Source organism: Osmerus mordax, chromosome 9 (genome assembly GCF_038355195.1).
Source record: "Osmerus mordax isolate fOsmMor3 chromosome 9, fOsmMor3.pri, whole genome shotgun sequence".
Taxonomy (NCBI): domain Eukaryota; kingdom Metazoa; phylum Chordata; class Actinopteri; order Osmeriformes; family Osmeridae; genus Osmerus; species Osmerus mordax.
In genome coordinates, this window is record NC_090058.1 from 71,741 (window position 1) to 215,494 (window position 143,754).

A 143,754-nucleotide genomic window follows, 5' to 3' on the forward strand; every position below is an offset into this window, starting at 1 on the left:
ACAAGCCTGTCGTGAAATGCACCAAACTAGGTCTTGTCTGCTCATCAGAGTCCCCTCTACGGGCGTGTTTTGGATTGGATTTTGTTTTAAATTGACCATATTTGTCTTCCCTTTTTGTCCGGCCCATAACTCTGCCTAGAAAGGGCCTACATGCCCCAAACTTGGTCTGGTCTGCTCATCAGAGTCCCCTCTACGGGCGTGTTTTGGATTGGATTTTAAGATTTCCGACCATATTTCTCTTCCCTTTTTGTCCGGCCCATAACTCTGCCTAGAAAGGCCCTACATGCCCCAAACTTGGTCTGGTCTGCTCATCAGAGTCCCCTCTACGGGCGTGTTTTGGATTGGATTTTAAGATTTCCGACCATATTTCTCTTCCCTTTTTGTCCGGCCCATAACTCTGCCTAGAAAGGCCCTACATGCCCCAAACTTGGTCTGGTCTGCTCATCAGAGTCCCCTCTACGGGCGTGTTTTGGATTGGATTTTAAGATTTTTGACCATATTTGTCTTCCCTTTTTGTCCGGCCCATAACTCTGCCTAGAAAGGCCCTACATGCCCCAAACTTGGTCTGGTCTGCTCATCAGAGTCCCCTCTACGGGCGTGTTTTGGATTGGATTTTAAGATTTTCGACCATATTTGTCTTCCCTTTTTGTCCGGCCCATAACTCTGCCTAGAAAGGCCCTACATGCCCCAAACTTGGTCTGGTCTGCTCATCAGAGTCCTCTCTACGGGCGTGTTTTGGATTGGATTTTGTTTTAAATTGACCATATTTGTCTTCCCTTTTTGTCCGGCCCATAACTCTGCCTAGAAAGGCCCTACATGCCCCAAACTTGGTCTGGTCTGCTCATCAGAGTCCTCTCTACGGGCGTGTTTTGGATTGGATTTTAAGATTTTCGACCATATTTCTCTTCCCTTTTTGTCCGGCCCATAACTCTGCCTAGAAAGGCCCTACATGCCCCAAACTTGGTCTGGTCTGCTCATCAGAGTCCCCTCTACGGGCGTGTTTTGGATTGGATTTTAAGATTTTCGACCATATTTCTCTTCCCTTTTTGTCCGGCCCATAACTCTGCCTAGAAAGGCCCTACATGCCCCAAACTAGGTCTTGTCTGCTCATCAGAGTCACCTCTACGGGCGTGTTTTGGATTGGATTTTGTTTTAAATTGACCATATTTGTCTTCCCTTTTTGTCCGGCCCATAACTCTGCCTAGAAAGGGCCTACATGCCCCAAACTTGGTCTGGTCTGCTCATCAGAGTCCCCTCTACGGGCGTGTTTTGGATTGGATTTTAAGATTTCCGACCATATTTCTCTTCCCTTTTTGTCCGGCCCATAACTCTGCCTAGAAAGGCCCTACATGCCCCAAACTTGGTCTGGTCTGCTCATCAGAGTCCCCTCTACGGGCGTGTTTTGGATTGGATTTTAAGATTTCCGACCATATTTCTCTTCCCTTTTTGTCCGGCCCATAACTCTGCCTAGAAAGGCCCTACATGCCCCAAACTTGGTCTGGTCTGCTCATCAGAGTCCCCTCTACGGGCGTGTTTTGGATTGGATTTTAAGATTTTTGACCATATTTGTCTTCCCTTTTTGTCCGGCTCATAACTCTGCCTAGAAAGGCCCTACATGCCCCAAACTTGGTCTGGTCTTCTCATCAGAGTCCTCTCTACGGGCGTGTTTTGGATTGGATTTTAAGATTTTTGACCATATTTGTCTTCCCTTTTTGTCCAGCCCATAACTCTGCCTAGAAAGGCCCTACATGCCCCAAACTTGGTCTGGTCTGCTCATCAGACTCCTCTCTACGGGCGTGTTTTGGATTGGATTTTAAGATTTTCGACCATATTTCTCTTCCCTTTTTGTCCGGCCCATAACTCTGCCTAGAAAGGCCCTACATGCCCCAAACTAGGTCTTGTCTGCTCATCAGAGTCCCCTCTACGGGCGTGTTTTGGATTGGATTTTGTTTTAAATTGACCATATTTGTCTTCCCTTTTTGTCCGGCCCATAACTCTGCCTAGAAAGGCCCTACATGCCCCAAAGTTGGTCTGGTCTGCTCATCAGAGTCCCCTCTACGGGCGTGTTTTGGATTGGATTTCAAGATTTTTGACCATATTTGTCTTCCCTTATTGTCCGGCCCATAACTCTGCCTAGAAAGGCCCTACATGCCCCAAACTTGGTCTGGTCTGCTCATCAGAGTCCCCTCTACGGGAGTGTTTTGGAGAGGATTTTGATATTTTTTACCATATTTTTTAAATGCACTCCCCTTTATTGTCTGTTCTGTATATCCCAGCATCAAATAATTCTTACTGTACACTGAGGGCACTAGTATGAGTGACCACAGAAAGTTTCAGGTATGTGACACTTTCCTAGTCAGAGTTAGCAGGGGGTGCATTTCATGGCAAGAAGGAATACAACAAGCCTGTCGTGAAATGCACCAATCTTGGTCTGGTCTGCTCATCAGAGTCCTCTCTACGGGCGTGTTTTGGATTGGATTTTAAGATTTTTGACCATATTTGTCTTCCCTTTTTGTCCGGCTCATAACTCTGCCTAGAAAGGCCCTACATGCCCCAAACTTGGTCTGGTCTTCTCATCAGAGTCCTCTCTACGGGCGTGTTTTGGATTGGATTTTAAGATTTTTGACCATATTTGTCTTCCCTTTTTGTCCAGCCCATAACTCTGCCTAGAAAGGCCCTACATGCCCCAAACTTGGTCTGGTCTGCTCATCAGACTCCCCTCTACGGGCGTGTTTTGGATTGGATTTTGTTTTAAATTGACCATATTTGACTTCCCTTTTTGTCCGGCCCATAACTCTGCCTAGAAAGGCCCTACATGCCACAAACTAGATCTGGTCTGCTCATCAGAGTCCCCTCTACGGGCGTGTTTTGGATTGGATTTTGTTTTAAATTGACCATATTTGACTTCCCTTTTTGTCCGGCCCATAACTCTGCCTAGAAAGGCCCTACATGCCCCAAACTTGGTCTGGTCTGCTCATCAGAGTCCCCTCTACGGGAGTGTTTTGGAGAGGATTTTGATATTTTTTACCATATTTTTTAAATGCACTCCCCTTTATTGTCTGTTCTGTATATCCCAGCATCAAATAATTCTTACTGTACACTGAGGGCACTACTATGAGTGACCACAGAAAGTTTCAGGTATGTGACACTTTCCTAGTCAGAGTTAGCAGGGGGTGCATTTCATGGCAAGAAGGAATACAACAAGCCTGTCGTGAAATGCACCAATCTTGGTCTGGTCTGCTCATCAGAGTCCTCTCTACGGGCGTGTTTTGGATTGGATTTTAAGATTTTTGACCATATTTGTCTTCCCTTTTTGTCCGGCTCATAACTCTGCCTAGAAAGGCCCTACATGCCCCCAAACTTGGTCTGGTCTTCTCATCAGAGTCCTCTCTACGGGCGTGTTTTGGATTGGATTTTAAGATTTTTGACCATATTTGTCTTCCCTTTTTGTCCAGCCCATAACTCTGCCTAGAAAGGCCCTACATGCCCCAAACTTGGTCTGGTCTGCTCATCAGACTCCTCTCTACGGGCGTGTTTTGGATTGGATTTTAAGATTTTCGACCATATTTCTCTTCCCTTTTTGTCCGGCCCATAACTCTGCCTAGAAAGGCCCTACATGCCCCAAACTAGGTCTTGTCTGCTCATCAGAGTCCCCTCTACGGGCGTGTTTTGGATTGGATTTTGTTTTAAATTGACCATATTTGTCTTCCCTTTTTGTCCGGCCCATAACTCTGCCTAGAAAGGGCCTACATGCCCCAAACTTGGTCTGGTCTGCTCATCAGAGTCCCCTCTACGGGCTTGTTTTGGATTGGATTTCAAGATTTTTGACCATATTTGTCTTCCCTTATTGTCCGGCCCATAACTCTGCCTAGAAAGGCCCTACATGCCCCAAACTTGGTCTGGTCTGCTCATCAGAGTCCCCTCTACGGGAGTGTTTTGGAGAGGATTTTGATATTTTTTACCATATTTTTTAAATGCACTCCCCTTTATTGTCTGTTCTGTATATCCCAGCATCAAATAATTCTTACTGTACACTGAGGGCACTACTATGAGTGACCACAGAAAGTTTCAGGTATGTGACACTTTCCTAGTCAGAGTTAGCAGGGGGTGCATTTCATGGCAAGAAGGAATACAACAAGCCTGTCGTGAAATGCACCAATCTTGGTCTGGTCTGCTCATCAGAGTCCTCTCTACGGGCGTGTTTTGGATTGGATTTTAAGATTTTTGACCATATTTGTCTTCCCTTTTTGTCCGGCTCATAACTCTGCCTAGAAAGGCCCTACATGCCCCAAACTTGGTCTGGTCTTCTCATCAGAGTCCTCTCTACGGGCGTGTTTTGGATTGGATTTTAAGATTTTTGACCATATTTGTCTTCCCTTTTTGTCCAGCCCATAACTCTGCCTAGAAAGGCCCTACATGCCCCAAACTTGGTCTGGTCTGCTCATCAGACTCCTCTCTACGGGCGTGTTTTGGATTGGATTTTAAGATTTTCGACCATATTTCTCTTCCCTTTTTGTCCGGCCCATAACTCTGCCTAGAAAGGCCCTACATGCCCCAAACTAGGTCTTGTCTGCTCATCAGAGTCCCCTCTACGGGCGTGTTTTGGATTGGATTTTGTTTTAAATTGACCATATTTGTCTTCCCTTTTTGTCCGGCCCATAACTCTGCCTAGAAAGGGCCTACATGCCCCAAACTTGGTCTGGTCTGCTCATCAGAGTCCCCTCTACGGGCGTGTTTTGGATTGGATTTTAAGATTTCCGACCATATTTCTCTTCCCTTTTTGTCCGGCCCATAACTCTGCCTAGAAAGGCCCTACATGCCCCAAACTTGGTCTGGTCTGCTCATCAGAGTCCCCTCTACGGGCGTGTTTTGGATTGGATTTTAAGATTTCCGACCATATTTCTCTTCCCTTTTTGTCCGGCCCATAACTCTGCCTAGAAAGGCCCTACATGCCCCAAACTTGGTCTGGTCTGCTCATCAGAGTCCCCTCTACGGGCGTGTTTTGGATTGGATTTGTCTTCCCTTTTTGTCCGGCCCATAACTCTGCCTAGAAAGGCCCTACATGCCCCAAACTTGGTCTGGTCTGCCCATCAGAGTCCCCTCTACGGGCGTGTTTTGGATTGGATTTTAAGATTTTTGACCATATTTGTCTTCCCTTTTTGTCCAGCCCATAACTCTGCCTAGAAAGGCCCTACATGCCCCAAACTTGGTCTGGTCTGCTCATCAGAGTCCCCTCTACGGGCGTGTTTTGGATTGGATTTCAAGATTTTTGACCATATTTGTCTTCCCTTTTTGTCCGGCCCATAACTCTGCCTAGAAAGGCCCTACATGCCCCAAACTTGGTCTGGTCTGCCCATCAGAGTCCCCTCTACGGGCGTGTTTTGGATTGGATTTTAAGATTTTTGACCATATTTGTCTTCCCTTTTTGTCCGGCCCATAACTCTGCCTAGAAAGGCCCTACATGCCCCAAACTTGGTCTGGTCTGCTCATCAGAGTCCCCTCTACGGGCGTGTTTTGGATTGGATTTCAAGATTTTTGACCATATTTGTCTTCCCTTTTTGTCCGGCCCATAACTCTGCCTAGAAAGGCCCTACATGCCCCAAACTTGGTCTGGTCTGCTCATCAGAGTCCCCTCTACGGGCGTGTTTTGGATTGGATTTCAAGATTTTTGACCATATTTGTCTTCCCTTTTTGTGCGGCCCATAACTCTGCCTAGAAAGGCCCTACATGCCCCAAACTTGGTCTGGTCTCCTCATCAGAGTCCCCTGTACGGGAGTGTTTTGGATTGGATTTTAAGATTTTTGACCATATTTGACTTCCCTTTTTGTCCGGCCCATAACTCTGCCTAGAAAGGCCCTACATGCCCCAAACTTGGTCTGGTCTGCTCATCAGACTCCTCTCTACGGGCGTGTTTTGGATTGGATTTTAAGATTTTCGACCATATTTCTCTTCCCTTTTTGTCCGGCCCATAACTCTGCCTAGAAAGGCCCTACATGCCCCAAACTAGGTCTTGTCTGCTCATCAGAGTCCCCTCTACGGGCGTGTTTTGGATTGGATTTTGTTTTAAATTGACCATATTTGTCTTCCCTTTTTGTCCGGCCCATAACTCTGCCTAGAAAGGGCCTACATGCCCCAAACTTGGTCTGGTCTGCTCATCAGAGTCCCCTCTACGGGCGTGTTTTGGATTGGATTTTAAGATTTCCGACCATATTTCTCTTCCCTTTTTGTCCGGCCCATAACTCTGCCTAGAAAGGCCCTACATGCCCCAAACTTGGTCTGGTCTGCTCATCAGAGTCCCCTCTACGGGCGTGTTATGGATTGGATTTTAAGATTTTTGACCATATTTGTCTTCCCTTTCTGTCCGGCCCATAACTGCCTAGAAAGGCCCTACATGCCCCAAACTTGGTCTGGTCTGCCCATCAGAGTCCCCTCTACGGGCGTGTTTTGGATTGGATTTTAAGATTTTTGACCATATTTGTCTTCCCTTTTTGTCCGTCCCATAACTCTGCCTAGAAAGGCCCTACATGCCCCAAAGTTGGTCTGGTCTGCTCATCAGAGTCCCCTCTACGGGCGTGTTTTGGATTGGATTTCAAGATTTTTGACCATATTTGTCTTCCCTTTTTGTCCGGCCCATAACTCTGCCTAGAAAGGCCCTACATGCCCCAAAGTTGGTCTGGTCTGCTCAACAGAGTCCCCTCTACGGGCGTGTTTTGGATTGGATTTCAAGATTTTTGACCATATTTGTCTTCCCTTTTTGTCCGGCCCATAACTCTGCCTAGAAAGGCCCTACATGCCCCAAACTTGGTCTGGTCTGCTCATCAGAGTCCCCTCTACGGGAGTGTTTTGGACAGGATTTTGATATTTTTTACCATATTTTTTAAATGCACCCCCCTTTATTGTCTGTTCTGTATATCCCAGCATCAAATGATTCTTACTGTACACTGAGGGCACTTGTATGAGTGACCACAGTAAGTTTCAGGTATGTGACACTTTCCTATTCAGAGTTAGCAGGGGGTGCATTTCATGGCAAAAAGGAATACAACAAGCCTGTCGTGAAATGCACCAAACTTGGTCTGGTCTGCTCATCAGAGTCCTCTCTACGGGCGTGTTTTGGATTGGATTTTAAGATTTTTGACCATATTTGTCTTCCCTTTTTGTCCGGCCCATAACTCTGCCTAGAAAGGCCCTACATGCCCCAAACTTGGTCTGGTCTGCTCATCAGAGTCCTCTCTACGGGCGTGTTTTGGATTGGATTTTAAGATTTTTGACCATATTTGTCTTCGCTTTTTGTCCGGCCCATAACTCTGCCTAGAAAGGCCCTACATGCCCCAAACTTGGTCTGGTCTGCTCATCAGAGTCCCCTCTACGGGAGTGTTTTGGACAGGATTTTGATATTTTTTACCATATTTTTTAAATGCACCCCCCTTTATTGTCTGTTCTGTATATCCCAGCATCAAATGATTCTTACTGTACACTGAGGGCACTTGTATGAGTGACCACAGTAAGTTTCAGGTATGTGACACTTTCCTATTCAGAGTTAGCAGGGGGTGCATTTCATGGCAAAAAGGAATACAACAAGCCTGTCGTGAAATGCACCAAACTTGGTCTGGTCTGCTCATCAGAGTCCTCTCTACGGGCGTGTTTTGGATTGGATTTTAAGATTTTTGACCATATTTGTCTTCCCTTTTTGTCCGGCCCATAACTCTGCCTAGAAAGGCCCTACATGCCCCAAACTTGGTCTGGTCTGCTCATCAGAGTCCTCTCTACGGGCGTGTTTTGGATTGGATTTTAAGATTTTTGACCATATTTGTCTTCGCTTTTTGTCCGGCCCATAACTCTGCCTAGAAAGGCCCTACATGCCCCAAACTTGGTCTGGTCTGCTCATCAGAGTCCTCTCTACGGGCGTGTTTTGGATTGGATTTTAAGATTTTTGACCATATTTGTCTTCCCTTTTTGTCCAGCCCATAACTCTGCCTAGAAAGGCCCTACATGCCCCAAACTTGGTCTGGTCTGCTCATCAGACTCCTCTCTACGGGCGTGTTTTGGATTGGATTTTAAGATTTTCGACCATATTTCTCTTCCCTTTTTGTCCGGCCCATAACTCTGCCTAGAAAGGCCCTACATGCCCCAAACTAGGTCTTGTCTGCTCATCAGAGTCCCCTCTACGGGCGTGTTTTGGATTGGATTTTGTTTTAAATTCACCATATTTGTCTTCCCTTTTTGTCCGGCCCATAACTCTGCCTAGAAAGGGCCTACATGCCCCAAACTTGGTCTGGTCTGCTCATCAGAGTCCCCTCTACGGGCGTGTTTTGGATTGGATTTTAAGATTTCCGACCATATTTCTCTTCCCTTTTTGTCCGGCCCATAACTCTGCCTAGAAAGGCCCTACATGCCCCAAACTTGGTCTGGTCTGCTCATCAGAGTCCCCTCTACGGGCGTGTTTTGGATTGGATTTTAAGATTTCCGACCATATTTCTCTTCCCTTTTTGTCCGGCCCATAACTCTGCCTAGAAAGGCCCTACATGCCCCAAACTTGGTCTGGTCTGCTCATCAGAGTCCCCTCTACGGGCGTGTTATGGATTGGATTTTAAGATTTTTGACCATATTTGTCTTCCCTTTCTGTCCGGCCCATAACTGCCTAGAAAGGCCCTACATGCCCCAAACTTGGTCTGGTCTGCCCATCAGAGTCCCCTCTACGGGCGTGTTTTGGATTGGATTTTAAGATTTTTGACCATATTTGTCTTCCCTTTTTGTCCAGCCCATAACTCTGCCTAGAAAGGCCCTACATGCCCCAAAGTTGGTCTGGTCTGCTCATCAGAGTCCCCTCTACGGGCGTGTTTTGGATTGGATTTCAAGATTTTTGACCATATTTGTCTTCCCTTTTTGTCCGGCCCATAACTCTGCCTAGAAAGGCCCTACATGCCCCAAACTTGGTCTGGTCTGCTCATCAGAGTCCCCTCTACGGGCGTGTTTTGGATTGGATTTCAAGATTTTTGACCATATTTGTCTTCCCTTTTTGTGCGGCCCATAACTCTGCCTAGAAAGGCCCTACATGCCCCAAACTTGGTCTGGTCTCCTCATCAGAGTCCCCTGTACGGGAGTGTTTTGGATTGGATTTTAAGATTTTCGACCATATTTCTCTTCCCTTTTTGTCCGGCCCATAACTCTGCCTAGAAAGGCCCTACATGCCCCAAACTAGGTCTTGTCTGCTCATCAGAGTCCCCTCTACGGGCGTGTTTTGGATTGGATTTTGTTTTAAATTGACCATATTTGTCTTCCCTTTTTGTCCGGCCCATAACTCTGCCTAGAAAGGGCCTACATGCCCCAAACTTGGTCTGGTCTGCTCATCAGAGTCCCCTCTACGGGCGTGTTTTGGATTGGATTTTAAGATTTCCGACCATATTTCTCTTCCCTTTTTGTCCGGCCCATAACTCTGCCTAGAAAGGCCCTACATGCCCCAAACTTGGTCTGGTCTGCTCATCAGAGTCCCCTCTACGGGCGTGTTATGGATTGGATTTTAAGATTTTTGACCATATTTGTCTTCCCTTTCTGTCCGGCCCATAACTGCCTAGAAAGGCCCTACATGCCCCAAACTTGGTCTGGTCTGCCCATCAGAGTCCCCTCTACGGGCGTGTTTTGGATTGGATTTTAAGATTTTTGACCATATTTGTCTTCCCTTTTTGTCCGTCCCATAACTCTGCCTAGAAAGGCCCTACATGCCCCAAAGTTGGTCTGGTCTGCTCATCAGAGTCCCCTCTACGGGCGTGTTTTGGATTGGATTTCAAGATTTTTGACCATATTTGTCTTCCCTTTTTGTCCGGCCCATAACTCTGCCTAGAAAGGCCCTACATGCCCCAAAGTTGGTCTGGTCTGCTCAACAGAGTCCCCTCTACGGGCGTGTTTTGGATTGGATTTCAAGATTTTTGACCATATTTGTCTTCCCTTTTTGTCCGGCCCATAACTCTGCCTAGAAAGGCCCTACATGCCCCAAACTTGGTCTGGTCTGCTCATCAGAGTCCCCTCTACGGGAGTGTTTTGGACAGGATTTTGATATTTTTTACCATATTTTTTAAATGCACCCCCCTTTATTGTCTGTTCTGTATATCCCAGCATCAAATGATTCTTACTGTACACTGAGGGCACTTGTATGAGTGACCACAGTAAGTTTCAGGTATGTGACACTTTCCTAGTCAGAGTTAGCAGGGGGTGCATTTCATGGCAAAAAGGAATACAACAAGCCTGTCGTGAAATGCACCAAACTTGGTCTGGTCTGCTCATCAGAGTCCTCTCTACGGGCGTGTTTTGGATTGGATTTTAAGATTTTTGACCATATTTGTCTTCCCTTTTTGTCCGGCCCATAACTCTGCCTAGAAAGGCCCTACATGCCCCAAACTTGGTCTGGTCTGCTCATCAGAGTCCTCTCTACGGGCGTGTTTTGGATTGGATTTTAAGATTTTTGACCATATTTGTCTTCGCTTTTTGTCCGGCCCATAACTCTGCCTAGAAAGGCCCTACATGCCCCAAACTTGGTCTGGTCTGCTCATCAGAGTCCTCTCTACGGGCGTGTTTTGGATTGGATTTTAAGATTTTTGACCATATTTGTCTTCCCTTTTTGTCCGGCCCATAACTCTGCCTAGAAAGGCCCTACATGCCCCAAAGTTGGTCTGGTCTGCTCATCAGAGTCCCCTGTACGGGAGTGTTTTGGATTGGATTTTAAGATTTTTGACCATATTTGACTTCCCTTTTTGTCCGGCCCATAACTCTGCCTAGAAAGGCCCTACATGCCACAAACTAGGTCTGGTCTGCTCATCAGAGTCCCCTCTACGGGCGTGTTTTGGATTGGATTTTGTTTTAAATTGACCATATTTGACTTCCCTTTTTGTCCGGCCCATAACTCTGCCTAGAAAGGCCCTACATGCCCCAAACTTGGTCTGGTCTGCTCATCAGAGTCCTCTCTACGGGCATGTTTTGGATTGGATTTTAAGATTTTTGACCATATTTGTCTTCGCTTTTTGTCCGGCCCATAACTCTGCCTAGACAGGCCCTACATGCCCCAAACTTGGTCTGGTCTGCTCATCAGAGTCCCCTCTACGGGCGTGTTATGGATTGGATTTTAAGATTTTTGACCATATTTGTCTTCCCTTTCTGTCCGGCCCATAACTGCCTAGAAAGGCCCTACATGCCCCAAACTTGGTCTGGTCTGCCCATCAGAGTCCCCTCTACGGGCGTGTTTTGGATTGGATTTTAAGATTTTTGACCATATTTGTCTTCCCTTTTTGTCCAGCCCATAACTCTGCCTAGAAAGGCCCTACATGCCCCAAAGTTGGTCTGGTCTGCTCATCAGAGTCCCCTCTACGGGCGTGTTTTGGATTGGATTTCAAGATTTTTGACCATATTTGTCTTCCCTTTTTGTCCGGCCCATAACTCTGCCTAGAAAGGCCCTACATGCCCCAAACTTGGTCTGGTCTGCTCATCAGAGTCCCCTCTACGGGAGTGTTTTGGACAGGATTTTGATATTTTTTACCATATTTTTTAAATGCACTCCCCTTTATTGTCTGTTCTGTATATCCCAGCATCAAATAATTCTTACTGTACACTGAGGGCACTAGTATGAGTGACCACAGAAAGTTTCAGGTATGTGACACTTTCCTAGTCAGAGTTAGCAGGGGGTGCATTTCATGGCAAGAAGGAATACAACAAGCCTGTCGTGAAATTCACCAAACTTGGTCTGGTCTGCTCATCAGAGTCCCCTCTACGGGCGTGTTTTGGATTGGATTTGGTTTTAAATTGACCATATTTGACTTCCCTTTTTGTCCGGCCCATAACTCTGCCTAGAAAGGCCCTACATGCCCCAAACTTGGTCTGGTCTGCTCATCAGAGTCCCCTCTACGGGGGTGTTTTGGAGAGGATTTTAATATTTTTTACCATATTTTTTAAATGCACTCCCCTTTATTGTCTGTTCTGTATATCCCAGCATCAAATAATTCTTACTGTACACTGAGGGCACTAGTATGAGTGACCACAGAAAGTTTCAGGTATGTGACACTTTCCTAGTCAGAGTTAGCAGGGGGTGCATTTCATGGCAAGAAGGAATACAACAAGCCTGTCGTGAAATGCACCAATCTTGGTCTGGTCTGCTCATCAGAGTCCTCTCTACGGGCGTGTTTTGGATTGGATTTTAAGATTTTTGACCATATTTGTCTTCCCTTTTTGTCCGGCTCATAACTCTGCCTATAAAGGCCCTACATGCCCCAAACTTGGTCTGGTCTTCTCATCAGAGTCCTCTCTACGGGCGTGTTTTGGATTGGATTTTAAGATTTTTGACCATGTTTGTCTTCCCTTTTTGTCCAGCCCATAACTCTGCCTAGAAAGGCCCTACATGCCCCAAACTTGGTCTGGTCTGCTCATCAGACTCCTCTCTACGGGCGTGTTTTGGATTGGATTTTAAGATTTTTGACCATATTTGTCTTCCCTTTTTGTCCAGCCCATAACTCTGCCTAGAAAGGCCCTACATGCCCCAAAGTTGGTCTGGTCTGCTCATCAGAGTCCCCTCTACGGGCGTGTTTTGGATTGGATTTCAAGATTTTTGACCATATTTGTCTTCCCTTTTTGTCCGGCCCATAACTCTGCCTAGAAAGGCCCTACATGCCCCAAACTTGGTCTGGTCTGCTCATCAGAGTCCCCTCTACGGGAGTGTTTTGGACAGGATTTTGATATTTTTTACCATATTTGTTAAATGCACCCCCCTTTATTGTCTGTTCTGTATATCCCAGCATCAAATGATTCTTACTGTACACTGAGGGCACTTGTATGAGTGACCACAGTAAGTTTCAGGTATGTGACACTTTCCTAGTCAGAGTTAGCAGGGGGTGCATTTCATGGCAAAAAGGAATACAACAAGCCTGTCGTGAAATGCACCAAACTTGGTCTGGTCTGCTCATCAGAGTCCTCTCTACGGGCGTGTTTTGGATTGGATTTTAAGATTTTTGACCATATTTGTCTTCCCTTTTTGTCCGGCCCATAACTCTGCCTAGAAAGGCCCTACATGCCCCAAACTTGGTCTGGTCTGCTCATCAGAGTCCTCTCTACGGGCGTGTTTTGGATTGGATTTTAAGATTTTTGACCATATTTGTCTTCGCTTTTTGTCCGGCCCATAACTCTGCCTAGAAAGGCCCTACATGCCCCAAACTTGGTCTGGTCTGCCCATCAGAGTCCCCTCTACGGGCGTGTTTTGGATTGGATTTTAAGATTTTTGACCATATTTGTCTTCCCTTTTTGTCCAGCCCATAACTCTGCCTAGAAAGGCCCTACATGCCCCAAAGTTGGTCTGGTCTGCTCATCAGAGTCCCCTCTACGGGCGTGTTTTGGATTGGATTTCAAGATTTTTGACCATATTTGTCTTCCCTTTTTGTCCGGCCCATAACTCTGCCTAGAAAGGCCCTACATGCCCCAAACTTGGTCTGGTCTGCTCATCAGAGTCCCCTCTACGGGAGTGTTTTGGACAGGATTTTGATATTTTTTACCATATTTTTTAAATGCACTCCCCTTTATTGTCTGTTCTGTATATCCCAGCATCAAATAATTCTTACTGTACACTGAGGGCACTAGTATGAGTGACCACAGAAAGTTTCAGGTATGTGACACTTTCCTAGTCAGAGTTAGCAGGGGGTGCATTTCATGGCAAGAAGGAATACAACAAGCCTGTCGTGAAATTCACCAAACTTGGTCTGGTCTGCTCATCAGAGTCCCCTCTACGGGCGTGTTTTGGATTGGATTTGGTTTTAAATTGACCATATTTGACTTCCCTTTTTGTCCGGCCCATAACTCTGCCTAGAAAGGCCCTACATGCCCCAAACTTGGTCTGGTCTGCTCATCAGAGTCCCCTCTACGGGGGTGTTTTGGAGAGGATTTTAATATTTTTTACCATATTTTTTAAATGCACTCCCCTTTATTGTCTGTTCTGTATATCCCAGCATCAAATAATTCTTACTGTACACTGAGGGCACTAGTATGAGTGACCACAGAAAGTTTCAGGTATGTGACACTTTCCTAGTCAGAGTTAGCAGGGGGTGCATTTCATGGCAAGAAGGAATACAACAAGCCTGTCGTGAAATGCACCAATCTTGGTCTGGTCTGCTCATCAGAGTCCTCTCTACGGGCGTGTTTTGGATTGGATTTTAAGATTTTTGACCATATTTTTTAAATGCACCCCCCTTTATTGTCTGTTCTGTATATCCCAGCATCAATTGATTCTTACTGTACACTGAGGGCACTTGTATGAGTGACCACAGTAAGTTTCAGGTATGTGACACTTTCCTAGTCAGAGTTAGCAGGGGGTGCATTTCATGGCAAAAAGGAATACAACAAGCCTGTCGTGAAATGCACCAAACTTGGTCTGGTCTGCTCATCAGAGTCCTCTCTACGGGCGTGTTTTGGATTGGATTTTAAGATTTTTGACCATATTTGTCTTCCCTTTTTGTCCGGCCCATAACTCTGCCTAGAAAGGCCCTACATGCCCCAAACTTGGTCTGGTCTGCTCATCAGAGTCCTCTCTACGGGCGTGTTTTGGATTGGATTTTAAGATTTTTGACCATATTTGTCTTCGCTTTTTGTCCGGCCCATAACTCTGCCTAGAAAGGCCCTACATGCCCCAAACTTGGTCTGGTCTGCTCATCAGAGTCCCCTCTACGGGAGTGTTTTGGACAGGATTTTGATATTTTTTACCATATTTGTTAAATGCACCCCCCTTTATTGTCTGTTCTGTATATCCCAGCATCAAATGATTCTTACTGTACACTGAGGGCACTTGTATGAGTGACCACAGTAAGTTTCAGGTATGTGACACTTTCCTAGTCAGAGTTAGCAGGGGGTGCATTTCATGGCAAAAAGGAATACAACAAGCCTGTCGTGAAATGCACCAAACTTGGTCTGGTCTGCTCATCAGAGTCCTCTCTACGGGCGTGTTTTGGATTGGATTTTAAGATTTTTGACCATATTTGTCTTCCCTTTTTGTCCGGCCCATAACTCTGCCTAGAAAGGCCCTACATGCCCCAAACTTGGTCTGGTCTGCTCATCAGAGTCCTCTCTACGGGCGTGTTTTGGATTGGATTTTAAGATTTTTGACCATATTTGTCTTCGCTTTTTGTCCGGCCCATAACTCTGCCTAGAAAGGCCCTACATGCCCCAAACTTGGTCTGGTCTGCCCATCAGAGTCCCCTCTACGGGCGTGTTTTGGATTGGATTTTAAGATTTTTGACCATATTTGTCTTCCCTTTTTGTCCAGCCCATAACTCTGCCTAGAAAGGCCCTACATGCCCCAAAGTTGGTCTGGTCTGCTCATCAGAGTCCCCTCTACGGGCGTGTTTTGGATTGGATTTCAAGATTTTTGACCATATTTGTCTTCCCTTTTTGTCCGGCCCATAACTCTGCCTAGAAAGGCCCTACATGCCCCAAACTTGGTCTGGTCTGCTCATCAGAGTCCCCTCTACGGGAGTGTTTTGGACAGGATTTTGATATTTTTTACCATATTTTTTAAATGCACTCCCCTTTATTGTCTGTTCTGTATATCCCAGCATCAAATAATTCTTACTGTACACTGAGGGCACTAGTATGAGTGACCACAGAAAGTTTCAGGTATGTGACACTTTCCTAGTCAGAGTTAGCAGGGGGTGCATTTCATGGCAAGAAGGAATACAACAAGCCTGTCGTGAAATTCACCAAACTTGGTCTGGTCTGCTCATCAGAGTCCCCTCTACGGGCGTGTTTTGGATTGGATTTGGTTTTAAATTGACCATATTTGACTTCCCTTTTTGTCCGGCCCATAACTCTGCCTAGAAAGGCCCTACATGCCCCAAACTTGGTCTGGTCTGCTCATCAGAGTCCCCTCTACGGGGGTGTTTTGGAGAGGATTTTAATATTTTTTACCATATTTTTTAAATGCACTCCCCTTTATTGTCTGTTCTGTATATCCCAGCATCAAATAATTCTTACTGTACACTGAGGGCACTAGTATGAGTGACCACAGAAAGTTTCAGGTATGTGACACTTTCCTAGTCAGAGTTAGCAGGGGGTGCATTTCATGGCAAGAAGGAATACAACAAGCCTGTCGTGAAATGCACCAATCTTGGTCTGGTCTGCTCATCAGAGTCCTCTCTACGGGCGTGTTTTGGATTGGATTTTAAGATTTTTGACCATATTTTTTAAATGCACCCCCCTTTATTGTCTGTTCTGTATATCCCAGCATCAATTGATTCTTACTGTACACTGAGGGCACTTGTATGAGTGACCACAGTAAGTTTCAGGTATGTGACACTTTCCTAGTCAGAGTTAGCAGGGGGTGCATTTCATGGCAAAAAGGAATACAACAAGCCTGTCGTGAAATGCACCAAACTTGGTCTGGTCTGCTCATCAGAGTCCTCTCTACGGGCGTGTTTTGGATTGGATTTTAAGATTTTTGACCATATTTGTCTTCCCTTTTTGTCCGGCCCATAACTCTGCCTAGAAAGGCCCTACATGCCCCAAACTTGGTCTGGTCTGCTCATCAGAGTCCTCTCTACGGGCGTGTTTTGGATTGGATTTTAAGATTTTTGACCATATTTGTCTTCGCTTTTTGTCCGGCCCATAACTCTGCCTAGAAAGGCCCTACATGCCCCAAACTTGGTCTGGTCTGCTCATCAGAGTCCTCTCTACGGGCGTGTTTTGGATTGGATTTTAAGATTTTTGACCATATTTGTCTTCCCTTTTTGTCCGGCCCATAACTCTGCCTAGAAAGGCCCTACATGCCCCAAAGTTGGTCTGGTCTGCTCATCAGAGTCCCCTGTACGGGAGTGTTTTGGATTGGATTTTAAGATTTTTGACCATATTTGTCTTCGCTTTTTGTCCGGCCCATAACTCTGCCTAGAAAGGCCCTACATGCCCCAAACTTGGTCTGGTCTGCTCATCAGAGTCCCCTCTACGGGCGTGTTATGGATTGGATTTTAAGATTTTTGACCATATTTGTCTTCCCTTTCTGTCCGGCCCATAACTGCCTAGAAAGGCCCTACATGCCCCAAACTTGGTCTGGTCTGCCCATCAGAGTCCCCTCTACGGGCGTGTTTTGGATTGGATTTTAAGATTTTTGACCATATTTGTCTTCCCTTTTTGTGCGGCCCATAACTCTGCCTAGAAAGGCCCTACATGCCCCAAACTTGGTCTGGTCTCCTCATCAGAGTCCCCTGTACGGGAGTGTTTTGGATTGGATTTTAAGATTTTTGACCATATTTGACTTCCCTTTTTGTCCGGCCCATAACTCTGCCTAGAAAGGCCCTACATGCCCCAAACTTGGTCTGGTCTGCTCATCAGAGTCCCCTCTACGGCAGTGTTTTGGAGAGGATTTTGATATTTTTTACCATATTTTTTAAATGCACTCCCCTTTATTGTCTGTTCTGTATATCCCAGCATCAAATAATTCTTACTGTACACTGAGGGCACTAGTATGAGTGACCACAGAAAGTTTCAGGTATGTGACACTTTCCTAGTCAGAGTTAGCAGGGGGTGCATTTCATGGCAAGAAGGAATACAACAAGCCTGTCGTGAAATGCACCAAACTTGGTCTGGTCTGCTCATCAGAGTCCCCTCTACGGGCGTGTTTTGGATTGGATTTCAAGATTTTTGACCATATTTGTCTTCCCTTTTTGTCCGGCCCATAACTCTGCCTAGAAAGGCCCTACATGCCCCAAACTTGGTCTGGTCTGCTCATCAGAGTCCTCTCTACGGGCGTGTTTTGGATTGGATTTTAAGATTTTTGACCATATTTGTCTTCGCTTTTTGTCCGGCCCATAACTCTGCCTAGAAAGGCCCTACATGCCCCAAACTTGGTCTGGTCTGCTCATCAGAGTCCTCTCTACGGGCGTGTTTTGGATTGGATTTGAAGATTTTTGACCATATTTGTCTTCCCTTTTTGTCCGGCCCATAACTCTGCCTAGAAAGGCCCTACATGCCCCAAAGTTGGTCTGGTCTGCTCATCAGAGTCCCCTGTACGGGAGTGTTTTGGATTGGATTTTAAGATTTTTGACCATATTTGACTTCCCTTTTTGTCCGGCCCATAACTCTGCCTAGAAAGGCCCTACATGCCACAAACTAGGTCTGGTCTGCTCATCAGAGTCCCCTCTACGGGCGTGTTTTGGATTGGATTTTGTTTTAAATTGACCATATTTGACTTCCCTTTTTGTCCGGCCCATAACTCTGCCTAGAAAGGCCCTACATGCCCCAAACTTGGTCTGGTCTGCTCATCAGAGTCCTCTCTACGGGCATGTTTTGGATTGGATTTTAAGATTTTTGACCATATTTGTCTTCGCTTTTTGTCCGGCCCATAACTCTGCCTAGAAAGGCCCTACATGCCCCAAACTTGGTCTGGTCTGCTCATCAGAGTCCCCTCTACGGGCGTGTTATGGATTGGATTTTAAGATTTTTGACCATATTTGTCTTCCCTTTCTGTCCGGCCCATAACTGCCTAGAAAGGCCCTACATGCCCCAAACTTGGTCTGGTCTGCCCATCAGAGTCCCCTCTACGGGCGTGTTTTGGATTGGATTTTAAGATTTTTGACCATATTTGTCTTCCCTTTTTGTGCGGCCCATAACTCTGCCTAGAAAGGCCCTACATGCCCCAAACTTGGTCTGGTCTCCTCATCAGAGTCCCCTGTACGGGAGTGTTTTGGATTGGATTTTAAGATTTTTGACCATATTTGACTTCCCTTTTTGTCCGGCCCATAACTCTGCCTAGAAAGGCCCTACATGCCCCAAACTTGGTCTGGTCTGCTCATCAGAGTCCCCTCTACGGCAGTGTTTTGGAGAGGATTTTGATATTTTTTACCATATTTTTTAAATGCACTCCCCTTTATTGTCTGTTCTGTATATCCCAGCATCAAATAATTCTTACTGTACACTGAGGGCACTAGTATGAGTGACCACAGAAAGTTTCAGGTATGTGACACTTTCCTAGTCAGAGTTAGCAGGGGGTGCATTTCATGGCAAGAAGGAATACAACAAGCCTGTCGTGAAATGCACCAATCTTGGTCTGGTCTGCTCATCAGAGTCCTCTCTACGGGCGTGTTTTGGATTGGATTTTAAGATTTTTGACCATATTTGTCTTCGCTTTTTGTCCGGCCCATAACTCTGCCTAGAAAGGCCCTACATGCCCCAAACTTGGTCTGGTCTGCTCATCAGAGTCCTCTCTACGGGCGTGTTTTGGATTGGATTTGAAGATTTTTGACCATATTTGTCTTCCCTTTTTGTCCGGCCCATAACTCTGCCTAGAAAGGCCCTACATGCCCCAAAGTTGGTCTGGTCTGCTCATCAGAGTCCCCTGTACGGGAGTGTTTTGGATTGGATTTTAAGATTTTTGACCATATTTGACTTCCCTTTTTGTCCGGCCCATAACTCTGCCTAGAAAGGCCCTACATGCCACAAACTAGGTCTGGTCTGCTCATCAGAGTCCCCTCTACGGGCGTGTTTTGGATTGGATTTTGTTTTAAATTGACCATATTTGACTTCCCTTTTTGTCCGCCCCATAACTCTGCCTAGAAAGGCCCTACATGCCCCAAACTTGGTCTGGTCTGCTCATCAGAGTCCCCTCTACGGGCGTGTTTTGGATTGGATTTCAAGATTTTTGACCATATTTGTCTTCCCTTTTTGTGCGGCCCATAACTCTGCCTAGAAAGGCCCTACATGCCCCAAACTTGGTCTGGTCTCCTCATCAGAGTCCCCTGTACGGGAGTGTTTTGGATTGGATTTTAAGATTTTTGACCATATTTGACTTCCCTTTTTGTCCGGCCCATAACTCTGCCTAGAAAGGCCCTACATGCCCCAAACTTGGTCTGGTCTGCTCATCAGAGTCCCCTCTACGGGAGTGTTTTGGAGAGGATTTTGATATTTTTTACCATATTTTTTAAATGCACTCCCCTTTATTGTCTGTTCTGTATATCCCAGCATCAAATAATTCTTACTGTACACTGAGGGCACTAGTATGAGTGACCACAGAAAGTTTCAGGTATGTGACACTTTCCTAGTCAGAGTTAGCAGGGGGTGCATTTCATGGCAAGAAGGAATACAACAAGCCTGTCGTGAAATGCACCAATCTTGGTCTGGTCTGCTCATCAGAGTCCTCTCTACGGGCGTGTTTTGGATTGGATTTTAAGATTTTTGACCATATTTGTCTTCCCTTTTTGTCCGGCTCATAACTCTGCCTAGAAAGGCCCTACATGCCCCAAACTTGGTCTGGTCTTCTCATCAGAGTCCTCTCTACGGGCGTGTTTTGGATTGGATTTTAAGATTTTTGACCATATTATTCTTCCCTTTTTGTCCGGCCCATAACTCTGCCTAGAAAGGCCCTACATGCCCCAAACTTGGTCTGGTCTGCTCATCAGAGTCCCCTCTACGGGCGTGTTTTGGATTGGATTTCAAGATTTTTGACCATATTTGTCTTCCCTTTTTGTCCGGCCCATAACTCTGCCTAGAAAGGCCCTACATGCCCCAAACTTGGTCTGGTCTCCTCATCAGAGTCCCCTGTACGGGAGTGTTTTGGATTGGATTTTAAGATTTTTGACCATATTTGACTTCCCTTTTCGTCCGGCCCATAACTCTGCCTAGAAAGGCCCTACATGCCCCAAACTTGGTCTGGTCTGCTCATCAGAGTCCCCTCTACGGGAGTGTTTTGGACAGGATTTTGATATTTTTTACCATATTTTTTAAATGCACCCCCCTTTATTGTCTGTTCTGTATATTCCAGCATCAAATGATTCTTACTGTACACTGAGGGCACTAGTATGAGTGACCACAGTAAGTTTCAGGTATGTGACACTTTCCTAGTCAGAGTTAGCAGGGGGTGCATTTCATGGCAAGAAGGAATACAACAAGCCTGTCGTGAAATGCACCAAACTTGGTCTGGTCTGCTCATCAGAGTCCCCTCTACGGGCGTGTTTTGGATTGGATTTCAAGATTTTTGACCATATTTGTCTTCCCTTTTTGTCCGGCCCATAATTCTGCCTAGAAAGGCCCTACATGCCCCAAACTTGGTCTGGTCTGCTCATCAGAGTCCTCTCTACGGGCGTGTTTTGGATTGGATTTTAAGATTTTTGACCATATTATTCTTCCCTTTTTGTCCGGCCCATAACTCTGCCTAGAAAGGCCCTACATGCCCCAAACTTGGTCTGGTCTGCTCATCAGAGTCCCCTCTACGGGCGTGTTTTGGATTGGATTTCAAGATTTTTGACCATATTTGTCTTCCCTTTTTGTCCGGCCCATAACTCTGCCTAGAAAGGCCCTACATGCCCCAAACTTGGTCTGGTCTCCTCATCAGAGTCCCCTGTACGGGAGTGTTTTGGATTGGATTTTAAGATTTTTGACCATATTTGACTTCCCTTTTCGTCCGGCCCATAACTCTGCCTAGAAAGGCCCTACATGCCCCAAACTTGGTCTGGTCTGCTCATCAGAGTCCCCTCTACGGGAGTGTTTTGGACAGGATTTTGATATTTTTTACCATATTTTTTAAATGCACCCCCCTTTATTGTCTGTTCTGTATATCCCAGCATCAAATGATTCTTACTGTACACTGAGGGCACTAGTATGAGTGACCACAGTAAGTTTCAGGTATGTGACACTTTCCTAGTCAGAGTTAGCAGGGGGTGCATTTCATGGCAAGAAGGAATACAACAAGCCTGTCGTGAAATGCACCAAACTTGGTCTGGTCTGCTCATCAGAGTCCCCTCTACGGGCGTGTTTTGGATTGGATTTCAAGATTTTTGACCATATTTGTCTTCCCTTTTTGTCCGGCCCATAACTCTGCCTAGAAAGGCCCTACATGCCCCAAACTTGGTCTGGTCTCCTCATCAGAGTCCCCTGTACGGGAGTGTTTTGGATTGGATTTTAAGATTTTTGACCATATTTGACTTCCCTTTTTGTCCGGCCCATAACTCTGCCTAGAAAGGCCCTACATGCCCCAAACTTGGTCTGGTCTGCTCATCAGAGTCCCCTCTACGGGAGTGTTTTGGACAGGATTTTGATATTTTTTACCATATTTTTTAAATGCACCCCCCTTTATTGTCTGTTCTGTATATCCCAGCATCAAATGATTCTTACTGTACACTGAGGGCACTAGTATGAGTGACCAGAGTAAGTTTCAGGTATGTGACACTTTCCTAGTCAGAGTTAGCAGGGGGTGCATTTCATGGCAAAAAGGAATACAACAAGCCTGTCGTGAAATGCACCAAACTTGGTCTGGTCTGCTCATCAGAGTCCCCTCTACGGGCGTGTTTTGGATTGGATTTCAAGATTTTTGACCATATTTGTCTTCCCTTTTTGTCCGGCCCATAATTCTGCCTAGAAAGGCCCTACATGCCCCAAACTTGGTCTGGTCTGCTCATCAGAGTCCCCTCTACGGGCGTGTTTTGGATTGGATTTCAAGATTTTTGACCATATTTGTCTTCCCTTTTTGTCCGGCCCATAATTCTGCCTAGAAAGGCCCTACATGCCCCAAACTTGGTCTGGTCTGCTCATCAGAGTCCTCTCTACGGGCGTGTTTTGGATTGGATTTTAAGATTTTTGACCATATTATTCTTCCCTTTTTGTCCAGCCCATAACTCTGCCTAGAAAGGCCCTACATGCCCCAAACTTGGTCTGGTCTGCTCATCAGAGTCCCCTCTACGGGCGTGTTTTGGATTGGATTTTAAGATTTTTGACCATATTTGACTTCCCTTTTTGTCCGGCCCATAACTCTGCCTAGAAAGGCCCTACATGCCCCAAAGTTGGTCTGGTCTGCTCATCAGAGTCCCCTCTACGGGCGTGTTTTGGATTGGATTTCAAGATTTTTGACCATATTTGTCTTCCCTTTTTGTCCGGCCCATAACTCTGCCTAGAAAGGCCCTACATGCCCCAAACTTGGTCTGGTCTCCTCATCAGAGTCCCCTGTACGGGAGTGTTTTGGATTGGATTTCAAGATTTTTGACCATATTTGACTTCCCTTTTCGTCCGGCCCATAACTCTGCCTAGAAAGGCCCTACATGCCCCAAACTTGGTCTGGTCTGCTCATCAGAGTCCCCTCTACGGGAGTGTTTTGGACAGGATTTTGATATTTTTTACCATATTTTTTAAATGCACCCCCCTTTATTGTCTGTTCTGTATATCCCAGCATCAAATGATTCTTACTGTACACTGAGGGCACTAGTATGAGTGACCACAGTAAGTTTCAGGTATGTGACACTTTCCTAGTCAGAGTTAGCAGGGGGTGCATTTCATGGCAAGAAGGAATACAACAAGCCTGTCGTGAAATGCACCAAACTTGGTCTGGTCTGCTCATCAGAGTCCCCTCTACGGGAGTGTTTTGGACAGGATTTTGATATTTTTTACCATATTTTTTAAATGCACCCCCCTTTATTGTCTGTTCTGTATATCCCAGCATCAAATGATTCTTACTGTACACTGAGGGCACTAGTATGAGTGACCACAGTAAGTTTCAGGTATGTGACACTTTCCTAGTCAGAGTTAGCAGGGGGTGCATTTCATGGCAAGAAGGAATACAACAAGCCTGTCGTGAAATGCACCAAACTTGGTCTGGTCTGCTCATCAGAGTCCCCTCTACGGGCGTGTTTTGGATTGGATTTCAAGATTTTTGACCATATTTGTCTTCCCTTTTTGTCCGGCCCATAATTCTGCCTAGAAAGGCCCTACATGCCCCAAACTTGGTCTGGTCTGCTCATCAGAGTCCTCTCTACGGGCGTGTTTTGGATTGGATTTTAAGATTTTTGACCATATTATTCTTCCCTTTTTGTCCGGCCCATAACTCTGCCTAGAAAGGCCCTACATGCCCCAAACTTGGTCTGGTCTGCTCATCAGAGTCCTCTCTACGGGCGTGTTTTGGATTGGATTTCAAGATTTTTGACCATATTTGACTTCCCTTTTCGTCCGGCCCATAACTCTGCCTAGAAAGGCCCTACATGCCCCAAACTTGGTCTGGTCTGCTCATCAGAGTCCCCTCTACGGGAGTGTTTTGGACAGGATTTTGATATTTTTTACCATATTTTTTAAATGCACCCCCCTTTATTGTCTGTTCTGTATATCCCAGCATCAAATGATTCTTACTGTACACTGAGGGCACTAGTATGAGTGACCACAGTAAGTTTCAGGTATGTGACACTTTCCTAGTCAGAGTTAGCAGGGGGTGCATTTCATGGCAAGAAGGAATACAACAAGCCTGTCGTGAAATGCACCAAACTTGGTCTGGTCTGCTCATCAGAGTCCCCTCTACGGGAGTGTTTTGGACAGGATTTTGATATTTTTTACCATATTTTTTAAATGCACCCCCCTTTATTGTCTGTTCTGTATATCCCAGCATCAAATGATTCTTACTGTACACTGAGGGCACTAGTATGAGTGACCACAGTAAGTTTCAGGTATGTGACACTTTCCTAGTCAGAGTTAGCAGGGGGTGCATTTCATGGCAAGAAGGAATACAACAAGCCTGTCGTGAAATGCACCAAACTTGGTCTGGTCTGCTCATCAGAGTCCCCTCTACGGGCGTGTTTTGGATTGGATTTCAAGATTTTTGACCATATTTGTCTTCCCTTTTTGTCCGGCCCATAATTCTGCCTAGAAAGGCCCTACATGCCCCAAACTTGGTCTGGTCTGCTCATCAGAGTCCTCTCTACGGGCGTGTTTTGGATTGGATTTTAAGATTTTTGACCATATTATTCTTCCCTTTTTGTCCGGCCCATAACTCTGCCTAGAAAGGCCCTACATGCCCCAAACTTGGTCTGGTCTGCTCATCAGAGTCCTCTCTACGGGCGTGTTTTGGATTGGATTTTAAGATTTTTGACCATATTATTCTTCCCTTTTTGTCCAGCCCATAACTCTGCCTAGAAAGGCCCTACATGCCCCAAACTTGGTCTGGTCTGCTCATCAGAGTCCCCTCTACGGGCGTGTTTTGGATTGGATTTTAAGATTTTTGACCATATTTGACTTCCCTTTTTGTCCGGCCCATAACTCTGCCTAGAAAGGCCCTACATGCCCCAAAGTTGGTCTGGTCTGCTCATCAGAGTCCCCTCTACGGGCGTGTTTTGGATTGGATTTCAAGATTTTTGACCATATTTGTCTTCCCTTTTTGTCCGGCCCATAACTCTGCCTAGAAAGGCCCTACATGCCCCAAACTTGGTCTGGTCTGCTCATCAGAGTCCCCTCTACGGGAGTGTTTTGGACAGGATTTTGATATTTTTTACCATATTTTTTAAATGCACCCCCCTTTATTGTCTGTTCTGTATATCCCAGCATCAAATGATTCTTACTGTACACTGAGGGCACTAGTATGAGTGACCACAGTAAGTTTCAGGTATGTGACACTTTCCTAGTCAGAGTTAGCAGGGGGTGCATTTCATGGCAAGAAGGAATACAACAAGCCTGTCGTGAAATGCACCAAACTTGGTCTGGTCTGCTCATCAGAGTCCCCTCTACGGGCGTGTTTTGGATTGGATTTCAAGATTTTTGACCATATTTGTCTTCCCTTTTTGTCCGGCCCATAATTCTGCCTAGAAAGGCCCTACATGCCCCAAACTTGGTCTGGTCTGCTCATCAGAGTCCTCTCTACGGGCGTGTTTTGGATTGGATTTTAAGATTTTTGACCATATTATTCTTCCCTTTTTGTCCGGCCCATAACTCTGCCTAGAAAGGCCCTACATGCCCCAAACTTGGTCTGGTCTGCTCATCAGAGTCCCCTCTACGGGCGTGTTTTGGATTGGATTTCAAGATTTTTGACCATATTTGTCTTCCCTTTTTGTCCGGCCCATAACTCTGCCTAGAAAGGCCCTACATGCCCCAAACTTGGTCTGGTCTCCTCATCAGAGTCCCCTGTACGGGAGTGTTTTGGATTGGATTTTAAGATTTTTGACCATATTTGACTTCCCTTTTCGTCCGGCCCATAACTCTGCCTAGAAAGGCCCTACATGCCCCAAACTTGGTCTGGTCTGCTCATCAGAGTCCCCTCTACGGGAGTGTTTTGGACAGGATTTTGATATTTTTTACCATATTTTTTAAATGCACCCCCCTTTATTGTCTGTTCTGTATATCCCAGCATCAAATGATTCTTACTGTACACTGAGGGCACTAGTATGAGTGACCACAGTAAGTTTCAGGTATGTGACACTTTCCTAGTCAGAGTTAGCAGGGGGTGCATTTCATGGCAAGAAGGAATACAACAAGCCTGTCGTGAAATGCACCAAACTTGGTCTGGTCTGCTCATCAGAGTCCCCTCTACGGGCGTGTTTTGGATTGGATTTCAAGATTTTTGACCATATTTGTCTTCCCTTTTTGTCCGGCCCATAACTCTGCCTAGAAAGGCCCTACATGCCCCAAACTTGGTCTGGTCTGCTCATCAGAGTCCTCTCTACGGGCGTGTTTTGGATTGGATTTTAAGATTTTTGACCATATTTGACTTCCCTTTTTGTCCGGCCCATAACTCTGCCTAGAAAGGCCCTACATGCCCCAAACTTGGTCTGGTCTGCTCATCAGAGTCCCCTCTACGGGCGTGTTTTGGATTGGATTTCAAGATTTTTGACCATATTTGTCTTCCCTTTTTGTCCGGCCCATAACTCTACCTAGAAAGGCCCTACATGCCCCAAACTTGGTCTGGTCTGCTCATCAGAGTCCCCTCTACGGGCGTGTTTTGGATTGGATTTCAAGATTTTTGACCATATTTGTCTTCCCTTTTTGTCCGGCCCATAACTCTGCCTAGAAAGGCCCTACATGCCCCAAACTTGGTCTGGTCTCCTCATCAGAGTCCCCTGTACGGGAGTGTTTTGGATTGGATTTTAAGATTTTTGACCATATTTGACTTCCCTTTTTGTCCGGCCCATAACTCTGCCTAGAAAGGCCCTACATGCCCCAAACTTGGTCTGGTCTGCTCATCAGAGTCCCCTCTACGGGCGTGTTTTGGATTGGATTTCAAGATTTTTGACCATATTTGTCTTCCCTTTTTGTCCGGCCCATAACTCTGCCTAGAAAGGCCCTACATGCCCCAAACTTGGTCTGGTCTGCTCATCAGAGTCCCCTCTACGGGAGTGTTTTGGACAGGATTTTGATATTTTTTACCATATTTTTTAAATGCACCCCCCTTTATTGTCTGTTCTGTATATCCCAGCATCAAATGATTCTTACTGTACACTGAGGGCACTAGTATGAGTGACCACAGTAAGTTTCAGGTATGTGACACTTTCCTAGTCAGAGTTAGCAGGGGGTGCATTTCATGGCAAGAAGGAATACAACAAGCCTGTCGTGAAATGCACCAAACTTGGTCTGGTCTGCTCATCAGAGTCCCCTCTACGGGCGTGTTTTGGATTGGATTTCAAGATTTTTGACCATATTTGTCTTCCCTTTTTGTCCGGCCCATAACTCTGCCTAGAAAGGCCCTACATGCCCCAAACTTGGTCTGGTCTCCTCATCAGAGTCCCCTGTACGGGAGTGTTTTGGATTGGATTTTAAGATTTTTGACCATATTTGACTTCCCTTTTTGTCCGGCCCATAACTCTGCCTAGAAAGGCCCTACATGCCCCAAACTTGGTCTGGTCTGCTCATCAGAGTCCCCTCTACGGGAGTGTTTTGGACAGGATTTTGATATTTTTTACCATATTTTTTAAATGCACCCCCCTTTATTGTCTGTTCTGTATATCCCAGCATCAAATGATTCTTACTGTACACTGAGGGCACTAGTATGAGTGACCAGAGTAAGTTTCAGGTATGTGACACTTTCCTAGTCAGAGTTAGCAGGGGGTGCATTTCATGGCAAAAAGGAATACAACAAGCCTGTCGTGAAATGCACCAAACTTGGTCTGGTCTGCTCATCAGAGTCCCCTCTACGGGCGTGTTTTGGATTGGATTTCAAGATTTTTGACCATATTTGTCCTCCCTTTTTGTCCGGCCCATAATTCTGCCTAGAAAGGCCCTACATGCCCCAAACTTGGTCTTGTCTGCTCATCAGAGTCCTCTCTACGGGCGTGTTTTGGATTGGATTTTAAGATTTTTGACCATATTTGTCTTCCCTTTTTGTCCGGCCCATAACTCTGCCTTGAAAGGCCCTACATGCCCCAAAGTTGGTCTGGTCTGCTCATCAGAGTCCTCTCTACGGGTGTGTTTTGGATTGGATTTTTTTTTTTATTGACCATATTTCATTTCCCTTTCTGTCCGGCCCATAACTCTGCCTAGAAAGGCCCTACATGCCCCAAAGTTGGTCTGGTCTGCTCATCAGAGTCCTCTCTACGGGCGTGTTTTGGATTGGATTTTTTTTTTTATTGACCATATTTCACTTCCCTTTTTGTCCGGCCCATAACTCTGCCTAGAAAGGCCCTACATGCCCCAAACTTGGTCTGGTCTGCTCATCAGAGTCCCCTCTACGGGAGTGTTTTGGACAGGATTTTGATATTTTTTACCATATTTTTTAAATGCACCCCCCTTTATTGTCTGTTCTGTATATCCCAGCATCAAATAATTCTTACTGTACACTGAGGGCACTAGTATGAGTGACCACAGTAAGTTTCAGGTATGTGACACTTTCCTAGTCAGAGTTAGCAGGGGGTGCATTTCATGGCAAGAAGGAATACAACAAGCCTGTCGTGAAATGCACCAAACTTGGTCTGGTCTGCTCATCAGAGTCCCCTCTACGGGCGTGTTTTGGATTGGATTTCAAGATTTTTGACCATATTTGTCTTCCCTTTTTGTCCGGCCCATAATTCTGCCTAGAAAGGCCCTACATGCCCCAAACTTGGTCTGGTCTGCTCATCAGAGTCCTCTCTACGGGCGTGTTTTGGATTGGATTTTAAGATTTTTGACCATATTTGTCTTCCCTTTTTGTCCGGCCCATAACTCTGCCTAGAAAGGCCCTACATGCCCCAAACTTGGTCTGGTCTGCTCATCAGAGTCCCCTCTACGGGCGTGTTTTGGATTGGATTTCAAGATTTTTGACCATATTTGTCTTCCCTTTTTGTCCGGCCCATTACTCTGCCTAGAAAGGCCCTACATGCCCCAAACTTGGTCTGGTCTCCTCATCAGAGTCCCCTGTACGGGAGTGTTTTGGATTGGATTTTAAGATTTTTGACCATATTTGACTTCCCTTTTTGTCCGGCCCATAACTCTGCCTAGAAAGGCCCTACATGCCCCAAACTTGGTCTGGTCTACTCATCAGAGTCCCCTCTACGGGCTTGTTTTGGATAGGATTTTTTTTTTTATTGACCATATTTGTCTTCCCTTTTTGTCCGGCCCATAACTCTGCCTAGAAAGGCCCTACATGCCCCAAACTTGGTCTGGTCTGCTCACCAGAGTCCCCTCTACGGCCATGTTTTGGATTAAAAATTTTTTTTACCATATTTGTCTTCCTTTTTTGTCCGGCCCATAACTCAGCCTAGGAACGCCCTACATGCCCCAAACTTGGTCTGGTCTGCTCATCAGAGTCCCCTCTACGGGCATGTTTTGGATTGGATTTTAAGATTTTTGACCATATTTGTCTTCCCTTTTTGTCCGGACCATAACTCTGCCTAGAAAGGCCCTACATGCCCCAAACTTGGTCTGGTCTGCTCATCAGAGTCCCTTCTACGGGCGTGTTTTGGATTGGATTTTAAGATTTTTGACCATATTTGTCTTCCCTTTTTGTCCGGCCCATAACTCTGCCTAGAAAGGCCATACAAAAGGCCATCTGCTCATCAGAGCCCCCTCTACAGGCGTGTTTTGGATTGGATTTCAATTAATAAAAGTCATATTTACCGGCAAAGAACAGCCTGTAATGTAATATTACAGATATATCTTGTAAATTTGGTACAGGAAAATTACAATTATTTTACGGTTAAGTCATGGTAATATTTTTTTTTGTCTTTTTACTGTAATTTAATGGGTTTAATCTGGTGTCCCAGCTGCCTGATTGTTCCTGTTTTTTACAGTGTATGCTTTGAAACTAGCCTGATCCGGGGCAGGCTAACTGTCAGGGCTAGCCCATGTTGCTGTTTAATCAGACGTTCCTGTAATACTGACCCAATGGGAAAACGATGATTTACCACAAACATTCTCATTTTCTCATTCTCCCTCAGTAGGCTACATTTATAGAAAATCAACTTAAATACATAGGCTACAACATTTAGCCTAATGCATTAAACAATGATGAACAATGATTTAATAAACACCACAGCCTATGTTAAACATATGGCTATATGCTAGTTTGTGATTTCAAATGTTTAGGCATGCATAGGCCTATATCTCAATCAAAATTATCTGAGTACAATTAACATAGCTACATACTTGTTAACAGTAGCCTACAATAGCAAAACAAACCTAAATCTATACATCTATCCTCCATTTTCCCAACACAAAAACCATGTTAAAAAGTTATGCTACTGGATAATGTATTGATTAATAGTAGGCTATTTTTTGAAAACAATGTAAAAAAAAGTCAATTTAGACGTGTTTAGAGGGTGTCTGTTTTTTTTAAAGGGTTATAAGGTCTATAAAAAAAAGGACCTCGACCTACGTAGCCTATTGTTTATGTCAATCATGGCGTGTCATTTTATTTTGATGAAGTGGTGGATGAGATGTGACAATATGAGGGAGCTGTCATAGTACAAGGCTTAAAGGGAATGTTCTTTCTGGAAGAAGTCACGTGGCCGTGTGCATTGCTTTTTGCCGTGATGGATTGTATGATCCATGTTTTACCTGTCAGGCTGCTTAAGAATAGGGTGCACGCACAATTAGCTTGACTACTTAAATCAGACTTGAATTAGCTGTATATTAAGTGTTACCAAACGATGATATGTAAATTATTATAAATGTAAATGTAATACTTTTCTTCTATCTTAAGGTAACCAAAGTATTCTACTGTCAAATAATACCTTTAAAGAAAATGTTCAGTTAACAGGGAAATGCTTTGCACTGAGGTATTTTATTCAGAACTCAGTTTTGGAGAGTATATTGCTATTTGCAGTTAGTTAAACAGAGATGTAACACTGTAACAACAAAACCAAATCTTGAGGGTGAGTAACAACTTTAAATATATTCAAATTAATTTCCTAATAACAATGTTGACAGCAATTTCCAATGAAGTGGAGGTACTTTCCTTTCTCACTGCCTTATCTGTGCTGGCCATTCACTGAAAGATTTCCAAAAGAAGGGAAGGGGAACATCAACGTCCATCTTTTTGCTGCTCACTCTGACATACGGAGCTGTGTTCTGTGTTGCCTGCCTTGTTAGGTCAATCATTCCATGGATCATCCCAAACAACTGAGATTGGAAGACACCAATGAAGTAATTAAGGTCATTATTGACACGGTCCAATGTCATGCCATTATAGACTTCCTGTACTTTCAGTTTGGCAAAATCTTTATACTCAGCTGCACTTTTCCTAGCTTTTTCCAGTTGATACTCTGTAGAGTGCAGAGTGTTGCGAATTTCTGCAGAGATGCTGTCGATGTGAGACACAAACTCCCGATTTTCAGCCCTGAAAGAGGCAATAACCTCCTCTGTCTTTTGAATGCATAGTTGTAAGAAATCAGTTACTTTCTGGAAGAGCATCTCTAAGCTCATGTTGTCCCTGAGATCCTGAATGGCACCCATTGAATAGCTAACTTTTTCCAGTATCAACTTTCCACTAACAAATAAATTGAAGCCGGGGACCTTAAACTCAGTATCTCCAATTCCACTTCTAGTGGTTTCAGTTAGAGTTTCCATGAAGTTTGATAACCTTTGGCCAGCCCTGTCAGTGGCTGTAGATGAATATTGACTGACACTCTGGTAGATTTCCTGTCCAGAAAGTTTCTCATCAAATCCAGGAAGACTGAATTTAGTTTCACTCAGAAACTTACTCACGGCATCCAACATAATTTTGATGTTCTGCTCACAGTGTTGTAGAACGTGCTTAGCTCTCATGAGAAAATGGTCTCTAAAATCTTCAATTTTTACAGTGGGTATGTTGTCAATAGTCTTCATGTACATATCTCTACTCTGTTCACTGAATTGATCACTGAGCTGTTGGATTGAAATCTTTACTGTATCAAAAGTCATTGGGACTTCATGATAAGCTCTCTCTATGACATTAGAGATGGAGTTCTTCAGCTTCATGAAAGCTCGGTTGACATCATAACCAAAGTGAGCTGTGTGATACTTGTTCATGAATTTGAGCAGTGCCTCAGTCACGGCAGGAATCCTCTCTTTAGACCCTTCAATCATTTGATGTAGGCCATCCAGGTTCCAAGCGGTCTGAAGGCTCAACTTCTCAGAGTTTCTTAGAGTGGCTTTGACACTCAGAATATCAGTATCCTTGTCAGGTGTAGACTGAAAAAAAAAAGCAATAAGTTAGAGGGGATCAATTCTTGCATTGGCAGAAATAATGCACTGACATATAAAAGTATGTTATCAGCCAAAAATGTATACAGTCTATAAATCCAAATGAACCCTATAATATGTTCTAACATTTAATTTGTATGTAGCTTGTTCTGGCTCTTCAGCCAACAGGTGGCACATGGGAGCATGAAGTAGCATGAGGCCAACTATAAGTGCTGCGGTTCTCCAACCCTCTTGTAGTCAGCTGTAGCATGGCTGAAGTGACATTGTTCTAACCAACTAGTGTCATTGCATAGCCAATATCTGTTATATCTGTAAGATAAGTTATAGGCTAGAAAGACTTTGTGTAGGCTGGTTTGTTATAAGGAAATAGTTGATGGATGTTACTTCTGCCACACCAGCCTGACATCAAACCAGCCTGTCATCACACCATTCTGTCATCACACCAGCCTGCCATCACACCAGCCTGCCATCACACCAGCCTGTCATCACACCAGCCTGTCATCACACCAGCCTGCTGCCACACCAGCCTGTCATCACACCAGCCTGTCATCACACCAGCCTGTCATCACACCAGCCTGTCATCACACCAGCCTGTCATCACACCAGCGTGTCATCACACCAGCCTGTCATCACACCAGCCTGTCATCACACCAGCCTGTCATCACACCAGCCTGCTGCCACACCAGCCTGTCATCACACCAGCCTGCTGCCACACCAGCCTGCCATCACACCAGCCTGTCATCACACCAGCCTGCCATCACACCAGCCTGCTATCACACCAGCCTGTCATCACACCAGCCTGTCATCACACCAGCCTGCTGCCACACCAGCCTGTCATCACACCAGCCTGCCGCCACACCAGCCTGCCATCACACCAGCCTGCTATCAAACCAGCCTGTTATCACACCAGCCTGTTATCACACAAGCCTGTTATCACAGCATCTTGCTATCATACCAGCCTGTTTTCCCCACTTCTTTACTTACTGTTAGCATGGTGATGTAATTTACAGCACCACCACTTCTAATCATGGAAATATACAGGATGTACTGTGCTGCATTTATATTACATACCAGATAACGGCTGAATATTTTTCCATACACCTGTGATGGTGATCTCCGCTGAAAAAGGAATCCAAGGAAGCCAGATGATGGTGAAGACACGGAGGCAGTGATGCCATCCTTGCGAGATGCATAGCGGAAGTTGACATCAACAAAGGTGGGACTAGTAAGGTCTATTTCCAGAGTATGACGGGAGACACTGAAAGAAAAGAAAAAGCCCTGGGCTAGTATATTTAACAAATCATTGACTGCCAATATGATTTACAGAAATACAATTTCTAATTTGACCATTGGGTGTATTTTCTATTTGAGATATTGTTGTAGTTGTTTTGTACAAAATGTTTTCTGATATTTAGTTTTAGATGATGTTGTTGAATAGTTGTATCATCATAATTATGTAATACTTCTCGTTAAACTACAGACAGTTCATTGGAACTAACCACTAAAATACGGTTTGAACTGTGGACTTGTTTGTCACCTGCAATACAGTACTTGCTACATGCACTATTTGTATGTTGCTTTGGATAAAGAGTCTGCTAAATTAGTACAAATTTAACATATGATAAACCTGTGTGATCTTCTTAACCCTTGTGCTGCCTTTGGGTCATTGTGAACCTTCAGGTCATTGTGACCCATCGTCGTGTTGCGACAACTTTAGCTTATTCAAAAATAAAGTGAAGCATTTTCTTTTAACCGTCGCGCTGTCTCAGACCCCCCACAGCACGAAGGTTAAAAGAAAATGCTTCCCTTTATTTTTTATTACAATCATGACCCATTCCCTTAAATGGCCAAGTCTCATGAAAATGTTTCCATGCAGTGGAGATACTTACACAACATCAGGAGAAGTTTGGCGTTTCATCCTGAAAGGCAATGAGGAAGTGAACAGTTCTATTAACCCTTGATTTCACTCCACTAAACATGAAAACTCACACTGCTGAGTAATATGCAGATGAGACCACCCCAGATTCACATTTCAGTTATGTCTTGAAGACTAAATTGTTGTGATTGAAACAAGTGATCTTGTACGCATGGGTACAGCATCTATCGCACCATGCCTCAGCCTCTGACACATCAATCAATCTCTAGATCTGAACATTTTGAAACTAACTGGAAAAATTATGAAGCAAATAACACAAATAACACTCAAATTATAGGTTATTAAATGCACAAAGTACAAATCAAATAAATTAACATAGCATGTCATGCAGTGGAGCAAATTGAAAACATTTTATACCTTAAGTTTTGTGCAAAAACATGCTGCCAGTCAACGTTTACATCACTGTGAATCAAGTTGCACTTTCCATTTAGACTGATCACTCCATTCTCAAACTCAAGGGTTGTTGTGGCTGCAGGTACAGATGGAGAATATAATATTTTAAAAATTACATTATTGAATGAAGCTGAAATAGATCAAAATAACAAAAGACTATTGTTATTTGAGAATACTAATTCTTACCATCCAGATCGTACTCCACAAAAATCATAGTGGAGGTGCAGGTGGACTTTAGTGAGGTGACGAGGCTGGAATCCTTCTTTTCCAGCTTTGCAGTTGACGTAATATTGTAAATTGGGGAGGAAACCTTTACAGTAGTGGAGAGGGTGCCAAAGGCAGGGATAAAAACACTCACAGGCAGGTTTAGAGTGATTTCAGGGATTTCCATGTTTTGCTCAGGGATGGTAATAGTTGGTATTTCAAAATTGGAAATGTAATTTGTTATATCATCCAGGTGGATTATACGCTCCCCAATGGTCAAGGATTTAGGAAAGGTGAGAGAGGAGATGATAATTTCATACTGTGGTATCTTCATTGACAGAAAAGACATTTTGTTTTGAAGATACTCTGTGTTAATATCAAAACTGGGGACCTCCATTTTTAGCAGATAAGGGAGCATGATGTCGAAGGCTGTGGTGGTTATTACTTTAGGTATTTCTAAATTCTTCAAATCAATTGTAAAGGCTGCCACATGGAGAGTAGTGAAGGGTACATCAAAAGGTGGAAAAGAGATGACTGGTGGTACAGCGACTTGATCAGGCAAATCAACATTTTCAAATCGCATGTCAATCTTCCTAATGATCTGTGGTATTTCTTTAATCCAAGTAGGAACAGAAAATGTATATTCTGAAATACTAAAGATGACTCCATCTTCAAATAATTTTGCTGGTAAGTCAAACGTTAATCCATCCATGTTCTTTGCATAAACTACAGATGATGACACATTAAGGAACTGCAGTTTATCTATGCTGGTAGCCTGATCAAACTTGAGTATGTCCCAGACCGTCTTCTGGTAGACAGGGATCTTAACAGACTTCAGAAAAGCCAAGTGCGCTTCCAAAGAGCCAGTCGCTTCCAGACGCACCTCAGCCTCGTCATTTGTCAGCTGTAACTCACAAGCATGAATCACTGAAATGATCTGTTCCTTGCTGCTCCAGCTGAAGGTTTGCTTGTCTGAGGTGATGGCAAGGTCAATGTGTTGAATGATTACAGCATCCCCAAAACTGCATGGCTGGGTGAAGTCTATTTCCACTTGTGCTGTTAAGGTAGTTAACGGTACAAAATCTAGGGTTGCTTTAACAAAGTGTTTTCCTTTTGAGCTTAAAGGTCCAATGTTTGCATTGTTATTGCTGGTGTAATTGTATGTTGCATACACACGTCGTAGAGATGCCTCAAGAGCAAGATTTTCATTTACATCCAAAGACAAAATGTTTTCAGTTTTGTGATCAATGTTTGACCTTAGATCCGTCTTCACTGTTGTTCGCAGGCCATTTGTATTGAGGTACAAGTTACCGTCATTGTCTATTCGTCCAGCAACATTGCAACTCTCCATCACTGTTATATCAATCATTCCTTTGGTGGTGGTTTCCAATGAGAAGTAAGATGACAATCCCTCCAATGCCAAGTTCTGCTCAATGATCCCCTTGCCTATAGCCTCGATTACTGGAATGTTACACATGTATTTCAGTTTAATCTTGGAGGCTGCATTAGGTTTGGCCTTGGTGTTCCCAAATAGTTCCTGATTTAATTCGAGAGTCATGAATGGCAAATTAACTTTTGCAACATTTGCCATAGAAGCTTCAATGCCCCGCCTTGAGAGGCTGATAGTGCAGTCATGGCTTCCCTCCATGTTCTTATGCTCCAAGGTCACAGCAGTAGCCAGTTTTATACCCCTCTTTTTTGTCAGACTGGTGGTTCCACTAATCTTCCCATTCAAAATGTCAAATACAGACGTTGAGGTTGCTCCAAATTTGGCCACAGTGTCAGACTGATTGTAAAGGCCTGCATTAGTGGTCATGGTGATCACAGTTGATTTGAATGAGAAATCATAGGTAATGTTGCCCATGGCTGGAAGCATGATATTGTTTTTAATGGCAGGTAGTGTGAAAGTGGGAAGAGTCAACTCACTCAGTGTCTCAGGAACGTGGAGGACAGGCAGCTCCAGAGATGGCAACACTAAAGTATAGGATGGCACAGAAAATCCCATTGTTGGAACCTTAAAGCTTGGGGTACTAACCTCCTTGGGGATGACAAAGCTAAATGCAGGTAACTCTGCCCTGAAAGCAGATACCTCAATATTCAGCATGGGGATTTTGTAACCAGGGACAGTGAAGATTCTAGGAGGATTCTTGGCGGTGGAAATCTTGTATTTATCTAACTGTTTCTTGGCTTTGTTGTAAGAATTTGTAAGAAGGTCTACTAATTTATCTCGACCTAATTCAAAGTGTGCCCGAAGAACATCTGCATTTCCATGAAGTGCATTGTAGATAGGTTCCAGATCAAAATAAATAGCATGCATGTCTGGATTCTTCTGATACTGAAGCTTGAGGTTCATGTCAAATGACTGCCGTGGAGTGGTTAGCAGAATCTTCAGACCAGCATGTTCCCAAAGAGACATATCTTTAATTGCAGGTGTTTGTATTTCAAGATAAGGCATTGTCATCTCTGGAATGGTGAGGGGAACAGTCAAAAACTCCAAATTTGCTTCCCCATTCATTGTTGCATGGATGGTTATGTCTTCAGGATTGTTGCCCAGGCTGAAGTTGTGATTGTACTTATATTGATTAAATCGAGCAAGACCAGTCCAGCAGACACGCTGCACCTCAGAATTAAGAATTACCCCATAATCCTGTTGGAGATCAACCTTTCCAGTAAGTTTCAAGGGGAAGATGGTCTTTGAATGTACTTTGTTTCTGTAATCCAGGACAATCTCAAAAGGCTTCACCAAAAGTTCCAAAGAGTTGGAAAGATTTCCACTTATTCTTCCAATGATCTCTGCATTGTTGGAGGCAATCAGTGCCATTTTCAAATCCCCTACATGAACCTCTCCATTTAAAATCATGACGCTGCTTTTGATAAAAGGAAGCTCTGTCTCAGCTCTTCCTTCAACAGTAATATGGCTGAAGATGACAGATTCTGCAGTCACAGTTTGCTTCATGTTAACAGCCTTGCTCTTAGTTTCTCCACCAAAAATGAACTTTGCTGTGCCAAAATTTATATTGAACTCAATATCACTTTTGTGTGTGCCCTCATCAGAGTAATCCTGAAAGGACCACTTCCCACTTCCTATGTTTCCAACAGTCACAGAAATAGTTCCCGACTCGAGACTGGCAGCTGCAGTTTGAGTCATGGTGACTTGGCTTGAGATGTCATTAGTTGGGATATTCAAATTGTGGTTATAGGTAGTGTCCATGGATGCAGATATTCCACTCTTCAAGGAAAATCCAAAGTTAGTGACTGCATCTGCTGCATACATATTCGTAGTGGCTTTAGCAGTGGTCTTTGCTGATGCCTCTGCTGATGGGCCACTGAGAGTTAATGATCCCTCATGATCAACAGTGAAGGTCATATGTGTAGCTTTAACACTTTCAGTGACCACCAATTTTTTCATCCTTGGAGCTTCAAGACGAGCAGTGGCATCCAAAGAGTAGTCAAGGAACTCAATTGTTGATTTGGCCTGAGAGGTGAGAGTAGCTGTGAACTGTGGGGTTTTTGGTGTAAGTGTTGAGTTCTCTAGACCTGCTGCTGTCACAAGAGTGTAATGAGGAGAGTTTATTCTTAGTTCACCATAGAGCTTGCCGAAAGCTGGTATTTGAACTTCACTGGGGACCTCTGGCAATTTGATTTCTGAAATTGGAAGCATTGTGATTTCAAAGTTTTCAAGATTCAATTTAGGAATATTTATTGCTGGAAACCTTATCTCTGATAAAGTTACTTCTGGGAATGTTAAGTCTGGGAGGCTAGGCATGTACAATGCTTTTAGGTCTCCAAATATTTGATCAGGTTCTGGGATTGAGATATCAATTTCTCTGATGCGATCAATTAGTGCAATTATCTTTGCTTTGATTTCATACAAATCTATGGTAAAGGCTGGTACAGTGTAAGTACCGACAATTGTGAACTCAGGGATTGAAATGTCAGCAGGGATATTAATATCCTGCAGTTTATTCAGGTAAACTTCAAAGGTGGGTATGACAAGGTCAGTAATGGGAATAACAAAAGATGGAATCTCAATCTTTGCTGACTTTAGTGCATTGAAGACACCATCAACTGCCTGACTGATCTGGTTCACAATCTCTTGGTCTTTGTCCAGTTTGCGGATCTGTTCAATTACTTTGTTAAACTGGACAGAAATGAAAGCAATCATATTGCTGTAGGATTCACTTGCCCTTCCAAGATAGATATACATTTCCTTTCGGATGTCCATGTCAATGACTCTCTGCCTCATATCTTCAAGGATTTCCTCTGCCTTCATCTTTATATCATTGTAGGTTGTTGTGTCAATTAAATCCATCATCATTTTGACAATTTCTGCTATTTTAGTATTTTTCAGTTGTTCCAAGTAATTGAAGATAGATCCCTGGATCTCTCTGACAAACTCTCTGGATGCCTCTATCTTTTGTGCAATTTCATACTCTTTGATCTGCTCATTTACATAGTTTGTTATGTCAATTATTTTCTGGTTTGCATCATCAACAAACACATTGTAGTCAAATGATTTAATGGCCTTAATTAATAAGGAGATGTGTTCATTTAGCCTATCAATGCTTTGCTTGAAGTCAATTGCGTTCAATTGTTGTATGAAACTATCCAGGAACTCCATAAACTTGTCATAGAATGCTTCTACGTAAATAGTTTTAAAATTATCAACCAGTGTTTGCAATGTCTGTTCAATTCTGAATTCTTGAATAAGCACTACAACTTGTTGCAAGAGTGCCCCTATTTTCTCATCAACATCATACCTAAGAAGTAGATCTCTGACATAAAAATAAACAGCATTGATTTTTTGCTCTATTGCATATTCTTCAATCCAGTTGACAATAACATCTTTAGCGGACTCTAGAACTCTAGTCATCTCCTCAGATGAAATTTGAAAGTTAAGATGCTCAATATATTTAGAAAAATTAATTGAGAGAATATAATCCTTCAGGTCCTGTAAAAACATGGTGACATCAAAGGTGTCAATAACTTGTTTTAATCCGTCCAGTTTCTCTTGAAGCTTGGCTAAAATTCTAAATTTAGCATCAAGATCCTGAAACCAGGCTACACTGCTATCTTGGAGCTTGCTGACATCCATTTGTCTGATTATATCTTCAGCTGCATCAATTGCTCTGACAATAGTCTGTCTGAACTCATACCTGTCATCAAAGGACCTAAGTTCATCTCCAATCTGAGAGAGGACATTTGAAAGGGTGGTAGATAAATCACCATTGTCAATGTATTCCTTAACAGAAGCTATTATATTGGTTATTTGGCTTGCAACATTAATCAAAGTTTGTTCAAGGTTTATCCTTAGATTTTCCACAGAGTTCTCTAAATCATCCAGTGTTAAGGCATACTCTTGTGTCAGATAATTAAGTGTATTTTTAATCTCTTTTACCTTGCTCTCCAAGTCAATCTCTTCCATGAAGTCACTTACTTGGTGAGGCAGTTGGTTTAAATTGGACCTAAATTCATGTATTAATTGGTCAATGTTTAAACTTTTGATATATTGGTTCATGGATTCCAGGGCATTTATAATGGTTGTTTTAAACTGATCAAATGCAACAGGAAGGCTTTTGATAAAAGGAAGCTCAATTATATGTGAGTCACTGTTCTTATCATACTTCAAGAAGCCAGATATACTGAATTCTGCATTCTCTTTCTCAGACCTTCTATCTCTACCTTCTCTGGTTTTGCTGAAAAAGTCTGTGGACATCAACCCAGAAAATTCTAGACCAAGTTTCTTAGGATTGTTGTAAGTGTTAATGTCTTGGTTGTAAGCATGGTTGTTAAGCTTGGATTTAGTCTTCCAGGTCAATGATTGTTCACTGGGTGTAACAACACTATCACACTTGTTATCCAGGTGTGTATCATATTTACTTCTTTCCAGTAGGTGTGAGGTTGAGGCCCTGCAATGATGTGAGTATGCTAGCGCCAGGGGCTCCGCTTTAACAAGTAACTTGCTATAGAGCTGCCCAGTGTGCTCCCCATAAAGATTCATCTCACTGTCACTGTTAATGATGGCATCAATGGTGAGGCTGAATGGCACTGCCAAGGTGCGAATAGTGCTGTCAAAACGAAGGGATTTTGAATCGATGCGTGCCTCACAGTTAGACTTAGACGCAAGTCCTGCAAACTCAAGTTCACAGTTCTGCCGATATTGTGCATCCATTAGATTTCCAGTTGTGCTGCACTTCAGTGTGCCAGTGAGGTCTGCATAGTGGATTTCATAAGTGTGTCTGAGCTCCTGGTCCTCTCCGTAAGCTCCTCTGAAACTTCCTGACAGGTCCATCTTGTACAGCTCAACTTTGACTTGGCCCTCATTGTTTAGAGTGACATCAAACAGCTTGAGATCATTTTTCATGTTCATGGAGGTGACAAAAGGCTTCATGTCAAGCATGATATTATGTTTGTAGGCAGCATCCTCACAGATATAGTTGTCCACCTTCGAGCGGAGAGCTAGGGTCCAAAGTGTAAGAGTCAAAGTATGGGTGTTCTCAGTTTTCATTGTCTTCAAAGATCCCATCATATTGTTAGAGAACTTTAAAGCATGCCTGTCCAGCTTAAGATCCACAGTGTTTCGTATGCTTGCATCAGCAGCATTGCCTTTGAAGACGCTGTTTAAGGAAGCGGCAGCAGTTGAAACAGAACCCTCTATGGTGAACTCTCCTCTGCTTTCCTCAGCCATTCCTTTAGACGAGAACGACAGTGAGAGTCCGTTGCTATCCAAGCCCCCATCAAAGATGCTCTCAAATGTTACGGGACTGCACTGCAAGCTGGTGGTGCCACTGGTGACCATGCCATTTCTGTTAGCTGTTGCAGAGGCCTTGTGCAATCCACGGCCACCTGTGAAGGTAAGGGAGCCTTCAGAATTGACTTCAAGCCCATTGTAATTCAGTGTTCCGGTAATAAGAGAGTAAGCACGATTTGTTGCATCATCAGCTTGTGACTCAACTCTTAGAATGGCTACTTCACTGGACAGACCAAGCTCAACTTTGTGACTAAATGCTTTGTCGAAGGCAGTTGAAGCAGCATCACATTTAAGAGTTAGTTGCGCATTTTTGTATTTTAGCTCTGCCACATGCTTTAATGCATCATTCTGCACATTTGTTTTAGACAATATGGACAACTCTGAATTTGAGTACACTCCTTGGATTATGTTGTGAGCCTGGATCAATGGTGAGTACAAACGCAGGTTTGACTCTCCTCTTCCTTCTCTTTCAAGGGGACGAACAACATAATTATGACTGTAGGTTGAGTTGGTATAAAATGAGCCCACGCAAATGCTTCCATCCAGAGTGCCATCTCCTGTGACTTCCTCCGCAGTAGAAGCTGATTTAGCAGAATAGTACAGAGAAGTGTGCAGACCTAAAGGACTTGAGGCTTCCATTTTGTAGTTGGCCCTTGCCTTCACATTATCCGTCACACTTAAGGTTTCAAGGACACTAAAGCTGGCATCAAACAGGCTGTGGCTGAAGGAGCCATTCACAAGATATTTCAGATTATCTTCAACTGTCCCAGAGATCATTCCTGTTCCTTTAAATGAATGACAGAATGGGAGAAATGGAACCATTGTCAAAACAAGGAATAATTCCAAACAACTTATTATGCAACAATGTTAAACTGAACATATATTTGTCTTCAGAGATGGATGAGTTCAGGTTAAGAAAAGTAGTACTACAATGGGATCATGCAGTGACACAGCTCATCACCAAACCTGCATATTAGCACAATCTTAGACAGATTAGACCAGCCGGCTCAGTGCATGAGAGGAACAAACACTTGGCAGTACTAAGCCTTACATTTTCCCCGTTTTATATCCTGTAAAGTACAGATAATTTACCTTCAAGCTTGTAAGAGAGTGGGTTGATGGGAGATTGAGCCATGACTGTGTACTGGGCAATGTAGTTGGGAATATCTTTGGTGTTGTTGCCTCCAGAGATGGATCCTTCCCAGCTGTAGAAGTTACTGTTAATCTTGGTCGATACCTCAGCAAGGCCAATGAGAGGTAGTTTAAAATCAAAGGTGTGTGGTATGGTGAACGATGGAACTGGGTAGTCATTGGCAGGTATTTCAATGCCTATTAAAGGTACACGCATGAGTGGAACGGACAAAGTAGTGGGAATGTTCAGATCTTCGGATGAACTCCCTCCGAGTGGGACAGGAAGTGAGATGGTCATTGTGTTCTGATTAAACTGGTACCTGAAAAAGCTGTCACTGTTAAAAGAAAACAGATAAAAGGCTTTAAATGTATTAGTAGCTACTCAGGTGTAAGAGGTAACATTGTGTTGTATTGTCAGATCCTGCTCAAAACTTGTGATTCCTCCACAGTATAATAAAGTATAATCAATTACAACTATTACAATACATTTATTCAGCATAGGTTAAAAGTAATTAGATGACATCGACCTATCAATTTATAAATACTCACACTTTTCAAAAAGTGGGTGTATGTGTAACAAACATCCACAATGGAGTGGAAAACATTTTGGTACAGTTTACTTGATCATACTCATCCAAAGCTTTAAGCCTTTATTCTAAAGGTGACATACGTATCTAGTCAATCTGAAAAGTTCATGGTTCTTTTTAATTGTTGATTGTGTTTGTTACATGTGATCTACTGTTGTTATTACTACGTTAAGTTAATAACATAACAGTTCCTATGTGACTACAACATTGTTAATATGGCTATGCAGTTATGGTAGCTAGTTTAACCTTAATGTAACACATTACTACATAGTAGTTCATATGTGACTATATGTGGTTACTGTAGGTATTGCAATGCAGTTACATGGTAGTTAATGTAACCTCAATGTAAAAAAAGCAGCAACAGTGTTGTCCAAAGCAGCAACAGTCTTCAATGCACAAAATAAGGCACTCACCATTGCAGAAACAACATCTCAGGCAGCTTTGGTAGAGTGAACTCAGCAATATCCCTCTTGTTTCGGAGGATCTCAACATATGGGACACCAAATTTATCTAGCCAAATCTTGCCTGCCTAAAAACAATGAAAACTTATCAAATACATTTACATTTAGTCATTTAGCAGACGCTCTTATCCAGAGCAACTTATAGTAAGTACAGGGACATTCCCCCGAGGCAAGTAGGGTGAAGTGCCTTGCCCAAGGACACAACTTCATTTTGCAAGGCCAGAACTCGAACCGGTAACCTTCTGATTAATAGCCCGATTCCCTAACCGCTCAGCCATCTGACCCCCAGAATCAATAACAATTCATGGCTAATTCATGAATAACAACCCTATTAGAAAAGGGAAGCATCCAGTGTGGTGGGTGTAGTGGATTATAACACTATTTAATTATGTACAGATTAGTGCCGTCAAACAATTAAAATATTTAATCGCGATTAATCACATTAATGTCATAGTTAACTAGCGATTAATCGCAATTAATTGCACATTTTTATCTATTCTGAATGTCCCTTGATTTCTTTTTGTCCCATTATTTTTTCTCATTTTAATGCTCTTATCAACATGGAAAAGTGGATCGGATTATTTAGTGCAAATGTTTTTTGTTTTTTTAAAACAACATTGCAATCGCCTGGCTTTGATGAGGGGGCGGAGAATTCGCATCAGCTGTGTGGTTGGCCATCAAGTGGTATTTCAGACTGGACGTGCTGCCATGATCGCTCAGTTCACAACGACAAAACACACAGATCACTTTGGTCTTGTCAATGGAACAATTTGGCAACTTTTTTAAAGTAAACTTTCCATTCAGAATATTATTGGCATCCATTTCGGCGTCTCGCGCTTGCCATCCACTCAAAACGTAACGTTAGCCTACTACTCTTTAGCCGGCTCGCAAGCCCAAACAAGTGTGTGCGGCGTGCCTGTTGTTTTGTTTCCAGTATAGCTAGATCGTTTTTCTAACGTCAGTAGTTGTTGCAACAACATGTGAAAAAAACGACAACGTTTGCTAGGCCAAAAAGAACATTGACGCCGTTAAAATGGGTTTGCGTTAACGCCGTTAATAACGCGTTAAACTGACAGCACTAGTACAGATACAATAGAACTATATTATCAGCTCTGCATACTGGTGTCCAAAACTAGAAATTAAATGGAACTGGGATATTCCTTTTTAGGAATGTCCTTGATTGTCATTTAAAATAATATAATATAATAAAATGGCATATTCCACAGCAATACTGAAACTTGATGTATTGTTAGTTGATAAGTTAAATCAATTCAATTATTAAAAGAGGTGAAATGATTGATCATGGTTGAGCTGGGTTCTACATTCCTTTGACAATAGAGTGTAGCTGTTTAGCTATTTCCACTTACCTCAATGCCTTTAGAAACAATATGACGCAATTTCATATCTGTCTTTGCCACCTTCTGATCTAGGATGTTGTCTATGAGCTCTTGCAGCTGCCTCTGGTAGTTGTCAGTGTTTGGGATGAGCTTTTGGATATCAGATTTGATATCAGACATCATCTCAACCTCAAACTTATAGTTATCTGTTAAGTAGAAAAACACACTCCAGTATACACACAGAATGCGAAGTTTCCTCAATGTTAATAAAAGTGGTAATTCCCCAATCCTAAGGACAGTTACCATATCTGACTATGATGTTTTGCAGGGAAGTGGACTGTGGCATATTGATGGCCGTGCTAAATTGCATCACAAGACCTTCAGAGTTCTTCAGAACTGCTGTAGCAGAGGCTTCCGTACTCAGACTGGGGATAGCCATTTGGATTTGCAGCATGCCATCATTCATTGTCTCTAGTCTAATGAAAGAAACATTACTTTATTCACACTTTTGTGGGATATGCATATTTATATAAAAATGTTTCAAACATTTCATGCTTTTTTTTACCTGACACGTCCAATCAGGGTGAACTGTGGAATATTCTTGTTAGTGACATCTACTGTGATGCCACGCATCTTCGTTCCTTTGACCATACTGTCTGTGACGGCTAGCTTAATCCCAGCCTCCAAGTCAAAATCAGGGATATTAATCTCGGTGTCAAGAGTGTTTCTGTTGTACTTCAGTGTTGCACTTGCCTCTGTGGGTTCAGCCCCTGATATTTGTGCACAACAGTGTTGTATTTGTGAATCATTTGACAGCCCCAATAGTCCTACAGCATTAATGAAACACTAGATGGTTGTGAAATGGTTTTGAGCAACAGAGAAACCCTCTGTATTTTTGTGTTTCAGTATGTGGAAAACAAAAGTAAGATTTACTTAAACAGGGTAATGCACAGTTGTTTTGTGTGTGTTTCTTGTGTGTTCTGGTTAGGCTGTGAAATAATAAAAGGATATGAATTGCATCTCTTTGTAAATGTGTATTTCTTCAACACAAATACCTTCAGCCTTCAAGGTCAGCTTCAGAATTTCCATTTCCCGACGTCCTTCCTCGTCTCTCTGAGTTTCAGAGGCGATGGCAGCGGAATATCCTGACACCTCGCCTGTGGGGTGGATCTCAACTGCAAACCTGTCGAACATCCAACTCTATTACGGGAAACTGTCTACAAAGTAAAAATAAATTTATTAAAAAAATATATACAAAACATTGCTCACCTGGTCTCTCCTGTCAGAGGATAGTAAGGAGCATCATTGGTTGAGCTGGCATTGGAGTACCGCAGTATTGTGCAGTATTTCAAACCGGTAAAGAGGGGCTGACATTCAGATGAATCTGTTCTGTCTTCCACCACAGATGGTACTATCATGGTGTGGCTGGCGACTGATAGCAGTTGGTTGCTTTATCATTAAAGCAGTAAAGAAAAAGGCAACATTTAAGCTTAGTTCAACATGGGGTGTGTGCTGTAGTGTGTTGACACCCAAGGGAGAGAAACACAGAACACACACCAAGTTGGTGGTGCATATACATCATTATAAACAGGAAAAATAATGAATTTGGGTTTTGTTGTTCGCAATGATAATTATAGTGGAAACTTTTTCTTTCCTCAAATATTGGCATTAGAGAAGGATATTTGATCATACACTTTAAATTTGGACAAGAAGTTCAAGTTGAGTGTAACTGGTCTTGAAATATAGAACTAAATCAAATCTTAATGAACAGCACAAAACAAAAACTAGGACACTTTGTTGGTTTTTGCTTAAATGTTTTGCATGTCTCTATATTTTACATGTATTATAGTAAAATATATATTTTCTCTATGGCATAACCTGCTTAAATAAAGGTTAAGCAAAAAGAACTTCAGAAACCCACCTGACACTGAGGAGCTGTGTGTGTCCTTTGGGGGCGGGGATGGACAGCTTGATCTGGTTCCTGCTGACAGTGATCTTGGAATTCACAGCACTCTCGTGATACACATTGGTGTGCATCTCAACCCCAGATACCACAAATTCAGGAACGTGTATACCCATTTGTGTAATGAATTCCACACCAACAGATGGCATGAAAGACAGTTGCTACAATTACAAGAAACAGCATATTACACATCTGAAGCATCAAAAAGTTGTCTACACCTTTGGGATGTTCAATAAATATTGATCTAATATGGTGAGAACCTATTTACGTTTTAAAACTAACTAACACTTTGTTGTATTGAAAGTACAAGGTTATTTATGATGGCCCCATATTGTTATGACAATTAACCACATGAAATGGATGTATTGTGCTGTTCTGATACACTTCAAAGTATTCTATTATTCAGTAGCTAAAGTAGTCTAAAATCAATATGCTGTGTGTACATTCCTTCAGCTGTTCAGGAATAATCAGGTTTTACTATCATCCCTAAAGGCCATTTGATTCTTCTTCAAAAACCATGATATGTTGAACTTTAAACTCTTAATAAAACAAAGATGTAACTTTAATGGTGAAAGATTCTTCACCATTAAGGTGACAATCATGACATTTATTGGAGCATGTTATTAAGGTCATAGCTGCCTGAAAGTTATATGAAGGTACAGTAACCTGTTTGAAGATTTATAGTGGTGTTAAAACTATGGGCTTAAAAACCTAGTGTTAAGAAGCATTTGTAAGATGGATGTGCAAAGAAAATAAATTTACGCCTGAAATATAAGTAAATAATGTTGAGAATTGTCTCCATGTCTATATGTAAAAAAATATAAATAAACTATGCGCTAATGACATTCCTTCACTGACGCTGCCCCATTAGCTGTTCAACCTACTCTGTGGTTAAATGTTTGCTGGCTGTAACCTGTTTTGACATACATTTCCCAGTACCTTACCATGCCAGGGGAGAAACTGAAGCCTCCTTTGGCGCCAGCAGCAAAAACACCAGTCAAGGAGAATTTCAGAGGAAGGCCAGATGCCGACGGCAGGGAAAAGGCATTTTCCAAGAAGATATATTGAGCATACAGCTCACTGTCAGTGCTAGACAGAAGTGCGGCCATGGCCTGCACAAAGGTTGATATAAAATGTATTTCAAGAACAATACGATGACTAATTCATAAGATCTTAGTTGGGTTTTTTATGTTCCCTCAGAACCAGATAAGTATTTAGTGTTTACCTTGGTTGGCAGGACTCTGAAGAAAGCATTGTAGTACGTGGAAAGAGAATTGGCCATTTCCTGCATCTCACTGGACTTGATATATCCCAATTCATTTCCCAGAAACCTTAGGTAGGCCATAGCTTCCGGGGAATTTTGAGAGCCCAAGTCCACAACAAGCTTCTGGAAGTTTTCACCAAGGTAACGGAAAAGGTCCTGTGGAGCCTGTGATGATGATATAAAACAACACTGTTATTCTGTAACAGCTGCGTAAAGCTCTTTGGCTATAGCCATCATATTTTTGGTTGCAATTATTTAAGAAATCAATTCCTGCAACTCTATATTGTTCATGGATTATTTATCTGTGAAGTTGGAAACTCACTTTTACTTAAAGTACAAAGTGACAGTATTCTTAACCATTCTGTTTTCATGCATACACTTAAACGTTACATTCATTCTGTAAGCTTAAATAGAACAATATTTCCTTCTTCATTTTGTATATCATTAGCCATATTCATAGTAAGGGGTTTTAGAAAATTGAAGATCAACTAGCCTGTGAGATGGCGATGCCCCTTGACATCATTGTGCTCTATACAGCACAGTAGTGGTGTAGCTCCCTCTCAAACCCCAAACAGACACTGGAATTCTTAACATGGACGAGAAAGAAATCCATACATTTGGCTTTTTACCTGTCTTTTCATTCTCTCACTCTGCGTTGGAGCAATCCAATTTTCCAAAACCTCTTTTAGTGAGCCTGGAATTTTTTCATTGGTCCAGTAAATGGCCTTGGAAGCAGAATCAGGAAAGAAACCTCTTTTCCCAAACAGGGCTTCAAGACTTGGTTCAAATCCATTTCCTTCAATACCAACCTAGATAAGGGAGGAGAAAATACTTTAGAAAATGTATTTCCATCCTTGCAAATACATTTATGACAAATAGATTTACCTCCAAAATGTCTACATTGAACCCAAATGCTTTCAGAGTGGTCTTCAGCATGACTTCTTTTGGCATAGACTCATTGGAATCGAAGAGGATGTTTCCCTGTGTGGACACTAGGGGGTTGTCCATCCTGTAGTTGCTGGACCCAGTGAAGAAGCCCATGCTGGCTGGTGATACATGTTTTTGTAAAGCTTCTGTAATGTACTGTCTTGTACTTTGGGATGCAATATCAAGACACAGTTAATCATATAATAATTTGTCATTCATTGTTCACTTTCCAAACACAGCAGCGATGACAATATAAAATGTCTGAGTAATTTTCACTCTAGAATTCTAATGGAAGATACTGGAGTATAGAAATGATCCTCACTCCAGAATGTTGGGATCCTCAGAGCGAAAGATGTTGTCTAGGTGGGAAGCTACAAAGTTCCTGAGGTGTGGCTCCTGCTCAATTTTCAGTGTATTGACCACCTCTGTAACAAGTGCTTGGTCTGGACTCTTCATCAGCATCAGGTAAGCTGCCACACGTTTCTGCACTGAGCTTCCTGCATCCTGGTATACCTCCAAGAGTGCACTTTTAACCTGTTCAGCAAAATAATGAACAGATAAATAAAGATTTTTTGTATGCCTAAATCCTTATAAAAATAAAGATATCTAGAAAAGTATCCATTTATGAAATTGGCACAGGCACATAAGGGGACAGGTATGCACCACCCTACTCATTTACTAACTTATTTCTAATGCTGAACAAAAAATAAATAAGATGTTGGAACTTGGAATTGATATTTGTTCTAGACATATGAGGGAAATGTGCCCAAAAAAATAATTTATCAGCAGGTTCTCAAAATCTATTGATGACTCTTGCTTAGAGACTTGTTGCTCTTGTGGTTAGTGGTAACTGATTTAAATTTTTGGTTCTCGCTGTGATATATTGTTTTATTACTGTTGCTTGCTTTTTCCCACAGGTACACTTGCGCTTATAGCTGCTCATGTTGTTTGGTTGTGACTTGTTTAACTACATGCTCTTATGGTTCTTCCCTTTGGCACTTACTTTGGTTGTTCACAATGTGTGCTTCATGTTTTGGCTACTCGCGATGTTTTTTGGCTATCTTGTTGTTATGATCAGTGACCTATGCACTTTGTAAAGCTCTCTCTTGGAAGTCGCTTTGGATAAAAGCGTCTGCTAAATGAATAAATGTAAATGTAATGTAATGTTTGAAGGGTTACATGACTTATTACATGATATCTATTGCCTAAAGTCACTTAAATTAACAATACTAAATAATCTTGTATGTCTGTGATACCAGTGAACGGTATCATAGAAAAGTTCAGTTAGCAAACCTTGTGTTGTGCATACTCACATCTTCATCAATGCTCATCAGTCTGAAGGCCTGAATTGCTGCCTTTTGGACAGAGAGAGAAGCACCTGACTGCCGCATGCAGATGAGGAGTGGTGATTTTATTGATGGGTCGACATCCTGCATGGCTTTACCCATAACACCAATAACCTAAAATGTAAACAATTATATTAAATATTCAACCTAGATTAATATTGAGAAAGTTATTCAGTCAAAATGTTTTCGTTTGAAGTGAATCAATGGTCAGCCTTAACCCCCAGGTGGAGAACAATATACATAAGTATCACGTCATGCAGCTTCTTTGGGTTCTACATTATCTCCCAGAACAGACCCTTAGTGTCAGGAACGTCACATCTTGATCCTCCAAGCAGTCTCCTAGCATATATTTCATGAACATGGCCACCTCAGTGACCTCTGGAGTGACCTGCCCATCATGAAACCTGCAGAGAATTACGTATCTGATCAGTTCTTAATAATAAAATTGTGTTGGGCAGCAAGTATTCAAAAATGTCCTAGTCATATTCCAAAGGACTGATATGTTCCTGTATTAACAGATGCTATGGAGGAAAATGGGGTCAGATGGCTGAGCGGTCAGGGAATCGGGCTACTAATCAGAAGGTTGCCGGTTCAATTCTGGCTGTGCAAAATGACGTTGTGTCCTTGGGCAAGGCACTTCACCCTACTTGCCTCGGGGGGAATGTCCCTGTACTTACTGTAAGTCGCTCTGGATAAGAGCATATGCTAAATGTAAATGTGTAATTTTGGTCCTGATGATAGACCAGCAAGACATGTGACTCACCTCCTGACAGTGCTTGCCAGAGCATACATGATGGCCTTGCTCTGCTTGTACTCTGCCATACTGAGCATGTCCCTGACACGGTGGGAGTCTGGGTGGGACTGGAGACCAAGGGCGTAGACAAATGCATCCCGCTCCAGAGCCACACCATCCTTGGCTCTGATGGCTTGGAGGATGGCACTGGTGCATTCAGGTGTTCCACACTGAGCCAGAGCCTGCCAGCTGAGCATGCCAGACACCTCCCTCATGTCGTCCACAGTCTGGCTGAGGGTCTCGTTCCTCAGGGTGCGAAGACCTGAGACCAGCTTGTGGAACAGGCTGGCCCTCCTCTGGCCCTGGTCAGTGTTGGACAGACCTTTCAGGTCTTGCAGAGTGCTGAGTGTAGCATCTTTGGTCTGAACAGGGGCCTTGTCTTCTGGTTGCTCCATGTAGAGAGGTTTACTGTGACGGGGGTCAACCTCTATTTACAGAAAATTGGTCATTATGAATTGCCATTATTGTCATCTCAAACTGCTCAATATTTATATTGTTACTAGATTGTTCTAAGTGACATGATGTCAGATTAATAATATTGTGTCAATTATTAATTTATGTGTTTTGTGTTAGTAAATAAATCCTTACCAAAATATTTGTTGTTAATCTTTGCTGAGTCTTGCAAGGTCAGAGTCTGTGTGACCACAGTGGAAATGCCATTATTCCTGTAGATAGCAAACAAGATAACTGAAATTAAATCATATTGCATTTCATATGATTTTTATTGAAGAGCCTTTAAAACTGTGCAGATAGGCAGACATACACATGCAAAACACATATTGAAAGAAAATACTAACTCATGTGAGAAGGGAAGGTAAAGGTGTTTTTCCGTGCATTCAGCAGTAGTCATGTGCTTTCTCCTGTTATCAAACTGATAGTTGCAATCTTGCGAACTAGTGATGAGCCTAGACATTTGGACATTCTGAAAAAGTCATAATACACTTTATTGAAAAGCTGAAAAACTTTCTCACATTGCTAATCATCTTATTATAGTCTAATCACACACATATTGTGCTAAATATTCGAACTGAGAGCAATGTGTCTAGATTGAGGGTCTATATAGGTGAAAAGTTACTGTGGTAGCAGACTGAGGGTGTAATGTCACTATGGTAACAGACTGGTGGTGTAATGTTACAGTGGATCAGAGATCTTACCCAGCCTTGGAGAAGTGCAAGTGGACTGTGTGGCAACCTCCTGCTGTAGAAGTGGTCACACTCTGAAAGATCTCTCAATACGGTAACATCTGTGACAATGTCCTTTCTAGCATTGACCATTAATTTACTCTTGCAAAGGCCGTGCACTGTGTTCTAAAATAAAGGTGAAAGATTTCACATGACAAGGGTGTAAAAACACAATGTTTGACCATTTTCACTGAAATCCTTCATCTTTTTTCTGAAGTACAAATCTTCCAAATTGAGCAAAAAATACAATCCTGAATTTAGAGGGGAAAGCACCTACAATTATTTAGATCAGTGGTTCCCAATCCTGGTCCTCGGGCCCCCTTGCCCTGCATGTTTTAGACGTTTCCCTGCTCCAACACACCTGATTGAAAGGAATGGGTCGTTATCAGGCTTCTGTTGAGCTTGATAATTACCCATGTATTTGAATCAGGTGTGTTGGAGCAGGGAAATGTAATCTGTAATCTAAAACATGCAGGGCAGGGGGCCCCGAGGACCAGGATTGAGAACCACTGAGTTGGATCATCATAGCATAATTTTATTTTACAATGTAAAAGTTGTATTCATGGTTTCCCATACCAATATTATTTCTAGATATTACAGTTTCTGTATTTCAGTAATACTTTAATGACACTTGTGAGAGTATGTTGTTCTGGGGAGATACCTACCATGTACGAGTAGTGCTCTTCCTCTTGAACTGGGACCATGAGGGCAGAAATTATACCCCTCTTGATGTTCACAATGTTTACAGGCTCATCTGGTTCCGGGAAGAGCTTCACGTCAGAGGCCTCTTTCACCATGAATTTTAAAGAGTTCCTGCAAAGAGACGGGTCTGAGAAACAAGACTATCAAACATTCAAGATTCTCACAATGCATATTAAAATGATAAACCCACTGTAAAGGCACACTTGTTTATCATACATGTTTCACATCTTCTCTAACACGTCACAGTTAATTTGTGACTAGAATTCATATGACATGCTAGTGAACAACAGGCACAGAATAACCACACCACAGATGTTTTATAGCAGTGAGACAAAACCTTGGTTAGCATAGTATTAAACTGATTACGTTAGTATGGTATAAAACAGATTATTTTATTATAGAATAAAACAGTTTGCAACATCATCTATGGTATTGTATGTATATATGATCGGGCTAGTAATCCGAAGGTTGCCAGTTCGATTCCCGGTCATGCCAACTGACGTTGTGTCCTTGGGCAAGGCACTTCACCCTACTTGCCTCGGGGGAATGTCCCTGTACTTACTGTAAGTCACTCTGGATAAGAGCATCTGCTAAATGATTACATGTAAATATGATGGTTATACAAACATTTCCATAGCAGCCTGAAAGGCTTCTGCCCCAGTGGCCTGTCGGTAGACTGGCTGACCCTGAAGGTCTATGACTGACACCTCGCTGAGAACACAGTCCCTGGTGTGCATGAGAAAGCTGCATGTCTGTGGGACTTCGATCTCCACCTGAAGTAACATGATCATGGTAAAAGAAACAGGAAGTCAATCATCCAACATTTTCATGGTAAAAGACACGGGAAGTCAATCATACAACATGATCATGGTAAAAGACACCTGAAGTCAATCATACAAAATTATCAGTGAAACTCACAGAGGGGGATTTACAATCACATCTACATACCTGACAAGTGACTTTGGGACCATTTCTGAGGTTGGCTGTGCCAGTCACCCCATTTCGACTTTCTGTTGTATACCGGTAGACATATTTCTTGAAGGTCCTAAACCTTGTTGCCACTAGAGTTACAAAGATAAAAAGACAAACACAATATGACATGAACCGAGTTTAACTCTCAAGTTTCACATTTGTACTGATCGGTTGATGCCCACAGGCTGTGGTAATTGTTTTCTCACATTCTGGGTCCACAGTCAAATGTCCACATCATCACAGGAGACCTTTGGAGCCTTAACTAACACTGGCAATGTGCTCAATCAATAACATCAATTGCACTGAATCATGTTGAACACCATGGAGCAAGGGTTCAAATCTGTTATCTCTTAAAAGCAGGTCATGACCAGATGTCATTGATCCATTCTGAGGTCAACGAACAAACAGTGCATACTTGCAACAAACTTTGATATGCTTGACATGGACATAAATTGCCACTGGAATTGCAACTGATACCAAAATAAACTCCCACTTGAATTTATTCTTTACGAAAATGCAATCAATGTAAGTCTTGAGTGGTGCATCTGTTTTCTGAAGGCTTGCACTTAATAAATGGCAGGATAAAAAGTGTCAGTTAGCCTGCTTTTACACTTTGCGCTGTGGCTAGTAAATACAGACCGTTCCTTCACTCTGACCACCATAATACTATTAGAACTAGGCACTTTTGATCCTTGATTTCTGTTGTACTTTCTGTATTATTTGCAAGTACTTTTGGATAAAAGTATCTGCTTAATTAATACATTTAAAAAATGTAAAAATAGTTGCCCTTTCCCTTTAATTTTCACTGATCTGGAAATTCCCATCACACATGGTCTACACGTATTAGAAGTATAAGACCATGGTATGTCTTATAACCTAAACTATAACACCATTGAATTGCATAACAGTTCCTATATAAATACATTGTTTTCAATATAAGTTTTGCTAAAAGTAATGCAGTGTTGCCAAGGATTTGGTATCTCCTGTCAGTAGGATAATGAGACAAACTTACACAGGCATGTCGGTGTCTGGTCATCAACATTGTCATTTTGTTCTGCAAAGTGAATACAGAATGGTGCAGAAAGAAGTGATAAAATATCATATAAACATTAAGAAAGACATGTACAACAAAGAACATTCATTGTTATCATAACAATTGTCAGAAAAAAACAACAATAAAAAAACGAAATCATAATAAAAATGCATGGTACACAGGAACTTAATGCACACTCAGGGAAGCACCTTAGCTAACAAGAAAACACACTTACGAGCCAAGGAGTAACTGCTCACCAGTAGTAACAGACAGAGTTTAATGTCACCCATGTTGGGAGGCAAAAAGGCACTTTAGCCTTTAACAGTATTGTTGAGCTCTCTCAACTTAACTTCATGTAAATATATCAGTTTTCTGACTCTCTCTTTTATAAAGTATACCTTACTTTAAATCTAGCTCCTCCCACAGTAGTCCCAAATATAGATAAAGAGCAATCAATGTTGTAAAGCCAATCCAAAGTTCATGAGTTACTGTATACCCAAGTTATACCATCATCCCTTCACTATCAGTGTAGTGTCAGTTTTCCTTTATTTATTCTAATGAACACAGTCCAGGGTCTGCTACTGTTGCTGGGAGATACAAAACATACTATATACTTACTAAAAACTATTTAATGGTTCCAGGTTCAAGCCTCAGATATGCTATTTTTTAGATTTAAATATTTCAGAAATAAAGTTAATTTAAATTATTTAAAATGGTAAATGACAATGTGTTCTGTGTAACTTCCTCCATTTAATTTATTATTGTAAGAATTGTAATGCATTACATTATATCTAGGCTATTTTATTCGTTTCAGACATTTTCATTCAAAGAGAAATAGTACAGGAAGTACAGCAGCAACATCAAGGACCAGAGTTCCAGCTGTAGTTTAGTGGTTAGAGCCAAGGAATGGTCATCTTTTACCAGCCACAGTGCAAAAACATCTCAACTGCAACATTTGTATTCATCTATGCCACATCTATAGGGATCAAAGGCACTATCACTACCAGCAGATTTACTTTGGCTTAGTGGAGACCACCTAATTCAACATTGATACAGAGGAGGTATATTGGAACTTTAAAGACTTTACAAGTGGTGAATCTCTTAAAGATCGAAATCGACGAATCTGCCACCTTTACCATTCCGCATAAGTAAATCTATTCACATGCACGCGGATTGAAACTAAACAGTGGACAAATTGAAAGACTGGCATTCATGGGGCGTAGCACAAGTGGCATACGTTTTTCTTTTAAGGCAATTCAAGCAATTTAAGTTAACTTATCGAAATTACAATTACAAAAGTCAAGACGCGTCTATGACAGCCATCGAACACGTAGTTACCTCTTTATTGTTTCACGTGATTTGCAGTAGCTGAGGAAAGGGAAAGAGAGGCTACAAAACTCTGTTGAACGTTTTATATGTGTTGTCTTGTTTTTAATTAAGAAGGTACAGTTTGGACGATGTCTGGCGGACTTGTAACTAAAAGGTAGGTAAAAGAAACAGCTCAGTGGTACCAATCCAGGAGATACCACGTTGTAAGTGGGCTAACTATATGGATGTGATTTTTTTCAGTTGCTGTAAGAAAGGTGGTTCCAGGTGGTTAGAAACTGAAAAAAATCACATCCAAAGACAATGTTTCTGAAATAAACCCATCAATCCTGCCTATTCAGTTTGTGTTGGAATGTGAAGAGTTAAATGAAAAAATCCCCTTTTGTCACCCCATCAGAATTTTGCTGCCTCCGTTGTTGGGAGGTATATGCTATGCAACTCTGTGATTGGTGGTCCAGCTATGAATTTACAGAGGGCCAATTAATAGTAATTCAATGAAAGACTCATTTCCATTGACAGTAAAATTGACCAATCATATCTTCCCTCTAAATGGGTGGGCTTTGTTATCGCTTTATGACAAGTTCCACCCGCTGTGGGGAACGCGATCACAAGCGAATAAACTAGCTAACATCAGCTTGTTCATTCACTTCACAATAGAAGCCGCGAGTAACGTTCCCCTTAGTGAGGAGGACATTGTTTCACATTTGTTATATGCGCCGTTTTCAAGGTTAACTTTTTATGAGAAGTTTGAGTTAATCGGCAAAGGAAGACCTACACCAGAACCTAATTTTGTGCAGAAAACCAAAGCTTTTGAGAGCCTATATGTTATAGTGTTGTGCACAATGACCGATCAATCTGTAGACTAAGGCTTATATATGCTTCTGCGTTTTTCGAAAAACGGACACATGAGAACGCCCTCTTCTCCGAGGAACGCCCTCTACGAGCTCTCCGTCAGCCCTCGGAGAGCCCCGGAGAGCTCGACGTGCACCTCCTGAATTTTCTAACTATCCGTCGTGAGCGACGGAGAGCTACGGAGAGCGACGGAGAGCTACGGAGACCCCCTTGGCTGTGATTGGTCAGTATTAAGAATAGCTTGCGTCAGGGGCGGGGTTGCCGGGATAAACAGGACGAACGGAATCCTTTGACCGCCATTGCTGTAAGTTTTCACAATTCATATTTCAGCTAAACGGTACATGTAAATCAGCATCTGAATTAAAATGTGACGAGAAATGGGCAGTGTAGTTGCTGAAAATGTGCGTATTTTATTGATGAAACGGCTAATTTGTAAATTTGCTCCGACTTCTCGATAACCTAGGTAAATAAACACTCCACGACGATTTACAAAAAAACTTTGCGGCACCTACTCTTCTGGCGGTGAATTGTTTTCAGCACCCACAGCCTACGGAGAACCATAAACGCAGTCTATCCGTCCGTATCCGTGCGTATCCGTGCGCCCGCCCATCCGTAAACGGAGACGCAGAAGCAAATTGCGGCCTTAACCCTTGTGCTGCCTTCGGGTCACATGACCCAAAGGTTCATAACGAACCATCGTTGTGTTTACCCAATTTTACCCAATACAAAAACAAATAAAAATAATTTTCTTTTAACCGTCGCAATGTGGGGGGTCTGAGACAGCCGAACGGTTAAAAGAAAATGCTTCACTTTGTTTTTGTATGCGGTAAAGTTGTCGCAATACGATGGTGGGTCACAATGACTGATGGGTCAGAATGACCCGAAGATAACACAAGGGTTAAATGTACCAACGCAATGTCAATATGCACAATTACCGTGAATAGTGCCGCAAGGGCAGGCTCAAATAGTGTATAATGACCAACACAATTTCATGTAGGCCTTATGCTGTGTGAGCGCTGTATCGTGTTTTTTTCCGCCGAGTAATTGGGGTCAGAGGGCCAAGGTTTAAGAGTCACGGTTCGCTACTGCAACCTAGGGCTGAACGATTTCGGAAAATAACATAATCGCGATTAATTTGCAATTGCGATTTAATATGCGATTATTATATGATGTAGGCCTATCATTAATATAGATATATACTAGCCTACTGATCTCCAGTCAGCAACATAACACACAAAGTAGCCTACCTCATAGAAAATATTTTGGTAAATCAAAGCTAGACTAGAAACGTATACGCTTTAGTTGCAGTTTCTTATCTAAAGCTAGCTAGCTAGCTAGCTAGCTAGCAGGAAAAATAACTTGCGTAGTGATCCTACTGTATGTGTATCACCGAGGGGCATCATATCTTTCGTGATGAATGCTGTTACTGCTTGAGTAATTTAGTAGTACATTAATATGGAGTTAGGCTTTGAAACATTTCGATCAGTGATCCTGTCGGGTGTGGCTTATTTGACACACTGGTGTTCAGCATTTTAGCTATGCATCGTACATGGCTTTGTGTGTTTTTTTTTAGGGCCGAATTAGGTTGGTAGTGTTGCCCCGTGAGCTAGCAACGTTAGCCAGGCAGGTTTTGCACAATACTTGACACTGCACAGCATCATTTTTTTAAGGCAAAATTGGCAAAGTGTCTGTAGTGTCAGGTTCTGTCGAGCCTGAGGCCATCGTACAGGTCAAGGTAAAGTGTAACGTGCAAAGTTGATCCTTCGTCTGCAAACTGCGTTACTCTCGCGTGTCACGTGACCAAAGTAAAATCGCAGCCTTTGCGATTACAAAATCTTGTTTTGTCACATCGCGATATTATCGCAAATGCAATTCATCGTTCAGCCCTACTGCAACCAGTATATCTAAAGGTTTGACGGTAATATGAAATCATTCGGACATCTGTGTACGTCGCAATACTGTTATAAACACGACCAATCATTAAGGGTTACCCTGACTATTGATTGGACGGGCTAATTGTCTGATACTTACCTACCTGCGCGCACTGTGCCCCTCCACTCAATGCTCGTTACTGTAGTTTTGTGGGAGTGGCTTTGAAGGGAAGAGGTGGGATATTTAGGTTTGAATCGTGTCACAAATAAGCTAAAATAGCTAGCTTGGCGCAACTTGCCTACCCTGCCTTTACTTCACACGCTTATCACACATGTTGAACAACACCACGGGAGCCGAACAGTTTGCTTTCACGGCAATATTTTTTTGGGAGCGATTAAATAAGACAAAGTGTCCATCAGCGACATAGTAAGCACACATTGTAAAGAGAGCTGCGTAACTACCACGGCCAGGTCTAGAACTTCGGGTGAAGTTAGAAACTTGACTTTTAATAAACTAAACAGGTTGTTGACCCTTAGCTATACACTCAGATTGTGCAGCTTCTCACTTTTGTTCATCAACCTAATTATTCAAATGATTTTGATTCTAATATTACGATTTTTATTTATTCTTTAGTTAGTCAGAGATAAAACGCATACATTTTTTTATAATATGTCTTGTTATTGGGTGTGTTGCCTTTGGCAAGGCATATATTCTTATTATTTATTTATTATTATATCCCACCCTAACTAGTCTCTCTATTTTTGCACTATATATAGACAGTGTTGGTGTCAAAATGTGTGTCTTGTTCCTGAAAGCGTTGCTTGTATTCACTGGAATGTTCCGTTGCATAGGCATGGTTTAGGCATAATTTAAGTTTTGGTGGCAAAAAGTTAAGCTAACAGTAACTAACTAGCTAGTAGCCACAGTCACAAACGTCACTAATGTTCTCTATGTAAGAAGCTGCAAAGAGACAGCTGCAGAAACACCACAGGCACAGGCCAGGGTGATAACATCTTATGTAGCTAGCTATGTTTCCATCCCTTCGTACTGGTTTGCTCTAGCAATCCAACACAGTAGTAGGAGACTAGCAATGCTAATAGTCTGCTAATAGACTAGCTTAGCTGTACAAGTTAGCCTACTTACTGTTCCGGGGGTCAAGCCTTAACCCTTGTGTTATCTTCGGGTCATTCTGACCCATCAGTCATTGTGACCCACCGTCGTATTGCGACAAATTTACCTCATACAAAAACAAAGTGAAGCATTTTTAACTGTCAGGCTGTCTCAGACCCCCCACGTTGGAATGGTTAAAATATATTTTTTTTATTTTTTTTTTGTATTGGGTAAAATTGGGTAAACACAACAATGGTTCGTTATGAACCTTTGGGTCATGTGACCCGAAGGCAGCACGAGGGTTAAGCAAGGAGCATAACGGAGCACAGCCGGCTTCTCCAGGTGAGCAATATCGAGTACATATGCCTGCTAAGAGGTGCTCTTCTGTAGCTGATATTCTCCAAAGCACCGAATGTACCAGCTGGTAGCCAGCTACACATTACTAGGTACCAACCAGTTAGCTAATCCTTTGTCAGTTTTGTTCCCTGTATTTGTGCTGTTAAGATAGTATTGTGGTGGGACTGATAGATTATTAACGCAATAAACCACAAGAGGGGCATCAAATGAAGATGATCATAAGTCCTGTATAGCAATAAATACCATTCAATATCCGAATGATTAGAATGGATAACACTAGAAGCGCAAGGTGGTTTTCCCTACTTATTGTGTGGATAGGTAATGTAAATGGTGTGGTTCATAGCTCAAGAGGACTAATGTTATTCACTGTATATGGAGTATTTAACTGAGTTGAATTGAGTAAATTGCATGGTTTGCACAATATAGTGAAACTCTGATTTTCGTCATTCTAAAATACCTTTCTTGAAATGATGTGTCCTGTCTGCATCATACTAAATACTCCACTATTCTTAATCCCAGGTCATTGCAGAATGAGGTAACTGGCATAGACCTTCAGGTCCCTCTTTACAATGAGGTCCGGGGAACCATGATGACAGGCCATGTTGAATACCAGATCATTGTGGTGACACGGTTGGCTGCCTTCAAGTCTTCAAAACATAAACAAGAAGATACTATACAGCTGCTGGTGGGTAATTAGTCCTTCTGAGTGATATTGATTATTGTTCTCATCATGCACAGTCTTAATATAATTCTGTATTGCTTAGATAAGCAGTGCCAAAGCCTTGTGGGATGGGATGTGAATTAGGATTGCAAAGAAAGCTTCTTTCATTAACACATTTTAACAGGGCATGTGCCACCCATTTGAATGCCTATCCTATGCCACCCTATACTTGAATTATGCATTCAACTGTAAGATTAATATACGGTAAATCCCTATGAATTATTTAGTTAATGGAGTAAATAATTCAGCCAATATGTTTTGCAGGTTTCAAAGAAGTACAGTGAATTCAATGAATTTTACAACCGACTTCATGCCCAATATTCAAGTATCTCCTTGCCTGCAATGCCTCGGAAAGTTGTATTTGTCAGTGAGGCAGACATCCGCGAACGCAGGTTGGCCTTTGATGCGCTGGTCAAGTTCATCTCCAAGAACTCAACACTTGCTGCATGTCCAGAGCTACTGGAGTTCTTAGGTGATGTAAGACAACACCCAAAAAAGTATCTTTTTTACATTTCATGTAAAAATTCCTTTTACATGCAGCTGTTGATTGCCTTGGGTTAGGGTTAGGCAAACCCTATCGTATACAACTGCCATGTTGTCATAAAACCATTTAAAATAGATTTCAGGCATTCATTCAAACAATGTATTGAATAAAAAGTATAGTACATTTTGGTTCAAGCGCAATGAGTTAAAGAGGTTTGCTATGAGCTCATGTGTGCTTACTCCCTGACTGATGGCGTATACTGTACATGTGTAACGAGGAATGTAACGATACATCGCAAAGTGGTTAAATTGTCACAAATATGTGAAGATACACACACAAATCTCATCATGAACCCAAGATCATGAAATGTATCGAATCATGAGTTGAATGTATTGTTACATCCATATGTGTAAAACAGTGATAGTGAGCATTCCTATATGCCTATATTTGTGCATGTCAGCTGGCAACTGCCAATAACATGCAAACATTGCCTTGAGTTACTGGCCTATTTCCATAACTGAAAATACCAGTACAATACATTTGCTGTACATTGCATACTCTAACATTTTACTAAACAAATGTTTTGTGTTTAACTCTTTCACAAAATTTAACACAGCATTTTTCTTGTAGGTGCCAAAATGAATGGAAATGATTTTAGTAACAGGAATTTTGCTATTGAGGAAGACTCAGAAAACGAGGTCAGTTTCTTTCAAAGAGAAGAAACCTCCACTGGAGTTCCAAGAGAAGATAGAAGTGATATGAAGCCTATTAATGGGGATGAACAAGACTCCACAGAGCAGGGGAATGTCAAGTAAGACTTATATAGAAAAATACAGTTTAAAAAGATTAAAACATAAAAAAATGTAAGAGAGGGATGTCTTGAATGATTGGGTGTAGTATTTAAGGGTAATTCATTGTAATATGTCCAAAGAGAACAGCCTATGCAATCATCTTATCAATTATTGAATGAATACCTAACCAAGAAAACAAATCTATTGACCTCTTCACAGTAACATGTATCTCTTCAATGAATGCTATCTTTACAAAAAAGAAATATTGTAGATTCTTGTAAAGCAATCTGATGGAGGATAATTAAATCACTTCTCCAGGCACCATAGCCAGAAGAACTTGCTTCCAGAAGACAACAGCAGTGAGTACTTCACTTGTCCGTTAAATTTGAATCACAAGGAATATCATAAATTGCAAAACATACAATACTTGGCATATATGAACATTGGAATTCTCAATAAGTGGCACTTTTATTTATCATCAGGAGAGAAAAAAGCTAATTAATTGACTTGTAGAAACCATATTGTTTGCAGTGGCGCCTTAATGCACGGGCTTACCTGGGCTTAAGCCCGGGGCCTCGACCAATCAGGGGCCTCTTAATAATAATACAAAATAAACGTCCGTATTCGCGGTGTCATTACTCTGCTCTACAGTGGCATCTGGTGGTGTATGTGGAGGGAGGGGAGCCCCCCCCCCCCAAAATGTAACAAAAACTAGAGGGTACAATTTGTAGGGTGTGCTTGCTTGCGTCGGATGCAGATGGGTCCATTTAATATGAAACAACCCCCTTTGAGACAAGCCATTCTAACAACGTTGTCACCGGCAGTATTTTTCAGATGGAATCGCGATTCAAACGGTACCATCTGCTAACTGAAAATATGCCATCAAACGCGACTTTTTGGTCTCAGTCTAGAGCCCTGCGTGGAGAAGCTGAATTATGCTACGAGCAAGCTAGCCTAGCTGCTGTTGCTAGCCAAACTTCACTGAGGGGATTGTTTGAATGCGCCAGAAATTAAAAACGTTTCTTTTGACATAAAGTTTAGGATGTGGCATTGAATACAGGGACGCACCACACAAGCTTGAGTTTAAATACATAATTTATTGTGACATTACTTACTGTACATGCAAGTCTTGAATTGCTTAAATGTATAATGCTGCTAGTACACCACGGCACGATACGATACTTGCTGTGCAACAGCAATGCACGTTGTATCCATGCGTCGTTGCTAACGTGTGCTGACGTTGTGACGTAGGCTAGCACTGAGTTCCCTTCGTTGACACAAGGCACTTTTTGAATTTCAGCCTAAACCGTGCAACGGAATGTAAATAACAATACAAGCAACTCGTGCGATTAGCGTGTGGGGGGGCCTCAAAATATGAAAAAAAAAGTCCATAGCCCAGGGGCCTCAAGTGCTATTAAGACGCCCCTGATTGTTTGAGATACTTTCCTTGTCTATAACAATGTTTGTCTGGAACACCAAAGAAACTAATGTTCATATAGTATGAACTGTTCATACAGACACTGTTTATATATGTTAAAGGCAATAACTGCTCATGATAGTTGGGTAAACCCCTGCTATAGTCACTGTTTTTATCACTAAACTAAATATTTGAAATATAACATATTGCGTATAATTGTAGGTGATGTGAAGCTGCTTGAGGAGCCAGAGCTGGGGGCTTCTCTGCTGCCCCCAGCAGGGGCATCTCTGTTGCCCCCAGCAAGGGCTTTTCTGCTGCCCCCAGTTTCTCTGCTGCCCCCAGCAGGGGCATCTGCTGGTTGTGGTGCGGATGATGATGCAAATGAACTATTCAGGTAAATATGCCAGCTATTTTGACAAAGGACAACAGTTGCGAAAATTGGTTTATGTTAATAATGCATCCCACTAAAACTGCTCAAATGGCATTTCCTTCCAGTTGCCTCATTGTGTGCTAAATTATATTGTCATTTATGCCCCAAATAATATTATGACAATTACTATTGTGCAAATTGCACAATATATGGAAGTATCATAGAGGTGGTGTTATATATAGTATTCTATTTTGACAGAGAAACACCTTAATACTTAATTTACCTCAACATCATTACTGTGTGTATTTTCCAGGATAGAGGATGACTTTGACAAACTTCTCCAAATCAAGAAATGTATCAAAGATGAGCTAACCTCAGTACCAAAGACAAATCCAAAACCAGCACTGCTTAAGAAGCCTGAAACTTCTGTCTCTAGTGGGGGTCAATCTCTGATTGTAGATCAGTTAAAGGATCAAATTGATGTTTTAAAATACATCCAAGAGAATGAGTCAACTGCTGCTAATGATCTGGAACTGTTTTAATATCTGTTTTAATGTTCAATATTAACTGACTATGCTGATTGGAGCTGTGGTATCGATTGATAGTGGCAAGAATAATACTCATGGACCATTTAATAATATATGATATGATAATAATATACTATATGAATGCTTCACCATTTAATAATATATATTAAAATACCTTTCCTATTATTTTCAGAAATGGCTGGCACAGTTCTCGATTTCCTAATAGTGTTCTTGTTTTCATAATAGTTGGATCCCAGCTCTGAACTAAGTGTCTTAAGCTGGGATCTAGATGTCCAGTCTGGTCCTCTTATGGTCTTCCATATAGAAAATAGCAGCATTCACTCAATAAGATGAACATGGGCAAGGTATAAATAGAAACAAAGTGGAAGGCTCTTCATTCAATTAGAGACTTTGTTGATGGTTCTATGTGCCTGCTTGCAAGCATAATTAAACTGAAGACACTGATTTGTGAGCCTTTAGTAGAGAACTTTCCACCACGGGGGTCTAAAATGTATCCCCACAGTTACCTAAATATATATTTTATATTTTAATTATCTTCATAATTGTTGTCGTAACCTGACAGAAACTGGTAATCAGAAGGCAGTTTCCCTGCCTATAAAATGAATAGTCAATACTTTATCAATACATTCATATTTAGCCATGACAATTGGGCTTACAGCTGTGCTAAGTGGTTTAATTCCACATTGGTTTCGTATCCTAGTGATAAGTAATCAGCTGAGTATTTTCCAAAACAGTCACACATGGTCTAGTGTTGCCATGGGGTAATAGTTTCAATAGGCTGAAATAATTATACCGCACACCGATTTATACAAATTATTATAACTATTTGCAAACATAATCTTTAAACTCACGTTTAAAGATTATGGAAGATGGAAGATGGTGCAGGCCCAATCTCACGATTGTTTAGTAAAAGCTACAAACAAGTAGAGTAGAAGAAGCCACAGAAACGCCCCAGGACATGAAGGCTGTTCAGAGAAAAAGATAGCAGCAGGGAGGATCACTGGTGTTGAGCTATCACATCAGCAACCTGCAAAGGTGGTTCTTAAACTGCAGACCATTTAACCTATGCAGCATACTGTAATGCTTAAAGGTCACATGACATGAAAACTTCACTTTAGGAGGTTATCCAACATTAATATGAGTTCCCCTAGCCTGCCTTTGGTCCCCCAGTGGCTAGAATTTTCGATAGGTGTAAACCAAGCCCTGGGTGTTCTTCTCCGCCTTTGAGTAAATGAAGGCTCAATTGCTCTGTTTGAAAATCTCCTCCTTGTGACGTCACAAGGAGGAAGGTTACCTCCCCTCTCTCTGCTTTGCCCGCCCAGATAATCTGGCCCGCCCATGAGAAACTGAGCTACAAAGCTCAGGACAAAGCTCAGGACAATACAAAGCTGGCCTTGCTGAAATTAAATTCTGGATCAGTACTAACTCTCCTTGGTCCAGCTACAAACCTTGGGCAAGTAGTTAATTAACGCTATATCATTTTGTTGCTTTACTGTATATGGTTACCTAGCTTGCTAACCTTAGAATGTGGCTGTAACATTAGCTCTGCATCTAACAGCTGAGTTACTGTCGCTAATGTAAAGGTAGATAGCATCAAGTATGTGTGTGAATACACATGCTGTAACGCGAGTGTTGTACACTTCTTTGTTGTTTGGATAACCGTTCTGCTTTTGGTGTTATGGCGCATGCGATATTCGCCTTTCCCCTCATTGAAATGACTGAGTGTGCACCTCTGCAAACCAGGGTGATCAGATGAGAATGGGCAAATTCGAGGCATTTTACAGCAAAGGGGCTACAATACATCCATTGTAAACATTAGCGCATGGTGCCGCCCCTCTCTTCCTCATTAGCATTTAAAGCTACAGACAGAGAAACAGCGCGTCTTGAGGAAAGCTCATTGTGGGACTGCTCGTAGTGGCTGTAATTATGCACAAAGGCTTAATTTCGGGAAAGAGACTTCAGATTTAGGGGACCACTAAGGCCTATATAAAAGCATCCAAAAACAGCATGTCATGTGACCTTTCATTAATAATAATAATGTAATGAAATGTGCCTTGTGGCAGAGTCGCTGGTGCATTTCAGCCTCAAGGGGGAGTAAAGCTGTTCATATGCCCTTTTGAAAATTAAGAGCATCAGTTGGTAAACTTAATTTCATTTTGTCCGGTCTAAACATAAATTCCAAAAGAATGATAAACCTTTTATCAATTAAAATCTACATTAACTGATTGGTCTGCCAAAGTTTTTATTGTGCATGAGATCATAGAACGTATTAACGTTTTCTTAACTGATGATGCAGCAAGGCAGAAATTTAATTCAATGTCTTCATTACAAACAGCACTAGCTTGTCAGGGATTACATTCAGCTTTCGGATGTAGTTATTCTTTCTTTAATCAGTTTTATTGGTATTTGTTATAAAGTCATCTTGTTGACTGTAAAATTGTTAAAGCACTACCTTTCCTTCGTCATAATAAATACTGCAATCCGTCATAACATCATATCCATGACGATACTGTGCTTTCCTGTCTTTACCATGTGTATACATACTGAAATTCTACTGCAACATGATTTGTTTGTCATATATTTTTACTTTTCAAAAACCTAATTTTGGTTCATTTATTTGCCATCTTTTTAATGCCTGTTGCACCTCATTTCAGCTATTTCCAATGCAGCATACTTTTTTCACAAAACCCCAAAATAAGTCATTTTGTGCAAATCATCTGAAAAGACACCTGCTTCTTCCACGGATGAAAAGTATCTTCAATTCCACAAGGTCTGAGACTAAAGCATGTCTCTGGAGTCGGGACTGAGGGTGTCCCGCACCATGTTGGAATACACAGATCTGTACACACTCAACACGTCCGAGGCAGAGGGCCGGAACTGAGGGTCTCTCCTCTTACACTCTCCGTGAATGTGAAAGAGATGGAAGTGGACAACATCCCCCCCAGGTACCCTGCCCATTAAATAACGTGTCACATCAGGAATTTTCCAAATATCAGTTCTTTCATCATACCCTGGCATGAGCTCATCTGTAAATGACTGCCCATTGCCATGAGGCCACAGCTGCTCTGGAGCCACAAAGTCCCCCATGAGCTCTCTATGACCACATTTCACCAGTAGGCCCCTTTCCTTGTCTGCCAGAGGCAAGGCATCTAAATCATTGACCACGAGGTGAAAGTCACTAGTAAGTAGGAACTGTGACAGTGTTTTCTCTAGATTGTTTGAATCGCACATGACGCGTGTCCCCACAGGACTGGTATGAAGGAAGTGTAGGATGGAAACATAGTCCAGAGCCAGCTGCAGCCGGGTCTGCCAGGTGTCCAGAGTGCGATGCCTTTCACTGGCCAGTACGGTGTCCAGGTTGAGCAGGGAGCCCAGCGGGTGGTACTCTGTGACAAGGCTGAACTCCTCGGGGCACAGCCCCACCAGCTGGACCACCTGGGGCCCCTGCAGGGCTTGAAGCATGGAGAGGCCGTGCAGAAGGTCCTGCTGGAACTCAGGGGACGAGAGCCGGGAGAGGGCAACCTTGTTACCTTTCCACTCAGAGAGATAAATCTGCAAGAAAAGTGAAACAAGGTTCTAGATATTCATGTGTATGTCTTTAAGTAATGTTGGCTAACAGTCCCACATTCATTACAATGCCAATGGTCAGAGCCCTCAAAATAATTTTCCCTCAAGTGGTTGAAAGACACAAACCCTACCGTGCATCACGTTGTAGCTGGAACCTGTGCTGTCCTTTGAGGTGGCTTACCTTCTTTACAGCCCCTTGGCCGATCATCTTTAACTTGCGAACTTCTGTGTTAATTTGTTGACACAGCAACCATGGGGAGCAGTTCTTCATAGATGAAATCTTGAAGTGGCGAGGCAGGCAAGGGCCATGGGGCTGCATTGGATGGTTGCCAGTTTGGTGCAGTGAGTCTATGTACAGGTAGATTAACACATTCCCAAAGAGCAGAGAACCGAGGCACAGCAACACCACTGGTACACTGCGGGCTGGGCTACCGCGGCCCATCGCGACCGGCACCTACATCAACAGAGAGAGTACTGTTACATCAGGTCACATATTATCAAGTGTTTTCTGTATTATTGTTGTCTTGTAAAATGTATTACCTTTCAGAGATGCTGCATGAAAAGGGATTTTAAAATTGCTACCCACTCTAAGAAATATACCCAGCTCAGTAATTTATAAATATGTCTTATTTTTTTCTTAGCAGGCAATATCGCTTATACGGTTATATTGGTTGCAAACGCTTGTTTGCGCTATTTGAGGAGAGAATCTTGATTATTCCCAAGAATCACTTTCTTTTAATGTGTTAGGGTTAGTAAATATAGTAAATACTCAAGTAGCTATGCACATTTTACTGTGAACTATATAAAATGTAAAATTACAAGTTCAAACACTTGTTTCATGACGAGACCGTAGGCCTATCCCAAGCACACCGACAACTGGTTCACATCACAGAAGTGCAGGGAAACAGGGGCGTGGTTTGACCCTTTTTACTGGGGCACTTGCCCCAGTATAAATCTGCTGTGCCCCAGTAAAATCTAATAAGTTTGAGTTTTAACAATTTACTTTATTCGTCAATGCATTAATTTAGATTGATAATCCCAGAAAAAATAAACGCAATATCCCAATCAACGCTTGTAAAATCAAAGCAGTTTAACCGAAAACACAAACCGATGCATGTCTTGGCGCTCTTCTGAGCTTGCCAAATAGCCAATGCAGCACGCACACAGAAGTCCAAGTGTCGGACTCGGCACACAAGTCAGAATTGGTAGGCTAAGAAAACATTACAAAACTAAAGAAAGTTTCTAAATGATAGGCCTACCAATTATCTTATTTTGCCTAAAACATAAAAACAATATTACATGAAGCTCAAAAAAACAGTATTTGCGCTCAAATGAATGCGAAAAAAATGTGCGCTCTCGCATTAACTATTGATGTCACTGCCAAAGCCAGGGCTGGACTGGCCATCTGGCATACCGGGCATTTGCCCGGTGGGCCGACGCACATTTGGGCCGACTCGCCGATATAATGTATGTTTTTTGGGGGGGGTTTTTTTGGTCGGGCCGGCCCATAGAGAACTGACAGCGGCCCATTGGTTAATGTCCTTAATTGGCACTCGCCTGACCCAATCAAATCGGCTCATCTAAAGTGAACCGAAAATCGTCCAGGGCCGATTTTCGGTCCAGCCCTGACCAAAGCTGATATCAAACTTGCGTCCCTGAACTGTGTATAGTGGGTTAAACAAGGGGAGTTTCTATAGCCTAGTAGTGCATTGTGCGCAGCAAGCTTGAAAGAAAAAAAAGGGATACGAGTTTTATGTCTAACAACGACCCTGCAGGGAACAGTTACATAGGCAAATGTTACAGATTTGGGGCCGTATTCACAAAACATCTTCAGGCTAAAAGTAGCTCCTAACTTGCCGATTTCTGAGAAACGCATACAAAATTATGGGCGTCAGTCCTAATTTTAAGACGTTTTAGCGCTACAACCAGCTCCCAAATCTGAAAAGTTACCCTAACCCTCCACATCCACCACCAGATGCCACTGTAGAGCATAATGACACCGCGAATACGGACGTTTATCATCATTATTATTTTGTATTATTATTAAGAGGCCCCTGATTGGTCGAGGCCCTGGGCTTAAGCCCAGGTAAGCCTGTGCATTAAGGCGCCACTGGACAGGGAGAGCCTAACCTGTCAGCTGTGTTGTCGATGCCTTGAGAGAAAAAAGGAAGTGACCAGAGCTTGCCATAACGCAGCATCTCTGGTCGTACAATGTGTATGACGTCATTGACATTTTAAAAGGCTTTTTAAGACAAAAAAGTTACTTTAAAAATACCAAACACCCAGCAGTGTGTATTTTCTTTGCCTCCTCTTTCGAATGCAACATTCAAATTACTTAACAAAAAATTATATCCTGAGAAATGTGGATTTTGAGGGGTATAGCTCCATAGACCTCCATTCATTCTGCACTCGCCCGTTAGCGCCCTCATCTGGAACTAGTGTGGAACTGCAACCAGTTCAGAACCCGGAAGTTTCCCGAGAGTGGCAGTTCTCACCATATTAGACATTCTCTGGTTAAATATAACGCAATGTCAAACGTTAGTTTACCAAGATCGTTTACAATTCATATATGTTTACTATGTCCACATATAAAAAACTGACATCATTTTAAATTTGGAAACTTCCAAAAGACGGCTTTCATTTGACTTAAATTCAAATTAGGTGTGTATGACCACAGGAAGTAGTTTAAAAAGCCGTTTACACGAGGTAGAGCTTTTTTGTCTCTTCTCGCTCCACACCGACACTGTGGCTGTATAGAAAATACAATATATTTCTTTAAAAAGCTGCATTTAGGATTAATATTAATTACCACTAAAACACTGAAAAATCGATGTATTTGTGTATTTATGATGCTGGTTGACTAGACCTAGTTTGGTGTGAACTAGTTTCAATGGAATAGGGGTGGGGAGCAATGATAGCTTCTATGTACTTATATTACATTTGCTTTGAATGACCAAAACTGCATCACTGTGTTTCAAACCTTGTGTGAAATGTAAATTAGCACCATCGAAATGACTTAAAGGGATGGCTACGCAACATTCACAGCTTTGTGTAGCATTTTTACTATAAACCCACAATATCATGACCGGGGGCAATTGAGGTAAAAATGCAGAGATTTTCTTTCACCTAACTTTATACATTCATTAAATACAATACTTTATACATTCATTCATACAATACTGAAATTCACTCAATTTCATTCCCTTTAAATGTTTGATTTAAAAGGTTTCATTACCCAGATAAGAGGCTAGAATTGAGTCTTTTCCGGGAACAGCAGTATGGTATACAGCAATCAGTGTGAGATCCTCTGGGATCTCTGGTGCTGTGACCTGGGTATAATAAAATACATGTAGTTTGGAAGTGCAGATATACAAAAACAAGACCCACATACTCGCACATCAGCACACACATTTCACATTGAATCTGGAGACCATTTGCACTGGAGAAGCTGCCACTAACAATGCTATGTCAGTCCAATACATGCTGGACATTTTTTTAAACTATTACGATGTAAAGGAGTGTATTATGTCACAAAAACTCTCCCATTTCAATGTTTCTGTTGCCCATGACTTTGAGGGACACCGGTTTACATGGAGGTCTCTCGTGCTTATCTTAGCTTTACGAACTTGGATCACAGAACAAGATACAAAAGAGGTTTCCAATTACAAGAATCCTGAGCCCAAAGCAGCTCTTTTTTGGAGCATTCTCCAGAACTGAGTTTCTTCAAGGGTCATAAGGCATTAACTTGCTGTGAAGCAGAAGCATACAAACGGGGTACATGTGTGCCGCACTAAAAGTGTAAAATACAACTAGCCTTAGTAACAGGGTTAGGGTTGTATAGTTCTCTATCTGGATTACCTGAATTCTGTGAAACAATCCAGATGATTGTAGTACAAAACAAGTTGACTTTTATTGTAAAAAACCTGAAGATGCGGTACATGGAACACTGAGCTTATGCCTCGCATGGAGGACTTGTCACTACTTGAGCCACACAATACACTGTATTGGGGACACAGCAAACCTTCTTGCGACGGCAGGTATGAATGTGCCATCCTCGAAGAGCTGGACTACCTGTGCAACCCGAATGGGCTGCATTTACCGCCTCATGCTACCAGTAGTGAAAAGGACACTAGTAAAATGTAAAACTAGAGGAGAATTAGTCAGGAAGGATAAGGAGAGAGCAATTGTCTGTGGCGACCACCTGCAAAACCATTATCTTTTGTTCCCTTAGATGTAACTTTCGTTGGGCCTACCATCTACTTGAGAACACAGATCGAAGTTCTCACGAGAGGCGTCTTTGTTTATTCTAAAATGGCTCGTTGGCTCGGGCTTACAGCTATATCGTCAGATTTGTTATTGTTTTCTTCCTCCAAAACCTCCATTGAAAAATCGTGGAAAAACGGTACCTTCAATTTAACCAATGGCGACTACTGTATATAGTCGTTGGAGTGCGCCTCGATCACGCGATGCACCTCATAAACGGTGGTTGCAATTTTCCCTAACCTCAACAGATAGAAGGCTATACAGGTTTAGACGCCAGTTCAAGTAGCTCGACGCAGTCAGCTTCTTGCGTGACGTAATGAAGCTTTGTTTGGATGATCACGTGTTTTTTTCCCAATCGAAGCGAGGCGTTGATAAGCTCCATTTGTATTGGTACATTCACATAATTGCATAGGAATGTCGTAATACGACAGTTGTGGTGGTTATTTTATAGATTGGTGTGGTATTTCTCAAATCAAAACTTGGCACATAAAAGTTTTTTTTGAAACTAGAATAAACTGCACTAGAATCTTAACTTCTTCTTTCCGGAAACATTTATCACGTGACCTTTGTCTCGAGAATTTTCCTTTGCTGACTGTGGCCATCTCGCAACCACCCAAGGAACATTTTAACTTGATCAACGTTTGAACCTTTGTACGAAGTAAACAGTAAAGATACAGTAAGATGTAATTAGTCTAGAATTATTTTAGAAAACGTTTTTGGGGGATCTGTGGAGTTGAGCAAGCTAATGTTAGACTAGCTACCCAGCTATCCTAACTGTTGACAACCTTTTCTAGCCAACGTTAGAGCTAACTAGCTATCCACGAACCTAGATAGTGCTGCTAGGCTGGCTAATTGATTAAAACGAAAGACATTTTATGCATGTTTAATAGCATAAAATAGCTTAAAACAGCTACTGTAGCTCAGCTTTTCCAAACATTTCCTCGGTTAGTTAGCAAGGGACGACGAAGAAACCCAAACATGGCTTTGGCTGATGTAAGTAGTCTTGAATTTATTATCTTTGACATGATTTAATATTGAATATTTAGCTCTACTAAGATTCAATATGTTTATTGTATGTTAGCTGTATGCACCTGCCCACCACAGCAAATTCCTTGTTTATGAATACACAATTCTGATTCTGATTAGCATTTTTGGGCACTTGTACAAGCTAGCTCTAGCTGCTGTACGCTATTGCTAATATTATTGTTTGTTTGCAAGCTTACTAGTAACTATAATTTGCGTTGTCATTAGACAACTTTGACGTTCTTAAAGCTTAAGTGGTATATATAAATTATTTTTTAACGTACATTTGTTTCAGGATTTGAAGAGATACCTGTACAAACAGTTACCAAGGTTTGTTACTAAAGTATTGCATGCGTAGACCAATTATATGTCAAGCAGTAAAATGTTTACTGTCATGGTATTCGTGTCGAATGCAGTCAAAGTATGTTAACCAAAACTATTTGTCCCAAAAGTGTGGGTATTGTAAACATTGCTTCAGAAAATGTCATTATTCTGTACACTCGTCGACGCGGCTCTTTTAATGCCACTGGCCTAGTAGGACATTCCACTGCTGCCTGTTTGCATTATAATAATCAGTAATCAGATTCAATTAACCCTTGTGCTGCCTTCGGGTCACATGACCCAAAGGTTCATAACGAACCATCGTTGTGTTTACCCAATTTTACCCAATACAAAAACAAATATTTTTTATTTTATTTTAACCTTCGCAATGTGGGGGGTCTGAGACAGCCCAACGGTTAAAAGAAAATGCTTCACTTTGTTTTTGTATGTGGTAAAGTTGTCGCAATACGACGGTGGGTCACAATGACTGATGGGTCAGAATGACCCGAAGATAACACAAGCAAGTTAGTTAGCACTGTGGTTGGAGTGAACCGGATGGTACTGTAGCTCTTCAATACATTTTTTTGGTGTTAAATTAGACGATTCCAATACGGTTGAGTTAACCAAATCCTCCTGTCAAATTGACTGTTTTCCATTTAGCACTGTGCTCACTGTGACAACTGAGAAACCCTCTTGTGTTTTTCCATTCAGTGTTGAAGGTCTTCATGCAATAGTGGTGACAGACAGGGACGGTGTCCCAGTTATTAAAGGTACACACACAGCCACACGCCCATCAACACCCACACACACATCCCGAGGACACACACATGCAGCCCCCGTCACCGTCAGTATATCTTGTGTTTATGCACTAATAATTCAGTAGAGCAGTGGTCAATGACCATGCTTTTCTCAGTATAGACGGCCATAAATATGTCACCTTACTGAATTCCTTGCTCAGTATAACTGACTGTCCACTACAAATAAAAATGTTTTAATTGCGTTGGGCAGTGGAGCAGATCAACAACTTGAGCAGCTGTCATTAACAAACATTGATGTGTGTCTGGCAGTTGCAAATGACAACGCTCCCGAATACGCTCTCCGGCCCGGGTTCCTCTCCACATTCGCCCTGGCCACTGATCAGGGCAGCAAGCTGGGCCTCTCCAAAAACAAGAGCATCATCTGCTACTACAGCACATATCAGGTGAGGTCCCCTCTCTTGCACACACAATTCTGCTACTTTACTATTTAACATGGTTTTGTGGCTAGTGCCCACATTAGTCAAATCCATTTTCCAATGGTTGTTGTTTTCTCTCTCAGATTGTGCAGTTCAATCGACTACCACTGGTTATCAGTTTCATTGCATGTAGTAGTGCCAACACAGGTGAGATCAAACTTCACATGAGAACCTTTTTGTTGTAACATGCAGGTGTGTGTGAGGGAGAGCACTCAGTACTCTGGTGACTGAGTTCTGTGGCTGGAAGGCATGAATGTCGACCTGTGATTATACATATACCAAAATGCTCCTTGACAAGACATTAACCTGGATATTTCCTACTGCTTTTTCAGTCGGCAGAGCAGGGTAAAATGTAACATTTAGTTGTAACCTAGTATAAAAACTTGCCTGATGTATCATTGATGGATTGTATGTGCTTCTGAAGCACTGTAGGGTTTGAGCTTCTGTACAAAATAATTGTATATATATTTTTAGGCCTTATGGCATTGTCCCAGCAGCTGAAACAAAGATGAAGTATTAACAACATCAGTACATGACTGCTCTGGATTGATTTGAGAGGAACATGTCTGGGGATGCAACGCTTGAACTTTTACATCTTTGATGCAGGTTTGATAATCACCCTGGAGAATGATCTTGTGCCACTCATTGAGGAGTTGAGACAAGTAGTGGAGGTTGCTTAAGGTCACCATGGTAATCGCCCATCGCAGAATCAAGACTGGAGAACATCATGAATAATATTCCTGAAACTCTGTTCCACACACAACACAAACACCCAAAAGAAAGACTTTTCTCTCTTAACATGCTGTATTATTATTATAGTTTAATTTCCTTCATCTTTTATATATGAAAGATGCTCCTCTCTTGCTATAAATTTTAGATTCATAAATAGTGTGATTTATAATTTTGTATTCATTCAAACAATATTCAGAAAACAGAAATGTCATCATTTAATTATTGTATTAAAATAACACATCCAAGTACTAAGACATGTATTCAGCCAAGTGCCCTACAGAAAGCAAGGTTACTTAGAAACCGTAAAATATTAAACTTATGCTAGCTCTGCGAAACAGTCCTCAGTGCTCTGCTGAATGTATGTTCTAGTCATGGTGTAGTCACATTTAATGATATACTAATACAACTCATAATGTCACAATACCAGCCACATTAACTATTAATATAGCCTGAAGTCAAGTTGCTATCTTCAATTTAAAACTTGCAGTACAGGAATATTCTGCTTCTTCTCTTCCCACTGTCATCGTCCCTTTCTAATCTGTGACTGAAAACAAATGGTAATAGAGTTCTTTATAAGCATTTTTTTTGTTAAGGTAATGTTTTATTTGTCACCATCAGAATGTAAGTTCTGTACAATTAAGGAGACAACACCAGATGATATGCTTGCATTGTAGCCAGTCTACAGATTATGAGGCAACTCACCAGTTTCCATTGTAATATCTTTATCCATTCATCTGCCTCCACACCAGTCTTGGCACACAGATAAAATATCCTTTCTGGGAACACTAGACTAAGAAGACACAGTATTAGTACTGAATGGCAACTAACCCATTTCAGCAACCCAGAACTGGGAATACAAATATCAGATAAGTCGCTGGTATAGTAAGATGGCGTAAGAGGCAATCAAGTAATTGTGTTAGGCATAAATTAACTGTAGCAATGTCATCCAGGCAATTCAAAACTTTTTAACAGTTCTTGGTTTGCATCACACATGTCATTAAATTAGAAAAAAGCATGCAAGTGGACTGGGTAAACATACTCGTACTTAAAAAACAGTCCTTTATGTTATATGCTTTCATTATTGCACCGTAGCTTGAATAACTAATTATTGTTATAACAAAAAGCATGTTGGAAGAGTAGGGTATTTGTTTATTTGATCTGTTAGTGATACTTCTCTTTTTTTTCTGCCACTGTGTCAATATTTCATCTTTCTCCCAGAGGAAGTGAAACCAACTGATCTGTGTAGAAAGCTGTCTGAAACCTAATTATAATTATTGGATGTACCGTACACAGAATTTGTTGTCAGGTTAGGGTTAGAGTTAACTATACTACTATAACTATCCATGATACTTTGTTTAAAATGGTTTATTTCCATTTACTAATCCTTTATTACTTAATTATACTATATATTAAGCCTCTATTAAAGGCCTTAAACTTAATGCTTACCATGATATCAAAAGGTTGCTTTCTGATATTATTTGGGACCCAAGTGACCCTACGCCCTCTCCCCCCCCCCCCCCCCCCCCTCCACAGTGTTTATAGCTCTATTATACATAGTGTCTACAAACAAAACCATTAAATAGGAAACTTCTAGAATTGTTTGTTTTGTAAACTATACCAGGTACAGGTAAACTATACCAGTACAGGTAATGTTTACAATGTAGTGTATACATTGTAAACAGTGCCTTCAAACTCCCTGCTGATATTGTTGTTAAATGTACATTTTGCACCACATTGGCCAAAAAACCTGTTGGTTTTCAAGTCTCATGGCAATTGTTTTGAATCAGGTACAACTGGTTACATTTGGTGAATGTCTAACAGTGCATAGATCAACATCCCTTCAGAGAACAATGGTGGCAGATAGGCTAGATGAGTAGAATGGTTGTAGCACAATGCAGAAAGATCGAAAGGTATAACTGCTTTATAAAATTGTCAGTGTCACATGGTAAACAAGCCTTCTTCCTGGCCTCACTGAAGTGACTGAAGAACAACACAGGCAATTAATGCCAAATCTAGGTCTTCAATGCTGATTAAAACCGACCCCAATGTACTCACCTTTGGAAATGTATTGCCAATGTTCTACACCAATATGGAACTATGGAAACATTCAGTCATTCTAGTTATTTAAATCTCACCAGTTAACACAGAACATACTGAGCTCTTCCCACTCACCAAAAGCAGTTCACTCTGTCCTGCGTGTAGTCAAACTGGACCGCAGAGCAGGCCGTCAGGTCCAGGGTGCGAATGGGCTCGTCTAACTTCAGGAAGACACCCACATCAGAGAGAGAGCTGTTTTTTTGTTGTAAACATTTTAAATACAATAATGTACCAACCCAAGTGTGTCTTGGGTTAGGGTTACAGTACAGCATTTATGTAATAGTCACACACCGTCTGGTGTTTAGTAGCTATATTGATATCACCGAATATCACTACATTGACTATGGCAATGATAACTGCAATTCAGAGACTAAAATCGTATTGTAGAAAACAGCAGTACTGGAGGGTGTTGCTGAGAAACTGGCAAGACTCACCATTTTGTCTTTGAAGTATTTAAGTTCATATCTGTTTAATGTAAACCATCTCTGTTTCCAATTCTGTAGAAAATGAACATGCTCTCACCCACGCAATACACATTTTCTACCTGTGTGCTCAATAATTCCACGTGTCAAATTTTCATTCACATGGAATAAGGATTAAATACTCTAAACTAAAAACCCTTTTCATTTACTCACCTTTATGATGGCTCCTTGCTTCACCAAATAGCCTTCCTTGGTGCCAAGCTGTGGAATGTTCCACTGCATTAGTATAAAGGCCACACTCCCGTGGGGTCGGCTGATGAGAGAATTTAATTAGTAAAAAGTGTTTTGCAGTTTGGAAAGAGCCGAGCAGTCATACCGATGGAGCGTTAGCCACCAGGTCTTTTTCTGTCCTCCCTGTCTGCATGGCAGTATGAACCCGCACAGACTCATAGATGGACGGCTCTTCCACTCGCAATGGATATGGGACTTTAAGGACAATGAGTGTACCTGGGTGAAAAAGAGAGATAAACAGAAGTTTTGCGGTATTTTATAATGACGATAAGTACAAGACTATCCCAAAGGCCGAGAATGTCTTTTGAAGAAAAACATATAATAAAATGTCACACATTTCAACGTGAGAAAGTTATTCCAAATACACCTGTGTCACTGCCCAGCAGTGGTTGGTTGGCAAAATGTTTGACAAAATCTTGGAGAGATGGGAATTCATTGAAGCCAAAGGTGTAACCATTGCTTGTTCGTGTCACATGGAAATGTTTAACTGAGTCTTTAGCCCTGTAAATTAGGTCAAAACAGAATCAAAGGCAATGTAAAACTGCATATTAGATGGAGGTGGGGGATAAAGTAGGGGGCTCAAGTTTGAAGGATGGGAGCATCAACCTGACAGATAGAGCAAAGCAACCAGGACCCTCATTGCTGTTCCTCAGGAGGTAGCTGCCATCCGTGCCATTGGACAACAGAAGAGCTTCAGCCGTGTGACGGGACAGGCCCAAGTGGTACCACCTGGGAGGTGTAAAACACGTCACTAGCAGCAGCATGCTAGGTTGTTAGACCAGGGCGTCCCGTTCAGACCCTTTTTTTGTGCGAGTCTTATGCACAGATATTTAGTATGTACACATTCAAAATATCAACACTCCAATTTGTTGTGAAAGTCATTCCTTCTAACCCAAAACACCTCTGAAATGAAGTTGTGAGTTAATTTGCCATCTGTAATAATGTACATTGGAATAATTGGATTCAGATCCCATCCCTGTGGTTGTATTGACTCATGTACTGATGTAGTAAAGCAATTTCGGAATGAGTGATTGATTGGATTAAAATAAAATAAGTAGCCTTATTTCCAATATCAAATAAGTAGCCTTATTTCCAATATCAATCTAAAACTATCAAATACTACAATTGTATGGTTGGTTTCCTGGACACAGACTCAATGTGGTTGAGGCATGTATGTCAGTACTGTGTTTTAGGTTAGCAGAGGAAAACAAGCTGCAGATGCAAGAGGCATTGATAGGGATGTGAAAGTTGTGCTATTTGCATTGCTGTGTGCTGCTAAACCAAATAAGCTATTTTTGATACGTGGCCTGCGGAGTATAATGTAGGTTTATATGCTATCTATCTAGGTTTGCTAACCTACATATAAATAACTAATGTGAAAGGGTGCAATGTCATGTAATTGACTTTCTGTTTCTGACTTGCTCTGATTTACAGGGTTCATGCCACATAAAGTTTCAGGAAATAAGTGAGACATGTAATAAACGATTTTTAAGTATTTTGGTGTTGCGACGTAACCATTAACTTTCAATTTAAAAACCACTAACCTATTTTCTGAAGTTTGAAAATCTATTTCTCAAGAAGTACCAGATGACTAGTGTCAACGACATGGGGCATGACCAAATAAAACACATCAGCTGATGTTCATCAAGATGTTATGGTTGCACAATATTTAGGGGATTTAGGTGACTATAGTCTTATTTATTTTGATTCACCACGTCAGGTGTGTTTACTTTGCTATCTGACTAGGAAATACAGACTATTCCTTGACTGACCACCGAAACACTGTGGAAGAACTGTACACTTCTGATCCTTGATCTTCTGCTGCACAAGTGTCTGCTAAATGCATTGAATAAAAAAGTATCAATTGTAGGCTTTAGTTCAACCTCAACCTGCAGGGCATGATAGTATGGCACGTATCCAAATATGAAGCCGAGAGCGTAGCCTTTAAATCACTTTCTCCATGTCCACGGTCGAACCAACATTACAATTATACTGTACCTTGAACTCCAATAAATTATTTCAATATGTATCTAATATTACACACGGCTCTTCATTTCCTCTTACCCCAATGTCTCCAATTCATCGTCCATATCCACAACACTAGTTCTAGAAGCTAGAGGTGGATCAATGCCGGCGAAATGCACCTGTAGTTTTAGAACTACCGTAAGGCTCTAGGACACAGCCGGCAGTGGATTAAAATAAGTTTTCAGCAGCGAGAGGACACGCCCGCCCGCACGCGCAATGAAGGAAATACGTTACTGTAAATATGTTATACATAATCATTTAAATGCGTTGCGACATTTCGTGCCGTATCGTTCCTTAATCTGAATTCTGTTAAAGTATCCTCCTACGTCATTCTTCTTACCTCTCACTAGGCTACTTTACATGTTTACATTGTTATAGTAACCCCATACAAATTAGCTGACTTGTGCCAAGGCAATTTTCTGAATATTCGTATCGTTTAGCCTAGTAGCAATTTTCAACTGACATATGGAGGTAATGGTTCTAGGCTGGAATGGTCGTTAAACCGGTAATCATGTAGCATAGGCCTACTCCTCTGGGTTAGAGATGATATCAGGGTGATGATACTTGCTGCTTTAGTAGTGGATTTAGATACTGTTTAATGTCATCACACCACTGTCAACTTGACAATACTGTTCTTGTACAGATGTTCTTCTTTCAGCATAGTGCCAGAGCACATAAAATGCATAATAGTACAGTTCAGCACATTAAGATGCAATATTGTGGATAAAAAAAAAGCTGTATTCATGACAAATTGTACAGAAAGTAGATACATTGTACACATTTCAATGATTGTAAACACTTTGCAAACAGTGCAACATGTTCATAACAGTACAAAAGACCCCCTCCCGAGTCAGTTAGAATCTCTTTCATAAATGGCCTATGGAGTTAACCCAGCTCTTTATGGAGTTGTATTTGTTCATGTCATACTAGTCAATACAAGTGTCAGTGTTTTCCCCAATTACATTCGAGTCAATTTGGACACCCGATGTCATCTGAATACAGTAAAAACAAATGACAAATAATTTCATAAAATGTTTTGCTTTAAGTGATATTTTGTAACTTCAGTATAATTAACAGCATCTGTGATTATTTATGGTTTAACAGGCACCAGTATCTGTGTTTACGCCCAGCAGTGGAGAATTCCATGAACAGCCAACTGAAGGATGTGACTGGGAGAAGGTGGAGTGCTATAATGTTGCTTCTATGGCCAGCCACAGATTATTTCAACCGAGTTAAATTCAACACAACATTATTACACAGCAACCAATCTGGAGAGAAAAAAAACTCAGTATACTGAACAAAACATTCAAATATTCTCTGTCTTTGTTGAGCTTCTCTGAGTTAGCCTCTCCATGTTCTCCCACACTCACAAGCTTCTCATCCTAGCTGGCATCCCAGCTAGTTATTTGTAGCAAGGCCTTGTACCTAAGCCTTTGGTAACTGGTACCCAAAACTGATTAGAGAATATCCGACACATTGCAGCAAAACAAACCTTCTTAGGTTTGAGACATGGACACATTGAAACACAGAATATAATCAATGTGCTTTCTCAGTGAGAACAAACATTTTATTTCAACGTGTTCATGTCTTTAATCTAGGGCTTATAGTTGCTAAGGCAACTGTAACTGTCTCACCCATCAAACAAGGCTACATCTCTTCTGCTTTCCATGTCTCGAAACAAGACACAAGCAATCCTAGAGAAAGGACAATTTTAATGTCCGAAGTTTAGAGGCTTTGCACTCCTTGCAAAAGGCAAAGACATCAAGAGACAACTGGGCCAGTATTTGTGTTGCACTCTTGAAGATCCTGGGTAATGAGTTCCGCATCAGGGTTTTGAAGGACCAGGTCGTCCACATGAAGGCTTCTGGCTTCGGCCTGGGTGTGGTTCCAGCGCTGCATCCTTTTCCAGTATTCTTCTGGGTTCAGTTTGTCCATCTGAGCAGCAGCCAGTGCAGTGGGGGGAGATATTGTGTTGTGCAAGGCATGGAACAGCATTCTAAAGCAGAGAGGGAGAAGAAACCAGTAAGAAGCATATTCGAATGCTCACTCACTTTGGGAAGTTGAAAAGAAATACAGCCCCCTGCTAACCAGCACCCCATTAACACCAGATGTGTAAAGTGCCAGTCATTCGACCGTAGTTGGGGAAATACAACAAATAATTCTGCATTCAATCAAATTACAGGACCCTTTTTTCATGAGTTTTCCTCAATTTGGGAGTTTTATAACCCAGTATCCTTACATTTTCAAAATCCAACAAGGATGAGCTAGTTTAAAGCAATAACCCTAACCCTGTTGCACCTATTTCTGTGAAATTGCTGCCAACCTCCCATTAGGCAATTTCTTTCCTGGCTTCCAAGGTTGTGATTCTCTTTTCTCTTAGCAGATGTCACAAGAGGCTCCCTCCCTCACACAAGTTTTCTGTCATTCAGATGTGTATAGGATTGAGGCTATATTTGAAGCAAAGCTTATGTATAGCATGTATAAATACTATTTAACAATTATTTTATTGAATAAACTATTAAGCACATTTTTGTTTCATATGGGCTATATGTTGTGTGAGTATGGTATGAGTGAGTAAGGCATGTCATGACATTATTTTTTCAGGGCAACAATAGGATAATGTACAATGGTATAAAGCAATTATGTTTTGTAAAGCAGATAAACAATCATTTGGAGGCAAGTGACAGGTGAAAAGCGGACAGGTAATAAAAGTAGATGTCGAAATGGGCGGGGATGAATGGGCACTTGTTTTCACAACAGTGTTTCTGAGAGCTATAAATTAGTCCACAGTGTAGTTAAGCGGTTCAAGTTCAAACTGACAGATGATAAACTAAAAGCACTTATGTGAGTGTCATTTTTTAATAGGTATTACAGGGGTAAAAAGCATGAATTCTGGTGACTATTGGTCATGGATTTGTGACATTCTATTTTTTAAAGATTGGAAAAGACATTTGTTTTTGTATCAGAGATATTGTAAAGAATTTTGAAAAACATTCTTGCTTTTTACATGCCTGGTGGGAACATAGGCCCAACTGTTTACAGTGTCAAATAAATTGAATTATGTGGTCAAAAATTCTGGGTAGCCTCTGATGTGCATCAGACAGGTGCTCTGGAATACGGCCATGCCTAGTTTGTCCTGCTGGGTGTTTGTATTACCCTCACCAGGTAAGAACCCTGCCTAACCCTGACCCTAACCCTGGTATGTGTGTGTGAGAGAAGTGAGTGTCATACCTTGGTAGCAGTGCAAGGACTGTGGTGAGGGTGCATACAGCATAAAAAAGGGGTTGGGACATTTGCAGCGTTTCGACTCCCAGGGGGTTGGTCGGTGGACTGCATGTCACACACAGGCAGCTGAAGACCAAGGTGAAGCCGAAATAGAAGAGACCACTGCCCAATAGCACCAGCCCATGTAACCATGTCTGGGGAAAGAGCCAATATAAAAACAGTTCTAAAACAAAACAAACACTAAATGCACACACAAAAGACCAGGTTTGCAGACACACAGAATGGAAAGACATTGTGCAGTAAATAAATCTTGAAAAATATGAGTACAAAATACTTGTTTGTCTCACAGCCACATCCAAACAACCTCAGAAACACCCTATAGCAGGCATAGGCCCACTACGCATCTCCCAGGTGCCAATTCTTTTTGTCAAATTCACTCATTAGCAAAGAATTGTATTTGTCTTGTAACATAATGTAATTTGAGTAAGTTTGTGTATTACCAGTGTGTGGCTCTCGAGTACTTGATGCAGCAAGATGATGAGGAGGGCAGAGGCATTGATGGGAGATCCAAAGGAAAGGATGTCTACATCTGACCCTGCATATGCCTGCCCAAAAACAACACATCATAACCAGCCTAGAGGTTTAGTTTTTTGTATTTATTTTTTATATTTAAGGAGATGGAAAAAATCATGGCTTAAAGACCCATAGCCAGGTACCATCTTAAAGCATGATATATTTTTGCTTATTTTGCAAAGTGATAAAAGTCCTAAACATAAGTCCAGATACCTTACTAATCGAAACGTTCCCTTCAATGTCAATCTACTTACAAAGTAAGGCACAAAGAAGCAAACAAGGCTTTGGTAGAAAGCATCCAGGATTGTGAGCCAGAAGGTAGAAGACTGGTAGGCCTAGAGAGAAACAACATTCATACAGAAACATATTCAATGGACAAATGTTTTATGTTACTCACATTTTATGTTTATGTTATTTTCACCTTAATACACACCATGGAATTATTTCCCAACTTGTAAAGCTGTGGTAACTTGATGAGGGTGCTGGCAGTCACATCCCTGTCCAGGATTCCGTACAGCAGTGGAGGGGCTGAGGTGAAGAGGAGGTTGAAGAAGATGAGGACCCAGGAGTTGGTCATGACACTTCCAGAAAAGCCACAGAAGAATTGGTAGTAGAACAGCAGGTTGACGTACATCTAGACAAGGGTGGGGGGAAAATAGGAGAGAAAGAGTCATAAATACGGCAGATCTTCATGATGGTCCTAAATCCTGGACAGACTGAAGGGGAAGACTTACCACATTCTTATAGAAAAAGTAAAGGACCATGTTGGCGAGGCGTGTGTAGCACCAGTGGCCGTGAACCAGCATCAGTTTACGAAGGTGCTTGAACCTGGAGATTGCAAAGTCACTGGACATAACAGCCTGGACAGCAAGAAGGGGAAGTGTTTCAGTAAGAGAGAGTGAGAAAAGAATAAATAATGTTGGTAAATTCATGTCGGGTTACAAGAAAAATATCAACAGAGCAGGGCGTGTTCAAAAAGCTGTATTACAAAGTTAGGTGCATCTAGGAAACATAGCCTAGCTCTTGACAAATTGTTTAATTGACGTTACTTAGAATAACTTCAGGATGGGTTGATGGGAGTTTCCAGAAGTAAATTATAGCACATACTTTAGTTTAACTACAAAAATTGTTTGAACTTTTTAAACTTTTAAACAGTTCACTGACTAACTGATTGATCAATAATCAGCTCACCATCACAAGGAGGACTGTACCTACATTTTATCCCTATCTCTGTACCTGCATGCCCTCCTGGCCAGATATTCCAACACCCACATCTGCCACCTGGATCATGCTGACATCATTGGCTCCATCACCTGGTTAAGAAAAGGATCCACTTGAATCTATCTAAAACACCCAGTCTAGTTGTAACATGAGCTTCCAGTTCTGAGGACACGAGGAAGCAGACTTTACATATTGCACCAGATCAAAGCAAGGATACAACAACTAAAATACCTGTAGATAAATCAGGGCAGAAAATCCAGTTTCTCAAAAACAAGACATCACAATGATAAATCAAGGCAAAAAATAAAGTGTTAAGTATAACAAGCAATTGTTATACTGTACCCCCTGTAATATTTACCTATGGCTAGGCCCTGTACCCCCTGTAATATTTACCTATGGCTAGGGTCATGACACCCAGCTGGTCCCTCACGAGTTGTACCACCTGACTCTTCTGCAAGGGGGTGGAGCGGCAACAGATGACAGCCTTGCAATGCCTACTGAGTTCCAGGAATTCCTCTTTTAGCTTGCCCTGCAGAACCAAATCTAGAGTGTACCCATTGATGACCAATGTGAGGCCAGTCGCCTCTGATGTCAGCTGATTGTGTTCAACCTCCGCAAGCAATTCTTGGAACAAGGCCTCACATGCCTCCTGGAAAATATTTAGTGAGAGATTAAATTAATTAGTTAACAGTCAAATATGTTTCTTCATTACTATGGCTTCAATACCATTACAGGAAGGGGGATGATAATGCACTTCCCTTTTAGTTTTAGCAACAAATCCTTATAATCATATACAGTAGAGTAACTATTTGAATGGGATGAATTTTTGTCTCAATCACACTTTCCAAACTTACTTTACTACCACAGTTAGCTATCAGCAGTTGGTCGCTGGGCCTCAACAGTTTGCAAGCGCAAGCAATATTTATAGCAGTCTCTTGTTTGTCCCCTGTGAGGACCCATATTCTGACCCCTGCCTTCTGAAGTGCCTCAATGGTCTCTGGGACCTCCTCCTGGAGTCTGTCCACAATTCCAGTTGCCCCTGGATACAGAACGGACAAGCACACTCAACCATCTGCATGTCCATCTGTATATCTTCTCCAAAGACCAATATTGGATAACAGTAGAATTATTTCAGCATGATGTCAGTACCATAATCAATATACTGATTAGGGGTGCAAAACCAAACCCGCGAAAATTACCCCACACCTTGTATTTCTCAAACTGAGAAGGCAACGGCAACCATGTAGTCCCGCTAATGTTGTAAACAGTAATGGAGGAGGCGTAGGCACACGGTGTGAAGCAACATAGACGCGCGAACACCCGTGAAAGGGGTTAGAAGGGGAGTTAGGTGGCTGAGCGGTTAGGGAATCGGGCTAGTAATCTGAAGGTTGCCAGTTCAATTCCCGGCCATGCCAAATTACGTTGTGTCCTTGGGCAAGGCACTTCACCCTACTTGCCTCGGGGGGAATGTCCCTGTACTTACTGTAAGTCGCTCTGGATAAGAGCGTCTGCTAAATGACTAAATGTAAATGTAGAACGCAGCAAAATTTGGGTTGGCCCCACAAAATCTCACTCCAAGGTTTTTTTGAAAAGTTGGCAGCCCTGTGCCAACGGTAATACATCTAACATGATGGGGTATCTACGCCGGGTATACAAAAAATACACCGAAAATACAGAGAGAACACTGAAATGGTAATGTTTTTTTCTTCCCCCTAATGTACTAAACAAACCAAACTGAAACCGAAACCCATAAAACCGAACCGTGGGCTGATTGAATTGTTGCACCCCTAATACTGATCCAATGTAATTAGAAACGAGTAGCATCTACCCAAAAGTGTGAGTTTGCATTCCAGTCTCTGTGCAGATTCCAGTAGTAGTTCCTCTCTGTTCTCTATGCTAGTCTCTGCAAAACGCTGAAGCTTTAACCAATTATCATACTCCTCTTCCTCCAGAACCTGATGAAGAAACGCTCTGGTTATCTTTTCAGTACATTTGGTACACGTTCAATGATTTCTTGTTGTTACAAATCCACACACCATCCAACATGTTAACATTCTTATTAGGATTTTTTTTGTTGTTGCACATTTTATGCTAAATGAGCCTTTGAGAAGTGTTACCATAAACAGCTAGCTATTTTAAGCATCAAATTGTTGTCACCCTTTTTGCAATGCAGAGTGTGCGGAGTCCTTCTCTTGCATAGCTGTCCAGGTGCTTCTGAGTTTGATCTCTGATGTGGCCCTGCCTGCTGTCTGCCTGCTCTGCATCTGCAGGAGAGATGGAAGAGGGTGACTTGGAGGTGGCACTGGGATAGAGGATCAAATATCCTATTAGGCCCTGGAAATAATAATGCTGTTAGACTATCCCTGCTATGGAAGCATAAAGTTGTAAACTCATGGCAGCACCAATTTGTATAATATGTATTATATGTATAATCAAAAATAAAAAGCTGAAATAAGTTACATGGTAACACACAATATGAAGCATTTGTAAAGAAGTAGGTAGGTTACTTTATATTTTATAAAACAATTTAATATGATAAAAGATGACAAAATCAAATGTAAACATTATGCTATGCATTGATACAGTTCAAAGTAATTATTTTTTTATTAATAGGTTCATCAAGGTGTTGAATGAACCTGGATTTACATACTTTATAAATTGTTAAATATACCTTAATGATGGTTAAGTTAAGTATTTTAATAGTTACAAACCAGTGGTAAAGCGGTTAACCCAGAAATGTTTTAATTATGTATCAATATATTAGTTTTATTCATTTTGAAGAAATCATTTTTTTTTTTTTTACAAATGTTCCATATTGTTTAGTTATTATAGTGTTACCATTGTTGGATATGAGTGTATTTGAATGTATAAGAGTGTATATGAGTGTGTATGAATGTGTATGAGTGTAAATTAATGTATATGAGTGAATATGAATGTACACAATTAACACAATTTCTTTGACAAAAAGTTATTTAAAGCTCAGTAATCTGTTCTGTCAGCTAGTAGTCGCACTAACCCTAACCCTAACCACACACACCAGGATGGAATTGATCTAATTTATCCTTCTTATATTTCTCATTTGTTGGCAATAGTTTTTGTCCAATGTTATTAAGGAAGCTATCAGCTCAAGTTATTACAATAAAACAAGCTATTTAACAGCAGCTATTTTACTGTCTAAAGTAACTAATCTGAACAGTGACGATCAGACACAATCCACTACACTACATTACATTCACCTGTAGTCAACTCAGCCAGGTCCATGATGACAGAGTCAGCTCCTTTAGTATAGACCACTACCTGGCCTGTGAGTGGGTGCTGGACCACCACTGACATCCTCTTGCGTGTGGAATCGAAGGGCAGGATGTGGAGCAGATGCACATCTAAACTGCCCACCCCCGGCAGCTCCACCAGGAGGCGCTCTAGAGAGCGTCCCTGCAGGGTACAGCGGTAGGCTCTGGCAGCGTGCACCAGCGCAGCCTCGTCCGGACTCTCGGCCTCGTACACTACAGTGTTGTCTTCAACGCCATGCTCTTTGGGCTGATTATGACCTCCGGTGGAACCCTCCACACTGTCCCTTCCCTCTCCCCGGTTTACCAACAAGTTATTGTACACCATTGATAATTCCTGTTCACCTTCCTTATTCTCTGTGTTCCCATCACCTTCCTCCTCCACCTCCTCTCCAGAGGCTCTGTCCACCCCTGGCTTGTGTCCCAGTAGGTCTGGCTCCTGATCTGGGTTGCTGTCTTCTCTGGGAGTGGACCCAGCCTTGCCCCTGGCAAACAGCCTGCTGGCCAGGCCGCGGGGGCTACCTGAGGCCTGGGGAGATGAGGCAGTAGAAAAGCGGGAACGACCAAAGCGCTGAAACATGAGCTTGATGTCCTCCAGAGATGTGAGTGGGGATATTTCAGGTACCCGCACCTGTGAATAGAATCCCTTTACAAATGGCATGGATTCCTTGTTCTACTGTGAGAAAACTGCAGTTTGAAAAATTCTGGCAGACCCCAAGGTGCAGGGGGGGGGGGGATTAGAAGACTGTAGCTATTATATACTGTATGTGGATCATTACAGACTGGACCACAATTGAGTTTGAGCAGAATATCAACGGTTAGGGTTTAGGTAGCTCTTTAACATCTTTAGCACAAACATGTATTTTCTTGCATAGCTTTACTCACTATATGGCGTGGTTGAGTGGGAGAAGATACCACAACAGTGTTGCAGATAGCCAGAGCCAGGAAGAAATCCACGATGTAGGTGAGCTCTTGGCTGGGGGATGAGCTCTCTCTCAGGGGCGACACGGACAGGCAGTTAAGCTTCTGAACGAGCAGAGGGTCTGGGATCACATCTTTTGCCTGAGTGACACAAAGAGTCAGAATAAAGTGTCCACTCAATATTGTGTCTTACTATTTCAATACCTACCACTAAAGGTTCATCCACACAGAGAAAGAAATAACATTATGTATGTGAGAGAGACTGACCATACGACTACTGAAGGCACTGTGGCAGGGGATGGTGGGGCTGGGGGGCTGGTCCGTACCATCCTCTTCAGCGTGGCCTGTGACCTTGCAGCTGAGAGAGCGCCGGCTCAGAGACTTTGCACTGCTGCAGGACTTCAGAGTGAGCAAGTGGCCCACCTCATCCTCTTCTGGCTCATACAACTCCAATCGCTTTGCTGGTAGACATGGCGGGGAGGAGCAGAAGAATAGAGATGGATGTGGGGTGAGCAGTGATGGAGGTAGGGGGAGGGGGGCAGAGATTAAGTGGGAAACAAAAAGGAAAACAGACAACAACAACAAAATCAACAGCTCAGCTCTACGTAAAGCAATTTTCAAATCAAATATTGTACAATGCCAGTAAGGTAAGAAAGTTTCAGTAAAAAAACAGTCCTCTTGTATCTCACCATTTTCTTCATGGGGGTACTCTACTCCAAAGATGGTGCAACGGCGGAACACCATCTTGTTCTCAGTCAGCGTTCCAGTCTTATCAGAGAACACATACTGGACCTGTCCCAAGTCCTCTGTGATGTTCAGGGCTCGGCACTGGATTCTTGAGTCCAGATGGTCATTGTAGAAATCCATGTCATTCTGGATGAAGAAAACCTGGCCCAGTTTGACAATCTCAATGGACACATACAATGAGATTGGGATCAGCACCTGTCATTGAGGAAATGGGACATGTATGTATTCATTAAGCAGACGCTTTTATCTAGAGTGATGTACAGAGGGGGTTTTGAACCTGCAAGCTCTTAACCCTTGTGTTATCTTCGGGTCATTCTGACCCATCAGTCATTGTGGCCCACCGTCGTATTGCGACAACTTTACCGCATACAAAAACAAAGTGAAGCATTTTCTTTTAACCGTTGGGCTGTCTCAGTTGCTCCTGCCCATCAGGAGCAACTTGGGGTTCAGAGTCTTGCTCAAGGATACTTCGAAACATGGCCTGGGAGGAATTGGGGATCGAACCGCCAACCTTGCGATTAACAGACGACCCTCTCTACCCCCTGAGCCACAGCCGCCCCATATGACTTCGACTGAATGATAGTGAATGATGGAGAGGGATTTTAAATGGGAAGTTTCATTTTAAAAAGTTGCCAGATGACTCGGTTGACTTAAGTTATCACCGGAGTACTTCCAGCCTTAAATATCATATGCAAGCAAAGCACACAGCTAGCAGCAACAGCGCTAGCAGCAACAGCGGTAGCAGCAACAGCGGTAGCAGCAACAGCGGTAGCAGCAGCAGCGTTCGCTCCGGTAGTATAGGCCTACGGAAGACAACACTTGGCAATGTTAGCGTCAACCTCCGGGTCTCACATGGTACTGATGTGGCAGGTGTTGCCAAGTACTTGCGAGCAGGCAGGCTAACTTGTTGTGTGCCCCAGCATGTTTGGACCCCCACTCCAAGGGACAATCCTCCATGCTGATGACAGGCTCAGCTCTATAGCGCTCAATAGATTTTTCAATACAGTCCTCCTCCTCATCAGATTCATAATCATGAGTGGCTAAGAGAGCTGCTTTCTTCTGTGGAGGTTCAGATGTTGCTGTTTGCACTGGTTGCTGTGGGGGCATCTGTGGGGGGGTCAGATGGCTGAGTGGTTAGGGAATCAGGCTATTAATCAGAAGGTTGCTGGTTCGTGCCAAATTATGTTGCGTCCTTGGGCAAGGTACTTCACCCTACTTGCCTCAGGGGAATGTCCCTGTACTTATTGTAAGTCGCTCTGGATAAGAGCGTCTGCTAAATGACTAAATTTAAATGTAATGCAAATCTCCTCCTTCAGAATGCCAGCAAGCAATGCCCACACCTTATTTGAAGTTTTTAGGTACACCCTTTTAATGTTATTTCACAAATCTATAATTGGGGTAAAATTTGGACAGATTAAATACATTTAATACATTTGCGATTAATCATATGAAATAATGCGATTAATCGCAATAAAATATTTTTATCGCTTGACAGCCCTAATTTAAATATCATTTGTACTACCTGTAGCACTATAATCAATGTCCAGAAGAGGTAAAAACCAGCCAAGGCTGGAGAGGTATGGTCAGGGATCAAGTACGGAGAATCCTTCAAGTTTTGGAGCCAAAGACCATGACCTGAAGGCACAAGAGTGTTCTTTTAACAATCTACTGAAGTCCAAACAATTAAATAAACAAAGAGCCTGAGTAGGCTGCCAAACAAAACATCATGACTGTGAGATGCCCCAATATGATACATCTGAACCACAGGGTAGGAGGTGTGCTCAACACATTCCACGGTTTAAGCAACAACACATTTACTGCTACGTGCCGTGGTATTAGCAAATGCACATTTCCTGTAAATTAATGTGTGTGTATGAATGCAGATGCATGGCCACACATTACAGGATACAGTGGTTAAAAGTAGAGGAAAAAACATTGTTGTTGCAATTGACTTTGTACTTTAAGTTAGCTCTAACCCAGTAAAAAAGACCATGTTTTTTTCCCACATATGGGATCTCCTTGCTTGGTGTGGAAAATCCCCGCACACGTCAGTACACGACAGACAAAATCATTTCTGTCTGTCAAGACGTAAACAAGTCTATTTTTCTGTATACAATCTCAATAAAGCTTTATCTGGTTATTGGTGACTAAATTATTATTTGTAGGATATGGCTGGTAATGTTCACAAGGGGAAGACTGGTAGCACCTGTAAAATAACAGTGTGTTTGTCCACATGTGGTCAAGTGGCATGACCCAGCATGTAGCCATTGTGTTGGATAGATAAAACTGCAATTAGTCACAAAATGGTCAGATACATTTTGAGATACGTACCTACAGCACCAGTTACGCACATAACAATGAGGAGCAGGACACACCACATCACATCCACATTAAGTCTCCGCTCCAGTTTACTACGCTTGTACCGCGGGCCGCTGTTATTCATCATGGCTTTAGTCTCGTGCCCTGTTTGGAAACATAACGTAAAACAATACCTAGTAAAGGAAATACTGAGTTTGCAAGCATTGGCAACGTAGCTGATGGTTGCAAATGATAGTGTGAACATGCTTTGACACATCTTATGAAACTAAATTGGTTCAACAAAGAAACCACCATTATGTCAAACAATTGTTGTTTACCAATTATGAAATAACTGTTACAGGCCTACTTAAACTAACATGAATAGCACCTCAAAAAGACATTACATTTTATAAGAAGATAATGCAGACATAATGCAACAAAAAATATGTTAAAGACACAACATTAAAAAACATTTCCTTTTGCAGCAGATCAGGTCAGATTTAATAGTTTAAATTCCCTGACTGACCAAACAAGTTTGTTCTGTAGTGATTCTAGTAATAACAAAGCAAACAGGAAGTAGGGGAGGTGTACACCGGCCTACGATCATACAGATAAGCAACAGGTCATTGGTGTTACTCATACCTCAGCAACTACCTGGAGTTGATGGTATCAACTTGGCATTGGAACTAGGACCAGGTCACACATACCCAAAAAAACAAAAGGAGCCCTAAACCACCTCCATGCAGCACTCAAACAGACCCTGCTTTTTGCCACAAACAATAGACAGACCAGGATCTGTCCATAAAATGCACTAAGAAAAGTGGGGATTAAAGTTGAAAACCTGACTTGACTGAACCTAACAAATCAGTAGGGGCTAACAAGGTCGAATTCTAATTCTAGATCCATTCAAGTTCACGCAATCAGACTTATTCAAGACAGGTTCTTGTACTGTAGTCAAGATAATTGCTAGGCATGCTGTTCATAAGCAGCCCGAGAGGTCGAATATGGATCAAATCGATCAAAGTAATGGTAAAGAGAGAGCAGCAATGTTCCCGGCCACGTGAAAAATATGTGTCACAAAACAGAATCAAGACATATGAGTTTAGATACAATATTACTGGTTATTACACAACAATTTACGTAGCTTTTATCATTCTATTGGGGTAATTTAGATAGATTTTATGTCGCAAACGTTTGATATCAGTCATGATCATACCATGAAGTCATGGTATGATCGTGTAAAAAGGCACTTTCACATTTAATACACTACATATGAATGGTAAACCAATTTACACAACTGTAGACAACAGGTAAACCAGAGAGTATGATGGATAATTATATGACCTTACCTGCATAGACCACAATGCCAACCACAGTCTCTGTATTGCGAATGGTGCAGCTTCGCAGGAGAAGGTTGCTATTGTGCAAGCCCACCCGAGCCTTATTAGGGAGCTCCCTTTGGAACAACAAAGTCAGCTACTAAACATCAAACATAATTCCATCAAATGTAAATAAAAATTATTTAGTAACAAAATCATTAACACCTTGCTGAGGTTTTTAGTAACAACAAACTGAGCTGTTTTTAGAAACATTGTTCTTGTTAGTGTCAACGAGTACGTTGACACTCTCGTAAGCACAGAAATTAGGCATTGTAATTAGTAAGTAAGTGTATAGCTTTAGTTGCATGTTAACTAATGTTGTGGATTATTGATTAATGGGGCAGAGTGAAAGGCTTGTGTGGTACATAGGGTGAAAGGAGAATGCCTAAAGTCTTAAACTGTAGCAAGAACACTACAGAAAGGAATGCTGTTGAAGGAGAAAGGGAGGCTGGGGTGAAAGAGTTATCTGGGACTGTTGTGGATTGTATGGACTCAAAAGGAGTTGTTATGAGGCTAAGAGTGAATAACATCGGTTCAGGCTTCAAGCTTCCGAGGGTTAGCAACTGGGAAGACTTAAGTTTGAAGGGGGAATGGAGGAGTAGCCTTAAAATCTGGGATCGATGAAGCCCCATAAGGAGGGAATAGGAGGCGAGAGTGGCAGGTCAAACTGACCTAACCAAGAATGTGGTGAGAGAAGGATGTGGGTCTCCTTAAGGAGGACGTGGGTTGATCAGGAAGTACATTTACATTTAGTCATTTAGCAGACGCTCTTATCCAGAGCGACTTACAGTAAGTACAGGGACATTCCCCCCGAAGCAAGTAGGGTGAAGTGCCTTGCCCAAGGACACAACGTCAATTGACACGGCCAGGAATCGAACTGGCAACCTTCAGATTACTAGCCCGACTCCCTCACCGCTCAGCCATCTGACTCCCGTCGTATGGGATGAACTTGGGTCTCAGGAAAAATGGGAACATAGAGGGGATGTTTTGAGGGGACATTAGATATAGTGAGTGCGCATGCATGTTGGGGTTATCTAGGACAGGATGGCCTTAGCCAAAACTTTGGAAAAACCTTCTAGAAGGTTGTGAAATCGCAGCATGCAGGGCGGGGGGTTTTCCTCAATTAGACGATATAGGGGGATGTCCAAAATATGTGATTGCTTTTTTCTGTCTTATTGTACTGCTGCTGCATTGCTGAGTAAACACATCAAGCTCCCTTGATTTTGAAAGATATTCTGTCTTCGACTACTTTTTGAGAAATCCTTTTGAAACAACTTCTACAACACTAACATACAGGCAGCAGTGCCACACCTAATTTCAACACTATCACAGGTACGATATGTTACATAGGGTACAATGAGCCTCACATGTAACCTCGGAACCTGCCAAGGTTGTTGTTGGGAATTTCACACTCGATACGGCTGTTGAAACTCTCTGGAGCCAACTCGGATCCCTACAAACAAAAAGACAAAAAGTCAACAGTGCATTGCTACAACTGCACTTTGCAATTGCAATGCCTTCTCATCCCGAACCCTTCAGGTGTTCCAGTTTACTGTGTCATATACTTCATACACACTTTACTCTACAAAGATGAATGACATGTCATTTGGTGTTCTAGATAAGGGTCCATATTGATTCCACTGAAAACAACACTGAATGGTAATCCTGCTTATGTTGATTTTACAATGCTGAATGGTAATCCTGCTTATGTTGATATTACAATGCTATCACACCTGTTGCAGGAGTTCTCTGACCACCTGTCTTTGCTTAAGGTTCGTTTCACCATCTAGGTTAGCAGTCTCGATGTAGCACACCCCATGGGGATCCGATGAGTATAGGAGCAGCATGTCGGCAGGGATGATCTCGTTACAAGACAGATGGACAAAGTCACCCACACGAACATCCCGCCATCGTTGGTCTACATATGCCTGTTTCCTCCTGAAGCACAAAAAAAAAAGTAAACAACAGTTCAGGCAAAGGCATTTAGCAATACAGCAAATGGAATAGGTATTAGGGGTGGGGGAAAAATTCGATTCACATTTGAAACGCGATTCAGTCTTCTAGCAATTCACATCGATTCACAAAGGTAAAAAATCGTTTTTTTTATTTATTTTTTATAAACAAAAAAAATGTTAAAAAAATCGTGAAACTATTTTTTATCGATTTGTGACCCCAACAACCGATTCGAATCGTGAGGTACCAAAAGATTCCCACCCCTAATAGGTATAGTTTAATTCTATAGTCCATGCACATTTACATTTAGTCATTTAGCAGACGCTCTTATCCAGAGCGATTTACAGTAATTGCAGGGACATTCCCCCCCGAGGCAAGTAGGGTGAAATGCCTTGCCCAAGGACACAACGTCATTTTACACGGCCGGAAATCGAACCGGCAACCTTCTGATTAATAGCCCGATTCCCTAACCGCTCAGCCATCTGACTGAATAACAATGTTCTTCTCTAGGGAGGTCCTTACAGACATCAGAGCTTGATAATCTCCAGAATTGGCTGCATAGGCAGGCTGCAATCTGTGTTTACGTCAAGATTAAATAAAGATGGGAACCATTTTGCTACATCTTTAATTCTTGAATAAAATAACCTAATAAACTCAATCCAGAAAACCCAATACTATCTAGAATTGTCACCTTATGCATGCAAAAGTGTTTTATCCATATCTTGGCGTCATTGTGCTTTGTGACAGATGAGGGTTAATCTTTTCTGCATGATCATGTATGCATAGGTATTGCGTCTGTGATAGTGCGCATACATTCAACTCTGAGGTGTTGAGGGGGTTTGATGCTGCATTACATTGGAATGGCACAGATGTAAAACTTCAGAGCTTTTAAAAATGTAGGCCTAACAAACTAGGCTAGGACACAGATACCATAAATATGAAATACAGTGAACCAGATGCAGAAGGTATGTGCAAGTATTTCATAAACCAACCCCTAATGTTTCTCATGTTAGGGAGGGAAGGACTCAATTAAATGAACGTTTACACACTTGAACGTTTTTCTGACACAATACACACTTGAAAGCTTTACACCACACAGAGTGAATACAACAGCTAGTTAATTATTCAACCTTTCCTGGCAATGACAGAGCCAAAAGGTACTGTAAAACACATGACTAAGAAGAAGTGCATCAATAAATGTACATAGATAACCCAGGACAAATGACTTTCCATAATGAGTTTCTACAATTACATATTAATGAAAGAGTGAATAGTCTAAGGTTTTCATTACAATGACAAGAGTTGCTGTGCCAACTTACTGTGCCAAGTCAACATGTACATACACACAACTAGAAACTGCCACAACTCATTATGAAAAGGGCTATAACTGAGGCAATACCACATTTACATTTAGTTATTTTAGCAGACGCTCTTATCCAGAGCGACTTACAGTAAGTACAGGGACATTCCCCCGAGGCAAGTAGGGTGAAGTGCCTTGCCCAAGGACACAACGTCATCTGGCACAGCCAGGAATCGAACTGGCAACCTTCTGATTACAAGCCCGCTTCCCTAACCGCTCAGCCACCTGACTCCCCGATACCATAACTTTATTGCCAAAAGACTGTTGGCAAACTATCTTGAGTCCCCTCCTATACTCATACAACAAAAGATAAACCTACGTCAGACACATTGGCAACCCACAGCCAGGGAGATAATTTCTTTCAATGGACAAGACCAAGTAAACACAAACATGGGTGAATAGGCATAACTATTTAGCACAATTAAAATATTATAATACTAAAAAAAGAGCAGTACCGACTTTAAATTCTGCTGCCTTCAATATAGCTTTAGTATACACACTATTGTACACACAAATTCACCAGCAAACTGTTTCAACAACCTGTAACACAGTATCCACAAATAGAGGTGTGACATTGTTCAGCCAAATCCCTCACATATTCCTCCCTAGTGGGAGGAATTGACTAAAACCAGATATTTTTCCTTTTGTTATTGTGTCATCATAATGTGAAATAACATGCATTACAATATATTTAGTTGGACTAGTTGTAAATTATTGTTAGCATTTGAAACACAAACATTCAAGAAAAAATTCTGTTTCAGAATCTGTACCTGCTGTAAACATCACAGATGAGTCCATTGATTAAATTGTCTGACTTGAGTCTTCGGTAGTCTTCAAAGAGGTCCTTCATCGCATTAGCCGCCAACACCAAGACAATGGGAATCACACTGATTTCTGCCTGGAAGGCATTGACCACAGGCACAAAGTTCAAAGCCGCCAAGAAAATGAAATAAATGTTGGCAAATCTGTGAAGTTGCTCAAACAGATTCTTAGGGATGAAGGAGAACAGAGAGTACTTGGTGGTTGAGATTTTGTTGTTGCTATAGGACTCAAGGAGTTCCTTCAGTTCTTTGTCCTCTGTGAAGGAAGCAACAACTGTCCTCCTCCTCATCCCCAGTCCATATTTGGGGGAACGAGACCAGGGGGAGAGTTTCAATCTGTTCATTGGTCTACAAAACCAGTATGTTCAGTATATTTGCCTGTTTGTGTCTTCACGGTTATGTTGTTACTAGGAAGTTGTTACCGACCACTACAGTTTGTTGTAATTCAACCCTTGTATTCCTCTGTAGGCCACTCCAAGCTCTTACTTCCAAGATACATGTCGATTTTCTTCTAGCGTCTTTGTCCATTTTCATGTTCAGTTGCCAAATGAATCCCTGTAGAATAAGCCATCCTTAAGTCGTAGTGCTTCGAAGAACTCTTCTCTAGCACTACATCTAGTTACATTAGAGACAGAATGTGAAGCCACTCCTTTGAAGGGCCACACTCCCTCAAGTCATAAACAAACTCCAAGTTGAACTTTACAACTTCCTTCAAAAACGTATTGCAACATTGAGGAGAGGCCAACCGGGATGGTCAATAAGAAACTGGATATTTGTGCCACCATCTGTTAGGCTTGGTGGTTGGTGTTCTTGCATAAGATCTATAGGAGTACTACTGTAGTCCCATTATCTCCAAGCCCCTACTAGTCCATATCTGCGTAATGCCCAATAAGTGCTACCTACAGTTGACTAATCAATGACAGAGGCTTCGGCATTTATAGGACAGATCAAAGTCAAAACAAACTAAAATGTAATTTTGAACTCATTTCAAATAGGGAGTCAGGTGGCTGAGGCTAGTAATCTGAAGGCTGAGGCTAGTAATCTGAAGGTCGCCAGTTCGATTCCCGGTCATGCCAACTGAGGTTGTGTCCTTGGGCAAGGCACTTCACCCTACTTGCCTCGGGGGAATGTCCCTGTACTTACTGTAAGTCGCTCTGGATAAGAGCGTCTGCTAAATGTAAATATGTAATTTAGTAACTGTAGACATTTGTAGTTTTGAATAGGGAACTTTGTGAGGAGTAGCGGACTGGCCATCGGGAGCACCGGGAGAATTCTCGGTGGGCCGAAACACTTCTGGACTGGAGGGCCGCTTGCCTTTTAACTTTTTTTAACTACTAATGAAAATGTCGGCAGAAGATTGAGTGACACGGTTGGCCGGCCCCCCTTTCCCCCAGGCCGGTTGGTCTATTCCAAATGAACGTCTATGCAGCCCTTAGCCCCGCCCCCTTTGTCTCACAAACAACAGTGACACTGACAAATCGAAAGCTAGCTAGTAGAGACTATATAACGATGGAAAACCAGGCTAAGAAACGTAAGGGTGGGGCTGAAAAATTTAAAGACATCACCTTCACTAGACAAGGTTTTACCAATTGAAAAACGGCTATGTTTATTTTACATAAAGCTCCAAAAACTATTTTGCGCTCAAATAAAAGCCAAAAAATGTGCGCGCCATGCGTGCTTGCATTTTGTGTGGAACTCCCGAACTAGCATCACATCAAATACAGAATGTGCATGCATTGGCAGTGCAGCTGTGGTGGCGTATACGGGGGCCGGATCTGGTGGGCCGGTCTAGAACAAAGTCCAGGGCCGATTTTTTCTCCCAGTCCATCCTGGTTGTGAACGTATGCAATTTGTGGAGTAGGATTTGTAGGAATCTGTGTATTAGCAACTAATCATTTACATTTAGCAGACGCTCTTATCCAGAGCGACTTACAGTAAGTACAGGGACATTCTCCCCGAGGCAAGTAGGGTGAAGTGCCTTGCCCAAGGACACAACGTCATTTTGCACGGCCGGGAATCGAACTGGCAACCTTCAGATTACTAGCAATCATAGTGAATGAAATATATAAAATGTTCCTAGAAATTGTCTTGATATATACACAGCATTCATATAACTCACCCGCTGTAGACGCTGACAATGTTGTTGTTGACCATCTTATCAAAGCGGTAGCGTCTGTAGTCCTCCAGGGCGTCTTTGAATGCGATGACAAGAAGGACCACCACCAGGGGGATCATGGTGATCTCCTTCTGAAAGGCCTCCACCACCGGTATCCAGTTCAGCATCACTAAGAACAGGAAGTACAGGTTTGCTGCCCTAAGACAGAAGACAGGGAAGAAGAGATCTTGATATTGGACTTCTTCTCCTTTCATTGAGTTAATCTGTGAACATGACTGAGTACGTAAATGTGTCATTAATTTTCAATGGGACTGACGTGACGGCCTCAATGTGGCAGTATGGGATAGCAATCTACTATTTAGCTTTAGTTACTAATTAGCTGTATGTTTGGATTTTAAATGGTGTGCCAACCAAACAATTAGTAAGAAAATAGCAATAATATTACTATAAAATCGTACATTCTCCCATGATAGAACTGATGCTATGAAATAGGCAAGGACTGAAAATTGAGCTGACAAACCACAAAGAATGTTTTGGCAAAAGATGCATTATTGGGTAGGTATGGTTGTTATATGCACTCTGAGGGATGCAATGACAATCTTGAGAAAATCAAACATAATTTCCTCGCACCTGTGGAACTGTTGGAACAAATTCATAGGAATAAAACTCAGCAAGTTGTACTTGGTAGTACGGATGCCGTTGCCCTTGCATCCCTTGGAAATGATTTTGTACTCCGACTGAAGAGGTCCGTGACGGGCAACAACCACTCTGCGTTTACCAGTGAAACGATCGTGTGTCAGCATGTGGGCTTCAGGAGAGCTCTTGGTCCGCACAGCTTCAGGGGAAGAGTACCAGCCTCGCCCAGAATCAGCAGAAACCAGCTGCTGCCAGCGGTGTCTGACCCAGTGGATCTGCTCCATCACCACAGTGAGCAGCTCCAGGAGCAGCCGACACCAAGGGACCTGTAGGGGTGTGTCTATCTCGCCTGGCCTCCGCCTGCACGCTGGCAAGATGCTGCTCCGGTGCCCTGTGTTGCTTCTCACTGTTCCATCATCCTGCTGAGAAAAAATATGTTGGTACAAGAAGGCCTCTGAAAGTACTGGAGTACAAAACATAGATATTATCAGAACAACTATGAGGTTATTTACTTCCTGTTTGTAGAGCAGTCACTACATTTTAATTCACCATGTAAAAAGCCATTGATGCTCCCATCTACACTAAGACCAATCTAATATTATTTAATCACTTCAAAATATAAACAACATGTAAAGTGTCTATGTTTCATAATAGGTGATGCGTAACAACCAGAAAACACCTAAGGGGTTAACATGACTAATTAGTTTTCTATTAAAAGATAGATCCAGCTGTACGTTTAGTAACATCATTTATTTTTTTGAAAGAAGTCTTTTTTTTGTTGATAGAAATTAGCCTAAACAAAAGGTGAATTGAGAACTTTGCTTATCAGCCAGCAGTCATTAACAAAGGCTTTGTTAAAACACAACAATATTAGTCTCAGTGTCCAGATCTTTCTAAAGGAACATATCACACCACATGTTAAAAACAGGGATTTAGATTACAGATACACTTGTAGCTAAATGTTCAGGCCAGGTATAAAAACCAAAGCAAAACTGAAAAGACTAAGACAACTTCCTGGATTTTCTTTTTGTGCCCAAAACCCTTCTTAAACTCATGAAAAAGAGGAACAGAATGTATTAAGTTCTCCTGTGGAAGTAAAAAACGTTGTTAATGTCACTATAATACACAAATGTTAAGCTATTAACAGAGACTTGTCAAAGCCAAAACTCCCTTGGGCAAACACTTTGGCACCCTGGTACGATATTATGCTCATCTGATGTGCCTGTGCGCGTTATGACAGTCAACGCTTAATGAATTTGCTCAGCATATTTACGAGGCAATAGACCCATGAGGGAATTGACAGACGCACTTCAAAGTGCCATGCAATTGTTTGCTGTAAAAGACAACATATTAGAACATTGAGTATCGGGGTTGCCCCGGAAATGTCAGGGAAGTAGGCTAGCTAAACGTAAATTGTTTAGTGTTAGACTAGCCTATACCTAAATTATGAACGTTGCACACTTTGTGTTTTACATGTGCAGCTACGTGTGGTTGCCCTTGTCATCTAGGCTAGGAGTTTGTTTGACATGTCGAGTACTGTACTGCTACTCCTATAACTTATAGCTAGCTAGCCAACTAGCTGCGATGCATCACAGAAAATCTGTCAGCAGCAAACTTACTCTTCTAAAAGAGAACGCATATAGTTATGCTTTCTATAGTACGCTATAGTAGGCTCCAAACAAACAATAAGGTACCTTGCATTATTTTTCCTGTGTTTAAGTCTTGAGAATGGTGAACGATCCAGAGCTGCCGCACCCGTTGCATCACCTGTAATAAAGCTAGTAGCTAGCTAGCTAAGCAACTACTGCACAGACACGTCGGATCCAGTACATCACGAGCCTCTGTAGGTCATATGACATAAACTACCTTTTCACACTTTGTCTCATTATAACGTAGGCCTACCTTTGAAGGTTGATGTGGATATATTGCATAAAGACGTACTTGTTATTTTGGTGGGCAGGTGCACACAGTAAACATAATTTCTCTTGTTTATGTTTATTGTATGCACCTGCCCACCAAAGTAAATTCCTTGTTTGTGACCACTTGCTTGGCGATTAAACACTATTCTGATTCTGATTCACAACTATTTAGGAACACATCACTGACAATAAAATCGTAGCTGTTCAAAATAAATGTCCCAAGCAAAATGCCAGTTTAAGATGGTAGAATGTTGTTGAGAAGCAGTTTTTGTCAGTTTTTTGACGGTAATATGAAATCAATCCGATATGTTGGAGTCGCAGGCCTGTAATAAACAGGAGAAATAATTAAGACCGTTCCGAGACTAATGATTGGACGGGCTAGCTGTCTGTCTGTCTGTCTGTCTGTCTGCGGGCACTCTGCCCCTGCACTCAATGCGCGTTACTGTAGTTTTCAACCAGGATAGGCAGAGGATTCTAAACAACCGGACAACAAATAGATGCACAAGAATGGTGGAGAAAGATCAGGTAATAAATCCAGTTCTAGATTTCACAGTTAAAAGACGAAAGAGAAAACAGACAGTAGTTGAAAAGGCTACCAGCAAAAATAGATTAGATTTAGCACATGCTAGCTTGAAGGTATAACGTTATCACTGTTTAAGTTCATTATGATAGTGTTGTGTGTGTTCTTACATGTGAATGGACATGGAATTCATAAAAGAAACTATACTGGGAGGATCAGAATCAAAATGAGCTTCAATCGCCATGCAAGTTCACACAACAAGGAATTTACTGTGGCAGGAAGGTGCATACAATAAACATATACGGATCTTCAGAACCTCTTTTGCTCAAATGTCTGTCAAATTCAAGTGTGTCACAATATGGAATGATCTTCCCCCTCCCTCAATAATTTTACTTCCTCTTTTCTGACTTTCAAATATGCTCTGAAAATATATCTGTTAAAAAATTCCGCTGTAGTTGCCACTTTTGTTCTTATTTTATTTTAATTCATACCATTAATTATTGATTACCCTTTTCGCATCGTATTCATTTACTATGTAGTACTTAATTATTTATTGTTAACTCAAAGCATTAATTATCTGTGTATCCTTATTGCATTATTATTATTTCCATGTAATACTTTACTTTATTATTTATTGTTAATCCAAACCATTCGATTTACTTAATTACTTGATTTACTCCTATTGTATCATTCATTTTCTATGTATTAGTTTGCTTTAGTACTTATTGATTATTATACATTTTGTTTAGTTTAGAGGAGGAGGGCCTCGTATAAGCTTTCCACGCTCCTTCCCTCCTCCTGCACCTGTTTTACCTATTGTTTTTGTAATATTTTTGTATATATATAATATTTTGTGCAATAAAATAAAAATAAAAAATACGGATCTTAAATATACAAATGAGAGAATATACAATAGTCTAAATACGTACGGCATGATAAAGAGTGGATGGCTGGGGAGTACAGATCAAGAGAGAGAGGATGGGGGCTGGGGAGTACGGTGTGATCAAGAGTGGATTGTTGGGGAGTACGGTGATCAGGGGTGGATGGCTGTAAGTCATGTAGAGTCTAGACTTTTCTTTCACATGAGCTTTGGCCTGGTTTGAGGTCTGTTCAGGTGTCCATAGTCTTGCCATTGGCCTGGATTGACTTCAGAATCAGAATACGTTTTAACCGCCAAGTAGTTTACACAACAAAGAATTGGTTAGTGGACTTGTGGGACATCAGAATGACCCCTTAGGTCTTGAAGTGGATTGGAAGCCTCACCACTTGATATTTTGGCCCCCAGGGAGCTATTAATCAGGAAGGTTACCTTTCTTACCTGATCTTCTACTAGGGCTGGGCGATATATTTTTAAATCGATTTATCGAAGTAATGACTTCCCTCAATAAACTTATCGTACATTAATTCCTTTTCAATAATATCAATAATATCGATAGAGAATAATTAGGAACAGCAGTCCATTTAATTTCTGTAATGCAGCAGGAAGTTGCGGAGAAATGGTAGCCTACGTTCACTAAAATATACTGAGCACTTGAAGTGGAATAGCTAATGTTAACCGCGGAAAATGAGTCTTATTGCCGAAAACAGTGACAGCGATACCCATGGCGAGGGAGCAACTTCCAATGAAGAAATTATTGATAAAAAGGGTTCGTCTTCTTCAGTTATTTGGAAGTGGTTTGGCATTTTGAAATCCGACAAAGAGCAGAGCAATGTTCGGTGCAAATTCTGTACAAACAGGTGGTACCAAGTCTGATAACACCACAAACCTTTTTTACGACCTGAAGCAAAACATGGAACATGCTGAAAGTGTGAGCTTGCGCCAAGGTATTGATAAAAAGCAAGGTTTTAAAAAGCTTAAGTTACTTGACCCCAGGTACGTGCTCCCTGGCCACAAACATTTCTCTCACACCGCGCTGCCTAAACTTTTTGCAGAGTGTAGGGAAAAAGTTGAGGAAGAAACTTATTTTGCTACTACTACGGATCTGTGATTTATCGTCTTAATTATCGTTATCAAATGGAAATATAAATATCTATATCGATAATTTTTTACCCATATCGCCCAGCCCTACTTCCTACCTTTTTTTTTTACCCCCAGCTAACTCTGACTAGGAAGGTGCCACATGAATGAAACTTACTCTGGTTACTCATAGTAGTCCTTTCAATTAACAGTAAGAATCATTTGATTCAGGGATATACAGAACAGAAATGACATGTGGGGGGGGCGGGGGCATTTCAGGTGTTGTGTCAAGAAATGCACCCCCTGTTAACTCTGACTAGGAAAAAAAGAAAAATCTAATCATAAGTGGATGTGGGCCATCAGAAAGGCTCTCCTAGGGATTGAAGTGGATTGGAACTCTCACCCATTGATATATTGGCCAGCAGGGGTCTAGTAATCAGGGAGGGTAATCTGACGTGGTTCGAAAAGTCAAACCGGATGACAACAGCTAGTGTCATTGCCACATGACAACATTTTTGAAGCGTTCTTATGTATAAAGTCAATATGAGAAATGAAGGGACCTTGTGCAGGTCTTACAAGCCATTAAATGACAAGACTAAAAATAGGTACATAAAGAGTTGATTGGTCGATAATTTATTACTGGGATTGTTACTCGATTGCGATTTTGCTCAAAATATCATTAGCAAAATTGGGTGCCACTCGTTGCGTTATAACTCTGTATGGCAACTGATTACATGGCATCAGTTTGTGACCGAACGTGACCCACCATTACTACTTGTCTATTCCTACTATTATTATAGTATCTGTATAGATAAATAGATATATAGATAGAATGTGAGACACAGTAATACATATGACTTATCAAGCTTTTAAATGGACCCATATGGTCCCTTGTTAATGTTTAAGGCCTAAAGAATTGACGGTAATGAGTCAGGCAATTTTTTTAAGTGTTGTTTACTTCTCAGAAAACAGGTGCAAGGGAGGTGAAAACTACATACCTCTTAAACAACAGCGATGAGGGTGGATTTTCCACAATAATATGTTATTATTAGGCACTGATCTACCCCCATCACACACACCCTTGGTACCCCCCTACGGGTAGTAATTGACAACAGCTATGCACTTTGTATTTGATGGCTACAAGAACTCACTAAAGACTAACAAGAGCAAATGGCAACATGTAAAAAGATATTGTGCAGATCTTTTCCTCTGTGTGTGCCCACCACCAAGGGCAACTGGCAGCCGCACCTGGTGACTGGCAGTGGGATCTGATGGGTAATGCATCTGGGACTCCCTGAGGGGGTTTCAAACACCCGAGAGCAGGATTCTGCATCACAGGACAGCAGGGAAGGCAGTAAAAGGGTACACCAAGATTCTTACCATTTGCTTGTTTTTGCATTTATTTGGAGTTTAGATAAAGGATGAATATAATTCAGACAATAATTCATTTATTTTAGATATTCAGTGCAAAACACATGAAAGACATTCGGAATGTTTGCTACACCAACGAAATGACTTCAGTACCTTTAAATACCTTGTATCAATTGTTCCATAATAAGCAGCTTGTTAATTTTGTTAACAAAATTTGCGGCTAACAGGAATGATGTCCCATTTGTTCATTGCACATGTACTGTAGATATTTATAAATGTTTTCAAAAGATTAGCAATTGTTACAGTGACCAGACTGACAAACTGTGCAGGTGCAAACTTCAAATTAAAAGAATAATGCCTCTTTCATAAATAGTTTAAAAACTTTGCGCCTTTTTACAGAATCAACTGCATACATGTAGTTGTATGATAACAAACAAATATATAACAAATATAATAACAAAAAGTATAATGCTTTCATATTTAGAACATTCTGTTATTGGTATATTATTAAGATATATCTTATGTGTATACATATGTATACATAAATACATGCATACATATGTATATTCTGTATAGCATCTTAAAACTATTCAAGCAAGGAAATCTTGCAGTCGAGTGATATGGAATAGCTCGCATTGCATGACTGACGTGCAGCAGTTTGGTTTATTTAACAGTCATGCAAAGCTCCACCATACCAAGTTCTACTCGTGTGAGAACTTTTACCGTTAAACTGTAATAAAGTGTAACTTCCTACCAGTTCCTATGTAAATACTGTGTTTGTTTGTTTTTTGGGTATCGCTAATCAGGTACATTATAGTTATTAACTTAACCTTAATGTAAAGTGAAGCCACGTCCTTTTATAATCCTGGAAGCATGTGTATCTACCCTAAAAGAAAAACATGCTTTCCTACATGGCTGCATAATTCATTGTGATTTGAATTTGGAGAATATCTTAAATATTGTATCAAGTATTGTATCAAGCATATCTACAGGAAATATTCCACAAAAACAGAAACTATTCCACATAAGTTACAGTATGTATGCTAATATAGCATATAGATTCTGACAATTTAATGACAAGTCTTTAAATTTGTTGATCGCTCTCCGTTTCTTCTTTCATTTGAACACCACTCACACTAGGCTTATCTAGGTTTTAACACCAGCCAGCCCCTCACCATGAAGCCCTCAGCGTTATCCCTCAGCGTTATCCCTCCAGCTCACCATGGAGCACCAGATGAATAACACCACTCACACTAGGCTTATCTAGGTTTGAACACCAGCCAGCCCCTCACCATGAAGCCCTCAGTGTTATCCCTCAGCGTTATCCCTCCAGCTCACCATGGAGCACCAGATGAATAACACCACTCACACTAGGCTTATCTAGGTTTGAATCTGTGTTAGACTTTTGTCCAGGCCCCAGTGCAGAGTTCAGAGCATTTTTTCTTTTTAAATATTTCTCCATCGCTGTCATTTAATTCTACTGTAAATTATCAAGGTCATTATAGCGCTACCTACTGCCACCCAGTGGCATGGAAGAGTATTTATTTACTTATCCAGCAGCTACATTGCAGGCTCAGACGTTCAACAATGGCAAATTATTTGCAGCAACTAAATAATATTTTTTGTAACCAGTTAAGTGAAATTTGACATTTTCCCACAGCACACCTGACGATCTCTCACGGCACACTGGTGTGCTGTGGCACATTGGTTGAAAATCACTGCTGTAATATACATTACATACAGTAGGCTATGTACTGTAAAGGCGAGCTCACACCAAGGACGATAACGGTAACTATAAAGATATAATTGTTATATATTCAAAACAATAGCAGAGTCCTAGCAGGAATGATATCATTGGGATCACTTAAAAAAAACATCTCCAGCTGATGAACTATAAAACACTGACAACCAATCAGAATCCATCCGAATTTAAAACGCGAATATAGTTATTGGGTGTGCTCAAGCCTTCGGCGACCACAACCATTGTTCTCTCATATATATATTTATTATTATTTTCCGACCCCTAAAAAAACTTGAATATTTGCACTACATAGACAACGTTGGTGTCAAAATGTTCGTTTTGGTCCCGATTGAGTTGCTTGTATTTGCACAACGTTACGTTTGACGGTTAAGGCCGATTTATACTACTACGTTTTTACGGACACAGACACAGGGAACGCCCTCTCCGACGTGGAACGCCCTCTCCGAGCCCCTCGGAGAGCTCTACGTGCACCTCCTGATTTTCCTGACTATCCGTCTGTCCGTCCGTCATTTTACGGATGCCGCTTGCCTGTGATTGGTCCGTATTAAGAACCGCTTGCGTCAGGGGCGGGGTTGCCGTGACCAACAAGAGGAACAGAATCCTTTGACCGCCATTGCTGTAAGATTTTACAATTCATATTTCAGCTAAACAGTACATGTAAATCAGCATCTGAATTAAAATGTGACGAGAAATGGGCAGTGTAGTTAATGAAAATGTGCGTATTTTATTGAGGAAACGGCTAATTTGTACATTTGCTCCGACTTCTCGATAACCTAGGTAAATAAACACTCGAGGACGACTTACAAAAAAACGTTGCGCCACCTACTCTTCTGGCGGTGAATTGTTTGAGGCTTGAATCAGAGCCTGTCTACGGAGAGCCTGTCGACTCCCTATTAAGCCCCATTGAACCAAATTTCGTTGCAGTTCCACCAGAGATCCACTGGGGGTGATCGCGAGCGAGTGCAAAATGGGAGTCTATGTCTCTTTCGCCTGATTGTCTTAGAGAAATCTCAGATTTGATTGTAGTTTTTGCATGTTCAACATGGATTATTGGTAAAAAGTTGAATAAATGAGTACTTATGTCCTTTCTATTCCTTACAGGGTGAGTCGTTGTTGCCCATAACACGCTAGCATTCTGCTAATGAATGCTGATTGGTTAGTGAAGGACTGACTACGACCAGAGATCCCGCTTGATGGCATCCGAAGCAGATACAGGCAAAAATACAGGGTGTTCATATTCACAGCCTGGAAACATACCCATCTGCAACTGACGCAAGCACACCCCACAATTTCCCCAGAAATTGTACCCTCTCTAGTTGTTATAGTTATCGTTCTTGGTGTGAACTGGCCTTAACATACATATGCAACATACAGTATGAATGCAGAAATGTGTTTGTGAATTACTGCAAAAACTGTTCCAGTGTTTTATGAAGGAATGATAGTCGGTGTTCAGTGCAGCACTAACACCAATTGTTATTTTGCCTCTGGATATGACATGGCGATTCACACATGGTATAATGAGCGTTTCAAGATGTCTGAAATGATCTATAAATTACCTATAAATTTTTACTCGGCTCACTGTTGAGGTTACTAACTAAAACATGTACAACTGGTAATTCCCAGTGTACGCACTGTTTGGTAGGAACTCTTTCAACATTAGTCATTTTATGAGTTTTTTTTATCCACCTCTTCAAACCCAGCTGCTGTTCACACTTTTGTACTCCATATATATTAGAAAGGTAGTTATGAGATATATATATATCTGTTAATGCATAGATATTTTGTATGTAAAATTGTGAGGATGTTGTTATAAAAACTAATAATTACAGGCATATTTTCAATGACACCATGATCAGTTATGTTTTCTCTTTAATACATGCACCGCAGCTACGGTCCTGGAAGAAGATAATCAGCATGTATGAGGACTGTCAACTGTAGTTAATTAAAACCACCTTTGTTATTTTGTTTATGAAGGCAAGTGTGCAGTAAACTGACCCAGTAACGAGGCCTCTCTCCACATGAGGCCTCGTCTGAAAGAGCGTGGTGTGTCTCTGCTGGTCCTTTCCACACTGCTGCTGCTGCTGCTTTTATGAGCAGAATTGTGTAGCACACCTGTTTGTTTGTTTGTTTGCTTCAGCCATGACTGTTATAAGGATTTTAATGGGAAATCAGGCCTACGTATTTTAATTTTACACACAGTGTACACACTAACCCTAATACGTCAGTAATCAGTGATCCATATGCTGTCATCATGGATTTTCAGCAGACAAGTTTGATTTTTGTCTCAGTTTATTTGGAAAGACAAATGGCCCTTTCTTCATCCTGCTGACAAAATGTAGTCTAAGTGCTATTGTCATGTGAAAACCACTCATTGTCTTGTGACAAATTATCTACAATTACAGTAATTGCATTGAAGATCAATAATTGCCTTTCAGGGAACAATTGTGACATTAAATACAGACTGCCATAATTTAATCTTTAAATAAACTACATAACCTCAGAGCTCCCTTTCTGTATGGTACAGTTGGATACATTCACTCATGGTAGGAGACATTCACTCATGATAGGAGACATTCTGCATTGTACATCTAGACCTGCAAAATCAAAAACAGCACACTAATGAATCTAATGGTTAGGGTTGCAGTCCTACTGGCATGTGAACAATATGTAAATGTAAAGAAAGTAATGCTTGGGAGATCTGGAAGTGTATGACGGAAGATACATGTTCTCTTTTCTTACTCAGTTTTTAGAGATTCAGCAAAATACTCCATACTTGTTAAAAACCTTATAACATATAAAAACCTTTATAACATATATAAAAAAATGTGTGGCCAGTGTAGATCAGTTAAACTCACTTCTCAGGTATGTAACAGGCCACCCGGGCCAGCAAATAGCTATTTTTTCGTTGGCATAGCTGGTAGTGGTCACACTTCAGAATCAGAATTCGGTTTATTCGCCATGTATGTTATACAAACACGGAATTTACTGTGGCAGGGAGGTGCAAAACACGAAACATATACAGATCTTAAATTAAGTAAAAGTACAAAAGTTTAACTATTTCTAAGAACTAAACAATCTAAGAATACAACAATTTAAATATAAAATAAAATATATATAAAAATAAGAATAATGAGCAGCGTGAATGGTCAACACAGTGCAGTCGGATACTGAGATAAAGTGGCTTATGCATACTGAATTGCCATTAGATGGACTTATAGTTAAATAAGTGAATGAATGTCAATGGGAGTCCTTGGCCTTGTTGTAGAGGCCAGTAGCAGATGGAAAGAAACTGTTCTTATGGCGTGAGGTTTTGGTCCTGATGGACCGCAGCCTTCTGCCAGAGGGGAGTAGCTGGAACAGGGAGTGACCAGGGTGGGAGGGGTCGGCCACAATCTTCCTCGCACGCCTCAGGGTCCTTGAGGTGTGCAGGTCCTCGAGGGTAGGCAGATTGCAACCGATCACCTTCTCAGCAGTGAGGATGATACGCTGCAGTCTGCTCTTGTCCTTGGCAGTGGCAGCAGCGTACCAGACGGTGATGGAAGAGGTGAGGATGTACTCAATGATGGCTGTGTGGCTCAATGATGGCTTGGAATATCGGAGGTGGCGGGTTCGATCCCAGGTGTGGGCGAACGTCGGCCGAGTGTACGTCAGACAGGGGCGTGGCCACGTCTGTTACACATGCAACAAAATACTGTGATTTCAGAAACTGTGGAAATTTTTACATGGTTTATATCTTCCACTGCAATACATTTCCTGAAGAATGGGCATAATTAGATGTGTGTTCTACCTTTTACACTAAATCATTTTTTTTCAGAGACAGTTCCTCCTCAGGTTGCTTTTTGCATCAAAGGCACCCTCAGTCAGGTCCTGTATTCTTAAGGTTCTGTTGGTTTGAGCTGTTTTTATTTCTAATTGAAATCTCTGAACCCCAGTTCTATTAAAGCCCCTGTGGGAGGCAGGTGGCTGAGCGGTGAGGGAATCGGGCTAGTAATCCGAAAGTTGCCAGTTCGTTTCCCGGTCATGCCAACTGACGTTGTGTCCTTGGGCAAGGCACTTCACCCTACTTGCCTCGGGGGAATGTCCCTGTACTTACTGTAAGTCGCTCTGGATAAGAACGTCTGCTAAATGTAAATGTGTCAGATGAAAACACTGGCATCAATGATTAAACAAACTTGCTAAAAAATGTTTTTGTGTCAGATGTGCCATACTGTTAGTCAGAGAAATACCTAAATGAGTGTTTAAGTCTGTATTGTTATAGAACTATCAAACCAATAATGAAATAATTCCTTGGTTTGGGTCACGTCTTGCTGTTGCTACCAGTTGCATTTGCATCGTCAACATCTGCACAGGCCATGGCCAACCAATAGAGGGCAGTAAAACGGCACTCATCCAAACCATAATGTTACTATAACAAATGTAACAGCCAAATAAACTGAAATATGAACGAAATTCCCCGTGGTGAGTGCATGATTGTACAGTACACCATCATAGCTACAGTATTGTTAAAAGGTGTCATAGCTACAGTAATGTTAACAGGTATCATAGCTACAGTAATGTTAACAGGTATCATAGCTACAGTAATGTTAACAGGTATCATAGGTGTGTGGTGGAAAATCTTGTGCATCAGTAGTTAAAGCCCTTTCTCTTTAGGCTTTCCGCACAAAAATGTGTGGTGAGGTTACAATGCTCTGACCGATCAAATACACTTTTTTATTGCATGCAACAGCACTTCTACATACTGATAAATTCAAATGATTTGAAGGTTTGAGTGTATGAATCTTTTGTAAATACAAAATAATCTGATTATTTTGGGTCAATGTTCGTTAACGTGTGTTAATTTAAACCCAGCAGGTGGACATATATATCCAAGCCGGTAAAAAAATTAACTAGACTTGTCTACAATCATGTGGTTTCTCAACAAGTCCTGGATCACAAATGTCCAACTAGACCTTGTCCTCACCAGGAACTGCTGGTGTCACGGTGACCCCCCATGTGTCAGATCCCTTTGTGTCAATCACACACACTCTCTCTCCACAAAGACACCTCACCCCCTCACCTCATCCACAGGGACCCTCCTGACCCTCCAGAAACAGACTCTGTACTCTCTCCCCCTCTTCCTTGCCTCTGTACTCTCTCCCCCTCTTCCTTGCCTCTGTACTCTCTCCCCCTCTTCCTTGCCTCTGTACTCTCTCCCCCTCTTCCTTGCCTCTGTACTCTCTCCCCCTCTTCCTTGCCTCTGTACTCTCTCCCCCTCTTCCTTGCCTCTGTACTCTCTCTCCCTCTTCCTTACCTCTGTACTCTCTCCCCCTCTTCCTTGCCTCTGTACTCTCTCCCCCTCTTCCTTGCCTCTGTACTCTCTCCCCCTCTTCCTTGCCTCAGTACTCTCTCTCCCTCTTCCTTGCCTCTGTACTCTCTCCCCCTCTTCCTTGCCTCTGTACTCTCTCCCCCTCTTCCTTGCCTCAGTACTCTCTCTCCCTCTTCCTTGCCTCTGTACTCTCTCCCCCTCTTCCTTGCCTCTGTACTCTCTCCCCCTCTTCCTTGCCTCTGTACTCTCTCTCCCTCTTCCTTGCCTCTGTACTCTCTCTCCCTCTTCCTTGCCTCTGTACTCTCTCTCCCTCTTCCTTGCCTCTGTACTCTCTCCCCCTCTTCCTTGCCTCTGTACTCTCTCCCCCTCTTCCTTGCCTCTGTACTCTCTCTCCCTCTTCCTCGGCTTTCTCTACTCGAACACCCCTCCCCCACCTCCTCTCCACCACGCCTGCAGACTCTATAATATTCATGCCAGCATTGTGGACATCGCTGGAACTTTCTCTCCTGGTTCAGGTCTGTCCAGGTCCACTGGAGAGGTGCCAGACCCTCGCCCCCTCACTACAGGGTTAGGGTTACAGGACTCCCTCAGGGGTTTGGGTCCCCATATACACCAGAACACTTGGCTTAGTCATGTAATCTTATGTCTTCTTTTAGCACTGCTATGCTGACGATTTCAAAAAACACATTGCTCACACAATGCAGACCTGTGCTCTCTATGCAACATCACACAATGCAGACCTGTGCTCTCTATGCAACATCACACAATGCAGACCTGTGCTCTCTATGCAACATCACACAATGAAGACCTGTGCTCTCTATGCAACATCACACAATGCAAACCTGTGCTCTCTATGCAACATCACACAATGCAAACCTGTGCTCTCTATGCAACATCACACAATGCAGACCTGTGCTCTCTATGCAACATCAAGAGGATCCGTACTTTGTTGACAAACTCCCATATCAAGTGTCACTACCTCTAAACCGTAAAGATGTGTTACTGCAAGCAGTTCCTCCTATAACTACAATGTTATCACCGTGGGTATTTCTATGTGGTAGTTAATGTAACCTCAATGTAAAGTGTTGATGTCATTTCCCATTTAAATTGTAATCACTCCCCGAATGACGACACAGGCAATGTACTCCCTGGTGAGTTAGAAGGACGGAGAACTGTATGCTACAATACAGCTACACAGTCTTTTATCAAAATACTTAAAACCACAAAGTATCAGTGAAGAAAGGAAAAAAGGGAGGAAAGAAAATAAACTTGGCACTTCAACTTCTCACTGTCATGTAATATCTCTGACATCATCATTGTAAAATTAGGAACCTGGTTTCTTCTTTCCTGCAGATGTGGAAGCTTGAAATTGCATTCCATGGGCCTGTGCCACATTTCATCAGTGGTTTTTCCCTCACAGGCTTCCAACAAGGAGGCTTCGCCACATCTGGACCTGACCTCCGTTCTGCTCCCGACCCTGCATGGCTCCCCCATCCTCCTTTTCTTGTCCTTCACTTTCTCTCTGGTCCCCTCTCTCAGTGGCCGGCTCTCTGCTCTGCAGTGTCTAATATATCCTGAGCAAGACTAGCTAATCCCAGGCAGTCCCAGCCAGAGCCCACACCTGTGGCTGATTGAATCCTTGTGGAGTAGAAAAGCCCTGATTTACGGCCCTGAGGAGCTGCGGACCCAAGTTGCAGCTGCGAGCCGGCAGGAAAAGGAAGTTGTTCATCACGCTGCATGGATTTCAACATAAATGGTCACCATGCTCATACTATAATGTGAGCCCGTTTAACTTCACATAACTGACAGGGAGGGGCTGTGAGAAATTGAGTTGGCTAAAATTTAACAATTGTTATGACCAGCCCCTTTCCAAACACAGATAGAAAGCCAATGTAATGTGTGCCTGCCACCCACCAAATGTATAAGGATTCGTAGGCCTACACATCACATTAGAACTACCAAGAGTAAAGTATATTTTCCATTCTAACAGAGAATTCTGTTGACCAACATAACCAAAAACAATTAATATATATGATTCATAATGATGGTGGTCTCCTGTTGTCCTGATGCATGATGTCAGGTAAGCCTCAGAGCTTTGTCCGATTCCCACCACACACACACACATACACACAAACCCACACATTTATACATTTATACAGCACATACAGTTTATCCTATTGGGTTCATTTAAAACCAGAGGTGGTTCTACTCACCACAAATGTTTTTGGACCTTCATGCTGTGTAAGACAATCATTACTCTCTGAGCTCCACTCAGGAAATGACATCGTTGGGGCTCCGCCTCCTTTCCTCAGCTGCATGATTAAAATATAACTTCTCTCTTCTGTGCACACACTCAGGTTCATGTTTGGGGATGTATTCAGTTATTATTGTTTAATAGTCATAATATTTTGTGCAACATTACTCTGAAATTATGTACTTTTATGGATGCAATGTTGTTTGATGGATGCAATGGTTACATCTGTAAGGCTGGGTGTCAACCTGCCCCCACCTCTCATATGCTAAAATCTGGAACTGCTCGACAGGGTCTGAACTTGACGGCTCTCACACCCCATTGTGTAACTTACTGTAGCATTAATAGTTATATGTTGATAAGTAAGGGTCAAGATGTGGTCTGATTGGTTGTTCTTGTGTAAAAATTGAATTTTGATGCTTTGTTCTGGGGATTCTTGATCTCCTGAGAACTTCTCCTCAGCTCTGGCTTGTTCTTGTACTCATTCTCCCTGCTCACCTCTTGCTGTCTCTCTGATCTCATGACAATAATCATGGTTGAGTAGGTAAGAGTTAACCTTCTTTTGGTAACACGTTTGCCTTGTAATAGATTTCATTCATTTACAATGTTATTAAATGTAAATTACTAAATGTAAATGTGTATTTCATTTTAACCTTACTTTGACATTCTCGCTCTGATTTAACCTATAGAGTCAAATAACTAACTCCGTTGGTATTGGCATAATATGGTTCATGCTAATACACTGTTCAGTTTACCATCTTTCTTTAAACCATAGGGGAATTAGTTTAGGTTGTTTGGCCAATATTTAACCCCTAACCCCCTTTAACACATCTATGGACTGTCTGGACAGTTATTTACTATCACATGTCTTTAAACTAACTGTCTTCTGGGGGAGGTGCCTCTTCCATACCACTAAACCATGATAGAGTGAATCAGTTACTAGGGTAGTTATGGTAATTAATGTAACCTTAATGCAAAGTTTTGTCAAATAATGATCATGCCTAATCCTAACCTATTGCTATGCATGCCTAAACTGAAGTATTTGTCTAATGTGATTTTTCCAAAGTTGCAAGATGTTGCATGTTGCAAGTTGTAAGATGTAAGAAGTAACAATAATGAGCATAATCAGAGCGTCTCGGACAAAATCAAGTATTACTGTTAAGATACACACTCATGTTGATATGGTAGCAGGTAACTAGTGAGAAAACAATAAAGAAAATTACCACTTGGGTCTGGGGTGTTTGGACGTGTGTTTGGGAGCCTTAATGCAACACAGTCTGTATCACGAATGCAACACAGTCCAGCTTCCTAGCAGCTTTTCTTGTTCTCTCCTCTGAGGTATTATATCTCAAAAATGTCCTCTGCTCTGCTTTATGCACACAGATCCCAAACCCAGCTGGCTTGGAACTGGTTGACTTGTTTGTGTACCAGTTTTCACATGCATGCTTTGGAGTTTCCTGACTACGCTTCTCAAGCCAGACCACCTGCAACAGTTAAAAGGTCGACAGAAACTTGTTAAACCAGCAGTTTAAAATGATCAGTGATTAAATATGTCTTGTGGGACAAAAACAATTGACAGCCTAGATCTGCTAATTGACAAAGATGAGACAACTTACTGTGTCACAACCTCCCACGGTAGCCATTGACACATTCTGGACAGCATGTTATGTACAGGAATTTCCTGGCACCACCAAATTCACATGGAAAGGATAATAGTTTGTCTTGAGCAATGCTTGATAACTATGTCTTGACATGACCCTTTCCTCAACCTCCCTTTTCAGGGGAATATCTTAACCATCCATTACAAACCTTTTGATGTAACTATACTATGTTTATATTTAAAAAATCGAAATGGATTTCACCTCTGATGTGTGACAATCTAGAACAAACAGCATGCATGCTATTATTTTCAAGAATACGATTTCATAATACTGTCATGACACAATAACTTAAAATGTATTACAAGAATCTTTGGAGAAGTTCGTAATTTCTGAGAAAAATTAAAACACATTCCTGACAAACATTCTTACAGACAGGTCATCAGAGGTAAAATTAAAGTGGAAAAGGTATGAAAGACAACAGTGAGAATTTGTCAACTCAACAATTAGTTTGCTGATAGTGGTTCTGTCATTCCATGCTGGGCTTGATTAGGTGTGTGTACTGTGCAACAGTGAAGGCTGCATCTTAATGCTGTTTACATAAGTCTTTGTTATTACCAGAGTTGGGAATCCACAATCCCTCTGCCAAGTGCAACTGAAAACATATGGATCCAACAGGAAAGGCTCATAAATAAAGATATGACTTATTTTTGCTCTTGTTTCACTCAATGCATTACTGTTGAGAAAGCATTGGCCGTTCTTAGGCTGTACGTGAGTAGGCATACAAGAAACAACGAGCTATTTATAGCTGCTTTTATTTTACTGGTAATTTTAAATGCTACTGATAAAGCACAACACTGGAATGCAAGTACTTTTGTTTATCAACATACATTGAAATGCCAGCATGAACAAAATGTATGAATTCTTAAGCTATTCAAACATGTATGGGCAAAAATGAGAAGAACATTAAGCAGTAAAAGAACAGTGTTTAGTTTCCATGTCTAGTTCCTTAACTGGAACCTATGGATTATAAGCCCTGCCGATCTATGCATGTACTACATCCAGCACGTGCCATCCTATGAACATACATGTGCTGCTTAACCTCACACCGTGTATCTTCAAACACTCAACAATAACTTATATAATGTAATGTAAATGTTCTCCATTGCAGTGTTTACTGTGTACACATCAATGAACCAAGCTCTTTATACAATACATAAAGTATGTAGCAATCAGACAATCCTTTAGAAGCACTTACTGTGAAATGTTCTGCCACACACAAATTGAGGGTGCATTACCAACATTATCTATGACCTAACTTTGTAAAGAATTTAAAACAAAAGATTCAGCAGCAGAATTTGTTACATCTGTTCTCAATTACACAGGACAATATGTAACCTCTTGCACAAGACTGGACTTCTGTCCAAGGAACAGTAGTAAAGGGTGTAGTGATTCACTGCAGATATTCAGACATTTCTTAACCAATGCTTTAGACAGACCACGCCAATGATAAACGTTTCAGCATTCCCATTTTTCCCTAGAAATGAAAGCATTTGAGGATTCCAAACCAAAAAGTGCCAAAATCTGAATCATGTGTGTTGCACTAGGGTTATCCATATTTATTTGCTGTGTAAAAACCTTGTCTTTTCCCATGTCCAAAAAACATTTACAAGGCTTGGCTGAAGAAAAACAAATATTGCCCATAATATATTTTATGGAAGGGGAAGATGTTATATCATCCAGTACTGAGTGTGAATCGTACAAGAGGATATGGGGCACAACTAACCCATCCTTAAAGTATGATGGATGTCAGGGGACTCAACACGGGCACCTGCCATATTGGGACATGTAGATACTTTTTTGTAATTTGTAGCTGTGTGTGTGTGTGCATACATGCATGCCTGTGTGTAGGGTCACAACACACAGTACATGAACATTTCAGAAATGGATACAAGTAGCAATGTGAGTAGAAGCAGGACTTATGGGTGGAGGCTGTTTTGGATACGAGACTGGTGCCTCTCACGCAGAGCAGATACTGCAGACTGGAGGGACACCATGTATTTGGTGCTGGGATGCGTGGCTGCATTGGAATGCGTTCAGCATGAATATGGTTCTCTTGGGCTTCTGCATAAACCAAGAATGTTTCAGTGGATCATTGTAGCCATCAGTCATCTCTTCATAGCCCTTGTGGTATCAAACTGTTTATGTTAGCTGCTACTTATTGCATTGGCTTGAATTGGCTCTGGGTACGTTGCAGTTCACAGGTAATAAATTTAAAAGTCCTTCTAAATTATTGTCATTTTCATATTTGCAAATGTCTGATCTTGACAGAGGTATGTTGATTAATATTAAAGAAATTGTGGAGAAGACTTTTCAAGTCCAGAAGCAATCACGCTGTGTTCAACACACTGCTTCTGTGCAGGGAAGACTCACTCAAGTCAAGGAATCATGATGTGGCCCAGTTCAAACATGACCACTTTAGAGTTTCTGATCCATATTTTCTTTTATGAGGAAACATATTCACATAGGCGCTTGAAAGTCACTCATACGCACACTTTGAATTATGTTCTTAGATGACTGACTAACTGAATCTTGATTTAAGCTTAGCTACTACTGAAGCCCCTCTTCACATGTGGATTTCATTACCTGACTGGGGAAATATTACAGGAAAACATAAGTAGTACATATTGTCCATTGTAGCACAAAGCTTCTGTCTGGTAAATTGCAGTTGTATAGCTTTTATTCAGGGCAGAGGGAGAACAGGGATAGGCTGACTGGGTAGGAGAAAGTCGGCCAATCCAAGACTGAAGGCCAAACTTGATATATCACCGAGCCCCCATACTTTCATTTCTTGGTCTGGTAACAAGACGCAGTGCATCCAGACTCTTTGATTTATAATACCTGCTATCGTTGAACACTAATCATTTATTATATTCCCCATGTACCAAAAGCCTCTCACACAAACTGTAAAGCTTGTGATTAATTTCGTGATATACCTCTTTGAGTTTTACTTTTCAGGTTTTAGGAGCTTTGTATGTTTTAGGGTATTAAGTTTTGGCAAATATAGTTTGTGCAATGAGTCTTTCAACCTTTTTTGTGGGGTTTTCTGTCATATTTTGTCTAGCAGTCTGCACTATGACTGTTGTTGTTGCATGACTTAATTGTCCTGGAGATTTGTAAACTCAAGAAAATGCACTGTCCATGCTTCTGCATCAGAACATTGTTGCACAACATCTATCAGATAACTCATGATTCATTCCTTCTCAGATGTTAAAAGCAGTGTGTGTACCATTACCATCTTGTCAGATGTGCTCATAAAGTTACGGTTAACAGTCTCACATGGCATACTGGTCCTGCTGTTTCATTTACAGCCTGTATTTGGTCTCAGTGGGGGTTCCAGTGAGCTCAGGGGAACTTTGTGTGAGTGTGTATTTTGTTTGTGTGTACGCACCTGCATGTAGAACTATTCGTTTTCTAATTAAAAACAGACCCGACCACAAATACTTCTTATGTGAGGGTACCAGTCTACTGCCAAACACCTTTTATGCTTTCATATGGCCATAAAATCATACATTCCGTCATTGAGCGTTGGCATATATCAACACAAGTGCTCTAAAATCATTGTTAAATATCATTGCAGTGAAATATCAACAACATAAAGGCATTACCTGAGGTTCGGGGGGTGAAAATCTCAACTCTCCTCCTCACACCTCTCCTTCTACCCCCCCATCCCTTCTCCACCTCCAGGTCACAATTGCTTTATTAATACATCTATTGCACAGAGATACAGTATAGCTCATTTGAACTGCTCCTGGTGGATCTTGGCCAGGGTTAACTGCCATCCATTCCTTCATTCTTGACACGGTTTCACAAGCGTCTTCAAGGGTATTATCTGAATGCTTTATTGCTTTCATTGTTGCAGATATAGACATATGCTATAATATCATAAAAACAGATATATATATATATGCATCTCTTCCAATGTGGCACACGACTCAGCTTCATGGGGCTCCAAACCCCATAGTTATTTTTATTCATTTTATTCATTTCATATTTGATGCGATGGTACCATTGGATACCTAACTATTAAACATCATTCTGTTAATTAATAGCTAAAGTATAATCGAACATGTGTCTTTGTAAAGGGCCTGCATGACATCATGCTACTTATTGTGTAGTCACCCCTGAGAGAAATCTGTTGTTGAAATGTTACATTTCAAGGAGTAAATGCCTCTAAAAGCCCACCTCTACTAAAACATCATTTAGAGCTGTCAAAACGTTGATTAGATGGAACCTCAGCTACCAGTACAACAGATGGAACCTCAGCTAACAGTACTACAGATGGAACCTCAGCTAACAGTACTACAGATGGAACCTCAGCTACCAGTACAACAGATGGAACCTCAGCTAACAGTACAACAGATGGAACCTCAGCTAACAGTACTACAGATGGAACCTCAGCTAACAGTACTACAGATGGAACCTCAGCTAACAGTACTACAGATGGAACCTCAGCTAACAGTACAACAGATGGAACCTCAGCTAACAGTACTACAGATGGAACCTCAGCTAACAGTACAACAGATGGAACCTCAGCTAACAGTACTACAGATGGAACCTCAGCTAACAGTACTACAGATGGAACCTCAGCTAACAGTACTACAGATGGAACCTCAGCTAACAGTACAACAGATGGAACCTCAGCTAACAGTACTGCAGATGGAACCTCAGCTAACAGTACAACAGATGGAACCTCAGATAACAGTACTCTCTGGCAGGGTTAGGGTTAGGGTTACTCTCTGGCAGACCATAATATGGGGCTCTCAGTGCACTTCTAAGGCACTTTATTAAAGATTGAGATATCTGAATATTGTCATCAGCACATTAGGCCAAATTCATTCTTTAACATGGTTATTCCTTTAAAAGAGTTTAAATATTCTTAAGAAAGATTTTTTCATATTTACAAAAACAGAAATTGAATAAATCTGATCCTGAATGCATGTCTTTAACGAAAATCCTCCTTCAATTATCCAATCTTCTGGAACCTTAAGTATTTTAATCTGAATGAAGAAATTATGGCATTGTAGAACAATATTTTGGACTGTTATAAGTTTGACTGAGTGATTAGTATTAACTGAATACTCTGTTATGAACTAAAAGTTTACATGTTTGTGGTTGTAAGACAATTTAACAGAGGACCAAAATAGTGCATTTTGATTAACATAACATAAGCAATTTATTACTTAAGAAACAGCAGACAAATGAAGGCTACATAATCATTTGCATGATTGTAGGCTACCACAGCATTGGCAATTTGACTAGAATAGACGATGTGGAGGTTGAACAAGTACTTTAAGAATTTCAATTGTGATCTGAGAAATATAGGTACCAAAACCACTGAGAAGAACTGTCATCGCCAGCTGCATCATGAGCACTGCACTATCTATCTTTAATTCCAGATATCTGTGTTTGTCATAGACATAATCGCTGGCATTGTGCCCTATAATTATATAATCTTGGAATCTGTGTATATGTGCCACCAATTCTATCATGTGCACTATGCACACTATCTATAGTTCCAGTAATCTGTATTTGTGATATAGCTTGACTGTTGATCAGAGGGGACAATCTCCCTCAGAACAAATGGCTTGACGGCCCTCTGATGGTTGCCTGTAGCATGGGACAAACTGACACTAACATGACATGGTACAATGATGTTAGAACACAAGCTAACACATTGTACAATGATTTTAGAACACAAACAAATGTATTGCTAAAAATATTACATTTCAGTCAATAATCTTGGTCTTATACCAATAGCCGATGATAAACACTTTTAATGAAGTTGAAATACTATATTTATTTAGTGAATGTAACTTGCTACACAACTCCTGGAATTGGGTGTGGACATTAGATTAATCAGTATAGAACTACAGGCATTTAAGAACACTTCAGTAGTTATCAAAAACCAAAAGCTACTTAATTATAATTAAGGATAAGGGATGTGCTGACTCTTAGAAGTAAGGACTGTTCATTGAATTTGGACCGCAAGGAGAATTGACCTTCATTATAACTGGAAAACAGAGCTGATCAAGAGTTGAGTTTAATGTTTCCTGATGTTTTAACTGGTTCTGATTTGGGTGACCTGAAGGCTGTTGGAGGTAGTCTAACATCTACTCTGCAGTTGTTACACAAAACTATATTTGTCAACATGTCAGCATCAGTGTAATGGATGTAAGTTACATTACTTTTACATTTAGTCATTTAGCAGACACTCTTATCCAGAGCGACTTAAAGTAAGTAAGTACAGGGACATTCCCCCGAGGCAAGTAGGGTGAAGTGTCTTGCCCAAGGACACAACGTCAGTTGGCATGACCGGGAATCGAACTTGCAACCTTTAAAGAGAGTGTATAAACAGTGTGTGTATACAGTACCTTGCACTGCCAAGTGTGTAACCCTCTGTCCACCTCCCTTATGTTATTGAGTTGAATCTAGGAAATTGAATCTTCACTCTGTTTGATATTTCCTTTTCAAACACTGACACTCAAAATGAATTTGGTTGGAATTTGGTATATATATATATATATGTTGAGAACTTCAGAAAAAAAGGTATCCACTAGGTGGCAGGTTAGACTGGAACTCTGTTTCAGTCACAAGGTGATGTTGAACTAATATCTCTGTTACTGTAACTATGCACTTTTGAACTAATATCTCTGTTACTGTAACTATGCACTGTTGAACTAACATCTATGTTACTGTAACTATGCACTGCAGAACTAACATCTCTGTTATTGTAACTATGCACTGTTGAGAACACAGATTAACAATCATGTGAACAATGCAGCAGAGTGCAATATATTGTTATAGGTCAGATGAAGCTTGGATATTTTAACAAGAAAGCTTGTATGAAAAGAAACTATAGATGTTAATGTTATATATTATACTATTATGTTGGCACACAAACTACTACGTTCACACTTTCAGGAAAAAGTAATTTTTTTAATATGACATTTAGATATTGTTCTTGTGGGTTTTTTCTCAGCTGTCCCAATCACTTCATTGTTCTAAATGAATAAACTTTCTAATCCAGGTTGAGACTATATTGTTACAAAACCCTCACCTAGTTTCTCATGACTATTTAATAGGTCTTGTAGAATGAAATACAGGCTGTAGGACTGTCTTATTAACCATCACTGCAGGGATAAATGAATCTTCACATATGCCATTCCTTTAACTCCTAATAAACTCAAATTGTGATCTGCTGAGTTGTTGATCTATTTTAGAAAGAAGTTATATTGTGTTTGTTTTCTCACCTGGTACTGAACCCAAATGAATGTAAAGGTTTAATTTCCAATTTAAACTAATATGATTTCTCAATGGTGAAAATGTAGGATGAAGATATGTTTGAAAAACACAAATATATACACAAACCATTCATTAAGAAAGTTTAATTCGATTTTAAATTGGGAGTTAGTAAACTATAGGTACGGTACGGTCAGTTTGAACAAATCTGTTCAAATTTGACAAAACATCTAAATGTTTAGTGGATTTGATAACTGTTTAATTGCTAATGAAGTCTAAGCTCATTAACTCAGGCACGTTTAAAACTCAGCTATATCCACAAGACAACCAATTAATGTAGAGTGGATATAAAGGGGTTGGCTATATGGCGCGCATGTGCGAACGGTTTGATGTAAGGGGTTTGGCTGCAATAAGAGGTGGTTTGAATGCAGACCACAGACTAGTTACTGAAGACGTCTCAACTAGTTGAATTCAGAACGCGCGTGCCACGGTGGTTTGAGACAGTAGTTATAGAATTCTGTATGCGTACAGCTACTTAGTAAAGCTGAAGTGAACATGTTAGCTAAGGTGTAGTATCACTGCCGAAACTATCTAATCTATTAGCCTACACACTTTCTGTCATCTTGTATCAGTTCGCAGAACTTTCTAGAGGACCTCTTTGAATTCTGAAGGACTGACCTTACATTTGACCAGGTAAATTATTTATTTTAAGTTGTTTTACTGTATATCTATGTGGGAAAGCAGAATAGACGTCACTTGCGAGAGAGGATCTGGAAGTTCTTTCGCTAAAAACGCAGAATGGAAACCCTAATGACAAAATAGTGACATAGCTTCTTATTCGCAAAATTTCTGATAATCCAGCATACCCTCACGTTTTTTCAAAATTAAAATGAACAGACATGCCATCTACCCTTGCACACTTGGATTACTAAAACTTGAAAAGTATAACATTTGTGTTAAATGGTCCAAATGGTTCAGTGACTTATGTGTCATTCGCGGGCGTGCGACAGGTGGGATCTTTCCACGTATCATTTAGAACGGTGTAAATTGGATTGATTGTTTTTTGTTGCTTACTGTTGACTTAACAACAACAAAAATGATATGCATATATCATCACAAATACACGGTTTGGTAATTGTTTCTCTATGATGGAAAGGGATTTTATAAATGAGTGACCATTTGATAAAACGCTGACCAAAATTGAAAAAAATATAGCCTAGGCCTACTATATGTAGCCTATAGCTAAATCGAGACTTTATTATCAAGACTTTAACATTATAATATTTGGCGCCTTGCAATTTTCTACAGCAGTTTGCACCTTACCATTCAGGATATCAAGGTTGGATCAACCTTTTATCGTTTAAGATTATTCAATGTCATGGAAAACAATTTTGTCATGACACTTCCAACATTTATGATCTGTTATTTTCTATAATATTATATTTATTTTTAAACATTTTCAAAATATTCAATGAATCATGCTTTTCGAGTTTTTTTTAGGTGACATCAGTATTCGATTTCTCTCTATTTTATAATGCTAAAATAAGTAGTTTTTGCGCAGGTCCTTATTGCACATTGGCAGAACTGTAGGCCTAACTTTCTTAAGGAAATATAGCCTAGTATTATTCTAGTTATTAAACATATTTTTCTTGACAAATGAGGGAAAAAGTGAAGGCACACAATACTTAACATTCGAATGTCCCTATATAAGGGCCTATATCTTTTACATTTTTCAGAGAACAGAGTACTCTGTACTGTAATCCATGTGCAAGTTCAAGGATCAGATTCAAACAAATGAATTTAAGTAATATTTTTCCATTGTATTTTTTATTGGGTCCAATAACCTAGTAAACCCTTTTGATTGAATGCATGATGTGCTGTACAATTCTGTACCTATTTACAAGACAACACAATGTTACAAGCTAATCTCAAATTATCAGAAAAATAGATATAACCTATGTCCTAAACCAATTTAAAGAAAACTAATTACAAAGCAAAGGCAACCCCCTAACCTTTTTCAGCAACTCTTCTATGATAAACCACTCGCTGGTGGTAGTGAACTAAATAATATTTTGGGAGTAGACCTATCCCAAAATTGAAATGGATTTGACTTTTTGCTAACACTAATGCAAAATGCTATAACATTGCAGTGTGTAATTAATGTAGCCTATCTAACGGCACAGAGCTCAAGATGTTAAATTGAACCCTAATTTGATGGCAAATTTTTTGAAACATTTCCAGATAAACGAAGCACTTGTTTCCTTAATGTAAAGTAATTAGACTATTAACTAAATTAAGCGGCGTCTCATTCCACACGTTGGCTTTCTGAGGTGTGGAGTCTGACAGCCGACACCAAAAGAGCGGGAGGCAGTAGTGTCGCTTGATTGTTGAGTCGTTGTGACGGTATGTTGACATCAAAGGGTTAAGGATACCAGACTGCTCGGGAATAACCACTGATCTCCCCTAATGACCTCCTAAGTAAAAGTCAATTACTTCTGCGTCATGATCAGAAAGGAGCGATCCACAGGGGAGGTTTTGAGCTTCAGCCGTTGTAATGAGACCATTTCAACTTCATGTACTGCTTCAGGCCAGTTCGCACTCTACAGAACCTAATTTTATCCACCAGAAGTTCATGCATTTCTTGATAAATAGTAGGATACTATAGTCTTCAAGTTGCATTATTGCTATCATGTTTTATTTCATTTTGGGATAGGAAGTTATATATGTTTTATTTACGCCCTTTCTTGTTTTTAACCTGTAGCACTTTGAGATTTAGCTAAATTTAAAGTTAATTACAAATACAGTTATTATTATTATAAGTTCAAACTGCTGTCAGTCTAGGTTTCCATAATAAAGTATAAACCAGCATTGAGGTTATGACAGTTTTATTTGAAAAACCCAAGACGACTTGCATCTTATGACACATATATAACCAAACAAAGACTAACAAAATGGATTACCTCTAATGCTTTTTCTATTGACTTCCAAATTGTGTCACACTGCTTATTAAGGTGTGGCATTGGTCATGTGATTAGACTGTGACGGATGATGACTGCCATGGATCCTGTCCATCCTAAGCATTGTAAAACAAAGAGGCATTATTGTTCATTGTTTTTTTCTCTTATCAAACAGTCATGGAGGTATTTTGTTCTGTGAATGGTGTCATTATATTCACCTGAGATGAGCAGTCCCAGGCATGTTCTCTGGGAAGAGGAAACACCCACACCAAACACAGGGTTGTATGGGTTTGAGTGTGTCTGTGTCTGGATGTGTCAGTACTGTGGATTGATTTGTGTGTGCATTCCCTGACACATGCTTGACACACACACGCTTACACACACACACATACACACTTGTCATGTCATGTCATGTCGTTCATCGTGTGTATTTCATTCCATTGTGTCATCAGGGCCAGTGCTGTGAGCTGGAGGCTCCAGTGGCAGACATGACTGGTGGAGACACATTTTAACACTCTCAGATGCAACAAAGCTCTGACAAAATCAGCTCCTGAGATAAACGGATTCCTTTGTTGTCTACAGTAGTGCTTTTGGTGGGGGACATGCACCACTTTAATCCGTTGATAATGAGGTCTCTTGATCATCTAGCTGGACTTCTTGTGACTTTTTGTGAATTGAGGTGTGGCACGGAATGTGTGTCCGTATGTGTATTGGGGGATGACATTAGCATTAGCTAATCACAATCAAAGTGTAATTGTGTGTAAGTGTATTCACAACAGCAGAATACAACATAAAACATTGGAGTTGCATGATAAACATGTTAGTTTGTTTTTACTCAACTTTAAACTTATTTTCTTTCATATTCCAGGGGCAACCAACCATGGGAAGCAAGACTCTTCCAGCCCCAGTCCCGCTCCACCCCCCCATACAGCTGGCCAACTACTCCTTTCTCCAGACCTCCACTGGCATCCAGCTCCCCATGGAGCAGACCCCTGGCATCTACAGCTTCAGTGCCCTCCATGCCATCCACCTCCATCAGTGGACTCTAGGCTACCAGCCCTTCACCCTGCCCCGTGGCACTTTCTCCAAGCTGCCTGCCCTCATGGATGGCTGTTTATCCCCCATTCCCATCTTCCCCCACCTGCTCCAGCCCAAGCTGGACTATGCCTCTGCCACAACAACAGTGGGTTTGCTTCAGGGTTTGAAGAACAAGCCTCGCTTTGACTTTGCCAACCTGGCAACAGCTGCCACCCAGGAAGACCCTCTGAAGGACCTGAGCATCACCGGGGTGTTGGCAGCCTCGCCTGGCCACGCAGCCACAGGGGGCTGTCTCCTGGATGCAGCCAAGCTCTGCTCCCCTGAGCGCAAGCCCAGTCGAGGACGGCTGCCATCAAAGACCAAAAAGGAGTTTGTGTGCAAGTTCTGTGGTCGGCACTTCACCAAGTCTTACAATCTGCTGATCCACGAGCGAACACACACAGACGAGAGGCCCTACACCTGCGACATCTGCCACAAAGCCTTCCGGAGGCAGGACCATCTCCGGGATCACAGGTGGGAGGATTCGTTCTCCAATAAGAAATGCTGTATTTTTATGCAGTGTAAAAATATTTACAATTCAGTTGTGCACGGACAACAATACGGGCTAATTCCATATCATCTTTAGTTCTTAAAAACTTTTACGTAGCCTAACAGACAGTCCTGCATACAATACATCTCAAAACTAATAGGAAAGTACTATTAATAGTATTGTACTGTATAGTAACTTGGAAACATGTGCTGCAGTTTCCAGATAGTTACATCTATAGAATTTAAAATAAATTTAAAGAGATCTAAAGTTATCTGGTAATAACACTGCATGTTTCTGAATTCAAGTCGTTTTTTATTGGATGACATAATAGTGTGATTTTTTTTTTACCTGTGAAGGGATGTTTTAGATTTAAATATGCGGCTATATCATTGTCTCTCTCTGTCTCCCCTAGGTACATTCACTCCAAAGAGAAACCCTTTAAGTGTCAAGAGTGTGGAAAGGGATTTTGTCAGTCAAGGACTCTGGCTGTCCACAAAACATTACACATGCAGGTCAAAGAATTAAAGACACCAAAGTTCAAATGAAACCCCCCAGGATTAAATAAATAAGATAAATAACAGGAGGCACTGTGAAGGACCAAATAAGAACACAACTGAAGATGTTTTCAAGCTCAAGTGTCAGAAGTGTTCTGTATACAATATCTTTCCAAGACAGAGTGGGATGCAAAAGTATGCTACAGTGAAAAGAACACCACTGTGTCTCACCTGTAAGATGTTTTTATTGATGGACTTTGGAAAACCCTGGATCTATTGCTTATACACAACATTTAACTCCATTGAGTTTTTGTGTCACTATTGTAGCTGCTTATTCTAAGTGTTGATCCAAACATAAAAAGATGATCCAAGTCTTATGCAGTTTTTGTAAACAGCACAAAAAAATGGTTAAAGCCATGCAGGCATAGTTGCCTTTTCCTCCTAAAAACATTCCAATGATACTTTTGTACAGATATCTTTTTATAATTATATTTTTGCACTTTAAGCTGATTACTCATTATCTACATATATCACTGGATTCCCTATTTTCTAAATAAATAGTCATTTTCTAAACAAAATACATGTTATATTTTAAATTGTGATTTATTAGCAAAAAGAAAAATGTTGTACAGGTCCTTATTTTATTATTAAAAACATTTTGCTGAAATGGATCCCTTGCTTGAAAGTTTTATTGTGACATTTCAGAAGTGTTTAGTGTCCTGTATGTGAAAGTGTGTGAGAAAGATGCACTGTGTGGCCAACAGTATGTGGACCGCACTCAGTATACAGACACCTGTTTGTTGAACCTCTCATTCCACTCTGCCTTCTCTTTTCTGGGAAGACTTTCCAACGGTGAGTATATGATGTTAGGCATAAATATAGTTACATTGTGCTGTAACAGGTTAACAGCTGTGTGCTGGATAAAAATATATATAAACGTTTTCAACATGCAGTACTTAGGAAATGGGAGTCCTGTGTGTCCATAAAAAAAATAGGTGAATTTATACTCTTCACACTGTACCTCCGTAATTTCCCACTAGTTCATAGTTTCATAAGCTATTGATCAGGAGGACTCAGCATGATGCTGTTGTCATCACTGTGGGGAAACAACATGCGTGGAACCCTATGTGCAGTTGCAATTCATGTGGTCAATCAATGTCTGGCATGGGTTTAATAAACTTGACCTACGTCACACAAGTCAGTCAACAGAGGTAGGCCTTTTCACAATTTGCATTTTGAATTGGAAACAAATATTACTGTAGAGGCTTCAACAGGGCTATAAACACTGTCTCTCTCACAAATCCTTGGTCTACTTGACACTCTTTATATAATCTACTGACAGGTTATGCATAACCTGTTGTTGTGATATCTTATTGTGGTAGAGGCTGGCACAGAGACCAGACAGCTGTGAGGCAGACTCTGGCAAGGTCATGCAGCGTCAAGGTCAAGGTGGCCTGCTGACCATTTCCCTTCTGTCTACAAAAAGGGATACCAAGGATATTTTTTAAGTTGTGGTCTGTCTGAATTAATGTGTGTATAAGCTGGCAAGTGTATGACAGTGTGCTAGTGTTTAATAATTGTGTTGGGACAGATTCATTGGGGTCAGTTGTCTAAGTGTCACACCTTATTTGTTGTCAAGTGTCACACCTAAGTTGTCATGGTTTTTTATTCCTACGACTGTTGAACTTCTCATCGTTGTTGTCTGACATTTCTAATGAATAACTGATGATGAGATTGATAGTAATTTAGGCTTTGCTGAATAAGTAGTCACAATACATCCTTCCAACTATCAGGATTTAGTCATCTGAGTAATTTTGCAGTAGGAAGGTCGCAGAGCGTCCAGGGGGAAAGAGAGTTCACAGGATGGAGAGCCTTGTTGCTCACCGTTCCTCACAGGATGGAGAGCCTTGTTGCTCACCGTTTCTCTAGAAGCCAGGAACTCATCTGTCCATCAACATCTCCCTGGCTCCACTGGGAACGTCCGGGACACGGACAGTGTGAGACAGCTGGCCAGTTTGCTGTGACCTGAGCGTGTCATGGTGAGAGTACAAGGACGACACAAGAGTCCTTTCTAACCATGCACATTAGTACCCTCCGGAATTAAAACCGATTTAACTCTTATATTAGTATTATCGGGAGTTAATTATTTAATGAAAGAAACTTCAATACACTGACTGTGACGTCCAAATTCATGACTTATTATCTTAACAAAAGACTTGTCTACACTTCACTGTTCTTTCCAAACCTATAAACCCTCTACCAAAGTAAAAGTAACCTTAATCAGGTCATGTTTAATAATCAAATTATAATAAAGAACATGACATCAGCCATCCAACTGAACAATCGAATAAATTATTGTAATATGTGAGAAGTCACATGCTTTATGTCCAAGCGAGATGTCATTCATAACTTCTGTCGAAATTGTTTGATTAAGTGGATGTTCCTCTGGGGTTGGTACGTGGGGTCAGAGAGAAGTTAGCGAGAAGTTCGGGATAGGTCAGGGAGAGGTCAGAGAGAGAAGGTGTAAGTCACATTCTGTAGACGATGGGGGAAATGCTAACATGTTGAGTGTTTGTGGCCTGAGGGCGGTAGAGGGCGGCAGGATGAGCGGATGATGGACTGACAGACACAGAGCCGAGAGGGACCACATCCACCATGTCACCTCCTCCCTGGTTTCCTCTTGCACGGAAAAGGGAAACTGGTGTGACACTCAAATATGCCCTTTATCCCCCAATACAGAACAGAACTCGGTTCAGCCAGGAAGGTGAATTTAGAGCTTGATGAAAATCACTTCCGTGGCATTCAACTTAGAGGGTCTCAGAGAAAAAACAATGGCCGAAAGACATTTCTCACCTGCAGCAAGAGGTGGGCATGGATGTCCATGGATGTGTTAAAGGTAAGGATCACCTATTCATCCTCCCAGCCACCCTCCTACCCTGCTACAGCCTGCATGAAAAGCACTAGTGCATGTTGATGTTGTGCAGCTCAAAACAAATATTACTGACTTGACAAATGAGCTCAAATGTATCTACTATATATTACTTTTATAGGACACCTTTCGAAGGCTATAATGGCAATCATTTTTTATATGCTCTTAATCCATTTCATAAATCAGTTTTCCAGCCTTCATGGCAGTGCTTTGATGATGCCTATTTGTTATTTGCTGGGAAATTAAAAAGCTGAACAAACTGTTTTGGTTCCTACCTAACACCAATTCTACACAAAGAAACCTGCATTAGGTGCAACAACCTTCCACCTTCAATTATCATATGATATTTATAAAAGTATGGTAGGATTGTTGGTACACTGATAGGAAAGGTTGAAAATCACTACCATGGACTGACGTAGTGTAATTCAACATACCATAACAAGACATATCGTTCTGCAAATGGCCCTCACATTAAATGAGAAACATCTGTATGCAAAAACCTGTAAATCAAAAGATTTTGTATGGCGAGTGTGTATGGTAACTCACTGAAGTGAGCAATTGATCCTCAGTTAAAGACCAGGGTTCCTGGATTTCTTACAGGTACACTCTTGCACTTTTGAGGTTCATGTTGTTTAATTTGTAATTTGTTTAACTACATGCTCTTATGTTTCTTCCCATTGGCACTTATTTGCTTTTCACAATGTATGCTTCATGTTTTGGCTACCCGCAATGTTTTTGGGGCTATCTCGTTGTTTATGATCAGTGACCTGCACTTTTGTAAAGCTCTCTCTTGGAAGTTGCTTTGGATAAAAGCTTCGCTAAATGAAGACATGTAAATGTTCTCCTCTCTCCTCTCCTCTCCTTTCACTGTGTGATTTATTTTCTTTAAAAAAACAAAGACAAAATTCAGTTACCTGCATGACACTAAAACATGTAGTAGTAATGGGTACTTTTTACTTAAGTATATGTCAGAGCCCACACTTCTTTACTTTAATTGGAGAACATTTTTTAGAGTCTTTTTAAACATGAGTATCTGTACTTACACTTGAGTGAAGGATGTGTGTACTTTTGCCATCTCTGGTCACGGCACACACCTAACCATCATACTATAATATGAGTCAGGAGGTAGTCCTCTCCCACACTCTTTTTTCATCAAGTTAAGAGCTTGGACAAGTCTGCTTTTAGTCAGAAGAGGGAGAGAGCAAGCAAAGAAAAGCACATGGCTGCTTGTTCACATTTCCATCACAGTGTTCAAGGAACTTTGGGTGCACACTAATCTGTTTCCAAAAATGCTGTGACCATACTCTTATTATTTAATTCTTTAAAATTCTAAAATTCCCAAGAGCTGATTCACCTTATGACCCAAAAAGGTTGCCTGGCATCGGATGGCTTTAAGAGGTAGGTTGCCCAGCAATGACAATTGGGTACATCACTACCAAAATAAAGTGTGGTGTTGTGATGTTTTATGATTGCCATTTAACTCTGTATAACTCGAGACAACTATCATCTCAGTAAGCGTGAGAAGTGGTTGAAATGCGAGTGTCACGGCGACTGGAGAGCCCTGCATAACGTTAGCCATTCTTCTTGTTGCCTTCTGCCTTGCTCCATGGTAGCTTCATACACTAGCTTACGTTTGTTGTGCGTGGTAGCCAGGAAATAAGAAAAGGCACGCAAAGACAGGAAATAATATTGATCATGCCACCAAATACAGATTCAGACTAAAGTAATGAGCCTGGTTTGTAAGAAGTAGAAAGTACTGATATTTGTGTAAAAAATGTAAAGAGTGAAAGTAAAAAGTTGTCAGAAAAATAAATAGTGAAGTTAAGTACTGAAAATCTACTGAAGTACAGTAATGAAGTATTTGTACTTCGTTACTTCCCATTTCTGGTCATTGTATGTAAAAGTGTGAAAAAGAAATGCAAAGTTTTAACTGATGTGCTTCTTCAAAGGTCCTAAAAGTACCCTACCCAGTCCGCATGGTACACGCCCTACCAAGTCCGCATGGTACACCCCCTACCCAGTATGCATGGTACACGCCCTACCCAGTCCGCATGGTACACCCCCTACCCAGTCCGCATGGTACACTCCCTACCCAGTCCGCGTGGTACACCCCCTACCCAGTCCGCATGGTACACCCCCTACCCAGTCCGCATGGTACACGCCCTACCCAGTCCGCATGGTACACCCCCTACCCAGTCCGCATGGTACACGCCCTACCCAGTCCGCATGGTACACGCCCTACCCAGTATGCATGGTACACGCCCTACCCAGTCCGCATGGTACACCCCCTACTCAGTCCGCATGGTACACTCCCTACCCAGTCCGCATGGTACACCCCCTACCCAGTCCGCATGGTACACCCCCTACCCAGTCCGCATGGTACACGCCCTACCCAGTCCGCATGGTACACCCCCTACCCAGTCCGCATGGTACACGCCCTACCCAGTCCGCATGGTACACGCCCTACCCAGAGACACAAAGATTTAACTAAAGGTATTTACAATTTTATTTGTCTTATTGTTAATCAGTAATCAATGTGTATTACATATCAACTGATTACAATATTTAACTCATTTTATATAAATTATGAAATGAAACCAGTTGGTTATGGTGGACCCTACTGACTGGACCCTACTGTGTGTGTGTGTTTCTGGCAAGGCAACAATATTATTTCTCCCCATAATTGTGTTATGATGATGATGCCATATTGACTTGACTGAAAAATCTGTCCAACTGTTCTACTGCAACTTTGCTAAGAAACACAATACAAATGGCTTGCGAGGAGACCATGTTTGGGTTGTCAGTGGGATGCTTCTATGTCAAAAGAGTTCACAAGTTCTTTGTGGCTTACATGAAGCATGTTGGCTAAATTGTGTGTGACTGCATATATTCCAACAAATATTTGTTAACATACATAAATAATCCTAAAATATCAACAGATGATCACTGATCTCTTTTCATGCACGGCTTCTCTTGAATAGTCACAGAATAAAAACAACTATAAGGAAAATGGCAGCAGTCTATCCCAGCAAGTCCTCTGCTGTGTTGATTGAAGTGAGACAAACAGCAGACTGGATAGGTGAGAAACTTGCAGGAGGGTTAGGGACGACCCCCCTACTGCTTCCACTGGGGTGCAGGGACGACCCCCCTACTGCTTCCACTGGGGTGCAGGGACGACCCCCCTACTGCTTCCACTGGGGTGCAGGGACGACCCCCCTACTGCTTCCACTGGGGTGCAGGGACAACCCCCCTACTGCTTCCACTGGGGTGCAGGGACGACCCCCCTACTGCTTCCACTGGTGTGCAGGGACGACCCCCCTACTGCTTCCACTGGGGTGCAGGGACGACCCTTCTACTGCTTCCACTGGGGTGCAGGGACGACCCCCCTACTGCTTCCACTGGGGTGCAGGGACGACCCCCCTACTGCTTCCACTGGTGTGCAGGGACGACCCCCCTACTGCTTCCACTGGGGTGCAGGGACGACCCTTCTACTGCTTCCACTGGGGTGCAGGGACGACCCCCCTACTGCTTCCACTGGGGTGCAGGGACGACCCCCCTACTGCTTCCACTGGGGTGCAGGGACGACCCCCCCTACTGCTTCCACTGGGGTGCAGGGACGACCCTTCTACTGCTTCCACTGGGGTGCAGGGACGACCCTTCTACTGCTTCCACTGGGGTGCAGGGACGACCCCCCTACTGCTTCCACTGGGGTGCAGGGACGACCCCCCTACTGCTTCCACTGGGGTGCAGGGACGACCCCCCTACTGCTTCCACTGGGGTGCAGGGACGACCCCCCTACTGCTTCCACTGGGGTGCAGGGACGACCCCCCTACTGCTTCCACTGGGGTGCAGGGACGACCCTTCTACTGCTTCCACTGGGGTGCAGGGACGACCCTTCTACTGCTTCCACTGGCCTCAAGGGGAGCAGCTGGGGGACAACTGCTTTTCTAGTTCTCATTTTGAGACATATGATGCAGGGTGATTGATTGCCTTGCTTCTGTTGTTTGTCTGGTTCAAATCTAATTAGGCCACCAGCCACTAGATAAGAAACGGGGAGGCAAGAATGGGGGGTCACTAAAAGCAAATATACACATGCAATGCAGAGGGAAATGCACATACAGACTCACAGCCAGATAAATACTGTGACACTTAACACACAAAATATTCACTGAAAGTTTGAGCTCAAGTTAGGGAGGGTATCATAGGGAGGCACTGCACATCAGATACGAGTGACTAGAAAGAGAGAGAAGACAGAGATGTTCTCTTGTGGAAAGTATAACTAGGGTAGAGACTGAATAGTAGTAATGTTGTATTGTTGAGAGTATAGCTGGAGTAGAGGATGAACAGTAGAGAGCAGTAAGAGATAACAGCTCATGAGAAGCATTAGATAAATCAATTGGAGGAGGATAGTGGGATGTTTCACACTAGCGGGAAGCAGAGATAACAGGGGGCATGCACATACAGAGCATGGGAGACAGTGTGCATGACCACTGCATATTAGTCAAAGAGTAGCCAGAGAGAGATAATCCTGCAAATAAAGAGAGCCGAGTAATGTTTTCTCTGAAAACCTCTGAGACACTTGAGATGGGGCTTTCACTCTGAGCATTACAATGTCTTCCCTGTGACCCCCCCCCCCACAAGAGAAAACATTGAGACCAGTGGCTGGAAGGAACTCAGAAACATGCGGGAAAGCATCCTCAGAATCCTTGCACGCCTGCCAAAATGAATAGATATCAGGATTGAAGGAGATGTGGTATCAAAATTTCCAATATTTGGCTCCACAAACACATATGCTGTTGCAAAAACAGAGGCCAAGGAGTCTCCTGCTGGTTGTTCAAATAGAAAAACGTTTCATTATGAACCTTTGGGAAATGGAACCACTATCCTGGGGGTTAGGGTTCGGCCCATTTTGAGCCTGAAGCTTCTAACTTGTCCTTGTAGAAGAGGACTTTGTCCTGTATTAATGTTAATCCTCTTCAAGTCCCTTGTTTTGTTTATCAGTGATGACCTTTCCTGGTCAAAGCATTCGAAGGTGGCAGTAAAATATGCCCAAATTTCTACCCCATTACTTCTTGAGGAGACTCATCGACTGTCAAAACTCTCTCCCACTTCTACAGGTGAGTTTTCTCACTGGCTGCATCACTTCCTGGTTATGAGCGCATCATGCCAGCTCCCTCTGTGCAAGGCATCTACCACACACAATGTCCGAGAAAATCATCTCTGGACAACCAGACTCACAAATAGGTTTTCCCCCCAGGCTATCAGGCTTCTCAACCATCAACTTTAACCTACTTAATGTACATATCCATTGGTACTCCAACACTTTATGATATATATTTTTTGTACTTACTACGTGGCTGTTGCCTTGCCTTGTCATAAGAATTTCATGACCTAGAATTACCTGTATTATACTGTGCATATGACAAATACATCTCTTTGACTTTGACTACAAACTTGAGAAATGAACATATAATAAACACATTTAACAACCATTAGGCTACACCTAGAACTTCTAAAATAACACAGCAACAAATAAATACATATATAGACATATATAGAGTATGAAACCTTTGGAATGATGAGATGATGCTATGATGGTTTTTAAGCTGTTCCTAACACACGCTGTTTCACTTTGGCCCTTTTACACGCTAACTACATAATGGATGGATTGGAGAAAGGAATGCACGGAGCAGGCAATCATCTTTAAAATGGCACTCTTGACCCACAGAGACATTGTGTTTCAAATGGTTTAGCATTTTTTGTCATTTGAATGGGAAGCACATGTTTGTAAATTAAAGTTACAGCCGAGTTAAATTTACATTTTCTGATGTCCTGCCATATTTGACACTTACAGAATTAATATAAATGAATATTTCTACTTACAGTTTTACTATTTAAAAAATAAAAAATACAGTTAGTGAAATCTTGAATTCACCCACAATATATATATAGATCTTTCACAGAGTAGAAAAATGTACGTTTGAAATAATGTTTAATCATTGATAGAACTGTCAAGACACATACACAAGTGTAAATAGCAGCCTTTTTACAGTGTTGACACATACACTGCTGTATGAATGAGATAACTGAATGAGAGAACTGTCTCATTATTAACCAACTTGCATTTGACTGTATATATTGCATATGGTCAGTGATAATTTGGAATGCAATGCCTATTTCTAAATGATAGAGGACTCCAAATGTGGGGGAATTTGATTATTTGTAACTCAGATTATGTCTGAGCCTTTCCCAAACAGTTGGATATAATCTTCCTTTTAATACTTGGCAGTTTTGTAACACAATGCTTAGTTTGATGGAAGATGATTATTTTGTTCCACAAAGCCACATGTACAGGTGCTACGGAGGGGTAGGTTTAGCACATGAACTGTAATCACTGCACATAGCTGCAGATGTTCAGATTTATTCAGGGGGGAGAGGAATACATTTTATACATTTACATTTAGTCATTTAGCAGACGCTCTTATCCACAGCGACTTATAGTAAGTACAGGGACATTCTCCCCGAGGCAAGTAGGGTGAAGTTCCTTGCCCAAGGGCACAACGTCATTTTGCGCGGCCGGGAATCGAACCGGAAACCTTCTGATTATTAGCCCAACTCCCAAACCGCTCAAGCATCTGACCCCTCGACCCCCTAGTCATTTCTTCCAATGACTATTTTCTTCTTACTTTCAGGGACCACTGGATGACAAGTTTTTACTACCTCTAAACTCACCTACACACTGCCTCTTTGGAGGATGAGTTAGGGTGGTTAGGGTTAGGGTGGTACACCATTACTCATCTAACCCTAACTCACCTACACACTGCCTCTTTGGAGGATGAGTTAGGGTGGTTAGGGTTAGGGTGGTACACCATTACTCATCTAACCCTAACTCACCTACACACTGCCTCTTTAGAGGATGAGTTTTTTACTTTTCAAAAATGTAAGAGAAAATAAAACTAAACCAGTGCAACCGATCATCTTCCAAAATGGGAGTTTATCTAAAAGCTAACCATAACAACAGCAGCAGGGAGGAGGAATGACGATGAAGAGGAATGATGATGAAGACCACTTGGGCTGCAGAACTTAGTTTTGATCTCTGTCCAAGAGCAGCTTTGGTAACTTTAGCCAAACATCCCCCATCGCTCTGTGTGTTTCTTACTCCTTCACTCAAGGTGTCAAGATGAAATGATTACTTTGTGAGCTAGACAAAACAATTATTATGTTAATGTGAAAAGCATTGTGGTAAATCAGAATCACAATTTGTTTTTTTGCCATGTAAGTTTACACAAACATGGAATTTACTGTGGCAGGAATGTGCATGCAATAAACATTTACGGATCTTAATGTAGTAGAATGTATAATATAAAAAACTTTTTTTTTTGCCTTGTGAAACCTTGTGAAAATATATATTTTTGGCTGTACCAAATATTGCTTCATTGGGGAATGATGCAACTAAATCAGTTGACGTTCAAGTCCGATCTGTCAACTCCTGTTGTGAATATAAAATGTCCATACTTACATGCATCCATACTGTGCAACCACATCGCTTCAGACGGCTGAGGTGGGGCCTGAGACAGAGCCTAGTGAAGGTGCGCTTGTTTGATTGAACTTGATGTAACAATGAACAAAAAGAGGAATCTTCTGGGGAGCCTCTTGCTCCACGTGGGTGGGCCACTCATGCCTGTGGTGAGGCACACAAACCTTCACATCAGTGGATGTTCGTATTCGTGCCGTTGCTTGACGCTCACTTGCGCCCTCCCCCTGGGCCGCTGTCCCTGGGCCGCTGTCCCCGGGGGCCTGGGGGGGATGGGGAGGCTGGGGAGGCTGGGGGGGCCTGGAGGAGGGTTCTGACTCTGGGGATCTACCAGTATACACACAAACACTCAATGTACATACATAAATGCATACCAACATGGTTTACACAATACATCATTAACATTCTACATTCCATTGATCTGGCATAATGTGGATCATCAGAACCTCATGTAAGATAAAACAATAATAGTGGAAGCAGTTGCTTAATGCATTTCGCAATAAACAACCTACTCAGACATTGCACAAGGTGGACCAAGAACATGTCTTGATTTGCAACACAGAACTATAACATAATGCTTTTTTTAGTTCGCAAGCTCACACTCCTTACCCCATTTCTTATTTACTTATGCACCTTTATTTCTGCAGGAGCCCAAAAACGTTACAAGCTATGCAAGGGAGCCCTGCATACAAAAAGTAGAAGACTATGAGTGGATGGATGGATAATAGGAGCTTTATGATCTCTGATGATCTATGATGAAGGGGAAACTTGCATAAGTCAAGCACTTCAAGCATAGTACTTGATGAGTATCTACTACACTCTACTGTACTCTGCTTTACTCTACTCTGTTTTAGGCTTCTTCTCCTCTTCCCTCTTTCGAAAGGTTGAAGAAAATATGTATATTTTTAATATAGTTTCGAAAGGTAGAAAAAACATTTAGGAAAAAAATATTTTATAAATTGTCTGGGTACCAGGGTTTTCCTTGTGGAAATACAAATCTTTCTTTTTATCTAATTGTAACTGACGTTGAAGTGAACAGAATTGACGATGTGAAAAGATAAATAAACAATCCCAGGAATTCTGCATTTGCAGCTTGGAGCCAACACTATAAATTGTACCATAGATGTAAAATCATTGTTATTCTTGCACGTTTGCAATGATCAGGAACTAATGGGCTGGTGAGAGATGAGAGAGTGTAAAGCAGAAGGACACAGACCCAAGGGAGCAGCAAGCAGTTGGGCAGTGCTGAATGCCAGACCACAGAACACCTGACAGTATGTTACTTTAATTACAGTTTAATTACATGCTTTAAAATGCTATAATAAATACAATATTGTCTTATCATATGGAGTCAGTTGGCTGAGCGGTGAGGGAGTCGGGTTAGTAATCCGAAGGTTGCCAGTTCGATTCCCGGTCATGCCAACTGATGTTGTGTCCTTGGGCAAGGCACTTCACCCTACTTGCCTCGGGGGAATGTCCCTGTACTTACTGTAAGTCGCTCTGGATAAGAGCGTCTGCTAAATGACTAAATGTAAATGTAAATGTTATCAGCAATAGTCTTTATTCTTTTCTTTCTATAACAGAAGAGTAAAAGTATGCAAGAAAAAGTAATTCCCAATTCCCTTAAATGTGATATTTCTGTGACAATGTAAGGATTATATCTGTCATCATGTTTCTATTCCCTTGGTCCAGTACGACCACAGTTGATGAGAATATAAGAAAAATACATTTGGGAACTATTGGGATAAATACATCACCTGGTTAAACATAATTCGTAATGCTCTGAAACTGAGAAATTATACCTCATAATTTCAATCCAATTTCTGGTATGTGTTGACGAGTAAACTAATTTAAATCCTTTATTTCAACAGAAGCTTTGACAGATGGTAGTAATGTAGACTATGCTTTGTTTTGGAGTTTGGTACTTGAAACAAGTCTTGGACTGAAGAGGAGAGCTAATGTAAAGTTTCCCTCGGACTGTAGCTGTGAAAAATAATCATTCATCCCCCAGTCAATCCACCCTTAATCCCAAACCACTCTGGAACAATGATCGCTGACACTCCGTCTTTTCTCCTCAGAAGACATCATCCTTTACTGGTATTTGTGGCCACATCCATTCTTTGGGGATATTGTAGCAATTTCTCAGGAATCTGCTTTTGTAAAAAGCCCACATGTTAGATGAGCCCTCATGACAAGTGAAGCACATTATTCAAGTTGTACCAGTCAGCATGCCGGGGCTCCTCTGTGCCTCTGCTGTTGACATCAGACTGTTTGGTTATTCTGCATCCACTCAAAGCCTCATTATTGCTCCTACTGCATTTTATCTGACTGACTGACTTGACTTCAATCTGACTTCAGTTATGTTCAGCCTTTGGCAAATTACCACTCTACCTACAATAATTGCTTACTGTTTAAGGGTACTATACACATAAAGTAATCTATGATGGTTATTTCAACAATGAAGCACACAACTCTTAGCATATGTCGGATAGGAATAAGGTGCCATCAAACATCAGTATCGTCATGTACTTGAATCATCATGATTGTTTATGTATTTTACTTTTACTATTTACTGTTGTAATATTGTATTCTGTAATGTAGTATAGCTGTAGA

General features: G+C 41.4%; 7 protein-coding genes across 16 annotated transcripts; 3 read left to right on the forward strand and 4 right to left on the reverse strand.

The window, feature by feature from the left end:
* Window positions 1-30,915: 30,915 nt before the first annotated feature.
* Window positions 30,916-55,605, reverse strand: apoba (apolipoprotein Ba). The gene is made up of 29 exons (XM_067243119.1): window positions 55,551-55,605; window positions 55,295-55,336; window positions 54,259-54,371; window positions 53,938-54,083; window positions 53,274-53,421; window positions 52,582-52,734; window positions 52,225-52,349; window positions 52,016-52,092; window positions 51,398-51,854; window positions 50,930-51,038; window positions 50,602-50,748; window positions 49,611-49,822; window positions 49,247-49,454; window positions 48,991-49,170; window positions 48,323-48,526; window positions 48,042-48,209; window positions 47,056-47,258; window positions 46,404-46,583; window positions 46,190-46,317; window positions 45,700-45,904; window positions 45,438-45,610; window positions 45,165-45,340; window positions 43,750-43,865; window positions 42,711-43,084; window positions 34,850-42,403; window positions 34,628-34,739; window positions 34,224-34,253; window positions 33,406-33,592; window positions 30,916-32,322 (listed from the first exon to the last, which is right to left on the reverse strand). Exons 1-29 carry the CDS (start codon window positions 55,603-55,605, stop codon window positions 31,114-31,116), a joined length of 13,191 nt encoding a protein of 4,396 aa, XP_067099220.1. The 3' UTR covers window positions 30,916-31,113.
* Window positions 55,606-56,511: 906 nt separating this feature from the next.
* On the forward strand, window positions 56,512-67,408 carry hs1bp3 (HCLS1 binding protein 3). 2 transcript variants are annotated; one of them, XM_067242889.1, is made up of 8 exons: window positions 56,512-56,645; window positions 56,756-56,798; window positions 61,352-61,517; window positions 61,818-62,025; window positions 62,668-62,848; window positions 63,147-63,187; window positions 64,468-64,639; window positions 64,929-67,408. In XM_067242889.1, the coding sequence occupies exons 2-8, from the start codon at window positions 56,773-56,775 to the stop codon at window positions 65,155-65,157; spliced, it is 1,023 nt and encodes a 340-aa protein (XP_067098990.1). In that variant the 5' UTR covers window positions 56,512-56,645; window positions 56,756-56,772; the 3' UTR covers window positions 65,158-67,408. The 2 variants fall into 2 exon arrangements, with proteins under 2 accessions (XP_067098990.1, XP_067098991.1); XM_067242890.1 differs by lacking the exons at window positions 56,512-56,645; window positions 56,756-56,798 and adding an exon at window positions 57,742-57,797.
* Window positions 67,389-73,251, reverse strand: pomk (protein O-mannose kinase). Of its 3 annotated transcripts, none has more exons than XM_067242886.1 (4): window positions 73,137-73,251; window positions 71,966-72,059; window positions 68,912-69,184; window positions 67,389-68,715 (listed from the first exon to the last, which is right to left on the reverse strand). In XM_067242886.1, the coding sequence occupies exons 3-4, from the start codon at window positions 69,170-69,172 to the stop codon at window positions 67,942-67,944; spliced, it is 1,035 nt and encodes a 344-aa protein (XP_067098987.1). In that variant the 5' UTR covers window positions 69,173-69,184; window positions 71,966-72,059; window positions 73,137-73,251; the 3' UTR covers window positions 67,389-67,941. The 3 variants fall into 3 exon arrangements, with proteins under 3 accessions (XP_067098987.1, XP_067098988.1, XP_067098989.1); XM_067242887.1 differs by lacking the exon at window positions 73,137-73,251 and adding an exon at window positions 72,589-73,117; XM_067242888.1 differs by lacking the exon at window positions 71,966-72,059 and having other exon boundaries at window positions 73,137-73,201.
* Window positions 73,252-73,554: 303 nt separating this feature from the next.
* On the forward strand, window positions 73,555-76,643 carry lamtor3 (late endosomal/lysosomal adaptor, MAPK and MTOR activator 3). Of its 3 annotated transcripts, none has more exons than XM_067242895.1 (7): window positions 73,558-73,669; window positions 73,943-73,986; window positions 74,312-74,346; window positions 75,049-75,107; window positions 75,405-75,538; window positions 75,655-75,718; window positions 76,178-76,643. In XM_067242895.1, exons 2-7 carry the CDS (start codon window positions 73,972-73,974, stop codon window positions 76,249-76,251), a joined length of 381 nt encoding a protein of 126 aa, XP_067098996.1. In that variant the 5' UTR covers window positions 73,558-73,669; window positions 73,943-73,971; the 3' UTR covers window positions 76,252-76,643. The 3 variants fall into 3 exon arrangements, with proteins under 3 accessions (XP_067098995.1, XP_067098996.1, XP_067098997.1); XM_067242896.1 differs by having other exon boundaries at window positions 73,627-73,644; XM_067242894.1 differs by having other exon boundaries at window positions 73,555-73,986.
* dapp1 (dual adaptor of phosphotyrosine and 3-phosphoinositides) lies at window positions 76,503-81,282 on the reverse strand. 3 transcript variants are annotated; one of them, XM_067242892.1, is made up of 9 exons: window positions 81,178-81,282; window positions 79,720-79,842; window positions 79,481-79,614; window positions 79,199-79,329; window positions 79,036-79,083; window positions 78,835-78,897; window positions 78,476-78,561; window positions 77,006-77,093; window positions 76,503-76,847 (listed from the first exon to the last, which is right to left on the reverse strand). In XM_067242892.1, exons 1-9 carry the CDS (start codon window positions 81,201-81,203, stop codon window positions 76,824-76,826), a joined length of 723 nt encoding a protein of 240 aa, XP_067098993.1. In that variant the 5' UTR covers window positions 81,204-81,282; the 3' UTR covers window positions 76,503-76,823. The 3 variants fall into 3 exon arrangements, with proteins under 3 accessions (XP_067098993.1, XP_067098992.1, XP_067098994.1); XM_067242891.1 differs by lacking the exon at window positions 76,503-76,847 and having other exon boundaries at window positions 76,940-77,093; XM_067242893.1 differs by lacking the exons at window positions 76,503-76,847; window positions 78,835-78,897 and having other exon boundaries at window positions 76,940-77,093.
* Window positions 81,283-81,855: 573 nt separating this feature from the next.
* Window positions 81,856-103,479, reverse strand: atp10d (ATPase phospholipid transporting 10D). 3 transcript variants are annotated; one of them, XM_067242900.1, is made up of 23 exons: window positions 103,370-103,479; window positions 101,670-102,094; window positions 101,043-101,237; window positions 96,523-96,727; window positions 96,157-96,242; window positions 94,760-94,866; window positions 93,444-93,575; window positions 92,635-92,747; window positions 91,055-91,307; window positions 90,633-90,826; window positions 90,330-90,506; window positions 89,394-90,075; window positions 88,315-88,421; window positions 87,986-88,112; window positions 87,012-87,196; window positions 86,551-86,806; window positions 86,173-86,249; window positions 85,671-85,796; window positions 85,370-85,570; window positions 85,191-85,271; window positions 84,864-84,968; window positions 84,370-84,557; window positions 81,856-83,134 (listed from the first exon to the last, which is right to left on the reverse strand). In XM_067242900.1, the coding sequence occupies exons 2-23, from the start codon at window positions 101,957-101,959 to the stop codon at window positions 82,900-82,902; spliced, it is 4,122 nt and encodes a 1,373-aa protein (XP_067099001.1). In that variant the 5' UTR covers window positions 101,960-102,094; window positions 103,370-103,479; the 3' UTR covers window positions 81,856-82,899. The 3 variants fall into 3 exon arrangements, with proteins under 3 accessions (XP_067099001.1, XP_067098999.1, XP_067099000.1); XM_067242898.1 differs by having other exon boundaries at window positions 89,394-90,090; XM_067242899.1 differs by having other exon boundaries at window positions 89,394-90,090; window positions 101,670-102,097.
* A 22,646-nt stretch (window positions 103,480-126,125) lies between these two features.
* osr1 (odd-skipped related transcription factor 1) lies at window positions 126,126-131,308 on the forward strand. Its single transcript, XM_067243564.1, has 3 exons — window positions 126,126-126,353; window positions 129,486-130,168; window positions 130,597-131,308. Exons 2-3 carry the CDS (start codon window positions 129,498-129,500, stop codon window positions 130,727-130,729), a joined length of 804 nt encoding a protein of 267 aa, XP_067099665.1. The 5' UTR covers window positions 126,126-126,353; window positions 129,486-129,497; the 3' UTR covers window positions 130,730-131,308.
* Window positions 131,309-143,754: the final 12,446 nt, after the last annotated feature.

Excerpts from the sequence above, each read along its gene's own strand:
- atp10d (XM_067242898.1), bottom strand. The coding sequence starts at position 101,959 with ATGGAGCAGATCCACTGGGTCAGACACCGCTGGCAGCAGCTGGTTTCT. Across the intron at positions 96,728-101,042 it reads ATTGTCAGCGTCTACAGCGG|GAGGAAACAGGCATATGTAG; the intron begins GTGAGTTATATG and ends TTTGTGCTTCAG. Across the intron at positions 83,135-84,369 it reads GTCCTTGCACTGCTACCAAG|AATGCTGTTCCATGCCTTGC; the intron begins GTATGACACTCA and ends TCTCTGCTTTAG.
- apoba (XM_067243119.1), bottom strand. The coding sequence starts at position 55,605 with ATGGGTGACATTAAACTCTGTCTGTTACTACTGGTGAGCAGTTACTCC. Across the intron at positions 54,372-55,294 it reads CCAGACACCGACATGCCTGT|TGGCAACAAGGTTTAGGACC; the intron begins GTAAGTTTGTCT and ends TTGTAACTCTAG. Across the intron at positions 32,323-33,405 it reads AAATATTCAGCCGTTATCTG|TCTACACCTGACAAGGATAC; the intron begins GTATGTAATATA and ends TTTTTTTTTCAG.
- osr1 (XM_067243564.1), top strand. The coding sequence starts at position 129,498 with ATGGGAAGCAAGACTCTTCCAGCCCCAGTCCCGCTCCACCCCCCCATA. Across the intron at positions 130,169-130,596 it reads GACCATCTCCGGGATCACAG|GTACATTCACTCCAAAGAGA; the intron begins GTGGGAGGATTC and ends TGTCTCCCCTAG.
- pomk (XM_067242886.1), bottom strand. The coding sequence starts at position 69,172 with ATGGGCCGCGGTAGCCCAGCCCGCAGTGTACCAGTGGTGTTGCTGTGC. Across the intron at positions 68,716-68,911 it reads GCCAAGGGGCTGTAAAGAAG|ATTTATCTCTCTGAGTGGAA; the intron begins GTAAGCCACCTC and ends CTTTTCTTGCAG.
- hs1bp3 (XM_067242889.1), top strand. The coding sequence starts at position 56,773 with ATGTCTGGCGGACTTGTAACTAAAAG. Across the intron at positions 56,799-61,351 it reads GGCGGACTTGTAACTAAAAG|GTCATTGCAGAATGAGGTAA; the intron begins GTAGGTAAAAGA and ends TCTTAATCCCAG. Across the intron at positions 62,026-62,667 it reads AGAGCTACTGGAGTTCTTAG|GTGCCAAAATGAATGGAAAT; the intron begins GTGATGTAAGAC and ends TTTTTCTTGTAG.
- dapp1 (XM_067242891.1), bottom strand. The coding sequence starts at position 81,203 with ATGGACGATGAATTGGAGACATTGGG. Across the intron at positions 79,843-81,177 it reads GATGAATTGGAGACATTGGG|GTGGTACCACTTGGGCCTGT; the intron begins GTAAGAGGAAAT and ends TACACCTCCCAG. Across the intron at positions 79,615-79,719 it reads TGCTTTGCTCTATCTGTCAG|GGCTAAAGACTCAGTTAAAC; the intron begins GTTGATGCTCCC and ends CCTAATTTACAG.
- lamtor3 (XM_067242894.1), top strand. Across the intron at positions 74,347-75,048 it reads CTGTACAAACAGTTACCAAG|TGTTGAAGGTCTTCATGCAA; the intron begins GTTTGTTACTAA and ends TTTTCCATTCAG. Across the intron at positions 75,108-75,404 it reads CGGTGTCCCAGTTATTAAAG|TTGCAAATGACAACGCTCCC; the intron begins GTACACACACAG and ends TGTGTCTGGCAG.